The 144179-nt window shown below is 46.5% G+C and overlaps 1 protein-coding gene across 2 annotated transcripts; it reads right to left on the reverse strand.

Annotated features, from left to right (window-relative positions):
- Nucleotides 1–51926: 51926 nt before the first annotated feature.
- Nucleotides 51927–115683, reverse strand: LOC144767684 (chemerin-like receptor 1). Of its 2 annotated transcripts, none has more exons than XM_078651078.1 (2): nucleotides 115579–115683; nucleotides 51927–53463 (listed from the first exon to the last, which is right to left on the reverse strand). In XM_078651078.1, exon 2 carries the CDS (start codon nucleotides 53447–53449, stop codon nucleotides 52367–52369), a length of 1083 nt encoding a protein of 360 aa, XP_078507204.1. In that variant the 5' UTR covers nucleotides 53450–53463; nucleotides 115579–115683; the 3' UTR covers nucleotides 51927–52366. The 2 variants fall into 2 exon arrangements, with proteins under 2 accessions (XP_078507204.1, XP_078507205.1); XM_078651079.1 differs by lacking the exon at nucleotides 115579–115683 and adding an exon at nucleotides 115155–115233.
- Nucleotides 115684–144179: the final 28496 nt, after the last annotated feature.

The raw sequence follows: 144179 nt of genomic DNA on the forward strand, positions 1-144179 counted from the left end.
CAGTACCTGTTAGAGATGCAGGGCGCTGAGGCCCTTGAAATCACTCGGGTTGCAGGGCGAGCTCCTTTCTGTTGGGATCAGGAGTGCTGGCGTCGGCAGGCGCCGGGTGCTGCAGTATGAAGTGCAGCGGTGCGGGGTGCGGTGACCTCAGGTCGCGGTGCTAGCAGCAACGTCAGGTGGCGTTGGTGGTGAGACCAGGGTTGTGGTGTGAGGTGAAGGCGGTGCTCGTCACAGTGCTGGCAGGTCACGGTGCAAGCAGCGTGAGTTACTGAAGCACTGTCGTCGGCTGACGAATAGGAGTCAATGGTGCTGGCGTCGGTAGGCCAAGGCTGCGTTGCGCGATGAGGGCGGTGCGTTGTGTAACTTTATGAGCGGTGCCCTTGAAACCCGATGCAAGCAGCGGCATCGATTTCGGCGTGGAGCGTCGTGGAGGCGAAGGCATCGATGTTGTTAGACCTGGCATCTTGCTGGTTTAGATGCTTTGGGCACTTTGCCAATGCTGTTCAGTGTCAAAGTGCAAGTGCTCCCTAAGTAAATTGTTACTGTGATTGGTCATCCATGATTGGCATGTTTGTTTTACCAGTAAGGCCCTAGTAAAGTGCTACTAGTGGGCCTGCAGCACTGGTTGTGCCATCCACACAAGTAACTCTAAAATGGTATCTCAGGCTTGCCACCGCATTGCCTGTGGGCAGTTGCTCACTGCCATGCTGACCTGACCAGTGTCCACACAGGCCAGGCATAACCCTTCCCTTTCTGTACACATTGGACAGCCCTATGTAAGGCGCAAGGTACCCCCCTGGGCAGGGTGCAGTGTATGTGAAAGGTAGGGCATGTCCTGATGTAGGTGACACGCCCTGATAGTGAAATACTGCTAATTTCACTATTGAGAGGCTATCATGGGGAATACTGTGTATAATGTTTACCTGCATATCTTCCCATAGGAGCAAGATAGAAAATTAAAGTCTGGTATCCCTGAACTCAGAATTTAATCGGAAATCTTTTAGGAAGGATGTTTTTAAATCCTGTGTTTGAGAACAGCACTTTTAGAAAGTGGCTAATCTCTTGTCTGACCTTTCTGTGTGCCTTGGCCTGTTTGTGAATTGATTGTCTGGTTTGTGAGTGACAGGGGCTGGGGAGCCCCCAGGAGGCTGGCTGAGTCAACCCTAGGCTGAATAGCTACATCTGCATCTTGAGTGGTGGGAGGGGATAGCACCTGGGCCTGAATAGGGCTGTGCCTGCCTTCCACAATGCTGGCTCCCCCTCCTGCTGGGCAACTAACAACCCTGCCCTTCTCTCTGAAAGGAAAGAAGAAGTGAGGAAAACAAAGTGCTCCAGAACTGACCAGAACTGGTTCTGACTAGCCCAATGATTTTCTGCCTCCAGGGAACAAAGGAAAGACTGGAATAAAAAGGGCTACCCAGTCAACAGAAAATTAGATCATCCTGGAATCAAGAAGGAACCTCTGCCAAGGAGAAAGCTGGAAGACTGAAGAGGAAGGACTGTCCTGCTGTGTGTTTGTGGGCTGACCTGCTGTTGCTTTGCTACCAAGGAGAGGGGAAGGACTTTTCTGTTGCTTTATCCCCTTGCTGGAAGATATCTCCAAGGGCCGGAGAAGAGCTGGCTCCCTGTTAAGAAGTCCCAGGAACAAAAGGACTTCACCCCCAGCTTCCCCCTGAACTCTGCTGTATGAGTTCTGCCCTTCCTAGAGTGTTTGATCCAATTGTGGGGCCTCTGGAAGTCGTGCCTGCTGTTTGGGGAGTTGGACAAGGAGAAAAGAAGAAAATCTGCTATTTCCGCGCATCCCTCGCTTGCGGAGCGCATCCCCGACAGTGCAAGGAAATTCCCGCCACCGCGAAGATCGAGATCATTGCAGCGCCTGTTGCCGCTGCAGGAACTGATGCATCGTTCGCTTCCAGAATGCATCGCCCCAGTGTGGGAAGATTCCTGTCGCAGCGAGTATCATTGCAGAGCCTGTCACCGCTGGGTGAGATCGTCGCACCGCTTGCTTGCGGACCGCATCACGTCGCTGCACACATGGTCGCAGAGCCATCGCATGGAGGGGCCACGAGAGGAGAAGATCGCCGCTGCGCCGCACATCACCGCCGTACCTGAGATCGTCGCCGTCCCGAAGATCGTCGCAACGTGCCTGCGCAAGACACTTCCTACTGAACCAGCGCACCGGAATCCATCCATACATACATACCGATTCATCGCAATACGTCCGCTGCATGCAGTGGGGCTGTCGCATCACCTCCCCAGGGTCTCAGGAGTGATGCATCACTTGTTTTTCAACGCTGCAGCTTCCATTTGGAACTTTTGTCACAAGTACTTTGGGCTAAACGTGACCTAACTGTGGATTATTTTGATGCAAACTCTAGAACTCTTTTAAAATCATATTCTTGAACTGTGTATGTTGGATTTTTGTCATTCTGGTCTTGTGTAGTTTAGATAAAGATACTTTCTTTTTCAAAACTGATGTGGAGTCCATTTGTGGTATTTTCACTGTGTTACTGTGAATGTTGGTACAAATACTTTACACATTACCTTTGATAAGCTTGTCTGCTCATGCCAAGCTACCAAGGGGGTGAGCAGGAGTTATCTAAATAATGTATCCCCCTTACCCTGACTAGAAGCAAGGGTCCCTATTTGGACATTGGTACCTACCTCTGCCAACTAGAGACCCCCAGATCTAACATTGGTGGTCAGCGGTGAGGCATTGAACTTGTATTTGTCACACAGTAATTGGTGTACATCACTAGTTTAGTGCAGACCACTACGCAAACACATACTGTGTTTTGATATTTTGTTCTCTTTTTGAGTAACTCTTCAAAGCATCATGTCTAACCATGGGAAGGCAACAAGTGAGCCAGCAGAATTGGAGTTTTGCATTGATGATCTGTATTCATACAAAGTTGAGCAGCTCAAACAATTCTGCAAGGATCGTGGTTGCCCTGTGAAAAGCAGCTGTAGGAAGGATGAGCTGCAGAGAATCTTGAAGGCCTGGTAGGAGGCCCAATATGGAAATGATGCAAGTGGTAGGGATGGGTTTCAACCCCAAGATTTGCCTGTGAGCAACCCAGGCTCAAGGCCTGGCAGCACCCATTCCATTAGGGGTTTCACTCCAGAAGAGTTAGAGGAGAATCAGAGAGTGAGAAACTATGACTTGGAAGTCATGGAGTTAAAGATTAAGCAATTGGAAGAGGAGAAAGACAGAGAAAGGCCGGCAGAGGAGAGCAAGAATGCTCGTGCCCTGGAAGAAAAGAAATTGCTTTTGGCTCATGATTTGAGCATGAGAGAACTGGATATCAAGGCGAAGGAGTTGGAGTCCGGTTCAAATGGTGGCAGCGCACAGCCAGTGCAAGGGGGTAAAGTATATATCCCCAAGGATTTGGTACAGAATTATGACAGGAGTGAGGATATCTATGCCTGGTTTACCTCGTATGAGATTGCTCTAAGGATGAATGGTGTGCCTGAACAGCATTGGGGCGGGCCTGTGGAAACATTTTGAGGCTTCTGGGAGGAGTGCTCTAGAGCCCTTAGAATTAGCAGGTGCCATGACCTATCCCAATATGAAGGAGGCCCTATGTCTCAGGTATTGGCTTACTCCAGAGCAGTATAGACTGCAGTTTAGGAACTCCAAGAAGAAAGAGTCTGAGACTTGGGTGGAGTGTGTGAATCTGTACTCGCGTGAACTGGAAGGTTGGATGAAGGGCAGCAAAGTAACTGATTCTAAGGGGTTGTTGCAATTAATGAGTTGGGAGCACTTGAGTAATTTTTGTGTTCCAGAGCTGCACCAGCATCTTTTAGACAACAAGCTGACAGATCCCATTGAGCTTGCTAAGGAGGCGGACCTCTGGGCCAGTACCAGGGAAGAATTGTGGGTACCACAACCAAAGGTGGACAGGGTCCCCAGCAGAAGAGAGAGGGCAGGACAAGGGTAACCAAATGGAGTTCTCTCAAGGGCCCCAAAACTGTTCCCAGGGAAATGAGACCCAACTCCACAGACCTAGACCAACCTGGCCCACTAGGGGCAGGTGGGACAACAGGGGTCCCCCAACCTGCTATCACTACAATGAGGTGGGACATGTTGCCCCTAAATGCCCCAAGAAATCTCCAGCCCCCACTGGTGCTCCAACGCCGGGTTTAGTGAGTGTAGCTTTGGGAGAGGATTTATTTTCCAGTGAGGGGGAGGGACCAGCAGTTATGACCCTTGTCTCTTTAGGAGACCAAGAGATGGTCCAGGAAACCTACCTGCCCGCAAACACTAAGAAATACGGGCAGTGGGTGACCATCAATGGGAGGAAGATGGAGGCTCTGAGATACACAGGAGCCAGTGTGACATCTGTAAGGTGTCAGTGGGCGTTGAAGAGTAGGTCATTCCCAATGTACTTCACCCAGTAGTTGCAGCTGACAACTAGGTGTGCCTTTGCAAGGTGGTGCAGGTTTCTTTTGATTGGAGGGGGGTCTCAGGTCCCTTGAAGGTTGTTGTGAATCCATCCATGCCTGTAGACTGTCAGCTAGGAAATGACCTGGAGAGTTCCCCATGGAAGGAGGTGGAACACCAGGCTCATATGGAGATGTTGGGTCTGCCTGAGTGGATCTGTGTGACCACTTAGTCTATGGCAGCCAGTAGGGGTGATTCAGCAGACCTGGAGCCTGAAACAGTGGCCAGATGCCTGCCAGGAAGAGAAGGGGTAGGGGGCACGGGAAACCCGCCCCTGCCATTCCCACAGCCCAGGAAGGAGCAGACCTGAGGGGGATGCCCTGGAGCCTACCGGGGAACAGGTAGCTGAACTGGGGGACCTACCTGAGCTGTCCCATTGGCAGCAAGAAGGTGGCCCCTCCAGGGAAGAGTTCTGCAAGGCGCAGGTGGAATGCCCTTCTCTCATTGGTGTGCGGGAGCAGGCTGCAGACCAGAAAGCAGGTGGAGAGTCCAAGGATCATCTTCTTTACTGGGAAGATGGGTTGCTTTATAGTGAGCCTAAGGTTGCTGAGTCCAGTGCAGTCCGTGTGCTGGTGATACCCGAGTGCTTCAGGGCCTTCCTAATGGGTCCGGCTCATGACGTGCCTCTTGCAAGACATATGGGACAAAACAAGACCTTCCAAAGGCTTATCACCCACTTCTTCTGGCCTCAGATGAAGAAGCACGTCGGTACATTCTGTAGGACTTGCCAGACTTGTCAGGCAAGTGGCAAGAGCGGAGGAAAGTGCAAAGCTCCCCTCCAACCCTTTCCTGTGGTGAGCACCCCTTTCGAGGGGGTGGGGATCGACATTGTGGGGCCACTGGATCCCAAGAGAGCCTTAGGCAACAGGTTCATCCTGGTCTTAGTGGAGCATGCCACCCGGTACCCGGAAGCTGTCCCTCTCAGGACAAACACAGCAGGCGTGATGGGCTGTGCATTGATGGGGATCCTTTCCCGTGTGGGGTTCCCCCGAGAGGTGGTCTCCGACCGGGATACCAACTTCATCTCTAGGTACATGAAGTCTCTGTGGGAGGAGTGTGGAGTAACTTATAATTTCACCACTCCTTACCACCCTCAAGGAAACAGGTTGGTTGAAAGGTTCAACCGAACTCTGAAAGGTATGATTATGGGCCATGCGGTGCCCATGAGATGGAAGTAGAACGTCTTTTTACCATGCCTGTTGTTTGCCTACAGGGAGGTGCCTCAGAAGTCCTTCTGGTTCAGTCCCTTTGAACTTCTGTATGGCCACCCTGTTAGAGGACCTCTCACTCTGGTGAAGAAGGGGTAGGAGAAATCCCTGGGAAAACCCCCCAGGATGTGTTCAGCTATATGCTGGCCTTCCATAACCAGACACAGCACTTCAGGAAGGTTGCTCCCGAGAACCTAGAAGCTAGCCAGGAAGAAATGAAAAGATGGTATGACCAGAATGCCACTCTGGTCGAATTTCAGCCTGGGCAGAAAGTGTGGGCGATAGCGCCAGTGAAGCCTTGCGCTCTCCAAGACAAGTGGACTGGGCCATATGAGGTGGTGGAGCACAAGAGCGAAGTAACATACCTGGTTAACTTGCAGACTCCCAGGCAGCCCCTGAGGGTCTTACATGGGAACCGCCTCAAACCCCACTTAAGAGGTCTGATGTGATAATCCTCCTAGCTATAGATGCTGTAATGGAAGAGGAAAGTGACCCTCTTCCTGACCTCCTTGCAGCCAAGGAGCAGGACGGGTCAGTGGATGGTGTGGTCCTCTCGCCCACCCTGACCCCAGAACAGCAGAACGACTGTCGCCAGGTGTTGGGTCAGTTTGCCTCCCTGTTCTCCCTGAGCCCAGGTGTCACCAATTGGTGAGTCCATGATGTGGACACTGGAGATAGTCTACCTGTGAAGTAGAAATTCTACAGGGTAGCTGGCAAGGTCAGGACCAGCATCAAGGAAGAGGTTTCCAAGATGCTGATGCTAGGGGTAATTGAGCCCTCCAGCAGCCCCTGGGCTAGCCCAGTTGTCTTAATAGCAAAAGCTGCTGCGCCCTTTGCCACTCTAGAATTCCAGTGTTGTGTGGAGTACTATGGGCTCAATGCGGTCACCAAGACTGACTAACACCCCATCCCCAGAGCTGATGAGCTTGTGGATCAGTTGGGCGCTGCCCAGTACCTCAGTACGTTTGACTTAACATCTGGGTACTGGCAGATTGCCTTAACTGAGGGGGCCAAGGAGAGGTCTGCATTTTCAACGCCAGAGGGGCACTTTTAGACCGGTTTCTGTAATGCCAGAAACCGGTCCTAGGAAGCTTGAATCCGGTCCAGGGAAGGCATGGCTTGGCAGTTTGGGCTGGACTGTTCCCATGAGGCACAGGGTCAGACTGATTTGCATATGGCCATGTCTGAACTGGGGTGGCAGAGTGGGCTAAAGAACGGTGATGGATTAAACCCAGATCTGTTGACTGGGTGTGAGTGTTTGATTGGTTCAGATGCTCCGTCCATCACCACCCCCTTTTGAAGCACTTTTAGTTCCGTGTCATGCCATTTGGGTTGAAGAACGCCCCTGCCAGGTTCCAGAGACTGGTCAACCAAGTCCTGTCTGGGCTGGAGGAATTCAGCACCACATACCTGGATGACATTGCTTTGTTCAGCTTCACTTGGGGAGAACACTTGCAACACCTCTGCAAAGTGTTGAAGGCTCTGCAAAGAGCAAGCCTCTCTATCAAGGATAGTAAGTGCCCGATAAGGTAGGGACTGGCCAGGTGGTGCCCTTACAGGCGAAGATTGATACCATTCTGGCTTAGGAGCCCCCCAAGACCCAGACAGAGGTGAGAGCCTTTTTAGGTGTCACCGGTTATTACCGAAGGTTTGTTAAGAGATATGGCACCATTGTTGCCCCCTTGACAGAGCTGACTTCAGGAAGCAACCCATAAGAGTGAATTGGACCGATGCCTGTCAAACTGCTTTTGATGCCCTGAACACGGCCATGTGCACAGCACCCGTGCTCAAGGCACCTGATTTCTCCAGTGAGTTTGTAGTGCAGACAGAGGCTTCATGGTGTGGGAGCAGTACTCTCACAGATCAACGACGAAGGCTTGGACCAACCTGTAGCCTTCATTAGTAGGAGGCTACTTCCCAGGGAACAGACGTGGAGTACAAGTGAAAGGGAAGCTTTTGCTGTGGTCTGGGCTCTGAAGAAGCTGAGGCCCTACCTGTTTGGGACTCACTTCCAGGATCGGATAGACCACAGGCACCTCAGATGGTTAATGTAGATGAGGGGTGACAACCCAAAACTGTTGCGGAGGTCCGTCTCCCAACTGGTAATGGACTTTACGGTGGAACATCACCCCGACACAGACCACGCTAACGCTGATGGTCTGTCCAGGTTTTTCCGCCTTAGCGATGAGAACTCCCAAGAGGGTGGGCAGTTCTCCCCACTTTCAGCTGGAGGGGACACATGTTAGACCTAGCATCTTTGGCGTGGTTTCCCCTGACTCTTTGCCTCTACCTCCTGTATTTTTGACGCTGTGCTGGATTTAGTTTTTGCTGATTTAGATGCTTTGGGCACTTTGCTGATCAGTGTCAAAGTGCAAGTGCTCCCTGAGTAAATTGTTATTGTGACTGGTCATCCATGATTAGCATATTTGTTTTACCAGTAGAGGCCCTAGTAAAGTGCACTAAGTGTGTGAGGGCTGGTGATTCAAATGCTACTAGTGGGCATGCAGCACTGGTTGTGCCACCCACACAAGTAACTCTAAAATGGTTGCTAACTGCCATGCTGACCTGACCAGTGTCCACACTGGCCAGGCCTAACCCTTTCCTTTCTGTACACATTGGACACCCCTATGGAAGGCCCAAGGTATCCCCCTGGGCAGGGTGCAGTGTATAGTGAAAGGTAGGGCATGTCTTGATGTAGGTGACATACCCCGATAGTGAAATACTGCCAATTTCGCTTTTCACTATTGAGAGGGCAATGTTGCCCATAGGCAATAATGGGGAATGCTGTGTATAATGTTTACCTGCATATCTTCCCATAGGAGCAAGATAGAAAATTAAAGTCTGGTACCCCTGAACTCAGAATTTAATAACATATCTTTTAGGAAGGATGTTTTTTAAATCCTGTGTTTGAGAACAGCACTTTTACAAAGTGGTTGTTCTCTTGTCTGACCTTTCTGTGTGCTTTGGCCTGTTTGTGAATTGACTGTCTGGTTTGTGAGTGACAGAGGCTGGGGAGCCCGCAGGAGGCTGGCAGAGTCAGCCCTAGGCTGAATAGCTGCATCTTCATCTTGAGTGGTGGGAGGGGATAGCACCTGGGCCTCAATAGGGCTGTGCCTTCCTTCCACAATGCTGGCTCCCCTCCTGCTGGGTGGCTGACAACCCTGCCCCTCTCTCTGTAAGGAAAGAAGAAGTCAGGAAATAAAAGTGCTCCATGACTGACCAGAGCTGGTTCTGACTAAGCCAATGTGTCTCTGCCAACAGGGAACCATGGAAAGACTGGTATAAAAAGGGCTACCCAGACTACAGAAAATTAGATCATCCTGGAATCAAGAAGGAACCTCTGCCAAGGAGAAAGCTGGAAGACTGAAGAGGAAGGACTGTCCTGCTGTGTGTTTGTGGGCTGACCTGCAGTTGCTTTGCTCCCAAAGAGAGTGGAAGGACTTTGCTGTTGCATTGTCCCCTTGCTTGAAGAGATCTCCAAGGGCCTGGGAAGCGCTTTCTCGCTGTTAAGAAGTCACAGGAACAAAATAACTTCACCCCCAGCTACCCCCTGAATTCTGCTGTATGAGTTCTACCCTTCCTAGAGTGCTTGATCCAATTGTGGGCCCTCTGGAAGGTGTGCCTGCAGTTTGGGGAGTTGGACAAGGAGAAAAGAAGAAAATCTGCAATTTCCACACATTGTTCGCTTGCAGAGCGCATCCCCGACAGTGTGGGGAAATTCCTGCTGCCGCGAAGATCGAGATCGCCGTTTTCGCCTGTTGCAGCTGCAAGAACAGACGCAATGTTTTCTTGTGGAACGCATTGCTCCAGTGGAGGAAGATTCCTGTCGCTGTAAGTATCGTCGCAGAGCCTGTCGTCACTGGGTGAGATCGTCGCACCGCTTGCTTGCAGACCGCATCACGTCGCTGCGAACATCGTCGCAGAGCATTCACATCGAGTAGCAGCGAGAGGAGAAGATCAACGCTGCGCTGCACATCTCCGCCATACCTGAGATGGTTGCCGTTCCGAAGATCATCGCATCCTGCGTTTGCGAGACGCTTCCAACCGAACCTGCGCACCGGAATCCATACAAGTATCGCATCCCTCCCCATACAGACTGGATTAGTCGCAACATGTCTGCTGCGTGCAGCAGGGCTGTCGCCTCGCCTCCCCAGGGTCTCAGGAGTGACGCATTGCTTGTTTTTCAATGCTGCAGCTTCCATTCGGTACTTTTGTCGCATCTACAGGTACTTTGGGCTAACGTGACGCTACTGTGGATTATTTTGACGCAAACCCTAGAACTCTTTTAAAATCATATCTTGAACTGTGTATATTGGATTTTTGTCATTTTGGTCTTGTGTAGTTTAGATAAAAATACTCTATTTTTCTAAACGGGTGTGGAGTCCATTTGTGGTGTTTTCACTGTGTCACGGTGTGAGCAGTGGCTCGGTGGCGGCATCAGCAGGCGTCATTGGTGAGACCAGGGTCGCGATGCAGCGTTGCGGCAGTGCTCTCTGCAGTGCCCATGCTTCAGCATGAAGGGAGGCGGTGCGGGGTGCAGTGCCCACAGGTCACAGTGCAAGCAGCGGCTCGGTAGCGCCATCAGCAGGCGTCATTGGTGAGACCAGGGTCATGGTGCGGCATTGCGGTGGTGCCCTTTGCAGTGCCTTCAGGACACGGAGTCGACAGTGGCGTTTTAGACATCGTCGAGTTGCTTTTCTTCTGTTGCAGCAGAAAAGAGCTGAAAGTCTTTGCTGTTCCTGACACTTTTTGAACAGGGAGCAAGCTCTACCGCAAGCCATTGGAGAAACTCACAAAAGTCGATTGCAGAAAGTTCAGTCCAGTCCTTTTACTGCCCAAGACAGAAGCAGCCACTGTAGGCCAACACAGCAAAGCACACAGCAAAGTGGTAGTCCCACCACACAGCAAAGTGGTAGTCCCACCTCACAGCTTCACCAACTCTTCTTCTTGGCAATCTTCTTGATCCCAAAAAATCCTTTGATCCTCTAGGGAGAGGGTGTCTGTGCCCAGCCAGAACCAGTTCTGCCTTCTCTGGTGTCTCCGCGGCATGCCATTTTGATGACGCGAGTGCGTGCTTGATACAGTGAAAAGCTGTCGGGACAAGGGACAGCAGTGAGGACTAAACATGGTCCCTGGATTTATAACCCGCTTACTTCGGGATTGATCGGAACATACAATTTATGATTGATGGTGATTGGATCTGTCACCACGCCTATCTTATCATATATTTGAATCTTAACGAAATGATTGTAACAAAGACAAGTATCTCATATAAAAAATGGACGGAAACGACTATATCAATGAAATAACTAACTATTGACAAGCCTTGAGGAAGCCCTGCTGGGCGAAACGTACGTCGGCTGCTGTGTGTATTTGGAATAAAAATTAATTACTGACCTTTCAACGTGGATTTGGATCACTTTCTGAAGTTTCCTGTGTCATACAGCACACATACGATTGGACATAACAACTGTTAATCATTGTGCATTTGTAATGATTGTACTGTTTGAGGAACTTTTTCAGTGACTTTGCTTTGGTGTGCTACAGTGCTAGTGAGGTGGATTTTCATTTGGACTACTCAGAAGATCCAAAGGTTTGATACTCTAGGTGGATGAGTATTTGGCACAGTTCTAGCACCCAGTCCCAAATGGATGGAGAGTGACACATTGTAATTTTCATGACTTATAAATATGATAAGGTGCAGATCGAGATAGCATATCCACCTTTGCTCGTTTGTATTTGCTTCATGGCTTCTGTTAGATCCTTAATCATGCCCTTCAAGGTCTGGTTGAACCTTTCTACCAGATCGTTACCTTGTGGGTGGTTAGGGATGGTGAAATTATAAGTGACACACACCACACTCCTTCCACAGGGATGTCATATACTTCGATATTAAATTGGTTCCCCTGTCGGCAACTACCTCTTAAGGGAACGCCATGCGGGGAAAGATCCCCATTAATTGTCGGCCCACCACTGACGTCATCGTTGTCCTGAGAGGGATTGCCTCCTGGTACCGAGTGGCATGGTCCACCAAGACCAGGATGTACCTTTTGCCCAGGGCTGTCTTTAGGTCCAGTGGCCCCACAATGTCCATCCCTACCCTTTCAAAGGCTGTCCCAACAACGGGGAACAGTGAGAGAGGAGCTTTGACCCTCCTCCCACTCTTACCACTTGCCTGGCAAGTTTGGCAAGAACGGCAATGTACATCTGACTGCCTCCGCATTTGGGGCCGTGAGAAGTGGGTGAAAAGCCGGTCAAAGGTCTTGTCCTGCCCCAAAAGTCCTGCTGTGAGCCAGACCCAATAGGAAGGTCCGGAAGTGCTGGGGTACCACCAGCACATGGGCTGACCGAGTCTCAGGGTCCTTAGGTTTGCTATACAGGGGATCATTCTCCCAGTAGATCTAATGTGATCTGGACTGATCACCAGTCGCATGGGCTGCGGCCTGCCACCACAGACCCTCCAGAGAAGGGCACTCTTTCTGCTCCTGGCAGAACTCCTCCCTGGTGGGACCCCCTTCTTGCTGCAATGGGTCAGCTCCCAGTTCGGCTACCTGTTCCCCTATATGCACAGGGGCGTCCCCCTCAAGGTCCGCCTCCTCCCGGGCTGTGGGAACTTCAGGGCCCGGTTTCCGTGGCCCTTGCCTTTCTCTTGGCAGGGACCTGGGCCACAGATTCAGGCTCCGGGTCCCTGTGATCACTCTCTCTAGCTGCCATGGACCGAGTGTACACTCATGCCCACTCTAGCAACCCAAGCATCTCCAAGTGGGACCTGAGCTCAACATCCTTCCACAAGGACTGCTCCAGGTCGTTACCGAGCAGACAATCTGCAGGCATGGAAGGGATCACAACCACCCTAAAGGGACCTGAGACCCCCCACTCGAAGGGAACCTGCGCCACCAGACACTGGTGCTCTGATTTGTCAAATGTAATTACTTGGTGGAATGCCCCAGGGACTACCTGCTCCTCAGAGACTAGGTTCAAGTTCAAAAATTTGTATAGCGCACTACTCACCCAGAGGGTCTCAAGGCGCTTGGGGGAGGGGGGGTACCTTACTTATCGAATATCCAAGTTTTTAGTTGCTTTCTGAAGGAGAGGTGGTTCTGTGTAAGGCGGAGGTGGGTGGGGAGAGAATCCCAGGTTTTGGCTGCTAAGTAGGAGAAGGATCTTCCCCCATGGTGGATTTATGGATGCACGGAATTGCGGCGAGGGCTTGATTGGACGATCGTAGTTGGCGGCTGGGGGTGTAGAAGGACAGTCGCGTGTTGAGGCATTCGGGTCCTAGGTCGTAGAGGGTCTTGTGTGCGTGGGTGAGGAGACGGGACGTTATTCTCTTGTTGACGGGGAGCCAGTGGAGGTCTCTCAGGTGTCCGGAAATGTGAACTTGATGGGGGATGTCTAGTATGAGTCTGGCTGAGGCGTTTTGTATGCGTTGGAGTTTTTTCTGTAGTTTGGCTGTGGTTCCGGCGTAAAGGGTGTTTCCGTAATCCAGTCGGCTTGTGACCAGTGCGTAGGTGACCGTCTTTCTTGTTTCGGTGGGGATCCAGCGGAAGATTTTTTTGAGCATGCGTAGGATGTTGAAGCATGATGATGAGACGGCGTTGACTTGTCTGGTCATTGAGAGGGAGGAGTCCAGGATGAAGCCCAGGTTACGTGCGTGGTCCGTAGGTATGGGTGCGGTTCCCAGGGCCGGTGGCCACCAAGAGTCGTCCCAGGCAGCGGGGGATGAACCTAAGATGAGGACTTCCATTTTGTCCGAGTTCAGTTTTAAACGGCTGTTCTTCATCCACTCGGCTACTTCTTTCATCCCTTCGTGTAGGTTGGTTTTGGCGGTGTTTGGGTCTTTGGTGAGGGAGAGGATCAGCTGGGTGTCGTCTGCGTAGGAGATGATGTTGAGGTTGTGTTGGGGCGCGATGGATGCGAGGGGACTCGTGTATATGTTGAAGAGGGTGGGACTGAGTGATGATCGAACTGAGGTCACACTGGCTCCAGTATCCCTGAGAGCCTCTACACTTCTCCCATTGATGGTCACCCGGGTGCTGTATTTCTTTGTGTTAGGGGCACCTGGGTCCCTGTGACCAACTCACTGTCCCCTAGGAAGAAGAGGGTCATTTCTGCAGGGTCCCCACCCTTCTGTCGGTAATCCTCCTCCTCCCCAAGTGCTACACTAGCCAACACCTTGAACTGCTCACCTGTTGTTGGATGTGTCCCCTTGGAGCACCTGGGGTCCCCCTTCATGTGCCCCACCTGGTCACATGCAAAACATTTGCGGGGGCCAGTCTCAGTAGGCTTTCCTGACGAGACCCTTGTTTCTTATTTCCGGGGGGATGGGAAGCTTTACCCTGGGTGTTAGTTTGGGGCCCTTTAGAGAACTCCTGTGCTTTAACCTTGTCTCCCCCACTTTTCTGCTAGAGACACTGCCCACCTTTGGCTGAGTCTCCCACAAACGCTTTCTTGTGGATCCTGGTACTCACCCAGCGGTCCGCTCCCATAGCAAGCTTCCTAGGGTCAGTCAGCTTACTATCAACTAGGTGCTGGTGCAGATCTGCAAAACATAGACTGGAAAAGTGATACCATGCAATCAAATTGTAGAGCCCGTGATACTCTGTCACATTACTGCCCTTCACCCAGCCATCCAGTTACCAGAAAAACACATCCACACATTCCAACCGTGTGTTGGCATCAGACTTATTACTGGACCTGAACTGATCCAATTACTTTTCAGGAGTAAGGCCATACTTAGTGAGGAGGGCATTCTTCATGTCAGGATAGGTTAGGTGATACCCCTTACCCAAAGCTTTTTAAGTTTCCCTTGCTTCTTCAGGGAATAAAGGTCACAATCCTGCTCCATAATTCTCCTCAGACACCCCATTCATGTGGATTGCTGCTTTGTACTCTTGAAACCCCCTTTGTATGTCATACCCCTTCTTGAATTCCTTGCCCACATTCTTAGCGATGTGAACAATTCTGTCTGCCTGTCTTGACGAGTTGCTGCCACCATCTGGGCCGGGCCTCCTTCTTGATTCCAGCTCCTTAAGACCTTGCTCATGGTCTAACATCATCTTCCTTTACTCCATGGATATTATTTTGTTTTCCCTCTCACTTTCCATCCTGTGTTTTTCCAACTCAAACTTCCTTGCGTCCCGCCTGTCCTCCAGTTCCTCTGGGACAGGCTACTGCTGCCTGGCCTGAAGGGTTTCCCCCTCCGAAAAGCACATCCACCCTAGGAATAGGCCCCTCCGCCTCTTCAGTAAGATCGCCAGATTTCTCACTTGCATCTCTGGCTGCTACCAAGGCCCTCAGCGCATTTGTAGCTCATGCTTCCTAGTGAGGCCTCTGATTTGGAGCTTTAGGCTCTTGCAAATGGATTTCAATTCCGTAACATTGTGGAGTTTAACCTATCCTTCTCAAAGTCAATTTCCAGGGATGCAACAGATGATGCTCTTGATTCTGGCATAACGAAGTAGCAATTTCAAACTGGTAAGATAAAAAAATAGGCCAAAAAGAAAAAGGACTAGTATGTGGCACGTAATGGTCTGCGATATGGTAGTAGTGCACACCAATAACTGTAAGTCGAGTGCAAACGCAAGTCCTATCCTCACCGCTGAAAACCAATGTTTGAAATGGGGGTCTCTAGTCGGCAAGGGCTTGCACCTTTGTTCAAGTAGGGACCCTTCTTCCTAGTCAGGATAAGGGAATTACACTCCTAAAATAACCCCTGCTCACCCCCTAGGTAGCTTGGCGTGAGCAGTCAGGCTTATCTTAGAGGCTGTGTGTAAAGTGTTTGCACATAACCGACAGTAATACAGTGTAAGTACTATAAAAGCACACCACACCAGTTTATTAAAAGAGCCAATATTTTTATATACAAAACCAAAAGCGATAAGAATCCAAAATACAGTACTTAAAAAATCTACAGTTATCAAAATACGCTTTAAAAATAGTTCCTTGATGTCGATAGCTCCATCCGATGCTATCACGGCATCGTGAGCAAACAAATCCAAACAGTTCAGGCTGGTCACGGCGTTGTGGACCAACTACGGTGTCAGGAAGACCCGTAAACAGTACCTGTTAGAGATGCAGGGCGCGGAAGCCCTTGAAGTAACTCGTGTTGCAGGTTGAGCTCCTTTCTATTGGGAACAGGAGCGCTGGCGCTGGCAGGTGTCTGGTGCTATGGTGAGAAATGCAGTTGTGCAGCGTGCGGTGCTCTCAGGGCGTCGATGGTGCTGCCGTCGGTAGGCCAAGGCTGCTGTGTGGGATGAGGACGGTGCATTATGTAACATTATGAGCAGTGCCCTCAAACCACAGTGTAAGCAGCGGCGTCGATTTCGGTGTGGAGCGGCGGCATCGGGGAGGCCAAGGCGTTGTTGTGAAGCGAGGCGGTGCAGAGTGTAGTACCGGCATCAGCAGGCGTCGTCGGTGAGCCCAGGGTCGCGGTGCGGCGTTGCGGCGGTGCCCAGGCTTCGGCATGAAGAAAGGCGGTGCGGAGTGTGGTGCCCACAGGTCGCAGTGCAAGCAGCGGCTCGGTGTCAGCCTCAGTAGGCATGGTCGGTGAGACCAGGGTTGCGGTGGTTCCCTCTGCAGTGCTTTCAGGACATGGAGTCTGTTGCGCGTCATAGACGTCGTCGAGTTGCTTTTCTTCTGTTGCAGCTTAAAACACACAGTCCCCAGTGCTGCGGGCAGAAGTGCTTGAAGTCTTTGCTGTTCCTGAGACTTCTTGAACAGGAGGCTAGCTCTACCTCAAGCCATTGGAGAAACTCACAAAAGTGGATTGCAGAAAATTCAGTCCAGTCCTTTCACTGCCCAAGACAGAAGCAGCCACTGTAGGCCAACGCAGCAAAGAACTCAGCAAAGTGGTATCAAGCTACTAACCAAGACACCATGTGGTCTTGTGAAAACAAACAGTGGGGTGTTTTTCCTACGGTGGAGCTGGCGCCTCCTCAGTACGTGCAATTCTATGTAACCTATCCGTGCGGTGCAAAATGGTGAGAGAAAATAACACCTTGAACCCTCAAACGGGACCCTTGGCGCAGTCCACTATTGACATGTAACACAATCCTATGCATACGCTAATTTCATCAGTATTTGTGATATGGTTTTATCACCGTATTGTGATTGCATACAATAATAACAGTTATTATTCCTTTCAATGGTTGTGGTGGCTAGATGTTCTTATGTTCTTTATTTTAGATGGATTGCCCAGCCAACAAGTGTTTCGTCGTGGGTGATATTCCACTTGACTTCTTCAGGGCTGTCAAGCAAGTGGACGAAATCTGTAGCATTCTCCCCGCCGGTTCTACTTCCTTCCAGACTGTGATTAAAATGACTTCCTGTTTTTCTGTTATGAGTAGTCCCCACTGCGGTATCCCTAGTATTCTGCCCAACAGAAATTTATAAAGTTTTCTGTCTGCTTCGTTTGCTACTTACATGGATATTTCTTCATTTGCTTTGGGCTGAAGAATTAGTGGGTGAAAACTTTAAAAAGACCTGGTTTGATTCATTTACAATTTCTACCTGCGGTGGTGAAACCCACTGCTTTTAAGCAAAACCATCTTTTTACCACACACAGAGTCTATTGGTCTCCAGCTAAGATGTCAAGAGTTACAGCAAACCTGTACATATGTCCAAGATGTTTGTGCCCTTGGTGGATGATATACACATGTTTATGACATGTCCTAAGATCACCTGTTACTGGACTGAGTTGTGTAAGGTTTTGATTAAAGTAACTGGTCAACAAGTTAAGGTAAGCCATAATCTTATATTTATTTGGGCTATATCGGGACGGTTCAATCCGGATGAATGCTTTTATTACCAGATTTATTTTTATGGGATTCTCCTGGCGAGACGAGAGATCTGAAAGCATTGGAAGTCTGGAAGTCCTCCCTGCTTCTCTGACTGTGTTACAAATATAATCTCCAAAAGTCTGTTTGATATGGCGTGCGACTATAGAAGCCATGAGAAAGTTTGGGTACTACTGGTCGTATGGAGCCAACGCTCCAGGCGGTCCGATGATTAAGCCAAAATTGCTGTCGCCCCTGGTCCCTTTTTGCTATGGGCACACTGGTGGAAACAGGTGGAAGTGGCAACAACATTCTTCTTGGGTGGAAAGGATCTGCCCCACGCTTTGGTATTTGGGATAAGAGCACTACCAGCAAGAAAATTGGCAGAATTAGGACAAAGAAAAAAAAAAATCATTTGCCATTAATGGACATGTGAAGACTAAATAACATGTGAAAGACAAAACATCTGAGAACAGTACCTAATTTGAACCGGTGGATGCTGAAATTAGATTTGGGTACCTAGACTTATTTTTCCACATTGGAGACCGGGAGAGGTAAAAGTAACACAAATCAGCCGGAAGTAGAAAGAGAAAAAAAGGAAAAGCCGCCACGTTAGGGAGAACCATCAAGAGTGAGATAAAGGTGCAGGGTGTATCTGGGTGTAGATTAAAGAGGCCTGAGGTGGATTGCAGCTTTAGTCATTTAATAGTGTCTGCCATGGGCTTCTGAGCAGAGCTTTCAGCACCGGCACTCATTGTTTTACAAATTAAGCACTGTCTGAGAGGCCAGACTGAGGATCAGATCACGTTTACTGTCTTTGTCATGTTGTGGGTGCAGACCCAAATCACAAAACCTTTGCCTGACCTCCCCTGCATGGATGTCTTAGATAGGAACATGGGGGCCTCAATTCTGAAAAGTGTTGCATCACTGGAGACAAACAGCGATGCAACACTTTTCATTGCACCGTCCTTGTAATATGCGCCATATTTAACTACAGCGGTCCATGATGCAAGGATTGCACAGTTACATTAGGAATCCTGATGTATCTGGTGGCCCAGTAATGACGCATTGCTGGAGTGTGTCTGTAAACTGACGCAACTCCAGCAATGCTTAATTACACATGGGGCGAGTCCCATGTGAAAGGCCCTACGTCACACCTTACACCTGCTTGAAGCAAGCATAAGGACTGTGATGGAGTAGTGTCATTGGAATGGTGCAGTGAAATCTCATAGACGGGGTAACGGCAACACTGCATACATTATATCTGATGCAGGTACAATGTAGCGCAGGGCGTTACAAAGTGAAGAATCTGCCTAGACGCGTCACCTTCTAAATATGGCGCAGTGTTGTGCATTGTTTATGCCGCCAAAGCATCACAAAAAAGGTATGCAACGGCGGCGCAAGCACTCATATATAAGGGCCATAGTGTCAAACATTATTATCTTTTTGAATCTGAGGGGCAGATTTACAAAATGTTAATGCATTACAGCGCATCATTCAAATAACTGTGTTGCGCTGCAATAATAGAAGAGAACAGGGCAGTGCCATATCTAGGATGATATGACACTGCTGCTGTCATGTCAAGCGCTGTTGCACAAACTGTGGCAGGTCTAGCATAGGTTATATCCTTCCATTTCTAAGTACTACACTAAGCCACAGTATAAAACCTTCAGAAAATTGTAATGTCTGTACAGTACAGCTCATATGTAAAGTTTAAAATATTAGAAGAAATAAAACACTTTACCAAAGTAACATCAGCCTTAACGAGGTGTTATTTTGTGAAGCAAAGCCCTTTCTACAAATGGTAGTAGATAGGACTTTGTGTTAAGAGCCGCATAAGAAAGCCCTTGTAGTACCCACTGTACTTCCACTTGATGCTAAGTAATATAATATAGTGCATAGCCTCAGGTCTACTTTCCAGTTTTGTGTTGGAAAGTAAATTTCAAGGCTACATTCTGCACTGGTTTACACCACTTTTGTAATGTAAATCCAGCACAAAGTGTTAGTAAATCCACCGTTAAGACTTCAAAGGTGGGCGAAGTTGCCTCCATTGCCACCACATCCTCGGCCCCACCCCCTCAGCCTGGGACGACTCCTGGTAGCCGACCACACTGGGAACTGCACCGACGCCCACCGACCATGCACACAACCTAGGATTCCTCGACTCCTCCCTTTCCATGTCTAAACAGGTCAACGCTGTCTCCTCCTCCTGCAACAACACCCTCCACATGCTCCGCAGGATCTACAAGTGGATCCCGACCGAAACATGAAGAAGGGTGACACAGGCCCTCGTCAGCAGCAGACTGGACTATGGCAATGCACTCTATGCAGGAATCCCAGCCAAACACATACGACGACTACAACGCATCCAAAATGCCTCAGCCCGACTGATCGTCAACGTCCCCCGCCGCAGCCACAACAACCCCCACTTGAGAGACCTACACTGGCTCCCCGTCGACAAGAGGATCATCTTCAAGCTCCTCACCCACGCACACAAGGCACTCCACAACACCCGACCAGCCTACCTGAACAGCAGTCTCAACTTCTACTCCCCCACCCGAAAGCTCCGCTCCGCCAGCTTCACCCTCGCTGCTGTCCCCCGCTTCCAACGAATAACCTCGGGTGGGAGATCCTTCTCCCATCTCGCCGCCAAGACCTGGAATACCCACGCTACCCACCTACGGCAGACCCAAGACCTGCTCGCCTTCAGAAGGCTCCTCAAGACCTGGCTCTTCGAGTAGTCGCAGCTCCCCCTCCCCCAGCGCCTTGAGACCCTCACGGGTGAGTAGCATGCTTTACAAGTACTCTGATTGATTGATTACGTTTGACAGAAACTATACTATCAGTGGTATTCTCCATGATCATCTGACAGCATTTGTTTGAAATGTAATAAGTATGCAACTTCTACAAAGCAAACAGCAATCATATAATTAAATTGTAGATTGTTGTATTTTATCTTAAATGGCATATTCCATCCTTACCCTTCACACAAACCCCTCCTCTTATTTTTTTTAAATGTTATGTTCTACAATCCATATCAGAATGTTCATGTGAAGCTTGCAATAGAATGTTGGTGAAGGGACGACAGAAGGCAGAAGAACAGCTGAGATAGGGGGCTCTGTTGTATTAATAAACTCATGTTTCGTACCTCACATTTGTGTGGAGTTTCATCAAATTTGGCGACGACAATGGGAATCCTGTGCAGGGGACAGCTTTTAGTCTTCTCCCCTGATTTTGCTCTTGCTGTTGCCTTTGGTACCTCATGAGGTGAGGCGCAGCGTCGCTTGACTACGGCATTGGATTTCCTCATGAAGGTATAATTGTGAATATTGCTGAGAGCCTAACTGGAGTTCATTTGTTCAGAGTCACTCTATGGAAAAGCGCTGTGTGGTGAAGCATTCCCAAAGGTTTAGCTATAAATCCTGTTGTGGACCCTCATAGGATCCAGCTATACTCTGTCCATTGTACAAAAGAGTGAGGACCGGAGGAGGGCTGTATCTCTGTGCAGTAGTTGTACGATTGGCTGAGGTAAAACACCTTAATCCCTTACAGTTCTCCATTAATCCATTAATCTGTGCTGTTATATTCCGGACTCATTAAGAAGATGCCATGGCGGTGTACATGTACCAGCACATCTGAAGTAGGTCATATAACTGAGAAGTTCCGTGGTAGTGCATCACAGGAGGAGCCATCCAGGGAGTGTCCAAGATGAGGCGCGGTCTTTGTTACCATCACCTTCAAGTAGCTGGAGTGCCGATATATGTGGTTCTCAAGTAACCACCTCCAGGAGGGTGGAGCTGCTGTTCGAGTGAACAAACTATCGGGCTGTCTCCAAGAAGCTAGGGGGGATATACGCGCAGTTCTGAAGTTACCGCCTAGAGAAAGGTGAATCTGCAGCCGCATCACATCCCAGCTTTGAATCTACCAACATCATTATATTGCACTCTCTCACTATGCCTACCCTGATGCTGAACTGTATTGTTACTGAACGACATCTCTATGGTAAAGGATTTCCATTGCTCGCCTCAAAAAACACAAATGTGAGGTAATTTGAAATTTGGTTCTGAAGGCAGTAAGAGGGAAATCATTTCTTGTTCTAGCTATTCTTTGGTGATTTTTTGACTAATTGCCTTGATTATTACTCTTATTGCCTTGTTAATCACTCATACAATTGCCCAGTTTATTACTCATCCCAGGACCTACATTATGTTTACTACTTAGTACAGAGATTTGCTGTGCTGTGTATATTTAGACATTACATACTACCAGTTGTCTTCTATCTATTTATATTGTGATAGATTTCAATTTAAGAATGGCTTCATTCACAAAGTCTGAACCAACGCTCCTCTTAAATGATCTAGGGGAGCCATTGAATCCTTGGAAGAGGTGGATACCATTATTTAAATCTTACCTAATTTCTATAGGAGGGGATAGATTCTCATTGGTACCCAAACAACAAATACACTTACAACCTGCTGCGTTGAGTGAAAGGGAGAGAGCAGAAATGCTCAATATTTACAAATATATGGTGCATTTGTGCTTTCTCTTTGTGCTGGTGCACTGTGTGCAGCATAGCAACAATGCAGGCACCCTTAAACAATAGTGCAAGGGTGTGTGCATTACGGACAGGATTAATTTTTCAAGGAAGGGATAATCCCCTGCACAAAAACAACCAGTAGTGGCATGTTCCATTTTCTATGTGTGCTGCAGTATGCAACTAACAGTTAGAAATAATGACATTTCTCCTTGCTATGCCTTTGTTGGGTAGGGTCACCATTTCGGCTAACCCGGGTTTACAAGTCTGTGCAAATCTTGATATGCATCAAAATACATGGGTGGATGTATGAAAACACCCATGCACCACCCATGTAATTCCTATCCAATGCAAAGTAATGCAAGGCAGCTCTAATGACTTTGTATGTACTAAACCACACAAAGTAGCTTTACGTGGCTTAGTAAATCTAAACATAGTTTTGTGTTGGGCTGCACCAGAAAAGTGACGCAACCCAGATGCAAAAGCAAAGTAATTATGGGTCTATGTCTTCATTTGCTTGCACCGGTGTACCTGGTCTGCAGTAGTACTTATGGATAATTAACTCACAAGACTCTAGAGGTTTGCAAAATTGCAATTGTTTATGTAGTTCTTGCGACTATTATGGTTACTAACCATAGCTCACCATGTTTTCAGCCTTTAGGTTTTTAGGTTATATTCAAATCTTTTGAATCCCCTTATATTTGTTTTACTCTTAGGAGGCATCTACACTCACTGCTCATTGCCATTCGAGTTGGTCCACAGCTGGGGCATGTATATTGCTGCTTCCCCATGCTGTCAGGAAACAAAGCATAGCCTCCATTTTACACCAGCAGTCACGCACATCAGGGAAAAGGAGGCGAGTGGTAATCAAACCCAGTGTGGCCAGCGCATTTGCAGTCGTTTTGATATGGGGTAAACATGCCTGCACAGTCTAGTTGTTGAGTGGAGTGCGGGTGTTTCTAACTGCGCACTTCAACTGAGATTTGAACCAAAGAGTATTGAGAAACCGTTTCTCTGTATTTAAGTAAAACTGAAGTTTTGGTATTTGACCCGAGTTTAGATGTGGTAGTATATTTCTGCTTTTCATAGTTAAGAGTGTCCGTCTTCAGAGTTCGAGAGATATTTCCAGAGAAAAGAAGTTTGTGACAGAAACATTTTTGTCACTCAACTGCCTCCTTAGAACTAAAGGCAGATGGGAGACGCGCGAGCCCCAGAACAAAGATGGCCACCGCTTTCCAACAGTAGCGCGTTTTGCGCCCGTTTTCATTTATAAAGCGACGATTCCTGTCAACAATTTCTTTCAAAGTGGAGGGAGAGCCTTCTAATTGCCCACCTGTTATATCCTGCGATTTCCAGCGATTTTGGAGCTGTGGAAGTTCTTCTGCTGTCAGTGTGGTTCCTGCTCCGAGGCCAGCTTCTGAGGTACTGCAGGGTTTACAGTCAGAGGGGCAGAGTGCAGTTCTAGCTTTTTGAGCTAATTTCTTGTAGTTCTACTATTTTCACCTTCTTTTTTTTTACAAAATGGAGAATAAAGCTGTTGTTAATAATAAAAGGAGGCGGCAAATTTCCCCTCCTCCTCCTTTTAAATCTAAAGTTGTTGGATCTTCAGAACCATCCTTATCTTTAATATTGGAGGAGATTCAAGCTTTGAGAGTCAACACTGATTCCATTGCGTCAGAAATTAAAAATGTTCACAAGGAGATGGCTAATCTATCCATGAAAAGTTCAGATAATTCAATTAAAATTCAGGATAATAAGGCTAGAATTGACTCTTTCACTCCTCTGGTGGAAAAAAATGTCACCTTTATGTTCTCAATTGCTGGATTTGGAAAATCGCAATAGGCAATACAATCTTCGCATTTTTAATTTACCTGAAGATGTTGAAGGGGTGAACTGTAGATTATACTTGGAAAATTTGCTTCCTGGTCTTTTGCAACTCAAATTTCCTAAAAAATTTGAAATAGATAAGGCTCACAGAATTCCTTCACATCGAAATCCTCACCACACAAAACCACGGCAAATGATCTTTAAGGTTCTTTGTCACCACCACTTGGTCATAATTAGAAAGGCAGCTCGAGAAATTCCTTCGCTGATGGTTAATGGAAATAAGATCTTTATTCATCAAGATTTTGCCAAGGAAACTGTCGCAATTCGCAAGGAAATTTCTACTTTCCGTCCTCATCTTCGACGTCTTGGCTTCAAGTATTGACTTTTTGACCCATCGACGATGCGTATCTGGAAAGATAATTTTTCCAAATCTTTTCAATGTCCTGATGACTTGACATTTCATTGATCAACAGTCTCATCATTCAATGGATACTCATGAATCCAATACTTGAGTTATAACAGTTTTGCCTTTTCTGACAGGATACTGAGATTTTCTTCTGTAGGGCTCCAGCGGTTCTGGCCATTCTTGTAACCGTGTGTGCGTTTCACATTTCACATTTATGTCTTTTGTTTGTCATTTTTTCCATGTTTCTTTCTTTCCTTCTATCCTTTGGTCTGTTTTGGAGCTACTTTTTTCTTCTGTTTATTTTGGTCCGATTTTTTCTCTGCTTTTCTTTCTCTTATGACTGTCTTCTGGATCTCATTTCTTACCATTTTCTATTATGGCTACTGCTCATAAGTTGAATGTAGTGTCATTAAATGTTAAAGGATTGCGTCATGCAGTTAAGCGTACGGAAATATTTGATTATTTAGGAAGGTGCAATGCTGATATTTGTTTTATTCAAGAGACTCATATTGATGACACCATTTTCGATTATATGAAAAAGAAATGCGTTGATATCATTGTCTCTTCTCCTGCTTCTGGCGATTTTGTTTGAAAAACGATTACATTGTAAGATTTTAAGCATATTTTCTGATGCTGATGGTAGATATGTATTAGCCAACTTTAAAGTTCATGATACAGTCTTATTTTTATTGAATGTTTATGGTCCTACTGCTGATGATCCTACCTTTTGGTCCACTCTTGCTACAGAGGTCTTAAAGGTCGTAATGTTCCTTTAATTGTTGGTGGAGATTTTAATATAATTTATGACCCCTTATTGGATAGAACTTCTCGAACTAAATTCCACACTTCTAAAGTGTATTTTGCATTCACAGCTTTTCTTCACACCACTAAATTAGTTGATATATGGAGATTACATTTTCTCACAGACAAAAGTTTCACTTTTTTCTCCAATCCTCATAACTCCTATTCCCGAATTGATTGTTTATTAATTTCTAGACGCTTAATTAATTCTGTTACAGATCCTCGAATTGGTAATATCGATGTCTCTGACCACACCTTGGCTTCATTATTTTTAAATTTACAGTCAACATACATTAAACAATCTAGGTGGCGAATGAATACTGATATTGTATTGAATGAGACACATAAACCAAAACTTTTAGCAGTCATACAAGAGTATTTTTTATTTAATCATGAAAGTTCTGCCTCTTTAATTATTAGATGGGATGCATTTAAAGCTTACATTAGGGGGACTACAATTTCCATTATGGCTCATGAAAATAAAACATTCAATGCATCCATTATAGATTTACAAAAACAAATTGCAAAAAATGAAAGGCTTTTTATAGCTTCTAATGATCCCCAATATAGGCTTACGCTTCAAAAACTACGATATAAATTTAACTCCATTCTTAGTAAGAGAGCAGGCATTCAAATTTCTAATGCTAAAGCCAGATTTAATTTTAATACCAATCGATCTGGCCGACTGTTAGCTAATTACTTCCGCATTAAAAAGGACAAAACTCAAATCAATTCTATTCAAAGCTGTCATGGTAAAATTGCTTTTTCTCAAAATGATATTGTCAAGGAATTGTTGAAATTTTATTCTACATTATATAACAAACCTGATTTTCATGATGAATCTTTAATTGACTCCTTTTTATCTTCCTGTGATTTACCCAAAATTTCCCAATTTGATAAAATTGGTCTTGATTCACCCATTTCTAAAAATGAAATTTTACTTGCTATTAAATCCCTTAAAAAAAAATAAGTCTCCTAGGCCAGATGGGTTACCAGCGGAGTATTATAACAAATTTAAAATACAATTGTTGCCCTTTTTATATCAACTTTTTTCTTTTTTTGGGTCCACTGGTACAACTTCTGGTTCATTCACAGAAGCCTTAATAATTGTACTTCCAAAGCCCGATAAAGATCCCACCCATGTCTCTAATTACCGCCCTATTTCTTTGATTAATCAAGACTGTAAATTATATGCAAAAATACTTGCTTCTAGATTAGCACCCATTTTGGATTCAGTTGTCTCACCCGACCAATCTGGTTTTATGAAAAATAGAGTTTCTGCTAATAACACCAAAACTTTACTTCACGTTATTGAACAAAGTTCTACTCTATCATCCCCCTCAGGTATCTTAGCCTTAGGTGCTGAGAAAGCTTTTGTTAGGATTCATTGGCAATTCTTATTTCATACATTACCCTTTTTTTATTTTGGAGATTCTTTTATACGCATGGTTTCTGCATTATATTCTGCACCGACTGCTCGTTTATTCATAATGGACATATTTCTCATCAGTTTTCTCTTTTTAGAGGTACGAGGCAAGGATGTCCACTTTCTCCTCTCTTATTTTTAATTGGCATCGAGCCTTTTCTTTCATTATATAGAAAATGCGATGAGATTAAAGGTATCAGTATTAAGGGTGTTCTTGTTAAATCCCTTGCATATGCTGATGACGTGCTTTTATTTCTATGTTTCTATTTTATATAAAAAGTTATCAGACACTCTTGGTAACAATATAGATACACTGTCAACTTTATGGAATAATGAACTATCACTTTCTCTATCTACTGACATTTGGAGAGATATATGGTGTAATTGTATATCTGGCTGGCTTCCTGTTTCCTTCTTTCAAACAAACTCGTATATTTTACTTGATAGATTATGGACCCCTTACCGTTTTTTTCATGCTAAACTTCTCCCGTCTCCTGATTGTTGGCATTGTAAAGTACAATCTGGCACACTGCAATATTTGTTATTTGATTGCCCTTTCATTTTCAAGTTTTGGTCAGATGTTTGGGTTGTTATAACTAAAATTTTAAATATTCAAGAAGATATTTCTTATAAACTGTTAATTTGTATATCGCATATTTTATTACGTGATTTAAATGTTTTAGAATGTAAACTTTTTAATTTTCTCATTTCAGCAGCATTGAAATCCATTACTCATTGTTGGAAGGACTGTTCTTCTTTATCTGTTCATGCATGGTGGTCTTGGGTTCTTTTTACAAGCAGAAGTGCTCAATTATCTTTGAAGGGGCTTGTTCATAATTCACGTTCTTTTCAATCATTCAGGTTACCTGTTGATTTATATTTAGATATTAAGTAATGTATGAATATTTGTCTTATTTAGGTTGACTTCATTTTCCATTAATGTAGGTTCTCTCTTTATTACAGTAGCTCCTTTCAATGTATTCTCACTCTAATTATATATTTGACCTTCCCTTCCCCCTTTTAATTTTCCTTTTAATACTGTTGTTATCTATACCTTATGCAATCTTATAATGTATTGATTGCTAGTTTCGAGTTTGTTTTAAGGTATTTTCGCCTTTTAGGAATATTCTTTGTATTGTCTTTATGTTAACCTGCATATAAACTTTCAATAAAATGTTTTGAAATCAAGAACTAAAGGCAGATTTCGGGTGAGACTTGGAATAGTGAGGAAGGAGAAGAAGCTAGGAGTAGAAGCTTACAGACATCCTTCAACCCGTCATTCCTGAGCTACGAGAAAAGAAATGAGTATCATAAGACAGTAAGACTTTCTGAAGAAAAAAACCAAATTCATGCCAGTTTAGACTAATACTTCCCTCTTGGCGCTTTTCCTGTTTCTTTCCCTCCCTTTACTCTCCTTCCCTGTCCCTTTTTGCGTGCTTCTTGAGAGATCTATAACTAACTGGCAAAAGACAATTCTGCTACAAAAAGAATATGGCAAGTCTATTCAAGAGTTAAAAAACTATTTAATACAACAAAGTATTGTGGAGAAAGCAGGTATTAATCAGACAGAACGCACACCACAGAGTTGAATGGTCAGAGTTCCTTTTCTAATCTTGTAGCTTCTTTTACAGATAGTAGAGTTATCCCTACTTCTTACCACAATAAACACATTATAGAAGAATAGCGAATGCTTCAAAGACAGCTGGTAGGAAATCAATTGTAAAGTCAATACATATTCAGATTGTGTAGATTGTAGTAGTGTTTATATTCTCTTCCATTTGTGCATTAGGTGCCCACTGCATAACAGGAACACATCTACAGAAGAATCCTGCAGCACAGTGAGGGTGGTAGCTGTTGACGGAGTGTCTCTTCTTTCTCTGCTATTCCCCTTTTCCCCCATACTGGTGACGTTGCTTGAATTATAAGTGGCAGTACCGGTGGGCAGGTGTTGGGAACAGCGGCTGTTCTGCTTCTGCAAAGACTGAAGGGTTCTTGACACATGCGGAGCATAGAAAATGCCTTGCTGACCAAAGATGACTCCTCCCCCCTGATATTGCTGGATGACTGAGCTGTCTTTGACACATTTTATCCAAGAAGGGGGAATGGGGGGCTTTTTTATATAGGTCCAACATACATGCCCAAAGACTAATGTAACCAACAAGGTATGTAGGTCCTAATGAGACAAGCAGGTGGAGGTCAGTGGAAAAATTAGTATACCCTAGTGTGTGGGTAAGCGCAAAGTCAGGAGAAGGAATAATTCCTTTTCGGAAAAAGACCCTCACACATACAACTAGCAGATGTCTTGCTTCATCATTGGGCCTTCTCCTACTTGGGTCAGCGCTAAGCATGGGCGGATCTAGTGGATCTCGCGTACGCGAATTTGCGTATTTACGGAATCGCAATCCGCGACAATACGCGAACTCTCGCGGATTTGCGGATTTTCCCGTTTTTTGTGTTGCCGAGCGTTCGCGCGGATTTTGGGACAATTTCGCAATTGCGAACTTACATTTCGGCTCGCAACGGCCGCGACTATGTTGTTTCTACATCTGGTTTATCATCACAGGTTCACAGCACCCTCTGTTTCACCACTGCCACCCTCTGGGACACCCATGCCACCCTCTGGCACATCCTCACTGCCACCCATTAGGTTTGTTTATCACTGTAGTTTATGGGGGTTGAAAAAAGCAAGCACACCTCCCCTACTTCAACTGCCATGAATTAATTTGGGGTTGATTAATGTGTCAGTTATTTTGAAAGTTCCAGTCTGGCTGGCACCTGCTTCCTTCCTTATCTGTAATTTGCTTTCTGTTGCAGTGCAATTTTTTTTCACAGGACCTTTATGGTCTACTTGTAGCTATTCTATGAGCCTGCTGTTTGGGTCATAGCAGGGTCATAGAATAGTTGCAAACTCTGGAGGGGCCCCTCAGGAAGCACTAGAGTGAATGTTACTAATGTTAAGTTTGAACTTTTGCACCTGCTCATTGCTTTCAGTTTAGCAAAAATCGTTTTTTCTGCAATTTCGCGCATTTTTTGGGGCGCGAATCCGTGCGAGATCGATTTCGGAAGCCGCGAATGCTTGCGAATACACTAAGTTTTTCTTTGCGACGTGTATGTTCGCGTGATTTTGTGCGTGTTCGCGAGGCGCTTGTAGCTATACGTTTGCCAAGTTACCCTAGCGGTCGTACATGGGCGCGGCCATCTTGTTTGCGTGACGTAATTCCGTTTCCGGACGCTATGTGTAATCTCGCAAACTGTGCTGCTCGCTAGTACAATTTCGCGCGTGCTCGCGAGGAAAATCTCGCGCGAACTTACCCACGCGGTCGTGAACGGGCGCGGCCATCTTGTTTCTCATTCATTGCTATGGTTCTGGGCATGCTTTCTGTATCCTCTCTGAATCTCTGCCATCCTTTGCTTGTTTGAAGTTTATTTGATCTATTTTACTTATTATCTATCCCTCTATTTTTCTAGCTCTATATTTTTGTGTTTTCTGCTGCTTTTAGTTACTTTTAAACTACTTTTTTAAACTCTTTTCTTTTCTTCTTCACTATTCTATTTCTTCTTTATCATTTAACTTTATTTCTGCCCAGACCATGGTAAAGGGAGCCGGGAAGCACCCTGAGAAGGGGAAGGGTCCCTCACCCCGTGCCCGGCTCCCGTGCGGGCGTTTGAGGGGGGAGCAAGTGGTGCCACGGGAGATGTTTAGCGCGGAGGAGGTGGCCGCACTCATCTTCCACGTCCAGCGCCGCCTCCCCAAGACGATCCTGGGAGGCGGCAAGATCGCAACCGGCTATGGCATCCGGGAGCGCCGGAAGCGGTGGGAGAAGGTGTGCCGGGCCATGTTTAAGCTCTCTGGGGTCCGGCGCACATATAACCAGGCCACCCACCGCTGGACAGATGTCATGGACCGGGAACGGGACTTGCTGGACGCGCTCGGCGTAGAGGTCCCCGGGCTTGGTGAGTAGTAGTAGCTATTCATCACTACTCTGTTTTATCCGGCTCTGTCATTTGCAAATCTTTGTTCTTTACCAAGAGCAATAATGCTGCCGATTACATTGTAGGTAAATTATATTTCAAAATCTTCTATGCATTTCAGGTGCACTGCTCTCCTTCTCAGTAGCCTTGCTTGCTACTATGCTTATTTGTTTTGTATTTTGTGTTCATTTCATTGGCCTGAGAAATTATGTATGAGTGTAGTGTAAAGATAAGAACTGCGTAATGCTAGACACTAAGGGTCATATTTTCAATTACCGGCGCATCCCTGCAAAGTAGCAGGGGTGCGGCAGTAATTGTGTGCCATGCCACCACCACCCATTGGCCCAAAATGTCACAGAAGCCTTACGCATCTGTGCCATAAAGGCGGCGCATTGCTGGAGTTGCGTGCCAACGATGGCGCAGCTCCAGCAATGCTCTGGGGTACCCTATCTCCCCAATGCTGCATCAAGCCGTACGTTGGCTTCAAGCGCGCAGGGTTTGAGTCATGCATCATTGTCCTAAAAGTGACTGATTGACATCTTGTAGATTTCCCTCAGCCACTTTTAGGATTCGTTCCTGCGCAGGTACGCCCTCCCTTGTGCCGGAACGCCCCCTGATGGCGCAGGGCTTTACAACGTGATGCATATATACGCCGCACCAACACCATGGCGAGTCTTTTGTTCTGCCGCTGCGTCACAAAAGTCACGCAACAATGGAGGAAAATGAGCCGCAAGGGACTTCTAAATCAGCCCCAACAGACTGAAGTCCAGTCCTTCCTTTAGACACATGGCTATAAGAAGAAATAGTGGCGGTGGTCGGTGGATTGATAGTTTGAGTATTCACTGATCTGCAAGCAGGATGGACTTTGTCTGTCACTTCGCGTGCTGCGGACTGCTGCCTGCCAGGCCTAGGCAAACCTCTTTAGTAGTCTGTTTATTGAGTTACATAGGAACTTTCTAAGTCAACGGTCCGCAAATCAGGCAATACGAATAACGTAGTATACCACATGAGATAGATCCCGTGGAATAGTTGTCTATCTATTTGCTATTTCTCCTATTTTGTTATTGTTCTTTTGAAATGTTTGATTTGGTTGACAAATCTCATCCATGTTTTCTGGTCTTTCTTTCTTTCATGTTGTACATCAGCTCCCCCCAAGGGCAAGAGGAGTCGGACACAGGAGGAGGAGGAGGGTGCTGTTCAGGAGGATACAGGCCAGGATCGGGCAGGCGAGGGCTCCTTTGCTGGCCCCAGTAAGTTTAAATTTTAATAAAGAGTACCTATTTTTTCCTAGCGTTCCTCATTCGATTTTTTCTAAATCGTCTTTGATCTTCTTGTAGACTGGATATAAATTCTTATCCTGCCTCGAATATGACTCCATGTGGTATTACTAGATTATTCTTATTAGTCTGTCTGTGTAGCTAACTAAGATTGGACATTTGGCAATTCCATTGTACTCCCATTCTATTCAGCAATAGCTCTATGCACTGTCTCCTTACTGACTAGATAGTGTGGCAGAGTCATTTAGCTCCCGAAGTCACCGATGATTGATCCCCAATGATCTTTAGATTATCCTACGCAAGACAAGAGTACGGAGTCACAGTCAAGAAGTGTCAGAGGCACTCATGCTTGCAAAAATTCCAAAACCTTTAGCTCATCCACTCTAGTCTGGAGGACCAAAAACCACAGAGTCTATTTAAGTTTAATAGCTTTATTAAAGGTAAACACATTTATTAAAATCAACTTTGTCATAAAACTATTTAACTGAAAACGGAAAAGTGCTTAGTGCTGACGATTAATTGGACACATTTCTTGTGGTCGAGCCGAGCTCTCACCTGGTTTGAACTTGATCCTGGACTCGTGTTCTTAGAAGTCAAGATTCTGTCTGTTAGGAGAAAAAGTGGTGTGTGTTAAAAATAAAAAGCAAGCATTCATCAGTTGTGCATAAAAGTGCAGCAAGACAACAGCCTTCCCTGGACAAAGGGACATTTTTACTTTAGAGTAGACAGTCACAAATTATTACATTGTATTCTGTTTGTTTAACATTTCTTTATTACTCCTACACCAAATATTATATAGTAGTGAGTGGTGTATTCTAACATTCTTAAATGTACTTTGTAGGTGGAACATCTGGTGGCGGGGCCAGCGCGGAGGTGGCGGTGTTGGGCGAGGACTCGGAGGACTCTGGGGAGGAAGCGGTGCAAGAGCCGGCGGACGGTCCTGTGGGGGTTCCCACGGTGGTGGCGGGAACAGGTAAGCTATATATTCCTTACTTATTGAGATTGAAGACTGCATAGTGTGCTTTCTGCACAGGTGTATTAGAAATCAACCAGGTAGTAGCCTCCTCGAAATGTACTCTGACTTAGCTGTGAAGTTTTTGGTGAGAAGAATCCCAATAAGATCTTAGATGAACGTGATGGATGGGATGAACGAAAAGCGAAAGAAGGGTGTAAGTAAGTGGGACGCGAAATTTTATGATGGCTGGCAAAGAAGAACGATATGTGTTTGCTTGGCCCCCGAGGTGGCTGGGAAGGAAAGAATATGGTATGGTGCATGGCTGGGTCAATGATGAAGCAAGGATGGGTGGAAGGACAGCAGCCTGGGTGGGTGAAACAGAAACTGTATGTGTGCGTATACTTTGAATGAATGGATGCCTGGAGCATGGTATTCTCTGACTCTTAGATAGCACATGTGTATCTAGAGAGAGTAGATGGTCGCTGGATGAACTAAGTGTTACCTTAAAGAGCATGTACCACCGCACCCGCACGTCCGTTCCAGTGTAGGGAAGGCAAGGAAAAGAAATTGTAAATGTGTCCAATACTACCATGAATAGTAGCAGTACTTTGTATTGCAACTGCTAGCACAGCATATATCCGGTTATTACGGTGGACACTCTGTACCTCTCTTAATAACTTTAGTTTAGTTGTAGTACGTCATTCATGTGTGGGTGTATCACTGTTCACTCAATATTAAGCAAAGCACCTAAAGTCATCCCATATGTCATCAAATACGTCCCATGTGAAGTGATAGATAATCAAATTATTTAGCTTCTTCATTTTCCTTTTCTAGTACTCATTTGCACTGTAGGGTGAAAGGTAAATTAATTAAGCAGTAGCCCTTGTAACAGAGTATTCTCAGTGCCACCCGTAATAGAAAAGTAATAGCTTCACCACCTGCATGTACTGGACTGGTACAGTAACGCCAGTGTGTCTCACTCATCATGGTGTGCAACTGTTTTTCTCGGGTGCAAGTTCACTGTGCTGCCATTCTGCCGGCTTGCATAAGATAACGTACCAATTTTCCTAAACAAGAGAGAAGAAGAAGAATAAGACTGGGGTACTGTCATAGTCGACTGTAATGGAAGTCCATAGTGGTCGTAGAATTTGTTCATTAAACTATCACTAATGTTAGAGCAAGGATGCAGAAGTGGGAGGTTACATAGATACTGTCCTCAATAGTTATGTACTGTGCTTTCAATTTGCTACTTGTACTGTGACCCAACTTTCGGCTCATTCACTTTGTGTTATTAATGCTAAGGAGCATTGGTTACAGACTATGTCTTTCTTTCTTCATATAGTTGCTCCTTCCAAATCAACATCACAGAGGGAGCAGGCTCGAATGGCCCGGCAACGGAGGCTGGATGCCACTGTCGCCGAATATCGGCGGCTGGTGGCCCTGGAGGAGGAGGAGGACACGCAGTCGACCGGTGCAACCACCACAACATCCTCGACTGGGACAGCTGCATCCTCCTCCGTGACCCCACGGGCCGCCAGCATGCGCAGTGCTCCAGCGGTACGGAGCCGGGCTAAGAAAGCCAACCGCCACCCCCAAGCAGCAGAAAGACCAGCTGCCCCCCACAGGAGCTGCAAGGCACGCCAGCGCCGCCTAGGAGTCCGAATGTCCTACCTGGAGCAGGAGGTCCTTACGTACAAGAACTTGGTGGAGGGCCTCCGCTTCGACCTTGCCACCCTCCGCAAGGAGTATGATGCCCTGGCCGCAAAATTCACCAGCACCCTCCAGTAGTGGAGTGTCCCTTGCCCTTTTTTTAGAGACTTTTGGGGGGTGGGATTTGGGAGTTGGGTTCTTTTTGGGACTTTTCAAAGACAAACGTTGGGGTTAGGGAGGGTCTTGAGGGAGATTATTTTGTTAGGGCTACATAAATATACTTTTTTGAACTTTATCTGACCATACCTGTTTTTTACTGCTTTTCAGTCTGGTGGGTGGGGGACGGGGGTGTAACAGTAAGTTTGTTTTCCTGAACAGTCGTAGGACTTTAGTAGTACTACCGTCAATCTCTCGTCTAGTCCTAATACTCCATTATACTACCTCCCACCAAACGCTTATCTTACCTGTAATTTGTGTTAGAAATTAGGGCTAGGCCCAGGGCTGGCTCCACGTGAAATGGGGATTAACGTTGGCAATCCTGGGCGGGTGAAATTTACTCATTGCGGTGGTACTAGTGGTGTGACACAGTGGCAGTTGCATGCCTATGGAAAAAAAGAAAACGTTTACTGGTTTGTCCTTACTGTAGCATTACAACAGTTACGGTACGATCGAGAATATAGCAGGTGACAGTACACTAGAACAGTGCCATAATGTAGCCTAACAAATGGTAAAGTATTTGCTTGCAAGTATAACTAGTACTTGCGTTGAATTTATTTGACATTGGCTCCTACTACTAGAAGAAATAGTACTGAAGCTGAGTAAGTCTAGAAGATATCCTCGTATTCCTTCGCCAGCCTGTTGCTATGACCTTATCCTCCCCAGCAAGTGTGTGGAATTATTGATGTCATTTTAGTCAGACATCAAGCAAAACAACACAGCCCGGGGGAAGAGGGTTAGGGTTTGGAAAATGGATGGGAATGGGGGTTTCTTTTTGGGTAGGTTTTGTGGAGAGAAGAAAAAAAATGCACAGCCTGGACAAACAATAATTGAAGATAAAGAAATCTTTTGGTACAAACTAAAGCTAAGCACATGCAGTCACACTCATAGAAGAAAACAATGGATACTGTATCTGTATTCTGTATGTTGTTGGAGTTGTCCTGTTGAATTTGGTAAGTAAGTTGCATGCAGCAAACAATTCCTCTTATTAGCGGCACTCCTCCATTCCAGCTGACGCTTCGTCCATCAATGTTGGTGACCACTGACAGAAGACACCCTGTCCATTGCCTGCCTGGCGGATGTTGACTGAAACCCGGCCTGTAATTATTGAACGGAAAACAGGAAGTGCTATTACAATACCACTGATAAATAAATAAAAGGTATGTACGCTGTGTGGTGCAAAAAGTCACACTTTGATTCCCCTAATAGACAGTACAATATTTTTGAAATTGCGTGCTCTGTCTGAGTCACCTTTTTAAGGATAAATAAGTATGGCCAAAATATTATAGCGGATCTTTCCCCTCAAGGTAGGTGTACTGTAAACTGTGTTTTAGAACACAATTTGACCTTCCCAGCAATGCTCCCACCAAGACCCTTACTAAAGCCAGTCGCAAAAATGTAGAAGACCCCCAATCAGATCTCCAAAAACGATGCCTAGCAGAAAAATGGTGACAAAACGTACTTTGAAAGTAACAGTAGGCCCAAATACACCCTTACCGACCGTGGATTGTATTCAAACCACTTGCAAGCAAGCAAAAGTATCCATAGCCAGCATCGCTCCAACAGTGCTCTAAAACCCCAGAACTGCGTTGCAATAGAACACCCCGAAACACATGCAATCCTGCTGCTAGGGCTAACCCTAACGAACCCTAACTTACAAAAAGTGCCAAAAGGTGTTTCCTTATGGATTTTGTCCAAAACACTTCTATCCGTTATTAGACCTCCCCAGGAATGCCCCAGCCAAGACCCGCCAACCCACCCGCAAAAAAGCACGCGACAACACCCCCAAACAGCGAAAAAGATAAATCTCATACTTACTATATCTCTCGGCCTTCGGTCCAAACGCGCTGTGCAGCTAGGTCATCATCATAACTCCTGTTTTCCACCACGGATTTCCTGAAAAGCAAATGCAATCAAGATTAGACTGTCGCAGCAGTGCTTCGACAGAGACCATGGCCGCAACCCACCCACGAACAGCAGGAAGCCCCCCAAAACGCTACATTGAGCAAGATGTCAGAAGAAATAGCAAGAAAAACGCTTTTCCTTAAGGATTTTGTCCAAAACACTTCTATCCGGTATTAGACCTTCCCAGGAATGCCCCAGCCAAGACCCGCCAACCCACCCGCCAAAAAGCACGCGACAACACCCCCAAACAGCGAAAAAGATAAATCTCATACTTACTATATCTCTCGGCCTTCGGTCCAAACGCGCTGTGCAGCTAGGTCATCATCATAACTCCTGTTTTCCACCACGGATTTCCTGAAAAGCAAATGCAATCAAGATTAGACTGTCGCAGCAGTGCTTCGACAGAGACCACGGCCGCAACCCACCCACGAACAGCAGGAAGCCCCCCAAAACGCTACATTGAGCAAGATGTCAGAAGAAATAGCAAGAAAAACGCTTTTCCTTAAGGATTTTGTCCAAAACACTTCTATCCGGTATTAGACCTTCCCAGGAATGCCCCAGCCAAGACCCGCCAACCCACCCGCAAAAAAGCACGCGACAACACCCCCAAACAGCGAAAAAGATAAATCTCATACTTACTATATCTCTCGGCCTTCGGTCCAAACGCGCTGTGCAGCTAGGTCATCATCATAACTCCTGTTTTCCACCACGGATTTCCTGAAAAGCAAATGCAATCAAGATTAGACTGTCGCAGCAGTGCTTCGACAGAGACCCCGGCCGCAACCCACCCACGAACAGCAGGAAGCCCCCCAAAACGCTACATTGAGCAAGATGTCAGAAGAAATAGCAAAAAAAACGCTTTTCCTTAAGGTTTTTGTCCAAAACACTTCTATCCGGTATTAGACCTTCCCAGGAATGCCCCAGCCAAAACCCGCCAACCCACCCGCAAAAAAGCATGCGACAACACCCCCAAACAGCAAAAAAGCTAAATCTCATACTTACAATATCTCTCGGCCTTCCGTCCAAATGCGCTGTGCAGCTAGGTCACCAATCATCATAACTCCTGTTTCCCACCACGGATTTCCTGAAAAGCAAATGCAATCAAGATGAGACTGTCGCAGCAGTGCTCCCAGACCCCAAAACTCACCCACAAACACCCGGAACCCCGCCAAAGAGCACCTCAAAGGCAAGCAAGTCAGCAAAAACGGCAAGAAATTTCCACCTCATATTTGGTCCAAAACACTTTTTTCCATTATTAGAGCTTGACAGCAATGGGCCCAAAGCCGTCAACTCACCCGCAAAGAAGTAGAACACCCCCACAAGTGCTGAGTCTTTCTTCATTGGGCGTAATCCAGCACTCTGCTTTGAGGGAAATCGCAGTCTGGAGGAGGAGGATAGAGGAGCATGTTCTTCTGAACTTGTGAACCTGAGGAATGTAGACTGCGGCACCTTCAAATCAATAAGCAAACAAGTGAAGACAGTTCTGCTGATGGGCTTGTTTTTGTGGTTAGGTGATTAAAGTTTGAATTAAATTAACTGTGCAAAACAAAGAAAGACAGACACACAGGAATAAAAGTGAATAAGGACGAAAAAGAAAGTTATTGATTCATTGTCTCATTTTCAGGGCTCGGTGTCAGGGAATAAGAATAAGAGTTCGTCATCATACTCTGCGAATTCAGGCAGGATGAGGTCAGCGTCACCGAACAGAGAACAAATTCCCTCATCTACGTTGCTGTCCTCCTCGTCTTCATGCGGCGTGCTTTCTCGTACTTTGTAATCTGGTGGTATGAGGTGCTGATTCATCTTGATCATTGTTAGCCTCTCCACATTTTTGGGCGAGAGGCGGCTCCGTTTGGGAGTTACAATGCCACCAGCAGCACTGAAAACACGTTCAGAAGACACACTTGCGAGTGGGCAAGACAAGTAGTTTATAGCCAGGTTGGAGAGCTGTGGCCACAATTGTTTTTTGCCATGCCAATACTGCAATGGCTCATCATTAAGAAAGACCTCTGTTGAGTCATTCAGATAGTCCTGCACCATCGACTCAAGGTCATCAGCGGTTCCTCCACTTTGCTTACTTTTTGCTGTGCCTGTGACTTTTTTTCGAGAACCATACCCAAGCAAACTTAGCCAATCCTCTACAGCAGCCACTGTTACTGTTGTGTGTGGTGCAGATGATCCAGTTGCCAGTGTCTTTAACGGCTGAGAGGTCACTTGTGCCCCAGCCACAGGTGCAGAAGTGGATTCTTGTGACTGGGGATGGCCTGCTGATGCTGATGCTGATGTACTGCCTTCTCCTTCAATAACCTGCCGTTCTTTTTCAAACCTCTTGGCTGACCAGGCTAGCCAATGTTTGTACTTTTGAACATCTTCATCAGTAAAAGGAAAGAATGCTTCGCCTGCCAGCGCCTTTTTGTAGCGTGGATCCAGAATAGTAGCACAAATGTAATGCTGTTCTGACTTGATCTTTTGAAGACGTTCATCACCACGTAGGCGCTCTAATAATTTCTCAGACAAAATAAAAGGGTCTTTTTTTTTTACATCTTTTTCAAACTCAGAAGACACCGCCATCAGTTGGTGCTCCAGCATGCACAACAATGGGATAGCTTTTCCCAAATTACAGTCCTCCTGGCTGACTGCACGCGTGAAGAACTCAAAAGGACGAAGCATGTCTGTCAGGCTTTTAACTATGTCCCATTGCGCCGCAGCCATCCGCAGGTCCTCCTTCTGAGATGTACCCTCTGTTAAGAAATAGTGATCGAGTACCGTATACTGCTCATACAGACGCTCAAGCATGTAGAAGGTTGAGATCCAACGTGTTGCCACCTCCTGGATGAGTGTTTTCACTGACATTCGACGTTCAAGTAGCAGCCTCCTCAGATGCTTCCGGGCTTTAAAAGAATGGCTGAAATGGTTGCACATTTTGCGGCAGGTGGCCATTACCGCGAACGCTGCACTGTCTCTATCACTCAAGAATTTTTGAACTACCAGGTTGATACAGTGCGCCAAACACGGCACTCTGAAATAGCCACCCAGCGACATGGCCTTAACTACATTGGCGCCATTATCCGTGGAAACATAACCAATCTGGCGTTTTTTTGGGGATAGCATTTTCGAGACCTTTTTGTTAAACTCGTCCAAAATGTTTTCGGATGTGTGACTTTTCTCCAAGCCAAACATGGCTAGTGTTGCATGTTTCCGAGCAGCTTTGAAAACTTGGTCCGGGTCAACACCTGCGTTTAGCTTTGCTTTAACACCTGAAAAAGAGACCCAGTGTGCAGTGATGCACATGTAATCAGCGCCTGCGCCACTGGTCCACATGTCTGTTGTCAGATGTATTGTGTGAACAGCACTCTTCTGCAAAGCTGCCCCAATCGCCTCCAGCACATCTTCATGTAGTGCTGGAACCGCAACTCTGGCAAAATAGAACCGGCTAGGAACCTTCCATTTAGGGCAGAGCGTTGCCACTAATTCTAGAAAACCTACCGCTTCTACAAAAGAAAAAGGGAGAAGGTCCACAGTTAGCATTTTAGCCAGCTTAGTGTTATACAGACGCGTCAGTGGGTGGTTGCGTTCATATGGCACGTCTGAAGAAAACATGGTTCTAATGTTGCCCTGGACCAAGCATTTACGGGCTGATAATGACTTCGTTGACCCAATTTTGCTCGCTGGTGAACTTTTGTGCGTTGGTGTCTCACTCGCTCCAACACTCTTAGTGTGCCTCACATTGGGTGTGCTGCTGACAGGGGTACTGGGTGTAAGGGAAGTGTTTGACACGTCTTCTTCCTCCTCGTCATCATCAGATGCAACATCAACGTTTTCTTGAATTCGGGCTTCCTTGATCGCATCTAGGTGCGCAAACCATTGGACAGTGTGCTGTCTCCTAAGATGACCTCTCTGGCCTCCGGTACCATAGTTGGTACCTGACTTACCACGACTAACTGCAAGCTTACAAAGGGTACAAATGGCAAACTTTGGATTTTTTTGACAAACAGTAAAGAAGTCCCAAACTGGGGACTTGAAGTGTCTGTGGGGCCTGGAGGAGGCAGCGATACTGGTGGTGGTGGTCATGAAGCTAATGCCAGTTGAAGTGGAGGATCTGGATTGCCCAACTTTTGTACGTTGTGCACTTTCACCGCCACTAATTAAGGTCGAGGTGGATGGAGGTCCCTTCTTGCCAGAAAGAAATATGGAAGCGGGACGAGTTGGTGTACTACTTAACTCCAATGATTGTGGTGTATCCACTGCCTCCTCATCGACAACATCATCATCATCACGCTCAGCAGCTCTTCGGGCTAGGGTCAAAATGTCTGTTTGCTGCATGCCCACTGGGGCTGCAGTGACCTTTATGATGACTGGGTCGTCGTTGTCAGAGTCTTCATCAGCAGCAGTATCCGCCACTTCTTGTTGAGCCTCATCACACTCCATAACTCTGAGACTTTGGACGAGCTTCCTTTTACGCTTAACTACCTTTGTCAGATCATGGTGTGCCTCACTCTCAGACGGCAGTGGTGCTGGTTCCCAAGTTTGATCCATATCATCAGAAGGAGGTGTGCTTGAAGAAGATGTAGACACCACCCTTGATCTCTTCCTTGCTAGGGGTGTGGAAGACAATGAATGATCATCAGGAGGAGTGGCTTCCTCAAATGATACCTCGCCTTGATTGTCGATTTCCTGATGTGCCCCTACTTCGGGAGGAACAACTATTGTGGGCACTTGTGACCCTCCATGCACCTCTGCTTGCGCATCTCCTTGCGCTGCCCCTCCTTCCACATGTACTTGGGCTTGTACTTGCACATGTGATTGTTGTTGCAGCTGTGGTTGTTCAACACTCGTCAGATGAGCTACAACAACCTGTGTTGATTGAGGGACATTGCTGCTGCTTTCTTGCGATGAGCCAACATCACTGGTCGATGGTGATGGAACAAGTAGATTGGCTGCCTCTGCAGCACTCAAGGGCTTGGACTTAAGTTGGCGTGGTGGTGGTGGTGGCACTGAGCCCAATGGAGCGGGGGTGCTGCTGCCAGCTTGGTCCCCAGCAGATCCCGCTGCTGCTGTAGGCATACTTTTTTTTTTACTCCCAAAAAAAGGGGCGGGCGGCACACCAGTCTCCTTGGTAACTTGCTTCTTCTGCTCCTTACTGGCACCTTTCTTGCTAGAGGAGCTACGGGTAACTTTTTTTGGGGCCATCTTCTTCAGAGCAGGTCAGAACAGCAGGCAGCAGTTGCACGAGTTGCAGAGTTGTCTGTGTCCAGACGTGACGTCGCGTGACGTTATGCTGCACACACACACCGCTGCAGGACTTCTTCCTGGCACTGGTGGTTCTCTTGAGTCTTGTGCACCTAAAAGCAATGGAAGACAGAGGAACATCAGTTCAGTTATACACCCCAAAAAATCGACAAAACACAGAAAAATCAGCACAATCCCATGCCATCCATGATGTTTACATTGAAGACACCCCACAGAAAGACTAGGGCCATGCAAGTATGCAACACTCACTACCCCTGGGCATAATGGATGAAAAGTAGGCAAAATAAGTGCAGGCCTCAGACACTGCCTCTCTTCAAAATGGCCCCTTACACCCCAAGCACATGTTGCCTGTACCAGCCAGCACTCAAGATGGCCACCACCACCACCCACATGGCCAGTACACATCAACAGTACACCCCAAAAAAACAGAAAAACAGCCAAAAATCACCACAATCCAATGCCATCCAGGATGTTTACATTAAAGAGAGTGAGACCACACTACAGGCACACCCAGTCCATGCACCACTACCCCTGGGCAAAAGGCCACACCAGCAGCCCCAAAAAAACGACAAAAACAACAAAAAACAGCACAATCCCAGCCCATCCATGGCCTCAATGGTGTTTAAATTCAAGAGGACACCCCACAGAAAGACTAGGCCCATGCAAGTCACCACCCCTGGGCAAAGGGCCCCACCAGCAGCCCCCAAAAAACGACAAAAAACAATAAAATCAGCACAATCCCAGCCCATCCATGGCCTCAATGGTGTTTAAATTCAAGAAGACACCCCTCAGAAACACTAGGCCCATGCAACACTCACTACCCCTGGGCATAATGGATGAAAAGTAGGCAAAATAAGTGCAGGCCTCAGACACTGCCTCTCTTCAAAATGGCCCCTTACACCCCAAGCCAGTCCACATCAACAGTACACCCCAAAAAAACAGAAAAACAGCCAAAAATCACCACAATCCAATGCCATCCAGGATGTTTACATTAAAGAGAGTGAGACCACACTACAGGCACACTCAGTCCATGCAACACTACCCCTGGGCAAAAGGCCACACCAGCAGCCCCAAAAAAACAACAAAAACAACAAAAAACAGCACAATCCCAGCCCATCCATGGCCTCAATGGTGTTTAAATTCAAGAGGACACCCCACAGAAAGACTAGGCCCATGCAAGTCACCACCCCTGGGCAAAGGGCCCCACCAGCAGCCCCAAAAAAACGACAAAAAACAATAAAATCAGCACAATCCCAGCCCATCCATGGCCTCAATGGTGTTTAAATTCAAGAAGACACCCCTCAGAAACACTAGGCCCATGCAACACTCACTACCCCTGGGCATAATGGATGAAAAGTAGGCAAAATAAGTGCAGGCCTCAGACACTGCCTCTCTTCAAAATGGCCCCTTACACCCCAAGCACATGTTGCCTGTACCAGCCAGCACTCAAGATGGCCACCACTACCACCCACATGGCCAGTCCACATCAACAGTACACCCCCAAAAAACAGAAAACCAGCCAGAAATCACCACAATCCAATGCCATCCATGATGTTTACATTAAAGAGAGTGAGACCACACCACAGGCACACTCAGTCCATGCACCACCACCCCTGGGCAAAAGGCCACACCAGCAGCCCCAAAAAAACGACAAAAAACAATAAAATCAGCACAATCCCAGCCCATCCATGGCCTCAATGATGTTTAAATTCAAGAAGACACCCCACAGAAAGACTAGGCCCATGCAACACTCACCACCCCTGGGCAAAGGGCCACACCAGCAGGCCCCAAAAAACGACAAAAATCAGCACAATCCCAGCCCATCCATGGCCTCAATGGTGTTTAAATTCAACAAAACAGTTGTATCATGCACCCCTAACCAACCCTGGTCCTACTGGATACTGTGGCTACCCACAATATAATTTATTTAATGCTCTGAAAAAGTTCCAAAATTGTACTTGCAGCAACTGTAATGCCCCAAACAAACTTACTTGTGAAAGTTGATTTCTAATCCAAAAGTGATCCAAAGACAGTCAAAAAGGCCTCAAATCCAAATATCCAGCAGCACCCACAAAAAGTAATCCTTCCAGCTCCAGATCCAAATGAAAGTGACCAGGAGATGGACAAAGCACTGGGAGGAGCCTGCTGGACAGGAACAGGAAGTTGGAGACTGTGGGGCACTTCCTTCCTCCCCCCCCCCAAAATGGACTCCTTGCAAAAAAAAAGGCCATGCAAATGTCAACCTGAGGAGTGATTCTGATAAAAACCATAATTTTCTGAAGGTTTATCCTGTTTGCTGGTGATTTTCTTGAGCAGAATTGCAAAATCTCTATTTCGCGAGTGCAAGTTTGTTCCTTTCCGCCGCAACTACGTGTTCGCAATTGCGAACTCTCGCGAGGTGTGCTGTGCAAGGTGGCAAGCCGCGATTACGTATTCGCGGGCGCCAAACTCCCGCGGGATCACGCAGCAAGATCTAAAATGGCGCGGCACTAGAAAAATATGATCGAGAAAAACAACTCGGCAAACGCTTAATGACGGAAAGTGAATGCCGTGCACCACGCCGCGCGCCGCAACCAAGCAAAAAATCCGCCGCGAGCGGATTCACGGATTTTCGACAAATTCGCGAGAGTTCGCGGATTGCGAATTTGCCGAAAATCCGAAAAATCCGCGAGCGGAGCGGATTTTACGCCCATGCTTAGTCAGCGCTGCAATACCCGATCAGGTGCCCGTGCTGGGGCCTACTTAGTGGAGATCTTTTTTCCAAGCCGTTGGGTGCAGTGCGTGTGAGGGCCCTGATGTGAAATATGAGTTTAGGTGATAATATGGTGTGTGCGTGAGTTAAAACAGGAAATAGTGGTCCACTCAGAATAATTTTAATGAAATGTGGCCACTACCCTGGTTAAGAACTAAGAGACGCACGCTCCCACTTTAAGGTGTGGGGGAATGTGTGCTTTTCTAAGAGGTCGACATGTTTCTTGCCTTTTGTCTAGTGACGGCAATTCTTCAGGACCAATCTAATGTAATCTACCCACACTTTTTGGTGGTGGTCAGGACCTCTTTGAGGTGTAAGTTTGACCACCCATACAGCACCCTAAAAACATCCTCAACTCCTCCAAATCTGGTCATAACAAAACACAGTGCGGAAACTGCCCTCCTCTCCGCAACAGACGACATCCGTATCTTACTGGACAAAGGAGCAATAGCAGCCCTCATCCTCCTCGACCTCTAAGCGGCATTCGACACATTCTCTCACCACACCCTAATACGCAGACTCCACAATGCAGGGATCCAAGACAAGGCCCTTGACTGGATACGCTCCTTCCTCTCCTGCAGAACACAGCGGGTCAGACTCCCCCCTTTCCTCTCGGACCCTACTCCTACCACATGCGGAGTCTCCCAGGGGTCCTCCCTCAGCTCTACGGTCTTCAACATCTACATGGCTCCACTCACTCCCATCGTCAGAACCTACGGACTCAACATTGTGTCATACGCAGATTACACCCAACTCATCCTCTCCCTATCCAACAAACCCAACACCGCCAGACACAACTTTCGAGAAGGCATGGAAGCCGACTCCAAATGGATGAAAAACTGCTGCCTACAACGAAACACCAACAAAACGGAAGTACTCATCATGGGCCCAAACCCAGATGCCTGGAATGACACCTGGTGGCCCCCCGCCCTCGGAAACCCGCCAACCCAATGGACCATGTAAGCAAACTGGGAATCACCCTGGACTCAGAGCTCAAAATGGACCGCCAGATCAACTCTGTCTCGTCCTCATGCTTCCAAACCCTCCGCCTCCTGCATAAGACCTTCAAATGGATCTCCCTCGAACACAGAAAGACCGTCACTCACACCCTGGTCACCACCAGGCTCGACTATAGCAACGCACTCTATGCCGGAATAAACAAACACCTCGCCTGCAAGCTACAGAACATCCAAAATGCCGTCGTCCACAACCTCCCAAGACACTTCCACATCTCCCAGCACCAGCGCACACTCCACTGGCTCCCCATCGAAGCTAGAGTCTCCTTCAAGATGCTAATCCACGCTCACAAGGCCCTCCACAACACAGGACTAGCATACCTGAACAGCCGACTTAAATTCCACGCACTCCAAAGAACGCTATGATCAGCCCAGCTCTCCTACGCCGTGGTCCCCCGCACCAGAAGGACCATATCGGGAGGACACTCCTTATCTTTCCACGCGGCCAGAGCCTGGAACGAACTTTGGCTCCACCTCAGACAAATAAAATCGCTCACCATCTTTACAAGGAACATCAAAACCTGGATCTTTGACAGACCTCCTCCTTGATGGACTGGAACCTACAAACCCCCCACCCCCCAGCGCCTTGAGACCCTTACGGGTGAGTAGTTGCGCTTAACAAACACCTGATTTTGATTTTGATTTGATAAAAATCGATGCTTAGTGATCCTTGTGCTGCTTTTCAAATTAAATATAAAATTACATAGGCACAACCCAAAAGTCTAAAACAAAATACATTTTCTGTGTGAACTACCCAGGCAAAAGATCCAAGGAATTCTGCAGGTCATTAGGTTCCTTTCACTTTGTTCCTATGTTGCCTCAACAGCTGCTTTAGCCAGCAGCACAGTTTTCTGTCACCAAAGGATCCATAGGTAACAGAATGCCTATTAATTTCTTAACAGATTTTTCTGCTATGACCAGGTAGAGCAGGCGCAGTCCCAGATCAGACAGTAACACTATTAAATGTATAGTATTGTACCTTATTGGTTTTTTTAAATGAAGAACAGGGCAGTGTTACATGGCTTACACTATAGAGCACTGAGCACACCTCAATACATCAACATCTAAACAACACTCTCACCACAGTCCAGTCTTGCCTGACCAACAACCACCTTAAGCACAACCTCAATAAAACTCAACTCCTCCTCATCCAACCACGGGAAAATTCTATCCTATAAATAACTGGGTTGACACCATAACGGCACTAAACTGCAAACTATCCATCCCCAACTTGGTCCAATCACTCAGGATTACACTTGACAAACACCTGGACATGAAAGACCACAATAATGCCTCAGCAAAAAGTGCATTATTCATGCTCAAACACCATAACAATAACCAAACCCTTCATTCTCTTTGAAGACCTTAAGATCGTAGTACAATCCTAAATCCTCTCCAAGCTGGACTATGGTAACCCAACAATCACTGGAATCACAAAAGAACTACCTTATACCTATGAAATCCACATTAAATGCAGCAGGAGAATTCTCTCTGGAGAGAGACGCTATGACGACATCACTCCCACACTAAAGATACTCAATTGGCTACAAGTCAAAGCGAGAAGTATGTTTAAAATGGCCTGCATAACCCACAAAGTACTTTTCACTGAAAAACCAACCTACCTTGAAAATACACTTTCAAAAGCTTGACTAAGGAGGCCCCTGTGAAGCTCAAGCACCCTACTCCTGATTCCGCCCAAATTAAAAAAAGCAAATTCACTCACCTGTTCCTTCTCTGTAAATGCTTCTAGAATTTGGATCGCTCTGCCACGGGATCTTCGTGAAAATCAATCATTATTACACTCCAGAAAAAAACGTAAATTACTTCTTCGCTCCAAATACTTGAACCCCCACCAGCAACTACCCCCGAACTATATAATCTCATACTGCTCCACCATCGTTTACATATTATTGCCATATATGCCCAATTGTTTTATCACTATCCTCGTATATTATCTGTGTATGTATTTTACTCATTTTCCCTGTATATTGTCTTTAAAATTTGTTGTGCACATTCTGGTTAAGTTTGTGCTATAGAAAACTCGAAAAATAAATAAATTAATGATGGTATCTGCCTTTAGCGTTACTGCTCTGGATGACGTCTGACTGTACATTGTGTATTATGTGCGGTCTGACCAGTAGGTTTTCCGTCACCGATGTGTCAATTTCTTAGGAATGCTTTTGAGGCATATTTACAAGCCCCTATTGCCACAGGAGCGTCACTTTTAGTGATGTTCCTGTAGCGATAAACCCTTCACCTAATCTCTTGGGTTCGAAAGTAATGTGCTACCCACCGAAAATCGCTTCAACACCTCCTCAGGGTTAGTAAGCACTAAATAAATACAATATATACAATTTAAAATTGTTGAAGCCTGTATGTAAGTTTGAACAAGTTAAACATGTAGATACAAATCTTACCTTAGTTGCAGACAATCCTATTTCACAGGTCCATACTACAGAGGTGTGTGATGCAGAGGATTGGGCCTGCTTATCCAGTGAACACAATAAACAAGAAGACTAGTTTTCCTCGCCCCAGAATATAAATCTCGGGTATTATGAAAGGCGATAACTCCCTATTCCTGCCTGAACTCTCATATAATGTGCAGAATGCTGGAGCCAGGGGCAGAAACCACACGTGGAAAGGATGGAGCGCCATAAAAGGGCGGCAGGACAATCTGAGGTGCAGCAGCGGTGCAGTTGTGGGTCCACAATATCCGTTTTTCCTATGGGGCCACCTTTGGAGCAGAAGCTATGCCTGACCATCCCACAGCCCCAATCCCTCACTCTGTACCTGTCAATCAGGGAGACAGCCGGGACCCTTCTGCCTCTGGGGTCTTCTTTCACTTCACTCGGTCAATGTCCTCTTCTTCCCTTTCATGTGACCGGTTCAAGTCCTTCTCTTGGTGTGTTCTGGGCCCTCCCTTCCCCTGGGGCTGTGAGATCAGAAACAGACCCAGATTGGTCCCGGCTGTCTGCTGCAGCATGAGACGTTGACGATTTCCATCTCAGATATTGTTGAGTATCTGATGCTCTTATCAAAACATGGTCTGTTTGGGTATCACGAGGATGGTAGCCCTGGAACCAGTGGGGAGAACTGTCAAGCATACCTATGAGCACTTTGGTAATGACAATAATAATAATAATAATATTCATAATCCTAAAATATATATGATTAGGATAAAAAAACTAAACATTTATAAATGTGCACAACTACATGTGTGAAATGAGTAGGTATCAGGTTTGCATTTATGAATCTGCTCTCCTGTGACTTGCATCTGTGTGCCTGGTCAGCAGAAGCACACGTGGATCATGTACTCACATAACAACAGCAGCATGCAAACGACCTGTAATCTTTGTCAACACTATCAATGCTAACGATAGTAAAATATATCTTCATGTGGATTTTCATATTAAAGTCTTAGCTTTTGCATCCCTTTGATTTTGTTTTGAGAAAAAAGAATCCTACCTACATCTTTCCAGGATCGTTTTTAAACTAATTCTTGAGAACATAGCACACCCATTTTCAGACCCAACTAACAATTACGAAGACATATTCTCCATTGGCATGAACATAGGAATGGACATTGGCATTGGAAAAGGAGGAAACCTTGTGAACTACAGGTAACACAAAAATCATGTTCAAAACGAGACTAGAAGTTTTTCAGCTTCCTCCATGCTGTACGTATAGGGAGGGTAAATGGACAAACGTGCCAGTAAATCTTTAACTTAATCATACTCTGGTTATATATCTCCGTGAGTTCATTATGTTTAGTGCTTGCACCCAACATTCAGTGGGATCTGCAGGTCATGAGGTCTCATCCTTCATGGCCAAATAAGTCTTTCAACCTTCTAAAGTAGATTAAATATATACTGTACAATTGTGTAATGACACATATGTCATTACAGTGCTTCGAAGCAGACACAAACTGTGGTGTTAAGCACTGTATATCCTTCTGTGGCTCCTCTTTACTGCCTATCGTTTTAAAGTATATTTAACCCCTGGTTGCTTGTACCCAGGTACATGAATGTTTCACATGCTCCAATGATGATGGTACCCAGGACATTCTTCACTTAAACCAACATTCTCTTGGGTCAGCTGTGCAAGAACAAAATTGCCTTTGGGTTCTCAGCACTGGATGTCCTGTCATTGTTGACAGGTAAATTCAAATAAGATAGAACTGGTGGTGGGTAAGAAGCTAGAAAGATGGGTCGATTCACACTGACCTTCAGGGAGGGGCCATCACCAGATAGATCTGAGAAATTTCTGTGAGTTCTTCTCGAGATGACCTTTCCATGCCACTGCACATTGAATTAATGGTCTCGCTCTGTGTTTGGGTTTTGCAGTCTAATCTACATGGGCAAGTGACAGAGTCATGAGTCCTGTCAAGATTAGATGACTCCAATCTTCTGTACTGAGGACTTCCTGATATAGCCCGGTATCATCTTCAACGGATCCACAATGTTGTCATAAGAGCGGCTCATCAGTTAAGTAAAAGCGATCATATCACCAACACCCACATTTCTTTCCATTGGCTGCCTGTGAAGCAGAGAATATTTTTTAAGATGGTATGTCTTTTGCACAATCTTTTTTATGGCCTCCAAAGTCTCTATGTTCTTGTCGTGCAAAGTGCTTGTCTTTGATCATAGAGATCCAGGATGAGATAGCTCTTTCTACACAGCCCACCATTGTGCAAGCGCTTCTGCGAAATCTGAAGTCCATTTCCTCTTATTTAAACTTCAGGAAGGCTTTAAAACTCGAACCTTTCTGTTAATACTCCTGCAACCCTCCATCAACTTCTTGAGTTTCCTGTTTTGAATTTAGGCTGTGCCAAGAGGCCTATCTGGTGACTGTCACGTTTCATCAGCTCATTTTTTCATTCATTCATTAAGGAATTCATTCATTCCATCAATCATTCACTCATTCATTTATTCATTCATTCACACAACTATTGTTTACATATATGGGCTTCAGAGCTCAGGTGCCAGCAGCACATTTCTGAAAATGAACCTCATCGACTTGAAATGGTAATATGCATGGGGACAAGCTGTAGCCAACACTCAGGACAATAGTGTAGGCAAAGCATGACGTTTCAAGGGCAGTTAATTTGTTTGAAAAAGAGACAAGATTAGCAACATGTTCTCTATGTTTTAAGGCAGAAGAAATACACAGGAGCTTGTCACTACTATTACCTGTGCTGAACTAATCCTAGAATCTGTACATCGTGAGGGGTTAAGGGGTTAAGGTCACAGTCAGATGACCTCGTGCTATCCACACACTACAGTGCACCCACATTGAACCTGGTGCTGAGATTGTATAATACTTCACTAGGATGAGGGTGGCAGTCTTATGCTCCTCCTGAAATCCGGAATGTCATACAGGCAAAAGAATTATCAAGACCACACAGGGATAGGCTGGTCAGATCCACCACCTGATCTTGATAAACAACTACAATTTGGTTAAAGGATTTTTATGAAGATTAAGTGAAGGACAATACTGTATGATGCCCTTCAAATGGACCAATCTTTCGCACATTGTTTGTTTTTAGTCCAAGTAACTCAATTATTGTGATCATCCACTGTCATTCAAAGTAAATTTTAGATGGGCGATGCTCTTACTACAATGCACTGACTGACTGCAGTGTTTGAAGAGATTTTGTGAACACATTTAAGCACATTATTTAGCACAAAGATGCAGCTGTGACAACCGTGGGTCTTTTTAGTTTGATGTGGTTGTTAAAGAGCAGCGATTAGTTAGAATGATGGGAGTAGGACATCCCAGGTGCCTTGAGCTGTTAAAGAGCTGAGGAGGCTTTGACCCACATGCTCAGGGCAGAAATAAGATTTGACGTCAAAGCCGGGACATTGGAGGTGATGCCAGGGTAGTCTGTCGCCTTTATGCGTTTCCTTATTTGATAGTTTAAAAATAGATGACCTGGCATTCCAAACATAATCGGCAAATCTTATAGGTAATAATTCTGTGGCTGCGGAAAGAAATATTATACTTAATTAAAACAAAATTATGATGAATTTAGAGACAAAAAGATGTCCAAATTGCAATTTTTTAACATTTTTTGCAGAGTTTTATATAGCGCGAACTAGACCCGAACTGAATCAGGTATCAGAGCGCTTTACATATTTTCCAGTTACGTTACATGAGGACACACTTTCATTTTAGGCACGGGGAGATTAAGTGATTTGCCCAGAATCACAGGAGGTTTTGGCGTCGTTACCGAGACTCGAACCCAGATCCCCAGGTCCGAGGTCGAGCGCCCTGTCTTGCTTTTATTGCATCACATCTTGATGATGAAGTTTGTCACTCAATCTCTAGCACAGTAGATACTATAAAGGTAAATATTGCATAACCTTATCGACATAAAAAATTACTGGAAACAGGATATGTAGACAAAACCTTCAAAACGAATATTTATTGACTGCGAATCAAGACAAGCCTTTCTCAGGAAAAAAAATAATTGTTCCGACAGATATTTTAAAATCAGAATACAGGTATCAATATAAAATACAAAGAAAGACAATTTTGTGGAGGGTGATATATGGCCCACTATAAACTGTGGGGCTTATTAACAAGCCCTTGCAGCATGAGACAAGAGGATCTGTGCTGCGGCACAGCAGCCAATTGTGTGCCAACACAAGGGAAAGCACATGGGTGCTTTTTGTTGTAAATATGACGCATTCCTGTGCTTTGAAGATACATATATGGCTTGTGGAGCCATGCTGCATCATTTTCTTGTAGATGAGGCCCTGTGAGTCCACAGCTTAGTCCACATACAGAATTTTGAAAACCTTCTCTGGCAATTTTGAGCAGAAGAGCACACAGTGGTTTTACAACTAGAATGATTCATAGCAACAAAGCTATACTGATAAAACTCTGAACTTAAACATGTCATAAACACATATGGGAACACATTTTCTGTGCAGGCGCTCAAGAAAGGTTCAGAGCAGACAAGATTCCACCTCACTTGATGATTTAGGTGGGCTCCTGCTGTCCATCGAGGCAGGAGTTTGCTCCTCATTGAAAGCTCCTTCAAACACTGATACAATAGGGCGTCTGAACATATCTTTGAAGTCTCTGCCCATGAAGAAGTACAGGATAGGATTAAGGCAGCTGTTAAAGTAGGCCAGACAGGTTGCAAGAGTTTCAGCTATCAGATGGACATCGTAAGGCCAAAGTATATATTCTGATGCATCAAGCCAGGGTAAGGAATGGAATGGAAACCAACACATGAAGAACAGGACCAAGATAGTGATGATTATCCTGAAGGGCCGGCTGGAGGTTCTGTGGCATGGTCGTTGTTGGATCTTCACAGCAATCGCTCCATAGCAGATAATGATGATGGTGAAGGGGACTACAAACATGGTTACAAATCGAGTTATGATCATGACCTTGTGGCGCATCAACATGATACTAAAGGCTTTTTCAGAAAAATCCTCAAAAGGAACAGCATAACTCCTGAAGCAAACTGTTGTATTGTACTCCCACTCAGCTACGGTGTCATAAAATGCTGGATATGGAGAGCTGACTATAACTGAGAACACCCATGTGACAAATGCAACCTTGTACGCCAGGTTGGGTTTTCTGTGTCTTCGGGACCAGAATGGATGCAGCACCGAAACGCATCGGTCGATGCTGATCACCACGAGGAAGGAGATGCTTGCCATCATGTTTAGATATAACACCATGTTTTTGATCTTACACAAAAATCCACCAAAAGGCCAATTTGTATACATTGCTTCTGACACAATGTGAAGAGGGAGGAAAATATCGAAGATAAAGTCTGCAATGGCCAAATTAAGGAACCAGATTACGTTCACAGTCTTGGTCATCTTGAAGGTACAGATACCTATCACCAACCCATTGCCTGACGTTCCCAGAAGGCAGGTTATTGAATAAGACACAATGGAGAACAATTGTATGTAATAATATAAAGTGTACTCAGAGGCCAGTGTAGCTGTCTCTATAGTTGTTGAGTTTGACCAAAGTAAAGACAGACTATCAGTGACGTTCTCCATGACCATCTGACTTTGTTTACCTGAAATTAAAAAGACCAATGATTATTTTTGTCAACTATCTGCTCTAAAGCACACAGAAACAAACATAAATTACAGGAAATTACAAATTGAATGTAAAGATTTATGAAATGGGAATAAAAAGATTACTTGTTCCATGGTTATCATTTTGATATAGTTAAGCATGTATCTTGGAACACAAAACCATAGCACAAATGAAAAAACTTTAAAGAAGCTGCAGGGCAAGCATCATACAAAGCATTTTTATATACTTTAAAAGCTGTATTTTTTTTGTGAATTGGTCTTCAGAATCTACATTTAAAAAAAATCTTTTAATAGATTTTTTCCAACAAGATACAGTAGTGCACACACAATTCGTTGATTGTTACAGTTAATTGTACATAACTGAGTTGTGCCTTACCCCAGCGCATATGGGTCAAGAAATAACATTGTTTGGACATTTGCATAGGAACTTAATATAAGTTCCCTTGGTACTTAGAACATGATCATTGGATTGTATCTGAAGCTTCTATTGTGGGTCCATTCGCAATATGGGGTTGCGGAGTGTGAGATCAGACAGATACTCCGACACATTCAAATTTCAAATTTCAAATCTTTATTTCGATCATTTGATCCTTAAAGATGTACAGTAATTCATCATCGTTAAAAGTTTAAAAAAGATGTAAAACAAGAATTACAGTATATAAAAGCAACAAATTATCAATGCTCATCTACCATCTTTGTAAGTCGGGTTCTGGCATACCACATTGCTGTTAAAAAGTTAGCCAGGGCAAACACCGTTGACGGGGACAAGTCTGTTTTTAAAACTCTGAATGCAGGAAGGAGTGTCCTGAAACCCAGGTTTCTAAGTAATGGAATCAACCAATAACGCCTACTTTTGCGGTATACAGGGCAGAAGAAGATGACATGAGCTTCACTTTCTCTGGATTTAGCACAAGAAGGACACAACTCATTCGACAAATGTCCTGTCCATGCTTTAGTGAAGGTCTTTAGGGGGAGGGTCCCATATCTCCACTGCAAATAGAGTTTCCTTGTAAGAGCAGGAGCCATACCGTCCAGCACGCTTTCAAAGTTGTATGAATCCTTAATTAACATAAAGGCGTGCGTCAGGGAATCCTCCCGAGTGGTTGCCAGGACTCTAGTGAGCCTATTTTCATAGTATACTCCAGAGAGTGTTTTTCTTGAAATCCTGGTACTTGTCCTTTGAGGATCTAACCACAGCTCTGTTAAGCCGAGAGTCTCGCATGTTGTCTTTATGTAATTTATCCAGGGTATTTTAGCAGCGTTAGGTAGGGTTAAAAATTCCTGCAGCTCAGATCGATATGGAGCGAGGTCCTGACTGCTCCATATACGGCGCCAAAATGTTAAGGGCTTAAGCCCTAGTTCTTCCGTAATGGGCCTCAAAGCCAGGTCCAGTCGCAGGGGCATGAGTGGGGTGCTTGTTGGTAGGGTTGTTAGTTGTCTTATAAATTTGTTTTCCGTCACCTGTAGATTAGAAGGTGACGTGTGACCCCATATCTCTCCCCCGTAGGTGGCACCACCCCGAGCCTGCATTTTATATATTTGAATGGCCGGGGACAGAGGGCGAAAAGTTGATTTGGACGCAATTCTCATGATTCCCCCCGCCCTCTGGGCTAGCCTCATATTGGCTTTTGTCCTGTGGGCCCCCCATGTTAGGTTTTCGTTTAGGGTTAGCCCCAAATACTCAATGATGTGTACCCTTTCCAGCCGCACAGAGCCGAGTAAAGGGTTTGGGCGCTTTTGGGACTTAGGATTCATAATCATGAATTTCGTTTTTTGGGGGTTTATTTCAAGGCCCCTTTCAGTGCAAAAGTCCTGGAAGCCATCAATTACCCTCTGGATCCCCATAGGTGTTTTTGATAGCAGCAGGGTGTCGCCCGCGAACATTATGGCGGGCACCCTGCTGCCAGTCAATTTTGGGCCGTCGGTGTTAGCTATCCCGGTCAGATGTGAGATTACCCCGTCCACAAAGAGGCAGAACAGGGTTGGTGCGAGCACGCATCCCTGCCTCACCCCTCTGCGAACGGGGAATCTTTCAGTGAGCGTCCCACTTCTCCCACATCTGACCCTTGCAAAGTTGTTATGATGTAATTTGAGCAAGATCGCGAGAATGTCTTTTGGGACGCCCAGTTCTATCATTACCTGCCACAATTTTGCTCTTGGCACTAGGTCGAAGGTGGCACGCAGGTCCACAAAGACCGTGTATAGGGTGCCGCCCTCGATAAGCGCCCTTCTCCAGTATATCAGATTTAGTCTGAATACTTGGTCTATTGTGGATACACCCCTCCTGAATCCAGCCTGCTATGGGCTGAGGGTGTCTGTTTCCTCCAGCCAGTTCTGCAGGCGATTCAGGATTAGTCTGCCAAAGAGCTTTTGCGAGACGTCAATGAGGCTTATGGGGCGATAATTGGCTGGGAGCAGAGGGGATCCCTTTTTAAATATAGGGACCACCTCTGCGCCCAGCCAAGTATCTGGAACCTCCATGCCCCCCAGGACCGCATTAAATATCAACAATAGATATGGTGCCCATATCCCTGGTTCCTGTTTGTACAGGTCTCCAGGGATCCCATCCAGTCCCGGTGCTTTTCCTCCTGCGAGTCCCGCAATTGCGACTTGAACTTCTTTTAATACGAATGGTTCACCCATCTGATCTGTCATAGTAATACTGCTGGAATTGGTGTCAGGAATATCCTCATTTGAATATAAAGATTGGTAGTGTTCCTGCCATAGGGCGGGGGCTATGTTAGGTTCAATAGCTGAAGGGAGATCCCCTGACCCATGGTTTACCACTCGCCAAAATGTGCGTGAATCTTTCTTGGCTAGTGCCTCAGATAGGTCCTCCCAATGCTTTTGATCCCATTCGGCTTTGGCATTAGCCGTCAGTGTCTTATATGCCCGTCTATTGCCTTGTATTGTCTCACGGGATTCATGATTCTTGATTGCGAGTAAAAGTTCCCGCTTCGATTCCCGACATGCGGTATTATACCAGGATTTTTTATTTGGCCTGGTGGTTTTTGGTGGCACTTCTGAGAATAGGTCTGACTTTAAAGTATTTATTAGGTCTTTGTGGGTTAGGGCCAATAGTTCTACATTCCTTCTGTCTGCTAGTTTATCAGAAATACCAAATGCCCTTTCAAGAACAGGGGTAATTCTGGCGTAGAGGCTAGATAATTTTGCCTCATTAGTTGCTAGCTTCCCCCACTTCACTCTCCTCCTATTGTTCGCTAGGACTAACCCAGTAGTCCCAATTTCATTATCCGTTCTCGTGTCATCTATGCCAGGAATGGCATATTCAAGTATGCGTGCGTTATGATCGCTATCCTCTCTGGGTTGTACCCTAAAATCGATTATACGTGTCCAATGTGATACTTGGGCAAGGATATAGTCTAATCTAGATTCGCTACCGGGTCTGTTGAATGTGCATTTACAGGGGTTGTCTGATTTCGTGCGCCCATTGCATGCGCGTAGACCGTGATTAAGGGTCATGGCTGTAATTTGTAGTGCAAGGGGTGTCCAGGCTCTTGGTGGAGGAGCCACCGTGTCTGGTATCATGCAGCTAGCGTCCTCTTCTAGGGGAGGGCCTTCCAGCAGTCCGGGCAATGGCTCATAGTGAGAATTGAGGTCTCCTGCTACCAACTGGGGGAGATCCCTTGGGATGTCACTCAGAAGGGTTGAGAGATCCTCAATTGTTTTCGATTCCCCTGAAAAAGATACGGGTCTCGAATAGACGTTTATGATCAATAGCTTAACCAGATTCGGCCATTCCAGGAGAACTGGTAGAATATCTTCAGAGTCTATGGCTAAACAACTGGCCTTACAACCCAAATGGGAGGCAATCAAGGTTGCCAACCCTCCAGACGGACGCCCCTTACCCCCCCACTTTGCCTTTTTAGAGAAAACTTCAAAGCCTGGGCATGTGAACTCCTCTCGTGCCCAGGTTTCCTGTAGATGGCAAATTCCTTTTGAACTAATAAATGACAACCAGTCGGGACAGTCAATTTTGTTGCCGATACCTGCTACGTTCCATGAAATTAGGTTGAGCGTAGCAGGCCTTGGGGGTGGTTGCTCGATGTTAGACCTGATGTTCTCTATAGGGACAGAAATAGTGTTTGCCATTTGGGTTTGTAGGATTTCTCCTTGTTTGAACTCTGGGTTGATGGTTTTAACCCTGTTAGCAGGTATAGAGCTTGCCCTTTCTTGGGAAGGATTTGGAATGTCAGTGGTAGTTCTAGATATGGGTTGTAACTCGGATTGGCCTCCGTCGGTGGGGCCATCCACTGCAGAATGCGACGCAGCAAGTTGATCCACCACCTTTATATTGGAATCAGCCAGTCAATCTATCATTTCCAAGGTGCTATACCTATTTGAGGTTGGGAAATAGGCTGGGTGATGCAGTCTATGTGGGCCAGAGACTCTCTCGGTCTGCCACCCCATCCTCCTCTCCTTTTGGTGACATGCTCCCACCCCTCCCCTTCGTCGTATTGCGGTAAATGTTCCATTTGCATATTCCTATGGTAGTGTGGTTCCCTTCTCCCTACTCTGTTGTTTTCCCACTCTCCCAGTAGCTCCTGGTGATGACCCCATCTTGGGTCTTCTACTTGATAGATGCTTGATGGGTAGAAGAACGAAAGGGGAAGAGCCTGGATAGAGTTCCCTTCTTCGTCAGATACCCAACTGCAGATATAAGAGGCTGTCCTGGGATCCCGAAAGCTAACCACAATGCAGTCGCCCCTGATTGTCTTCCTCAGGTTACCCACCCAGGTTGCGCGTCTCGCCATAGATACATCGCTCGTTGTTCCTTGGGGTAGGGGTCTATAAGTCGACAACCAGTTGATGACTTTATTTTTGAGCGAGGCTGACGTCTCAATAGAATTGGGAGATAGTTCAGGTGCTCCCGCCAAAATCACTGTATAGGGGGATGCTTCTGGTGGAAGATTTACGGATTTAAGTTTCCGAGTGTTAGTCTGGTTATTGTCTAAGGGCCGCGTATCGTTCTTAACTTTGTCTGGAGGGTCATGTTTTTGTGTGGGTTTACTAATTATATTTGGGATCGTGGAAGTTGGAGTTTGAGTTTGTGTAGGTACTGTGATTTTAATTGTGCTGGCGGGAGTTAGAGTCATCTTATTTGGTTTGGGAATAGATGTTATATTTTGCAGGGTTGGGGAGTCAATTTCCTTTGTCGGGATTATGTGCACTAGGCTCTTTTTGGGCAGATTATTATTATGTGACCCTAATATAGTGCCCCTAGATTCCGACTTTAGACTGTCTGCAAGCTGGACTGTGGATTTCTCAATGATGACCAGTCTTGCTTCGATCTTTATCAGTCGAGCTTCCAGGGGACTTAGTAGTGACCTAATGAGTGAACCAATGTCTGCAAGGGTTATATCCTCATTTGCAGAGTCTATGGAGATATATCCTTGTGAGACAGGTTGTTCCGTGGGTCGACAGGATGTTTTCTGGCTATTCCCAGTACTCTTAGATGGTTGTCTCTGAGTATTGTCCCCCAGGGTTCCAGTATTGCTATCAGATTTGGGCTCCGATGGTTTTGGCTTGCTAATGCCTTTGGATTGCCCCCCTTTCTTCTTTTTTTATTGCTCCTTCCCTGTCCCCCCTCTGTAGTTCTGAGATGGTCATAGTAATGCAAGGGACAGTCAGGTCCTTGCTGGAGGCCAGGGGTGGGGCAGACGATGTGCGGGTCATGGGTAGGATCATGAGACTTGTGTCCTCTAGGTCCCCCGGGACCTCCCCAGTGGGATCAAAGTTTGAGGCAGAAAGGATTGACTGTGAGCCCATCTGAGTAATGCTATTGGGTTCTGTCCTTTCTTCTGGTGTTTTCGCCAGAGCCAATGGTCCCATAGACGATCTCCTCACCCAGTCGATCTCTTGAGAGATACGACGTTCTAACACAGAGATTTCGTCTATCAACAGTGAGCCAGCTTTCACAAAGTAGTTGTCGATAGTACCTTTAGGAACTCCAGCAGCGGCCAGTGCAGATTTGCTTCGGGTTTCCCTGGTAGTCATCGTGAGTTCCCTGTGTCCAGAAGCCGGTGAAAGGCAGTGGTTTATACTGCGATGGCCAAAGGGGGTGGCCCAGTCCCGGTCTCTCCGGTCCTCGAACGGCCTCAAACGGCCTGCCCTTTGCCCGGGCTTCGCTCCGTGCTTTGCCCCGCGCGCGTCCCGCTTGCGCGTTGGATACTTCCTATTGATAACAGGAGGGGGGCGGGAAGAGGACCAGCTGCGGCGAGTCAGCAAGCGCAACGCCCGCTGGTCCTCGCAGTCCCGCAAGGGCAGAAGCAACTCCGGCAGCTCCTCTCGGCGTCGATGATGATTGCCAGGTGTTGTGAGCCTCGAGCGGCGCCCGCGCAGCGGGGGCCGCGAGGAGTGGTGCAGGATACAGGGGAAGATGCTTTGAAGGCGGCGACAGCAGTGAAGCACGTCGACCCTCTCCCAGCGCGAAGCACTGAGGTCCCGACCCGCAGTCCTTTAACACCAGGCGGGAGGGGGGCGGGAAGAGGACCAGCTGCGGCGAGTCAGCAAGCGCAACGCCCGCTGGTCCTCGCAGTCCCGCAAGGGCAGAAGCAACTCCGGCAGCTCCTCTCGGCGTCGATGATGATTGCCAGGTGTTGTGAGCCTCGAGCGGCGCCCGTGCAGCGGGGGCCGCGAGGAGTGGTGCAGGATACAGGGGAAGATGCTTTGAAGGCGGAGACAGCAGTGAAGCACGTCGACCCTCTCTCAGAGCGATACTCCGACACATTCCCCTATACCCAATACGTATGGATTGTCCTTGCCGCCCTTGTGCCATTTTCACTCTGCAGTTCAAGTGTAGGTGACAAGAGCCTACAGACCCTTTATGTGAACCGTCAGTCTCAGCATTCTCGCAAGTAGGTCAGCAGGGGATTCCAAATGTCCCTTGGTGCGGGAATTGGCCGGCAATAGTTGTTACTTGGCCCTTAGAATATATGAGATCCATAAGCCACTCCTCGAAGTTAGGGGCCCGCCCTCAGCTCCATCCGCATTCCACCATTCACTTTCGAAGGAGCAGTCCCAGTGAGATGAGTTTCCTGTGTGTGACATGCAATTCCTCAATGTAACCCAAAAGCGCAGTACCCTGGGAGACGGGAATGGGGGTGCCAACCATTTTGGACAAAGAGGCAATCACCTCTACCCAGTATCTGTGTATTGTCTCACATTGCCACTCTAGATGCAGGAAGCCCACCCCTTCCTGTCGGCATCTGTTGCAATGGTCGTCAGGTCCTAATTTATATCAGTGTAGTCTTGCTTGTGTATTGTACCCCGATGTATGAATTTAAAGTGTATGATACGTAGGTGGCTGCTGGCCGTTGTCATGCCTCTTTGTGTGCAACAGTAGGGCCCCTGCTTATCGGTCAGCGGAGTCTAACTCTTTATTCCACTCCGCTTTTGCGCCATTTTGCATGTTGGCCATTCTAGTAGAGCAGAACAGTAAAGTCTGGACACTGCATGTGCTGGCCCTGCCACCAGTAGTAGGATGTGTAGGACGTCGAGTGTGGAGGGCTCCTGAGCGAAGTCCAGCTCTGACTAGCTGAGATTGGAGTGTGTGGAAAAAAAGATGTCCAGGGTGGTATGGTATGTTGAGGAATAAATAGAGTAGTTTAGGTAATATTACCATTTTTGCTAAGGAGATCCACCATGTCAGCGAAAAGGGCAGCGAGATCCGTGGTTACTGAGCTCCTGATCAAGGTGATAGTGTCTCCGTAATTCCCCCACAGCGTCTCGTCTCTGTCCTGGGAAATCAGTACTCCCAAATCCAGTGAGAATTCAGGGGTGTTGGGGATGAGGGGGAAACACCTGGGATTTCCCCAGTTAATGTTTACGCAGGACATTTTGCCAAAGCGAATGAGCTCCCTAAGAATGGGGTTCAAGCTGGTTTGTGGGTTTCTAATGTAGGGAGTAACATCGTCGGCGTATAGCAACACTAATATATGCTGGGAAGAATAACGTGCCGCGTATTCTCTATGGTGTTGTCGGAGCTTGGCTGCAAGCTGCTCGATTGCTAGTGCAAATAAAAGGGGTGAGACGGCACACTCCTGCCTAGTGTCGAGCGAAATGGGAAATTATTTGGTGTGCTCTCCATTGATCTAGACTGTAGCTTGTGGCCAGCTGTAGAGCATTGCGACCCAAGATAAGAAGGAAGGGGGAAAACCCGGTTCAGGATCAACATCCTGCAATAGTGCAAATAGAGTGAGCAAATTATAGAAAGTGGCTCTCCCAGGTATGAAGCCTGCCTCATTTGGTCGAACTAGGCCCTTCATGAGCAAGCTCAGCCTATTGACCAGTTCTTTAGCCAATATTTTTGCCTTGCAGTTGACTAAGGATAGGGGACTGTAGACCTCAAAAGTCGTAGCATCTTTTCCTGACTTGAGCAGCGCTATAATCATCGCTTCTCGCATGGTCAGTGGGCGAGTTCCAGTTTGTTTTGTTCCTCATGGACTTTTTTCAGGATGGGAACTAACGTTCCTGCGTAGAAGTCGGTCGGCAGCCCATCTGGGCCTGGGGCCTTGTTGGAGCATAATTGTATCATGGTCGTACAGAATTCCTCTTCCTCGACGTCCGCTGATAGAAACTCCCTGTGGGGATCACTGAGCCAGCCATTGAGGTTGGAATAGTATTCAGTAAAAGTACTGAGAATGCCTATGGAATCTGTTTGTTAGGAGCGTGCTGTGTCTACTACCCTAAACATGTTATTGAAAAATCTGAGTATTTGTACCGTCTCATCTAACGCTTTTCCCGGTTGCACCCTTTTCCCAAACCGGCGCGCCCGGTGATACTTGAACGGAAGAGATGTTCTCCCGTGGCTATGTATTCTGTTATCAATTCCCAGAGTTGTGCTTGCCTCTGGCAATCTGGGGCATCTGCGAGGTGGGTCTCTGCTTCCTTGATGTCTGCTTCGAGTTTACTTGGCGATCCCTTATTGTCCTGCAGGATCACCCCTCACTCCCACCACCCACCACCCCTTTTGCAATGCACATTCTCTGTATGGTAACTTTAAAGACCTCCCAAACTTAGGCTAAGGTTGGGACTTAGTCTAAATTTCTGGGGAAAAAGTCGTGTGTTTCCTGCCCTATCTCTTCGCAGAAGCTACCATCTAGCAGTGCAGTGGGCTGGAGCCTCCACGATCAAAGCAGGGCAGTGTTTCCCAGAGGGTGGATTTGCAGCATCACCGGGGAGTGATTGAAGTATGTTCACTCGAGTTGCTTTGCTCCCCACAGCCAAGTGCCCAACCCCGCAAGAGTTGCCAGTGATCAATGCGGGACCAGCTGGAGTGTACACTAGAATAGTAATTGAATAATTGATGATTAGTCATGATGTCTGCCAGATGTTTTCCAGCCTAGGTACATAGGCCTGGTGTGTCGTGTGAGTGATCCATGCTTGGGTTCAATGTGACATTAAAATCGTCCTTCCATATTAGATGTGTGGAACCAATGTCAAATATGAGTCGCCAAAATGTATCAATGAAGGAAGCGGCATCTACATTGTGGCCATAACAGTTTACTAGGGTGACAGACAGCTCAGCAGTATTGAACCTCAGATTTAATCAAAATCGCAGTTCTCCTGGCATATGTTGTATATGAGGCAAAACATATATGGGCTGCCCATTTTCAAGCAAAGGCAGGCATTGTCTTGGGGTCAAGGTGTGTTTCTTGCAACATAGCTACTTGGATGTTGCGTCTGTCCAGGTAACAAAGTATGTGTCTGCCATTGTGAGGGCCATGCAGGCCGTGCACATTCCACTTCAATAGATTGTAGGTAGAGCCGTTTTCGGGCTTAGACGTGCCAATGTGTATGCTTATTCGGTGGCATCTGCGCAATGTTTGTATGCATCCTAAGGAATTTAATCTGGTGCTTTTGGATAGTCATGTATTTGCATATCTGTGAACAACAATGTGTTTTGCTACCGTAACCAACAACAGAATCTTCCCTGCTCTCCCCACCCTCACCCAAGGCCCAATCCCATAGGGGAATGCCTGCCGCCCATAGTGCCCAACAATGACAAAAACAAACTAAAGACTTTTCAGTGAGTAGCAAACGATGCATCCTGTCAAGTGGTGGGCACCAGCCATATCAATAAGCGGAACAGTCTACAGTACAAGGAGAAGAGAGAAAGTGACTTTGTGGAAGGGTTGAGAATGAAAAGGGGAATTTAGTAAAGAGCAAGATAAGATAGATGCCAAGGGTAGGCAGAAGAGAAAAACAAAAATAACAACTCAAACCATGATATTGTCCAGGGAATTGCCGCGAGGGTGTAAGTCGTTGAGCCTGACAGTTCACCTTGCATGGACGAGGGTACCCAGGAGCAGGATGGAAGTCGGCGTCAGCTCTGGTATCAGTAGGAACCCAGGATCCAAAAATAGGCCAAGGAGCGAGGAGGCAAAGTCTGGCCTTGTGGTCTGTTCTAGCAAGTGATCTCACTCTGGTAGTGCAGGACTGTTGAATGGTGGCCGCTTAAGGTTGCAAGGACTGCGGATACCCACTCTACCTTACCTCTGAGAGTGGAGATGGTGATCTAGGGCTGCAGTCAGCTTCGCCAGTTTGGGGTGTGCGGCGGGATATTTTTTTCAAAAAGTCCTGGGCTTGTTGTGGAGCGTTTAATATGTGTGACTTTTCTTGATAGGACATGTGGTGTCTGGCAGGGTACAACATTGCTTAAGGAATGTTCGCTTGTTGTAGCTCTCTTTTCACAGGAACAAATATCTTGCATGCCTCTTGCACTGCCAAAGTAAAATCAGGCTATATTGGGACAGAGGTCCCCTCAAAGTCTAGATCATGCTTTTCGGTTGACAGACACAAGGCTGCATCCCGATCTTGGTAGTTAAGAAGACGATCAATGATGGGTCTGGGAGAGGCACCTGGATGGGGCCTGACAGCTAATGATTGGTGACCCCTTTCCACCACCAGTAGTTTGGAGAGGGATGTGACCCCAAACAGTTCTATCAACATACGCTCCACATAATCCTCCATGCACCCACAGCTGTAAATTCAGGAATTCCTAGGATTTGTATATTATTTCTGCGCGATTGTGCCTCCAAATCACTATTTTTTTTAGAGATGACTTTCAGCAGACGCTTCAAAATTTGCATTCGCTCCTCTCCTGTTCAGGACTCATCCTCGAGGTTCGATATTCTGTGCTCATCCTTACTTATATGACCAACGTATTTCTCTAGGCGATGCATTATAAAATCCATACGTATACTCATGGAGTCCATTTTGGCCTCAATATATGTTAGACTTTGGCGCATGGCTAGTAACAGAGATCTCATGTCTGTGTCTTCAGGTTGTGTTGTCAATTTATGCCCCTCTGTCATGTTGGGTTCTGTATCCCCGACCGGGTTCGTGCAGACTTTTATGGTTCCAAGGACAGCTTAGCCTGTTCGCTCTCCATCCTGCCATTGTCCCAGCTGAGTCGCAGGAGAGGAGCTTCCAGCCACCAGTCACCTCAGTTCGGCAGGGTGGGTTCCCTGTAGGTCATGGCTCGAGTCGGGGTACCACGCAGGTAGTCGGTCCCCCCCCACTTTTTTACCGGGAGCTCGATAACTATAAACTGCAACTGAGTGCATGCTACCTTTCGTGACGTCACTTCCTGTTGTGACGTCGGCATCCCCCACTTCTTTTTTTAGGACTTGTGCCCTGCTGTAGGTGAAAGATAGGGCATGTTGAGACCCACAATTTGCAGCATCTGCGGTAGTTGCTGCAATAGAACAAGCATTTACAATGCAACGGTCTCGCCTTTGCCAAAGTTAGAGCTATTGGCATTGTAAATGACAAAATTTGTATTTATGTGTTGGTTTTGAAAATAGATAAATCAAGGGCATTGTCATTTACAATGCCAATAGCTTAATCTCTCGCAAATGGACGATGGCGCCAAGAGGTACACAAACAGCACTGTGCTGCCGGCAGATCAACATGCTGACAAGGTAATTTGCGTGCTGCCTACACTTTACTCAGCTAATGTTCTGATCACAAATATAGCAGAGTAAACACTGCAGGACTGCCACACAGGCCCGGGCCGGATTCTCAAAGAAATGAACAGTGGTAGAGCAAAGGTCAGCAACCAATGCAGTGGCCCGCCGCCGGCCCCCCAAACCTGCATCAAAGTTTTTCTCCCCCCCCCCAGCTTTTTCGAGTGGCCATCACACCTTAGCTGACTGGTTGACAAAAAGTACGTCATTCACCGTGAGGAGGGTTTGGTTTGATGTATTGCCTGCACGCTGCAGCCAGACACCATACACCACGGGACACCACGATGCACAACTCGAGTCCCCACCATGCCCCGCCCGGACCCTGCTCACAAATCCACTGCGCAGAACCACCGGGGCCTACCAGTACCTTACAGCCAGGAAGTGTACTTTCACTTTTTCCTACAAAATGGGCATGCGAGTCACAGAATGCTTGCTGCTGCTAGCGGAAAAACAAAAGCGACCTCTCGACAGCTTTGCTTCTGACCCTGGAGCCCGAGGAAGTGGACAGTCACCGATGATGTGGCGTTCCTGTCCAGAGTTGTCTTTTTCCAATCTAATGCACTCTGGGAGTTGTAGTCCTGGGTCAGTTTAGTCGATGCAGATGAACTGACGGAGTCGAAAACAAAGATTTGCAATGGAAATCCCAGAACAGAAGGACCGAGTCATGGGTGACGTCGTGGATTCTTAGAGGCTTCTGTAATCAGACTGCTTCTACACGGACTAGAATTGGAAGGAATCATGCTTCACTACAGCGCTCTGGGGAATCTGCCTCAAGGCGCTGGCTGAAGCAGCGCACCGCGTCCTGCTTCCCTGTTCTCGGCAGGGCTCTGGTCATCAGAGTCCACCGAGGGTGGGCGCCGGGGTGGGCTGCCGATGGCCCTCATTATACGATCAAAGACAGGAATTCTCAAGGCCACGAATCAGTGCTGGGAAAATCGAGAGCCAGGCAGTGCTGGAGCGGAGACATCAGTACTGCGCCTGAGCCTTACCGGAACAAGCAGCCTGGAGGGGTCAAGTGCCAAATGATGTGAGTGAGGCGCTTGCAAACGCTAGAAGCGCCAGTGAAATACTGTGACTGCCCCTTTCACGGCGCTCGTGACCCCGCCCAGTGCCATGCTGAGAATTGATTGCAAAGTGACTGACTGCAAGGACACTAGCCTCACCTGAGGCTGCAGACTGGGGGCCTCAAAAGAAGTACATGATGGGGTGTCTCTCGGGTATGCCTCTGTCACAAGTCATGCGCACTTTTGATTGCGCGAGCCCCCCCTCCAATGTGAATGATCACCAGCCCCACCCTGCGCGCTACAGCTCGGCTCCTGATTATTAGCTCCGGGTCACGGACGCTGCAGCACTAGATTCCCTGAATGCATTAATATGCAAATAGTTATCCGCGCACGGAGGACGACCGGAGTAGACAACAAGCCGAGGTGCCGTGACAGCGGGAGGGGGGGCGGGAACGGGCACACGGACAGCGGGAGGGGAGGCGGGAACGGGCACACGAACAGCGGGGGGGGTGGGAACGGGCACACGAACAGCGGGAGGGGGGCGGGAACTGGCATTCGCTGGTTCAAGACGGCACTGCGGAGCTTCGCAGGTAAACCACCGCCCGGCCGCTATCTTCAGAGAAATGACCAAAACAAACCTAAAATAAAAAAAAAAGTAAGCCACCGCCCACAGCCGCAATGACGTTCTAAAAGTGGCGGGATGAGTAAAAATTGCCGGAACGCCCACAAATCTGCTCCCACAATGACTGACGCATCTCTGTTCCAATGGCTAGCATCCATTTATGGAGCTAGCCAATGGAATAGAGAGGCGGGACAAAGCCCCAGACTGCTTCTCAAAAGATTTCGCCTGCGCGAACGCTGCTGCGCATCGAACGCCAGGCAAAACCTAAAAACAAGTTGGGTGGCACACTATGATAAGCAGGGATTTTGAGCTTAGGTGTTTGTAAGCCACGCCCTCAATTACATTGGCCACTCCCACTTGAGAGACCCCCCCCCCCAGTTTCATCATCCCACTTAAAGCCCTGGGAGTAGCTAAGGTCCTGTGACACAGAGAAGCAAGGGACTCTCTTTACGGTATACCCTTATTAGAAGGGTCAAACATATCCTACCAGGGGCACAAGTTTAATCTGACATTGTGCAGTGTCATAGCCTAGTGGGGAAGGGGCTGGCATATAATGACAGTAGCAATGTCTTACGAAGCGCTCATCTACGTCAATGCAGGGACCCACACATACATGACAACACACCCAGCTGTGTCGCCATAAGCACCATGGCCATATCATGGCCAGGCTCCAGAGGTACTGTGACAAAGTTCGAGAATTATCCCATCCAGAGGCCCAGTTATTTAGTAACAGAGAACCAGCAATACTATGACGAAGCTCCAGTCATAGCTGACCAAAGACCAGACATATCATGATAAAAGAGTAATGTCCTGACAGAGACTCTGCCATATCCTACCTGGTGCAAAATGAACAATTGATGGACAGGATGTTAAACAATGTGAAACACTCACCCCAGTACACCTGTTCCCCGTGGGAACAGTCCAGCCCGAACTTCCAGGCCAGGTCCTCCATAGACCATAAACAAGCATCATGGGACCGGTTTCAGGGTTTCACCCTTCATCAGCCAGGCTAGCTTGACTCTAGAGGCATGGAGAGCATGGGACCCACGTGTGAGCATACTCGTCCCATTCGGGGTGACATGATAAAAGAGCAATTTATGGACAGAATGTTGAACAATGTCAAACATTCACCCCTGTTCAGAAATATGGGCCTAAATCCAAAACCAGTCCTGGCATGCTTGTTTCTGGTCCATGGAGGACGTGGCTTGGTAGTTTGGGCTGGACTGTTCCCATGGGCAGTAGGGTCAAGACTGTTTGCACGTGTCTGGGTTTAAACTGAAATGGCATGGGGAGAAAATAAAACAATGGATTTAGGCCCAGATCTATGTACTGGGGTGAATGATATCCATGCCACTGGAGTCAAGCCAGCCTGGCTGATGAGGGGTGAAACCCAGAAACCGGTTCTAGGATGCTTGTTTCTGGTACAGGTAGGACTTGACCTAGCAGTTCGGGTTGGACTGTTCCCATGGGTAGCAGGGTCAAGACTGATTTCCATATGGATGGGTCTAAACTGGAATGGCATGGGGAGCAAACAAATTATGGATTTAGGCCCAGATTTCTATAGTGGGGTGAATGTTTGACATTATTCAGCATTCCGTCCACCAATTGTTCTTTTTGTATATACTACCAGGGACCAAGTCATGCATTGACAAGGGCTCAGCTGGACCCTGACAGAACACTGAGCCTTAATATGACAGAGGCGCACTAATACTGCAACAGAATAATGGCTAGCAATATTCTAACTGGTATCCCCAAATCCACACAGAGACCAGCCATGTCCTTGTTGTATCCTTTACCTCACTCATCATTAAGAGGCGATAGCTTACCCAGCACGGTTTTTGGTGTTCGTTTACTGCACCTCCAGTCCAGAAGTGAAACACACACAGACCTCCACCTATGCACCCCGCCAAGCACCTACCTCTCGCCTCCTATTCCAGTACCTGCACTAACGGACAGCTCTCCCAATGAACCACATTCCCATAATGCTCCCCTTCCCAGTACATGGGTGAGCATATGTGTCAGCAATACAAGTGCACCGCAGTCCTGGCCTGCACCACCTCTACTGTTTCAGTACCTAGCTAAAAGCACAGCTCTGCCCAGTGGCCTAACGAAACTTGAGGGGGCCCGCTTCAAAATACATGGAGGGGGCCCCTCTCCCTGGCCCACCACCGCCCACTTTTGCTGAGGGAGCCCCCTGGAGCTCCCCTCGTGTATCCACTAACAACCCACACAGGGCTCTGATAGCAGACCTTTGCCGCCTCTGCCATTCAGTACTTTTAGTCCTGGCGGGGCAACCTAGCTCTGCCCCTACCTCTTCCAGTACTGGGCCTCACGCACACCTGAGAGTTCACCTCTGTTCTGACCTACAGCAGCCCTGATGTCCCGATTCCAGATACCGAGCACGGCTCTGTTACTGCCCCTCGTGCCTGCCCTGGAGCACCCATGCTGCCCCACTCCAGCGGCCCCTAGACACCTCCTCCAGTTCACCTGGAGGAGCTAGGTGAGGTGGAGAGAGAGCTCAAGGGGTCTCCGCACTATTTAAGGCAGTGTGTTGGAGCCAGTTCGGGACAGACCTTGTAAGCGAGCAGCACCCTGTAGCACGGCCATTAATTACCAGTTACTGATGGGACAGTGGGGAGGGTGATCAGCCTGCACCAGAGCGCAGCCTAGCAAGCATGCCAAGGGCCCCGGTGCAAGCAAGAACATTCCCGCCTTGGCAGCTATTTGGGTAGCAAATACACCTTTTATCAGGGTATTATGGATCCCTCAGAGCTCTGCGCCTCGGTGCAGCTGCACCAATGGTTGCTACACCCCTGCCAGGGGGTCTGTCCACTGCTTCGCCCAATATTGGCACGGGTGACAAGGCAAGAGCCAGCCCCTGGGGACTCAAAAGGGAGGCCTAAAGGAGCTGATTGGTGCGATGCCTTTGCAGAGAAGTATGGTGTGTGCACACAAACGTCCATCTCACCTGCTTTGTTGTGGAAGGGTCCAGCCTGCTGGAACGCCGCTGCGCCGGGGGTCCTTTTGGCAGTGAGGTTCTGTCCAGCCCCCGCCGTCCTGGGTGGGAGTACCGCCGAAGGGTCCTTACGGCAGCGACGACCCTCCAAACCGACCTGCGTCCATGGGGTCCGCTGCCAGAGGGCACGCGCCGTGATTGATTGCCTGAACCCAACTAGTCGTCGGCGAGCATAGCGCCGGGAGGTTGTTATGGCAACAGAGGACCCCCATCCAATCAGTTCTTGGTGGGTACGGCACCGGTGCAGTCGCACAGCCTGTCTTTGTTGATTGTGCTGCCTGGGGGGCTCTTTGTTAAGGGGAGAGACCACCACACGGTCAGGTAGAGGGGGAGTGTCCTTGCGGCTATGGGGTGCCCCGGCCTGCCCTCACTGAGTCCACTGATGGATCCCCCGTGGTTGGTCCACATTGATAGAGTCAACCGAGCCTGTGGTGCCAAGCCCTGGGGTGCACCGCGTCTACAGAGGTGCCCCTCCCCCTCCCCAACATGGCCCTCTTCAGTGGAGCACCCGGGGGTCCTTAAAGTGACACCCTAAACGCGCTCTGGCAGAAACAGCCTCCCCAGTCCTTGCCTGAACTAAGCGGCACCCGGGGAGGGGTGTTCAGCACCTGAGTCCCCTCTCGCAGCTTGTTAGTGGCGCCCTATGGAGAGCTCCCGCCGCTGCCCTATGGAGACCCCCAAGCCTCTCGGCCCGTGGCCGAGCCCCCCGCGCAGGGCGCGGCCCTGGAAGGTCAGATATCGACTGTATCGTCCACCCCAGCCCGTCTCCTGTGTAGGGGTGGCCCGCGGGTCTTTGGCAGCTCTCGGCGCCCTTGTGCGGGGGGGGGGGTGTCGTTATGAAAAACAACCCAACCTACCCACACCTGTGCTCCCGCCGGCCCCCGCAGTCCGGCCGTCTCTTGTGGGGGTGCTGCGGGTGCTCTTTTGGGGCCCCCGGCACGTCCATTTTGGCTCAGTCCTCGCTGCGCCACCGGCCCCAAATCACCTCACGCAAGCACACCTCCGCTGGGCCGTAACCACAGCCTGGTTCGGCATGAAGGGAAGCCAGGAGCAGGGGCGGGGACGGGAGGAGGGGGGTGGCCGGGCGGCCGGGCTCATTAAGCTGCCGGCCCCGTCCCCGCGTCACTGGAGGCAGGTGCAGCCGCACGCTGCCCTGGAGCCGGCACCGGTGGGCGCCCTACCGAGGACCGCGGGCACCCCCGCGAATGGACTCCATGCCACCCTAGCCAGAGATCACAGGACGGGGGTGAGGGCTCCCAACTGCGCCGCCAGTGAGCGACAGCATTAAACAGAATATTAATAACATATTGAGCGTTCATGCGGACCCTATAAACCGCAGAGCTGAAAGCAATTACTGAAGACGTCTTGGAAATTATGAAATGACAAGCTGAGGATCAACGGGCGTGAAACAGCGCGGTGGGCGCGCACGAGACGCAGCGTGGGCGTGCACATCAGCTGAAGATCGCCGGAGAAGACACTGAGTCTGCCTGCTGCCGTGACTGACCCGCTGCGGAGGGAAAGAGCCCGGTGAGTGGGGGTAGAGGGGGGGGCAGAGAGGGAGTGGGCAGAGAAGGAGGGTGTGTGTGTGTGTGTGTGTGTGTGTGTGTGTGCGTGTGTCTGTCTGTGTGTGTGTGTCTGTGTGTGTGCTGCGCGTGCCTGCCTGTGTGCGCGTCCACAGACCCTGGTAGGCTTGTGCACTGCTCTGTATCCCTTGAGAGCGAACTCGGCGACAATAGGTCTCGATGCCGAGGCCTAAAAAGGAGCCTACTCCCTCCAGCTCTGACTCCGATTCTGGTATTTATCCTCCAGCAGCGTTCCTCACATCAGAACCATCAATGAGAGGGCTTGCTTTTCTTTAGAGCAATGGGGTCTCGCGGTGAATGTATGGAGGCCTCAATGTGCCTTCTGCATACCCGGTGGGTGTCCCCTGTTTAATAAATCTGCAGTGGGTTCTATAAAAGTCCAGGTGTAGGCCAGGGGTTATTTATGCAACTGTGTAGTATAAGACGTGTGATTGGGATCCCCGATGCGGGTATGGCCCCGCTTTGCCTCGTGCTGGCATACTCACTGCCAGGAGTGCTGGCATACTCACTGCGGGTCTATGCAGAATGGGGTGGTGGCACTCTCATCAGCGCAGTGTCTTCAGAAGCCCGGTAAATTGCACCAGAGCAGCAAGCTCCCTCATCCGGCCACAGGATCTGGTAAGAGGCCCGCAACCAGCGTGCCCAGGGCCGACTCTAGGGCGGTGCGATCGGTGCCACCGCACCAGGCGTAGACATGGGGTGGTGGCACCCTGTTTGCAAGCATAATATAGCTTGAGAACCACCTGCTATCAGTTCCTTGCTTCCAGCAATTTTCGGACATCAATAAAAATGTCAGGATAACTCTGGTGATTAATGTTCTTCCTGGAGAGAAACAGCGTTTTCTCTAGTGAAAGTTTGACTCATCATAAAGTAGCTCAGAGGGTTATTCTGGCTGCTGCTGAGAACGTGTGCCATGCAGATCACATAGTGCATATAATGTTAATAGGTCAAAGGGTTAGTGTTTTTGTCAGAGAGATCTTTTTCTTACTTGCAGTTTATAAGTTAAAATCCTAATATAGAACAATGAGCTATTAACTGTCATCAAAGAGCTGCATGCAAACTGCAAGGTGTATATAACACCTAAATGTTTTTTTGCCTGGTCTATCCTTAACCTAATCTTGCAAAAAGGGTTCATTTGGGTAGAAAATATTATTTTTATTATTAAAGAGAACCCCTAACAATTAGTGTTATTTTTTAAATTCTGAATTTGTGCTTTTCCAGACCAAGGACTCTTAAACTACACTGCCTACAAGTATGGATGAAATGTGACTCCTACATCTTGTAATCCTCTGTCTTATGTAACATTTCCTATACACTGATTTACACGTGTAATTGTCTCCGTCAAATGTGTGTATGATGTAAAGTGCTCCGACACCTCTCACTCGTATGAGTGGCGCTATAAAAATAAATTAATTTGAGAAACCGGTTAGGGAGACTTGAGGGGCATTGGTAAATGATGGTAGTGAGTAGGGTGACTAACTGGCATTGGTGCACATTCAGGACGGTGAGTGTAAAAATTCAGGACAAAGGGTCAAAATTCAGTAAAAAAATTCAGGATAGTAGGTCAAAATACAGGACAAAAGGTACGCGTTACAGACACTTCAGAGGAGGTTGCGCAATAGTATTTATAAGTAAGCCCATCCATATCCACACATATTCAACCATGTGCAAATCTATCCATCATGTATCCTTCCATCTATCATTTCACTCATCCATCCACCCTTTCTCTTATCCATCCATTATCCATCCATTCACCCTTTCACCCTATCCATCTGTACACTTCTCCAGTAGCCTCCCGTCGCCAGCATCTGCTGTTTTTTTCCAGCCTCGCTGTTGCTGCAGAGCATATCAGGCACAACAGGTGTGTCATTTTTGCCAGCTGGGGGCACCGCCGAAGCAGGATTATGCCAGGCAGCAGGAGCCTCACTCAAGTGTGGCCATCTTGCTTGCCAGCTCTTGCAAGCTCTTTGGTGCCCCCTCAGAATCTACATTTTGATGTTTGCTTTAATCAAAGCTGTGTGATTGCCAATAAAAAGCAATTATCATGGGCCTTAGTGTGGCCTTCGAAATATTGTAGTTAAGCACCTTCTCAAAAATTGCATCTATTGTAAAGCCTTATATAAATTGTTATGACAAAGGGAATCGAAAAACATTCTGGCATTTAGAACTTTAAATCTGATGGGTCTGAACCAATATGAAAAGCTTTATGTGCATCTTAAATGCTAGAGAATACAACTATCATAAAGAAAAATCTGAACATCAAACAATCTGCGAATAACAACCGATCAGTAAATGATGATTGGAACAATTGGAGAGTAAAGGTAAATGAATCAGAGTACATAAAACAAAAACTTTGAGAAGCATAACAACCCTCAAGAAGGCATACCCGCTGGTGGATATCATGAACACCAAAATTCACGAAAGGAAAAGGAAAAGGAAATGAAAATGCATCAACAAAACGTTATGCATTTTAACATTTATGACAACTGTGGATTTGGCATTTACATTTAAACGTACAATTAAAACTGATTTGTTTGTGTCAAGAGAGGATGAGCCAGCACTGATGAAAGTTGCCCACTAGAGGGCATGAAAGAACACGCTCTGATTCAAAATGCAAATAACTGATCAAAGAATCAAAAAAATGAAAATTGTAAAAAAGAAGTGTTTGAAATACAATGATATTTATTCCTCCCAATTTTAATGAAATTTACACTTTATATATGAAATTATAAGCATTTTGTGCAGTCGCAATAATAGGCACTTTATCATCGCATGATTTGCACATTAGCACAAATTGCACTTTTTGCTCTAAAAAAAAGTGTAAATTCAAAGTGGACTACAATAACCAGCACACTTTGCGAAATTAGCAAAAATGGGTGGTGACAGAAAACAAATGCATTGACAGTCTTGGTTGCAGAACAATCTGTGATCAAGGTCTGAGGACAGAACGAAACGCGATGAGTTGCAATTTTGTACTCACGTGCTGAAATAAAAAAGGTATAAAAAATAAAAAAATGAAGTCCAACCCACATCACTAGGAGGCAACGCCACAGCCAATAGGGAGTTCTTATGCCAGTTCATTCACCACTAATAGCGATCCTGATGACTATAGACCAACAACATCAGGTCTACAAGAATTGGGGGCAATTAATTTAACACCTGCGGAAGAACTTGGGGGCATATTATCCAGGACCGGTGTTAAAATTATCGCTGTTTTATTGGCAGGAAACTGCAGATAAAACAACGATAATGGGCTTGATAATACGCTCTTGTTAATTCCCATAGAAGCCCATGTTAACACTACAACATGGGCTTCTATGGGAATTAACAAGGGCGTATTATCAAGCCCATTATCGCTGTTTTATCGGCAGACCTTGTGCCCCCGGAATCCTCAAACAAAACAAGGCGAAGGAGGAACAAATGCAGGAGCGAGAGGAGGAGGAAACACAAGCAGCGACATCAACAGAGGAGCGCAAGCCAAGCAGTGGGGGCGCTAACAAACCAAATGATAACACCGTGATCAGTCAGTCAGTCAAAGTACACTTTATTCGATTTTAAAAAAATCATAAAAGGCACGTACAATACATATACATTAAAATCAACAATTCATTTATGTACAAAATCAGTGCAGGTCATGATTAGACTGTTCTACATCGTATTTGGCACATAGAATTAAAAATCTGTTAAAACGATACCATGTTTACAATGAGGTGTTCAGTGGTACACGTTTGTTCCTAATTCTAAAAGCTTCCGCTAGAAAACTGGCAACGCTAAAAGTAATGTAAATATTGCCCAACATCTGGAGGTAAATTAATGCGGGTCTGACTTGAATAAAGCCAGCCTCCCTCAAAACAGGTAACAGATGTTTTTCCTAGCGGCGCTATAAAACCCACAAAACATCATAAAATGCGTGATATCTTGTTTTGAAAAATGATCCCACTCACAGGGAGGGGCATCTTCTGAATTAGCCCATGATGGGTAACAACCTAAGGAGAATTGAATCAAGTTAAACCTGAATCTTGCTAATAGGAATCTATGAAGAGGTCTTGTAACAAATTTCAGGTATGGTTCCAGGGCGGGTGTAGTGATTAACATAGAGTGTGCTCTTACAGATGGTTTCATTATTTCCTTCTCCTCTCTATTAAGACGCACCCTCTCTAGAAAATGGGCCTTGATCCATTTTACATCTTCTTTCCTGATGTTAGATGGAGATAAAAAAAGTTCTGGTCTACCTAGAACAGAAAATGTGTTTTTTAAGTACTTCAGCCAAGGTATTTTCATGGCGTGGTCCAAAGAAATGACATCCTCCAGAATAAGATGGTTCAAGGTTAGCTCTGAATTAAGCCATGTCTTTGCTCAGAATAAGAGGGGTGCCAGGTTCAACTTATCTGCAATGTAAGGCAAGCCCACTTCCTCGTGGATAGAAAAGGTAGGGGTAGATTTGGGGACTGAGAGCAATTGTCTGATTATCCCATTTTCTACCCTTTGGATTTTATCATGGGTAGCGTAGCCCCACAAGGCGGCTCCATAGGTGGCAATGGGAATACACTTGGTGTTATAAACCTTTAAAAGTGCTTCCATCGGCCTGGCCCCCAACCTTTTTGTAAAACCCAACAGTGCAGATGTCGAACGGGCCAAGGATAGACTCTTCGCCTTTATCTGGGGGGCCCAGGACCCCTTTTCGTCGAAAAGGACCCCCAGGTAAGGAAAGACCGGAACCCTGGAAACCACCTCGCCCTTGCATGTGAAGATTTTAGATCTAAGCTTTCCTCTCTGTTTACCCACTATCATGGAATGAGATTTTTTGGCGTTTACTCTCAAGTCAAGATTTTCCATGAAGGAACCAAAACGATCCAATAGTGTCTGTAGACCGATACCTGTTCGTGCAATCAGTACGGTGTTGTCCGCGTATAGGAGGGCCGGAACCTGCAATCCTCCCACACGCGGAACGTCTACCACCCCCTCCTCTAGATGTTTTCCCAACCCGTTTATGTAAATGGTGAAAAGGAGGGGGGCCAGGATGCACCCTTGGCGGACCCCTTTCTCCGACTTAAAAGTGTCCGTACACCTCCCCTCATTTGTGACCCTTACCTTGGCAAATAGCTCCTGGTGCAAAGAGGCCATGAATGTGACCAGGGAAGGATCTATCCCCATCTCAAAAAGGATTGACCACAATTTGGACCTATTTACCAAATCGAAGGCCGAGGAGAGGTCCATGAAAGCCAAATAAAGAGACCCCTCCCCGGCCACCGCGTATTTGGCAATTAACAGGTGCAAATTCGAACATTGGTCCAGAGTACCTAGTTTCTCTCTGAACCCATATTGTATATTTGAAAGCCCCCCCACAGACCTTCAAATTTCCGCTAAGTTTAGACAATAAGACTCTGCCTATGATTTTGATGGCAGAGTCAAGGAGGGAAATGGGTCTGTAACACCCCGGGTCCTCACGTTGTCGCTTTTTAAAAATTGGCACTATAATGGAGGTCACCCAGGTATTGGGGAACACGTTGTCATTTGCTACCCTGAAAACTTTAGTTAGTACCTGAGACCAAATTATCGGGGAGTGTCTGTATAGGTCTGCAGGTACACCATCGGGGCCCGGGGCCTTGTTTTTTGAGGTCTCCAGGATGGCCTTCAACACCTCCTCCTCAGAAAAATCTACCGGGGGGGACACCCGAGCTACCATTGGGCCGCACGGGACTGGACTATTCTTGTCACCATAGACGTCTTTGAAATGGAGAACCCACTTCTCATCCAGAATAATGCAGTCAGTGGCTGCGTTATCTACCCCGACAAAAAAAGGGTGGTTTATGATCTCCCAAAATTTCTTGCTGTCTCGCAAGACCTCGATAGAGAGAAGTTTGTCCCACGCTTCACTTTTGATTTCATCTTTTCTCCCCTTTAAGGTCAATTTATATTCCCTCCTCAAATTGGCAATAAGAACCTTATCCCTCGGTATGGCTTTTAACGCACGCTTCAGGCGACTGTGTATTCGTGAACAGTTGACGTCAAACCACTTAGATGTCCTAGGCAATCTTTGAGTGGGCTTAACTATCAGGTCCCTCGATATTTGGGCACATATAGATTCAAAGGCCTGTGTGATTGTATGGTTGGAGGCCTCTTTATTTAAACATGTCTCTATGTCCCCCTCGATTTTAGGCAATAGGGTTGCCATAAAATCATCTGGGACCACCTTGCCCCACTTGAGCCGCCAACCCTGATCAGTAGGCACAAGTGCCGCCTGCACATGGGTGCGGCCCAAGCGCTCACGTTTAAGGTCTCCCCAACACATCACCAATAACACAAGGTTGTGGTCACTATAGGATGAGGGAATGGTCCTATAGGTTTTCACCTTGGTGTTTAGCCCAGGGGTGGTGAATATATAATCAATTATGGACCCTTGAGCCGTGCCTTTATAGGTTGGGACTCTATCCCCCCCACCTGTGTTAAGAGATTCATAAAGATTAAAACTAACCAACAGTACTTCCAGCGCTTCACCTGATTTTGTGTGTTCAAAGTGGGGAATAGATGCCCCTAAAGGGCCCACGTATTCACCTATATAGCAGGGAAGGTTACATAAATGGATGTTAAAATCGCCCAACACGATGAGCTCAAAAGCAGTGTGCTTATTAAGACTGAAATTATGTAAACATTTCTCTAGGGGTGCAATGTGATCAGTGTCCATTGCCCTCTCCCAGGAATTGTAAAAATTAATTAGTAGAATGGAACAGATCGGTGAAACAGTCCATTCCACAATTAAAAGATTAGGGGAGCCTGACTCTAGTTGCTTAAATGACCCCGCAAGATGTAGGGAAAAGAGAAAAATAAGACCCCCCATAGCTCTCCCCGCAGAGCTGGGTGTCGCTGGTACGATGAAGCTAGCAAAACCATCTAACCAAGTGTTTGCTAAAGTTTCCCAGCATTCTTGGATGGCTATCACATCAAAGGAAGAGATAAAATTGATCCATAAAGGATCTTCCCTTTTAGCTCTCAAGCCTGCAACGTTCCAACTAATGAATTTGCATAAGGCTTTGTCCTCCTCCTGCGAGGTCCCAGTTATGGAGGTGGATGATGTGATAGTGAATGTACTAGGGACTTGCCACAGCTCAAACTCACAGTTCAGTGAGGATTGATCATAAAAAGAGCTGCCAACAGTTGGTTGGATAGTTTGTTCTAGTATCAGGGCTTGCAATGGAGGACTAGGTGTGACATTGGCGTCCTGGTTTACATTTGCGGATCGCTTGTTGATGGGAGGTCCCGCTTGTCAATCACAATCATCAAAATCTGAGAAAGCATCAAACCTATTTGCGACCTCCAACGGAGTGAAGGGTAGCAGGTGATCCATCCTCCCATTTCCTTCAAAGTGATCAAACCTCTTGTTTCCATTTATGTGGCGCCTAAGAGGAACAGACCTTGTGCCCCCGGAATCCTCAAACAAAACAAGGCGAAGGAGGAACAAATGCAGGAGCGAGAGGAGGAGGAAACACAAGCAGCGACATCAACAGAGGAGCGCAAGCCAAGCAGTGGGGGCGCTAACAAACCAAATGATAACACCGTAATCAATTTGGAAGATAGTGCACAGATAAAGACTGCAGAATCGCAATTTTTATCCTTAGGCCTAACATACTGTCCTGAGAGTAATTTTGCGTATAATCAATCCATAATAGATGTTTTCAAATTTATTTGCAAATTAAAGCGTATGAAATTCTATTAACTCAACAACACTACGAGTTCTGGTGACATCAGTACATCTGGAGAGGTTGACAGTATTTTACAGGCTGAAGATATCACCACTCTCAGGCTTTTACATCTACATTTTCAATAGCCAACAATGAAAATGATTCCCTAAATTCCACACAGCAAGATCTATCTGAGGTGGGCATCAACATCGACAAAGCTGCCAGCAGTCCTTTACGTCCTACATCCAATGGCGGTAAAAAAAAATTGTGGCCAAAAAAACAGTACCTAGAGGGGGCTAACATACATTTGTCTGATACTACATGTTATAGGAAAGCCTCAGTACAAGATCTTCAGAAAGTAAAGGACAACATGTTTCAACATCTTTCACAATGGAGACAGAAAGGATTGTTAACTAAAATTTAATTTAACTTCCTAAAGATTGAACATCCTATCACTCCTGTCCCTTACTTATACCTAAAGTGCACAAAAATGTTTCACCCATTCCCGGTAGACCTATCATCTCAGTGAGAAAAAATATCATGGAATCCATGTCTAAATATGTGGGCTATTTTCTGCAAGAACAAGAACCCAGGTTACCTTCCTTTATCAAGGACTTCATAAGAAAAATATGCGAAGTTAAATGGTATCAAGACAATCAGTTGATTGTAATGGGCATTACATTGCTTTACGCAAGTATCCATCATAGTGATGGAATGGCTGCTGCTAAACACTTTCTTGAGGCAAAATGAATTCATTTATATGAACACAACTATATGATCCCAAAGATGATTTACTGTGCCTTAACAAAAAGAAATTTCTGTCAATAGAGAGGTGAACCAGCAATTAAGAGGGGCCGCGATAGGGACATGTTTCTCCCCTAGCTACGCATGTCTTCATGCGGGCTGGTGGGAGGATCCTGTCCTCAGGGCATTTCACAAAAATGTTAGGGATTCCCATGTTAGACACTTCTGGCGGTACATGGACGATTTTTGTATAATATAGGAAGGTATATACTTTTAGGACTTATACCTGTACACCATGACTTACCAAATCCTTGTCACCTGTACTCTAAGTCCTAGGGATCTAGGAAGTTAGAATAATAGGTAGATAGTAACATTTAACTTTATAAATAACCACAGACTCGAGTACGTTTTAAACACTTTATCTATGCAATATCAATCATTTGTTACAGTTACACTTTTCTCCCTAAGTGGAATGGGTATACCCAGACGTGAGTCTATTGCTCACTGTGCCACTTAATTCAAGCTAGGCTGGCTGATGAAGGGCGACATACCCTGAGACCAGTCCCAAGAGGCTTGCTTGCAGTCCAGAGAGGACCTGGCTTGGCAGTTCTGTCTGGACTCTTCCGATGAGGCACAAAGTCAAGACTGATTTGTATATGGCTGGGTCCAAACTGGGTTGGCGTAGTGGGCAAAAGAATGATGGATTTAACCCAGACCTCTTGACTGGGGGAGAATGTTTGAATCATTCAGCATTCCGTCTATCTTTTGTTGCAGTTACTCATTGTGCCACCCGCTTAAGTACCCCCTTATTGCAACCTATAAGGAGTTTGAAATTGAAAATTTGACTTAGCAATATAACTGCCTTGCCTAGCTTTAAGCTCCCTTTCAGTGCACCACAAAGGTAGCCCGATTGGGCAGGGTACATTGTAATTAAACAGTTAAAAATGTACTCTTAAGTTTTATTTGTTCTGGTAGTGAGAAAATCCTACATTTGTTTTTTACTACTGTGAGGCCTACATCTCTCAAAGGAGGACATTGATACGCCTTATTACATTTAATAAATCCTAATGTTTGATTAGAAACAGGAAGGCTATTCCCGTTTGATGACTGACAAATAATAATTAAAAATCCTCTTTAATGCTAAAGCCATATTTTAAGTTACAATTTTGAAAATGCCACTTTTAGAAAATGTTACTACACAACTGCACGAAAGCCAATACTGCGACTGTTATTTGAAAAGAACATTGAATTGCTGCGCACGGAGAATTAAACTGAGTGCGAGTTTGGATAGTTTGTCTGAATAAATCACATTTATTATTTATGAAAAGTTTCAAAATATTCGTTGGTTTTAAAGTTCACTATGAAAGTTCAAAACAATTAACAACACGGACAATATACAAAACAATTTTCATAAAAATGACATTAGCATAAAAAGTGCACATTAGTGAAAAAACAACATACATACGTGGTTGGTCAACATTCACATTTACATCTCACTCTCTCACACATACCAAACATACACAGATCAATATATACAATTTTCAATGTCACAAATTAAGTTTATACAAAAAACACCCCAAAAAATTGTTTGGTACAGTTGCAACCACTTTTTCAAATCAAGATAGGCTATTTCAAGAATAGCGTTCTTATGGTGTAGAGAAGCGGTCTATGCGTTTCGAACCCTTAATGAGTGAATGGGTTCTCATCAGGAACTCATAACTTTGGTATGAGAGTGCACTACTGGTAAACAACACGGGCGAAGACACAATGACTGATATCGATATGTTGGTTAGATATTTGTTTAGTTCCAGGGTGGTGACGGAACTGGAAAAGCAGGGGGGCCTGGAATTAATCTGAGACCTCGCCTGCTGGCGTCTTTCCTTGGGAGAGTGTCCGGTCTGTGTCTGCAACTGACACGGGTATCGGGCTGGCGTACGGGAAGCGCATATGACCACTTTTGTACTTCTGGGTTAGTATGTCTCTGGGAACTGTAGAGACATACTAGACAACTGTAGAGCTTGGAACTATAGTTCCCAGACACATACTAACCCGGAAGTAAAAAAGTGGTCATATGCGCTTCCCGTACGCCAGCCCGATACCCGTGTCAGTTGCAGACACAGACCGGACACTCTCCCAAGGAAAGACGCCAGCAGGCGAGGTCTCAGATTAATTCCAGGCCCCCTGCTTTTCCAGTTCCGTCACCACCCTGGAACCAAACAAATATCTAACCAACATATCGACATCAGTCATTGTGTCTTCGCCCGTGTTGTTTACCAGTAGTGCACTCTCATACCAAAGTTATGAGGTCCTGATGAGAACCCATTCACTCATTAAAGGTTCGAAACGCGTAGACCACTTCTCTACACCATGAGAACACTATTCTTGAAATAGTCTATCTCGATTTGAAAAAGTGGTTGCAATTATACCAAACAAGTTTCTTTGGTGTTTTTTGTATAAACATAATTTGTGACATTGAAAATTGTATATATTGATCTGTGTATGTTTGGTATGTGTGAGAGAGTGAGATGTAAATGTGAATGTTGACCAACCACGTATGTATGTTGTTTTTTCATTAATGTGCACTTTTTATGCTAATGTCATTTTTATGAAAATTGTTTTGTATATTGTCCGTGTTGTTAATTGTTTTGAACTTTCATGGTGAACTTTAAAACCAATGAATATTTTGAAACTTTTCATAAATAATAAATGTGATTTATTCGATTGATTAGCTTTATTCGATTTCAGTATAAAAATCATAAAAGCAACAGCAGTACATAAATATACACCAATACATTAATACATTTCATTTCATAAAAAATTTGCATCTGTTAAGAATAGATTAAATCAATAGAATAAATCAGCTAATCAATGAGCAACAGGAAGAGTGAACAGGTTAATTAAAAGCAGGGGAGAGGTGGCCACTCAGTGCAAGACCACTTCTCGCCGTCCGGAAATTACTCTATTTTACTTGGCATTGCGACGGGCATATAATGTTCTGGGGTAGAATTCACTTAGACTCCAAACGGATATAGGTCCATCACATATTTGTGGCTGCCAAGATTGGAGGTATGGGACGACATATGTATTACTAAATTTTACGAGTACCAAATCGCCCACAGTCATTTTTGTAAGAGGTCCTAACCAGCCCACCCTTCTAACGCTTAATATAGTCCCATCTATATTGGGGGGCAGAGGTCTATTTTTGGTGAGCCAGAACACTACCTTGTTCCTTAGGTCCTGCTGTCTTTCATGTTTCCCCTTTGGGAGTTCAGGTATTCCTGAGAGGACACACACGATAGGGGCTGCCTCTGGTGGCAAATGTAGGTGGTTAGTTTTGTGTGGTATAGTATCATGACTAGCCGCTATTCTTTTTTGAGATGACGTCTCTTTATTCTGCCCAGCCCTAGGGTAAGAACTCTGTGATGTTGTGGCGGCTTTCGAGATATTTAAGATTTTCATGTGTGGAGCAGCTGATTGGTTACGGGTGATCTTGCTTTGTATAATAGAATTAGGCATTTCTATAGGGGCTGGATGCTGTAATTGTACGGATCCTCCCATGGTTTTTGTAACTATCGACTTAGCTTTTATTGCTTCCTCAACACCCGTGAGCCTGTCCCCTAAGCTAGTCATTTTATCGATCAACGGGAATATAATTGACTTCATAATAGTTTCAAGCGCGGACAGTAGAGAAGCCTGTGTAGATGCTTTCAGTGTAGCAGTGCTAGGCGTATTGGGTAAAGATGGATTTCGGTTTAATTTTTGTTGCTTGGCCTGACTGCCCGTTTGTTTAACCTCATCTCTCTTCCTTTTGGCAGAGAGCGCCTGGGTGGAGGCTGCGGGTAGAGAGTTTGCTATTGGTCGTATTATGAGGGGCGTTACCTGTAGAATTTGAGTTAGTTGGGGAGAAAAGCTAGACCCAGGATTGGTCGTAACTATAGGGGAGATAGGAGCGATAGTTTGCACTTTTTCTGAATCCAGAGGGGCGTACGAGGATTTACACATTTGATTTAGTTCATCCAATAATGATATAGCTGGGGCTATATCAGCAGTCTGAGGAGGAGAACCCATACTGAGAGGACTGTCCAAGGCTGGGGATTGTTCTATTCTTTCTAATTCACTAGCAATGGGCAGTATTGCACTCTTAATATAAAAGTCCATTGTTCCCCTAAGCAGGTCACCCTGGGAGAAAAGTTTTCTAATGCCCCCTTTGCAAGACATAGCGTGACAGCTTTTACCAGTAAAAAATTAAACTAAGTCAATATCGACTACCGAACTATAATGAACCTTAGAAAGGACCTGTTACTAGAACCGGAAATAGTCAGTGGGTAGCGGTACCTTTAGTCATTGTTCCTCGAGTCTTGGCTCAAAAGCAAGGGGGGGTGCCCCGACCAGGTCTCCTCTGGCCTATGATGGCCGCAGATGGCCCCGCCCTTGTCCCGGGCTTCTCCCGGCGCGCAGCTGCAGGCGCTCCGCGGGGCGGAGGTAGCGCTCCTCCTTTCAAGTGCCTCCGGGCACTTCCTCGTGACGCTGCAGGTGTGCGCCGCTGGGGGAGTGCTGGGACTTGGAGTTCTATCCCTGGTGGCAGTGATGGCGGGAGAGGGAGCCGTGCTGCAAAGACCCCCGTGCAGCCTCTGCGGGTGATGGGCTGATAGCGTGGAGACAGGTAACCCTCCTGCTGTTGATTAGAACCCCAGGAGCTACGACAGCGCTCCTCCTTTCAAGCGCCTCCGGGCGCTTCCTCGTGACGCTGCAGGTGTGCGCCGCTGGGGGAGTGCTGGGACTTGGAGTCCTATCCCTGGTGGCAGTGATGGCGGGAGAGGGAGCCGTGCTGCAAAGACCCCCGTGCAGCCTCTGCGGGTGATGGGCTGATAGCGTGGAGACAGGTAACCCTCCTGCTGTTGATTAGAACCCCAGGAGCTACGACAGCGCTCCTCCTTTCAAGCGCCTCCGGGCGCTTCCTCGTGACGCTGCAGGTGTGTGCCGCTGGGGGAGTGCTGGGACTTGGAGTCCTATCCCTGGTGGCAGTGATGGCGGGAGAGGGAGCCGAGCTGCAAAGACCCCGGTGCAGCCTCTGCGGGTGATGGGCTGATAGCGTGGAGACAGGTAACCCTCCTGCTGTTGATTAGACCCCCAGGAGCTACAGCAGCGCTCCTCCTTTCAAGCGCCTCCGGGCGCTTCCTCGTGACGCTGCAGGTGTGCACCGCTGGGGGAGTGCTGGGACTTGGAGTCCTATCCCTGGTGGCAGTGATGGCGGGAGAGGGAGCCGTGCTGCAAAGACCCCGGTGCAGCCTCTGCGGGTGATGGGCTGATAGCGTGGAGACAGGTAACCCTCCTGCTGTTGATTAGACCCCCAGGAGCTACGGCAGCGCTCCTCCTTTCAAGTGCCTCCGGGCGCTTCCTCGTGACGCTGCAGGTGTGCGCCGCTGGGGGAGTGCTGGGACTTGGAGTCCTATCCCTGGTGGCAGTGATGGCGGGAGAGGGAGCCGTGCTGCAAAGACCCCGGTGCAGCCTCTGCGGGTGATGGGCTGATAGCGTGGAGAAAGGTAACCCTCCTGCTGTTGATTAAACAAACTGTCCAAACTCGCACTCAGTTTAATTCTCCGTGCGCAGCAATTCAATGTTCTTTTCAAATAACAGTCGCAGTATTGGCTTTCGTGCAGTGTGTAGTGATATTGAGGCTTGGCCTTGATGTGGGGAGCCCACACCCAGTGTTGTTTTTTCACTTTTAGAAAATGGACATTATCCTGTCCTAACTATTTGGTGCCTGCGGCTTGCTCCTGGGCACATGCCTGGGTGTAGCCGAGACTTGGACTTTGTTTATTACTCCCAGACAGCCATACAATAGAGGGATCAGGTGGGCTTGGATGGACCATCAACTGGCAGGATGTGGATGCGGTGCTGGGCACAGCCCCACCACTTGCAAGCAGTGGTGGCTGCTACTGACTACTATGGGTGGAGAGAGGCATGGGAGATTAAAAAAAAAACAATTTCACTTACCTGCCTCTCCCCCGTCCTCCTGTCCATGACAAATGAAAGCAGGAAGCACGCAGATTTACAGACTCCCCTAGCCAATCACTACCCTGCTGGCAACAGCCTGACAGCAGTGCTGTGATTGTTCTAAGCAGCCTGGTTTTAAGCTCGGAAAGGGACAAGGAGCCTGGGACAATTCACCAACTTGCTGGACAACACAGCAGGGTGGAGAAATACTTAAGTCCACACGATGGTATGGCTGGCCCAAGACAGTTGGCCAAACGATCATGCCCACTTATAGCATATCAACCCCTTCTCCCAATGACGTAGTCCAGCCCCACCCCACCCCACCCAGCACTAAAAAGATTGCATTATTATAATTTTATTTTCCCTTTTTGCAATTGAGTAGATGCTCCTCCGCCTTATCGGAGGAGCTGCCACTGTTTGCAACTGAGTAGGCTCAGCTCTACTTTCACTCAAAGGACTTGTCACTTTTTCATTGTTAATTTAGACAGCTTGGAGTTTGAGTGAGTTCTAACCCGCCAGGTGGTTTCTATCCAGTCCTTAAACATTTTTGGGCTAAAAACTGCTCTGAGAACTGACGTTAGACTGGGACCAACCTACTTGTCTATCCACACAAAGTGCATCACCCGTCAGCCTGACTTTGCTGCTGCTACAGCTACGATCTTCTCTGCAGCGGCAAATCCTGTTCAGCAATACTTCGGCAAAAGGGCATCTGGCCTCCTGGAACTCTTGTTGTCTACAGCCTCTAACTTTATCCCACTGGAGACTTTCAACTTCCAAAAAAAAAGACTAACGGCCAGATTACCTAACTGGGAAAATGTTAGTGTATTCCATGATATGGCTGTGGGTCCTTATCGTGTAATATACTCGCAAAAACTGTCTAGGGTCCAGTCAGGCTCATTTGTAAACCTTAAGCTCAATCTTGGGTAGCTGTGACTTCGAGCAACAAGGCTTGACAAAGGAACTTAGTTAAAGCATTTAACAGCACCAAGCGCTGCAGAGACAGAATATCGAGTACAATATATCGAGTTGCACAATTATTGATTCATTAATATCGTGGGTCAGAAATATCGACAGCAAGAATATCATGGTCAAGAATATCGATTTTAAAAATATCGAAGTGTTTGATATTGTTTGCAAAAATATAGGGGGTGATTATGATGGTGGACAGACTTAAGTCCATTCCCCACCATCCCGGGAATCAGGACCACCCACCCACATGCAATTATGATGTAACCACCAATGTGGCAGTTGTTTTGGGCATGTTTACCATTGCAGCAGGTGCTGCTGGCTGCAGCACCCGCCTCAATGGCAAAAATGCAAATTGTGTATTTCCCTGCACTCCGTGGCTGGCACCACGCGGTGCCTGCCACCCTGCACAGGGAACTGTAGCGGGGCACCATAGGGGGACCCGCAATGGGCCTCCAAAGCACATCTCCGCCACTCTTTGAATGCTGGTTGAACCGCCATTGTAAGGCTGGCTGGAAGCAGCATCCTAATGTGGCGGACGGTGCCTGCCAGGCACCGCCACCATTCTAGGTATGCTGGCCAGGTCTGCCAGGCAATCATTCTGACATTTGAGGTGAGCAAATGTAGAGTGTCGCTGGTGTTGAAGGTGCTCTATACAGGAGCTGCCTTCCACCTAAACTTGAGAACTACCCAGAGTTCTCTGCTTCTTTTTTTTCATAATTTATGTGTCACTCTATGCCAAAAAGGGAATTGTTTTGACTTATACTGGGTGCTCTCTTGTGGTTGGATAAAGCTATACCTTTTTGAAGAGTTCTAATGAGAGCGACACACATGCCAGGGGTTGCTTTTATTCATTTCAGGTTGGCTTGGATGGTTTCATACCAATCCAAAGCTGTAATACTGTCCCTGGAGTGGTAAAGGGATTTGGCCATTTTACAACTTACCTTGGATAGCACTGTGCTAATCCTATGCCTAAAGACTTTGCTGTGGAAATGGTAAAATACTTTGTCCCTTCTAGCTTGGTGTGGATGGCATTGTGCTAATCCTATGCCTAAAGACTTTGATAGAAAAGCAGGCATTTGAGGTGAGGAAATTTAGAGTGTTGATGGTGTTGCGAGAGCTGTAATGACAGTGAAACACATGTCAGGGGTTGCTTTTACTCATTTCAGGTTGGCTTGAGTTGGTATTTTACCAATTCAAAGCTGTAATATTGTGCCAGGAGTGATAAATGGCTTTTGTCATTTTACAGCTCGGCAAGGACAGCACTGTGCTAGTCCGATGCATAAAGACTTTGCTGTAGAAATTGCAAAAGACTTTGTTCTTTTCTATCTCGGCGTGGATGGGACTGTGCTAATCCTATTCTTAAAGACTTTGATAGACAAACAGACATTTGAGGTGAGCAGATCTAGAGTGTCGCTGGTGTTGATAGTGCTCTAACAGGAGCTGCTTTCCACCTAAACTCAAGAACTACCCAGAGTTATCTCCTTCTTTTTTGCATAATTTATGGTTCACTCTATGCCTGAAAGGGTTTTGTTTTGACTTATACTGAGGTCTCCCTTGTGTCTGGAAAAAGCTATACCTCTCTGAAGAGCTCTAATTAGAGTGAAACACTGTGTCAGGGGTTGCTTTTACTCATTTCAGGTTGGCTTGAGTTGGTATTTTACCAATTCAAATCTGTAATATTGTGCCTGGAGTGATGAATGGCTTTTGCCATTTTAAAGCTCAGCAAGGACAGCACTGTGCTAGTCCTATGCTTATAGGCTTTGGTGTAGAAATGGCAAAAGACTTTGTCCTTTTCTATCTCTCCATGGATGACACTGTGCTAATCCTATGCTTAAAGACTTTGATAGAAAGACAGACATTTGAGGTGAGCAGATCTAGAGCGTCGCTGGTGTTGAGAGTGCTCTACACGGGAGCTACTTTCCACCTAAACTCGAAGAACTACCCAGAGTCCTCTCCTTCTTTTTTGCATAATTTATGCGTCACTCTATGCCTGAAAGGGTTTTGTTTTGACTTATACTGGGTGCTCCCTTGTGTCTGGACAAAGTTATACCTCTCTGAAGAGCTCTAATTAGAGCGAAACACTGTGTCAGGGGTTGCTTTTACTCATTTCAGGTTGGCTTGAGTTGGTATTTTACCAATTCAAAGCTGTAATATTGTGCCTGGAGTGATAAATGGCTTTTGTCATTTTACAGCTCGGAAGGACAGTTCTTTGCTAGTCCTATGCTTAAAGACTTTGCTGTAGAAATGGCAAAAGACTTTGTCCTTTTCTATCTCGGCGTGGATGGCACTGTGCTAACCCTATGCTTAAAGACTTTGTTGTAGAAATGGCAAAAGACTTGGGGGCATATTATCAAGGACCGGTGTTAAAATTATTGTTGTTTTATCGGTAGGAAACTGCCGAGAAAACGGCTATAATGGGCTTGATAATACGCCCTTGTTAATTCCCATAGAAGCCCATGTTAACACAAGAACATGGGCTTCTATGGGAATTAACAAGGGCGCATTATCAAGCCCATTATCGCCATTTTATCGGCAGTTTCCTGCCGATAAAACATGGATAGTTTTAACACCGGTCCTTGATAATATGCCCCACTGTCCTTTTCTATCTCGGAGTGGATGGCACAGTGCTAATCCTATGCTTAAAGACTTTGATAGAAATACAGACATTTGAGGTGAGCAGATCTAGAGAGTTGCTGGTGTTGAGAGTGCTCTAATAGGAGCTGCTTTCCACCTAAACTCAAGAACTACCCAGAGCTCTCTCCTTCTTTTTGCAAAATTTATGCGTCACTCTATGCCTGAAAGGGTTTTTGTTTTGACTTATACTGGGTGCTCCCTTGTATCTGGAAAAAGCTATACCTCTCAGAAGAGCTCTAATTAGAGCGAAGCACTGTGTCAAGGGTTGCTTTTACTCATTTCAGGTTGGCTTGAGTTGGTATTTTAACAATTCAAAGCTAAAATATTGTGCCTGGAGTGATAAATGGCTTTTGTCATTTTACAGCTCAGCAAGGACAGTACTGTGCTAATCCTATGCTTAAAGACTTTGATAGAAAAACAGACATTTGAGGTGAGCAGATCTAGAGTATGACTGGTGTTGAGAGTACTCTAACAGGATCTGCTTTCCACCTAAAATCGAGAACTACCAAGAGTTCTCACCTTTTTTTTGCATAATTTATGCGTCACTCTATATCTGAAAGAGTTTTGTTTTGACTTATACTGGGTGCTCCCTTGTGTCTGGACAAAGCTATACCTCTCTGAAGAGCTCTAATTAGAGTGAAACACTGCGTCAGAGGTTGCTTTTACTGATTTCAGGTTGGCTTGAGTGGTATTTTACCAATTCAAATCTGTAATATTGTGCCTGGAGTGATAAATGGCTTTTGTTATTTTACAGCTCGGAAAGGACAGTTCTGTGCTAGTCCTATGCTTAAAGACTTTGCTGTGGAAATGGCGAAAGGCTTTGTCCTTTTCTATCTCTCCATGGATGACACTGTGCTAATCCTATGCTTAAAGACTTTGATAGAAAGACAGACATTTGAGGTGAGCAGATCTAGAGTGTCGCTGGTGTTGAGAGTGCTCTACACGGGAGCTACTTTCCACCTAAACTCGAAGAACTACCCAGAGTTCTCTCCTTCTTTTTTGCATAATTTATGCGTCACTCTATGCCTGAAAGGGTTTTGTTTTGACTTATACTGGGTGCTCCCTTGTGTCTGGACAAAGTTATACCTCTCTGAAGAGCTCTAATTAGAGCGAAACACTGTGTCAGGGGTTGCTTTTACTCATTTCAGGTTGGCTTGAGTTGGCTTGAGTTGGTATTTTACCAATTCAAAGCTGTAATATTGTGCCTGGAGTGATAAATGGCTTTTGTCATTTTACAGCTCGGAAGGACAGTTCTTTGCTAGTCCTATGCTTAAAGACTTTGCAGTAGAAATGGCAAAAGACTTTGTCCTTTTCTATCTCGGCGTGGATGGGACTGTGCTAATCCTATTCTTAAAGACTTTGATAGACAAACAGACATTTGAGGTGAGCAGATCTAGAGTGTCGCTGGTGTTGATAGTGCTCTAACAGGAGCTGCTTTCCACCTAAACTCAAGAACTACCCAGAGTTATCTCCTTCTTTTTTGCATAATTTATGGTTCACTCTATGCCTGAAAGGGTTTTGTTTTGACTTATACTGAGTGCTCCCTTGTGTCTGGAAAAAGCTATACCTCTCTGAAGAGCTCTAATTAGAGTGAAACACTGTGTCAGGGGTTGCTTTTACTCATTTCAGGTTGGCTTGAGTTGGTATTTTACCAATTCAAATCTGTAATATTGTGCCTGGAGTGATGAATGGCTTTTGCCATTTTAAAGCTCAGCAAGGACAGCACTGTGCTAGTCCTATGCTTATAGGCTTTGGTGTAGAAATGGCAAAAGACTTTGTCCTTTTCTATCTCTCCATGGATGACACTGTGCTAATCCTATGCTTAAAGACTTTGATAGAAAGACAGACATTTGAGGTGAGCAGATCTAGAGCGTCGCTGGTGTTGAGAGTGCTCTACACGGGAGCTACTTTCCACCTAAACTCGAAGAACTACCCAGAGTCCTCTCCTTCTTTTTTGCATAATTTATGCGTCACTCTATGCCTGAAAGGGTTTTGTTTTGACTTATACTGGGTGCTCCCTTGTGTCTGGACAAAGTTATACCTCTCTGAAGAGCTCTAATTAGAGCGAAACACTGTGTCAGGGGTTGCTTTTACTCATTTCAGGTTGGCTTGAGTTGGTATTTTACCAATTCAAAGCTGTAATATTGTGCCTGGAGTGATAAATGGCTTTTGTCATTTTACAGCTCGGAAGGACAGTTCTTTGCTAGTCCTATGCTTAAAGACTTTGCTGTAGAAATGGCAAAAGACTTTGTCCTTTTCTATCTCGGCGTGGATGGCACTGTGCTAACCCTATGCTTAAAGACTTTGTTGTAGAAATGGCAAAAGACTTGGGGGCATATTATCAAGGACCGGTGTTAAAATTATTGTTGTTTTATCGGTAGGAAACTGCCGAGAAAACGGCTATAATGGGCTTGATAATACGCCCTTGTTAATTCCCATAGAAGCCCATGTTAACACAAGAACATGGGCTTCTATGGGAATTAACAAGGGCGCATTATCAAGCCCATTATCGCCATTTTATCGGCAGTTTCCTGCCGATAAAACATCGATAGTTTTAACACCGGTCCTTGATAATATGCCCCACTGTCCTTTTCTATCTCGGAGTGGATGGCACAGTGCTAATCCTATGCTTAAAGACTTTGATAGAAATACAGACATTTGAGGTGAGCAGATCTAGAGAGTTGCTGGTGTTGAGAGTGCTCTAATAGGAGCTGCTTTCCACCTAAACTCAAGAACTACCCAGAGCTCTCTCCTTCTTTTTGCAAAATGTATGCGTCACTCTATGCCTGAAAGGGTTTTTGTTTTGACTTATACTGGGTGCTCCCTTGTATCTGGAAAAAGCTATACCTCTCAGAAGAGCTCTAATTAGAGCGAAGCACTGTGTCAAGGGTTGCTTTTACTCATTTCAGGTTGGCTTGAGTTGGTATTTTAACAATTCAAAGCTAAAATATTGTGCCTGGAGTGATAAATGGCTTTTGTCATTTTACAGCTCAGCAAGGACAGTACTGTGCTAATCCTATGCTTAAAGACTTTGATAGAAAAACAGACATTTGAGGTGAGCAGATCTAGAGTATGACTGGTGTTGAGAGTACTCTAACAGGATCTGCTTTCCACCTAAAATCGAGAACTACCAAGAGTTCTCACCTTTTTTTTGCATAATTTATGCGTCACTCTATATCTGAAAGAGTTTTGTTTTGACTTATACTGGGTGCTCCCTTGTGTCTGGACAAAGCTATACCTCTCTGAAGAGCTCTAATTAGAGTGAAACACTGCGTCAGAGGTTGCTTTTACTGATTTCAGGTTGGCTTGAGTGGTATTTTACCAATTCAAATCTGTAATATTGTGCCTGGAGTGATAAATGGCTTTTGTTATTTTACAGCTCGGAAAGGACAGTTCTGTGCTAGTCCTATGCTTAAAGACTTTGCTGTGGAAATGGCGAAAGGCTTTGTCCTTTTCTATCTCTCCATGGATGACACTGTGCTAATCCTATGCTTAAAGACTTTGATAGAAAGACAGACATTTGAGGTGAGCAGATCTAGAGTGTCGCTGGTGTTGAGAGTGCTCTACACGGGAGCTACTTTCCACCTAAACTCGAAGAACTACCCAGAGTTCTCTCCTTCTTTTTTGCATAATTTATGCGTCACTCTATGCCTGAAAGGGTTTTGTTTTGACTTATACTGGGTGCTCCCTTGTGTCTGGACAAAGTTATACCTCTCTGAAGAGCTCTAATTAGAGCGAAACACTGTGTCAGGGGTTGCTTTTACTCATTTCAGGTTGGCTTGAGTTGGTATTTTACCAATTCAAAGCTGTAATATTGTGCCTGGAGTGATAAATGGCTTTTGTCATTTTACAGCTCGGAAGGACAGTTCTTTGCTAGTCCTATGCTTAAAGACTTTGCTGTAGAAATGGCAAAAGACTTTGTCCTTTTCTATCTCGGCGTGGATGGCACTGTGCTAACCCTATGCTTAAAGACTTTGTTGTAGAAATGGCAAAAGACTTGCGGGCATATTATCAAGGACCGGTGTTAAAATTATCGTTGTTTTATCGGCAGGAAACTGCCGAGAAAACGGCTATAATGGGCTTGATAATACGCCCTTGTTAATTCCCATAGAAGCCCATGTTAACACAAGAACATGGGCTTCTATGGGAATTAACAAGGGCGCATTATCAAGCCCATTATCGCCATTTTATCGGCAGTTTCCTGCCAATAAAACGTCGATAGTTTTAACACCGGTCCTTGATAATATGCCCCACTGTCCTTTTCTATCTCGGAGTGGATGGCACAGTGCTAATCCTATGCTTAAAGACTTTGATAGAAATACAGACATTTGAGGTGAGCAGATCTAGAGAGTTGCTGGTGTTGAGAGTGCTCTAACAGGAGCTGCTTTCCACCTAAACTCAAGAACTACCCAGAGCTCTCTCCTTCTTTTTGCAAAATTTATGCGTCACTCTATGCCTGAAAGGGTTTTTGTTTTGACTTATACTGGGTGCTCCCTTGTATCTGGAAAAAGCTATACCTCTCAGAAGAGCTCTAATTAGAGCAAAACACTGTGTCAGGGGTTGCTTTTACTCATTTCAGGTTGGCTTGAGTTGGTATTTTACCAATTCAAAGCTGTAATATTGTGCCTTGAGTGATGAATGGCTTTTGCCATTTTAAAGCTCAGCAAAGACAGCACTGTGCAAGTCCTATGCTTATAGGCTTTGCTGTTGAAATGGCAAAAGTCTTTGTCCTTTTCTATCTCGGCGTGGATGGCACTGTGCTAATCTTATGCTTAAAGACTTTGATAGAAAACAGACATTTGAGGTGAGCAGATCTAGAGTGTCGCTGGTGTTGAGAGTGCTCTAACAGGAGCTGCTTAACACCTAAACTCAAGAACTACCCAGAGTTCTCTCCTTCTTTTTTGCATAATTTATGCATCACTCTATGCCTGAAAGGGTTTTCTTTTGACTTATACTGCGTGCTCCCTTGTTCTGGACAAATCTATACCTCTCTGAAGAGCTCTAATTAGAGTGAAACACTATGTCAGGGGTTGCTTTTACTCATTTCAGGTTGGCTTGAGTTGGTATTTTACCAATTCAAAGCTAAAATATTGTGCCTGGAGTGATAAATGGCTTTTGTAATTTTACAGCTCAGCAAGGACAGTACTGTGCTAATCCTATGCTTAAAGACTTTGATAGAAAAACAGACATTTGAGGTGAGCAGATCTAGAGTATCACTGGTGTTGAGAGTACTCTAACAGGAGCTGCTTTCCACCTAAAATCGAGAACTACCCAGAGTTCTCTCCTTCTTTTTTGCATAATTTATGCGTCACTCTATATCTGAAAGAATTTTGTTTTGACTTATACTGGGTGCTCCCTTATGTCTGGACAAAGCTATACCTCTCTGAAGAGCTCTAATTAGAGTGAAACACTGTGTCAGAGGTTGCTTTTACTGATTTCAGGTTGGCTTGAGTTGGTATTTTACCAATTAAAAACTGTAATATTGTCCCTGGAGTGATAAATGGCTTTTGTCATTTTACAGCTCGGAAAGGACAGTTCTGTGCTAGTCCTATGCTTAAAGACTTTGCTGTAGAAATGGCGAAAGACTTTGTCCTTTTCTATCTCTCCATGGATGACACTGTGCTAATCCTATGCTTAAAGACTTTGATAGAATGACAGACATTTGAGGTGAGCAGATCTAGAGTGTCGCTGGTGTTGAGAGTGCTCTACACGGGAGCTACTTTCCACCTAAACTCGAAGAACTACCCAGAGTTCTCTCCTTCTTTTTTGCATAATTTATGCGTCACTCTATGCCTGAAAGGGTTTTGGTTTGACTTATACTGCGTGCTCCCTTGTGTCTGGACAAAGCTATACCTCTCTGAAGAGCTCTAATTAGAGCGAAACACTGTGTCAGGGGTTGCTTTTACTCATTTCAGGTTGGCTTGAGTTGGTATTTTACCAATTCAAAGCTGTAATATTGTGCCTGGAGTGATAAATGGCTTTCGCCATTTTACAGCTCGGAAGGACAGTTCTTTGCTAGTCCTATGCTTAAAGACTTTGCTGTAGAAATGGCAAAAGACTTTGTCCTTTTCTATCTCGGCGTGGATGGCACTGTGCTAACCCTATGCTTAAAGAATTTGTTGTAGAAATGGCAAAAGTCTTGGGGGCCTATTATCAAGGACCGGTGTTAAAATTATCGTTGTTTTATTGGCAGGAAACTGCCGAGAAAACGGCGATAATGGGCTTGATAATACGCCCTTGTTAATTCCCATAGAAGCCCATGTTAACACAAGAACATGGGCTTCTATGGGAATTAACAAGGGCGCATTATCAAGCCCATTATCGCCATTTTATCTGCAGTTTCCTGCCGATAAAACGTCAATAGTTTTAACACCGGTCCTTGATAATATGCCCCACTGTCCTTTTCTATCTCGGAGTGGATGGCACTGTGCTAATCCGATGCTTAAAGACTTTGATAGAAACACAGACATTTGAGGTGAGCAGATCTAGAGTGTTGCTGGTGTTGAGAGTGCTCTAACAGGAGCTGCTTTCCACCTAAACTCAAGAACTACCCAGAGCTCTCTCCTTCTTTTTGCAAAATTTATGCGTCACTCTATGCCTGAAAGGGTTTTTGTTTTGACTTTTACTGGGTGCTCCCTTGTATCTGGAAAAAGCTATACCTCTCAGAAGAGCTCTAATTAGAGCAAAACACTGTGTTAGGAGTTGCTTTTACTCATTTCAGGTTGGCTTGTGTTGGTATTTTACCAATTCAAAGCTGTAATATTGTGTCTGGAGTGATAAATGGCTTTTGTCAATTTACATCTCGGCAAGGACAGCACTGGCTAGTCTTGTGTTTAAAGACTTTGCTGTAGAAATGGCAGAAGGCTTTGTCCTTTTCTATATCGGCGTGGATGGGACTGTGCTAATCCTATGCTTAAAGACTTTGATAGAAAAACAGAATTCCAGAATTTAAGTTAGAAACCATTGATAGATATATCACCGAATCTCAGTTTGGAAGGGATGCCCACAAAACGCTCCTTTGAAACTGAGATTCTGTAACCATTCAGAATCTTGTTTTAGGAATCAGTAGAAGTTTAAAGACTCCTAAAATCGAATCTGTACATAAGAAAAACCTATTTTGTGGCTGCAAACTCCTCCATTTTGTAAGTTAGTGTGTTTGTGTCCACAACATAGGTTAGTACATCTGACCCTATATCCTTCACCTTCTTAATCACCTGATATCTCCTTAAAGTTAGAGCCTATTGAACTCTGCTAGGAGTTACCCCATCCATTGTTATGAAAAAAGCTCTGTGAAACCCACCAAAGTAGAACCAATCTAGAGAAGCTAGAGAATCAAGAACCTGACATTAGTCATTGAGAGACACCTTCCTCCGCCTGCAGCAATTTAGTCTTCTTAAGGCAGCTTCACCGTGATCACCCAACGGGCATGTTTCACCTTGTGAAGCCGTTGCTGGGCAAAGCTTTTTAACCTGGTCTACCTTTGAAGTTTGAGCTCCATAATGAAATACAAAAAGGCAATTTAGAGTTGCTGATAGCAGACCTCCCACCCTTTGTGCTAAGCCCTCCTATAGGAACTCTCTCCAGGTGAGGAATCCCTTGACTGCATTAGCGTTATGGAACAAACCGCATGGTGATAGCAATTCCACTGGATAGTTCCCCAGTGACAGAGAACACTTTAGTGGATGACTAGCCACTTCCCACACAAAAAGTAGAATTTTCCTTTGCTGCCCATTATTAAATGAGGTCGTAAGAAAAAAGGGGCCTCATTCATGAAAAGTGGCGCATCGCTGCGTGAAAACAGCAATGCATCACTTTTCATTGCGCCCTCCTTGCGACACCAATGATACGTCATATTTACAGTATGATGCATCATTGCGCAAGGAATTACAGATACGTCAGTATTTCCGACGTATTTGTATGGCGCAAAAGTGACGCATTGTTGGAGTGTGTCACAAAAATGACGGAACTCCAGCAATATGTCCTTTCACATGGGGCAAGCCCCATGTGAAAGGGCCTGCGTCAGTCTTACGCCTGCTGTGAGGTAGGCGTAAGAAATTGACGCATTTGCGTCCTCGAAGTGGCGCAGTGAAATCTTATAAATTTCACTGCGTCACTTCTAGGACCTTTTCCTGCATCAGAACGCCCCCCTGAATACATTATACCTGGCACAGGTATACTGTAGCGCAGGGGTTTACAAAGTGACGCATCTACCTAGATGCGTTACTTTGTAAATATGGTGCAACAAGGCACATTTTATACGCTGCTGGTGCGTCACAAAAAGTGACGCACCGGCGGCGTAAAAGTGATGCACGGCCTCATAAATGAGGCCCAAGGTATGGCTTTGTTTACTTTGACAGATTGCCAAGCCCTGACCTACAGCTTGCACTAGTGAGTCGTGACAATCTTTCACTCAGGCACAATAAAAAAAAAAAAAGTGACTGGACTTTTTCAGGCTCTTTTGGCATTCCCCATTAGTACAATTATATTACATGGGAGATTGCAATCCCTGTATAAAACCCATCTCTAATTTCCTTATTACAGCTGAGTTGTGATGTATCTACATATTGTAGCTACTGAACTGCAAGTTATAGTTGACCTCTGACATCACTATGCCTGCTGCCAGAGCTCAGTCACAGCTTTTTCTTAACTTACATTACATTGATTCTAATATCTTGGTAACGTATATGATCCTTTGAATGTATGGCAGGGGTGTTCTATTCTATATATAACGGTAAAATCACAGGTCCCATAAAGGGTCCCTGTGGACTCTGTAGGTGTAACTCCGGTAAACACACGGGCCCCTGAAAAAAGAACGAACCCTAACAGGGAAAGCAACTCATTGGAAAAGTTTATGCACCGGGCTCAGTGCTGATGTACTACAAGTGGTCGTAAAAACTCTAGACACACAACAATGTAAGACACATTAGAACGCATACCATAGAAAAATATTTTTGATTTTATTATTCTTTTTGTTTGTTTTTGTGAATAGAACAAGATATATATATATATATACATATATATATATATATATATATAAAAGTTTCAATTTATATACAGTTAGCTTTAAAGTGTCTTACATTGTTGTGTGTCTAGAGTTTTTATGACCACTTATAGTACATCAGCACTGAGCCCGGTGCATAAACTTTTCCAATGAGACTCTGGAGGTGTAAACAGAGGGTTAGAGTGAACAAAGGTGTCAGGCCAATAGCCGGTGTCTTAATGAGCAGAATAGAAGAATCAAGTCCCAGTCAAGACTTCGACTCCCTTTCCTAAATATTTCCTTGAAATGATCATATGATGGACATGAGGAAGGTCACGTGAACAATGTTTTTTGTTTGGATAACCTTAACCTTTTTGGTGCCTAGTCACGGTAGGCATGTGCTCATGACGGCCGGGAGCCATTCGAACGTTGCCGCTCCTCCAAAGTGCTGTCAATTCCCCGCCTGTGCTGGAGAATTAATCAGTAAATGAAATCCAAAAGGCTGCTTTTGTGCCTAACATTTTTTAAAGCAGAACAGGTAAATTAAACTTTGTCTACTGCACACGTGTCCCATTGAAGAGGGGTAACCTGAGATCCACCTCTGTGGGACCTGTGTGACCGCTTTGTTTTGATCAGGTTTTTAATCGCCCTGATTGAGGTGCTTAGCCTCTCCTGATATCATTTATTTGTTATGAAAGTCGAAGCAATTTATATTATAATAATATGAGGGACTACCTCTTTACATTTTACTGTGTTAAGGATTTGTTAATGTGATTTCATATTCTCACGTATCATTAATAACAAGCAGAATGTATTTTTACACTTGATTACTCATTTAAACACTAATATAGTACTGTTTTTAAACAAAGGGGCAGATTTACAAGCCACTTGTGCCACTTTTACGCTGCAGTTGCGTCACTTTTGTGACGAGGCGGCGCAAAAGATGCACCATGGTGCGGGGTATTTACAACGTGCCGCATCTCCCAGATGCGTCACATTGTAAAGCCCTACTACAGAAGAGGCGTACCGTTGCAGGGGAGGCGTTCCGGCACAGGAACGCCCCCCAAAAGGGGCTGAGTGAAATCTACAAGATTTCACTCAGTCACTTTTGGGCCCATGCAGCATCAAAACCCTGCGCCTGCTTGAAGCAGGCGTAAGGATTAATGCAACATTGTGCACATAGGGCCCCCCTGATCATTGCTGGAGCTGCGTCGCGCTTGCGACGCAACTCCAGCAATGCACCGTTTTACGGCACAGATGGGTGACACATCTGTGCCGTTTTGGCCCCATGGTGCGCTGCATTGTAAATGCTTCATGAAGGGGGTGGTGATGGACAGAGCATCTGAATTAAGCAGAACACTCATACCCAGTCAAAAGATCAGGGCTTAATCCATCACCGTTTTTTAGCTCACTGCACCATCCCAGTTCAGAACCTGGCTATATGCAAATTAGTCTGTCCCTGGCCCAGTGCATCATGGGAACAGGGCAGACCAAACTACCAAGCCAATTCTTTACTGGAAAGGAAACAAGCTTCCGGGGACCGGTTTCTGGCATTACAGCCATCTTCGGCCCGGCTTGCTTGAATCCTGATGGTGCAGTGAGCAAGGGACTCATGTCTGAGCATACCCTGCCACTCCTATAGTGGCCAAAACGATTCATGAAGGGGGTGGTGATGGACAGAGCATCTGAATTAAGCAGAACACTCCTACCCAGTCAAAAGATCAGGGCTTGATCCATCACCGTTTTTTAGCTCACTGCACCATCCCAGTTCAGAACCTGGCTATATGCAAATTAGTCTGTCCCTGGCCCAGTGCATCATGGGAACAGGGCAGACCAAACTACCAAGCCAATTCTTTAATGGAAAGGAAACAAGCTTCCGGGGACCGGTTTCTGGCATTACAGCCGTCTTCGGCCCGGCTTGCTTGAATCCTGATGGTGCAGTGAGCAAGGGACTCATGTCTGAGCATACCCTGCCACTCCTATAGTGGCCAAAACGATTCATGAAGGGGGTGGTGATGGACAGAGCATCTGAATTAAGCAGAACACTCATACCCAGTCAAAAGATCAGGGCTTAATCCATCACCGTTTTTTAGCTCACTGCACCATCCCAGTTCAGAACCTGGCTATATGCAAATTAGTCTGTCCCTGGCCCAGTGCATCATGGGAACAGGGCAGACCAAACTACCAAGCCAATTCTTTACTGGAAAGGAAACAAGCTTCCGGGGACCGGTTTCTGGCATTACAGCCGTCTTTGGCCCGGCTTGCTTGAATCCTGATGGTGCAGTGAGCAAGGGACTCATGTCTGAGCATACCCTGCCACTCCTATAGTGGCCAAAACGAATCATGAAGGGGGTGGTGATGGACAGAGCATCTGAATTAAGCAGAACACTCATACCCAGTCAAAAGATCAGGGCTTAATCCATCACCGTTTTTTAGCTCACTGCACCATCCCAGTTCAGAACCTGGCTATATGCAAATTAGTCTGTCCCTGGCCCAGTGCATCATGGGAACAGGGCAGACCAAACTACCAAGCCAATTCTTTACTGGAAAGGAAGCAAGCTTCCGGGGACCGGTTTCTGGCATTACAGCCGTCTTCGGCCCGGCTTGCTTGAATCCTGATGGTGCAGTGAGCAAGGGACTCATGTCTGAGCATACCCTGCCACTCCTATAGTGGCCAAAACGATTCATGAAGGGGGTGGTGATGGACAGAGCATCTGAATTAAGCAGAACACTCATACCCAGTCAAAAGATCAGGGCTTAATCCATCACCGTTTTTTAGCTCACTGCACCATCCCAGTTCAGAACCTGGCTATATGCAAATTAGTCTGTCCCTGGCCCAGTGCATCATGGGAACAGGGCAGACCAAACTACCAAGCCAATTCTTTACTGGAAAGGAAACAAGCTTCCGGGGACCGGTTTCTGGCATTACAGCCATCTTCGGCCCGGCTTGCTTGAATCCTGATGGTGCAGTGAGCAAGGGACTCATGTCTGAGCATACCCTGCCACTCCTATAGTGGCCAAAACGATTCATGAAGGGGGTGGTGATGGACAGAGCATCTGAATTAAGCAGAACACTCATACCCAGTCAAAAGATCAGGGCTTAATCCATCACCGTTTTTTAGCTCACTGCACCATCCCAGTTCAGAACCTGGCTATATGCAAATTAGTCTGTCCCTGGCCCAGTGCATCATGGGAACAGGGCAGACCAAACTACCAAGCCAATTCTTTACTGGAAAGGAAACAAGCTTCCGGGGACCGGTTTCTGGCATTACAGCCGTCTTCGGCCCGGCTTGCTTGAATCCTGATGGTGCAGTGAGCAAGAGACTCATGTCTGAGCATACCCTGCCACTCCTATAGTGGCCAAAACGATTCATGAAGGGGGTGGTGATGGACAGAGCATCTGAATTAAGCAGAACACTCATACCCAGTCAAAAGATCAGGGCTTAATCCATCACCGTTTTTTAGCTCACTGCACCATCCCAGTTCAGAACCTGGCTATATGCAAATTAGTCTGTCCCTGGCCCAGTGCATCATGGGAACAGGGCAGACCAAACTACCAAGCCAATTCTTTACTGGAAAGGAAACAAGCTTCCGGGGACCGGTTTCTGGCATTACATCCGTCTTCGGCCCGGCTTGCTTGAATCCTGATGGTGCAGTGAGCAAGGGACTCATGTCTGAGCATACCCTGCCACTCCTATAGTGGCCAAAACGATTCATGAAGGGGGTGGTGATGGACAGAGCATCTGAATTAAGCAGAAGACTCATACCCAGTCAAAAGATCAGGGCTTAATCCATCACCGTTTTTTAGCTCACTGCACCATCCCAGTTCAGAACCTGGCTATATGCAAATTAGTCTGTCCCTGGCCCAGTGCATCATGGGAACAGGGCAGACAAAACTACCAAGCCAATTCTTTACTGGAAAGGAAACAAGCTTCCGGGGACCGGTTTCTGGCATTACAGCCGTCTTCGGCCCGGCTTGCTTGAATCCTGATGGTGCAGTGAGCAAGGGACTCATGTCTGAGCATACCCTGCCACTCCTATAGTGGCCAAAACGATTCATGAAGGGGGTGGTGATGGACAGAGCATCTGAATTAAGCAGAACACTCATACCCAGTCAAAAGATCAGGGCTTAATCCATCACCGTTTTTTAGCTCACTGCACCATCCCAGTTCAGAACCTGGCTATATGCAAATTAGTCTGTCCCTGGCCCAGTGCATCATGGGAACAGGGCAGACCAAACTACCAAGCCAATTCTTTACTGGAAAGGAAACAAGCTTCCGGGGACCGGTTTCTGGCATTACAGCCGTCTTCGGCCCGGCTTGCTTGAATCCTGATGGTGCAGTGAGCAAGGGACTCATGTCTGAGCATACCCTGCCACTCCTATAGTGGCCAAAACGATTCATGAAGGGGGTGGTGATGGACAGAGCATCTGAATTAAGCAGAACACTCATACCCAGTCAAAAGATCAGGGCTTAATCCATCACCGTTTTTTAGCTCACTGCACCATCCCAGTTCAGAACCTGGCTATATGCAAATTAGTCTGTCCCTGGCCCAGTGCATCATGGGAACAGGGCAGACCAAACTACCAAGCCAATTCTTTACTGGAAAGGAAACAAGCTTCCGGGGACCGGTTTCTGGCATTACAGCCGTCTTCGGCCCGGCTTGCTTGAATCCTGATGGTGCAGTGAGCAAGGGACTCATGTCTGAGCATACCCTGCCACTCCTATAGTGGCCAAAACGATTCATGAAGGTGGTGGTGATGGACAGAGCATCTGAATTAAGCAGAACACTCATACCCAGTCAAAAGATCAGGGCTTAATCCATCACCGTTTTTTATCTCACTGCACCATCCCAGTTCAGAACCTGGCTATATGCAAATTAGTCTGTCCCTGGCCCGGTGCATCATGGGAACAGGGCAGACCAAACTACCAAGCCAATTCTTTACTGGAAAGGAAACAAGCTTCCGGGGACCGGTTTCTGGCATTACAGCCGTCTTCGGCCCGGCTTGCTTGAATCCTGATGGTGCAGTGAGCAAGGGACTCATGTCTGAGCATATCCTGCCACTCCTATAGTGGCCAAAACGATTCATGAAGGGGGTGGTGATGGACAGAGCATCTGAATTAAGCAGAACACTCATACCCAGTCAAAAGATCAGGGCTTAATCCATCACCGTTTTTTAGCTCACTGCACCATCCCAGTTCAGGAACCTGGCTATATGCAAATTAGTCTGTCCCTGGCCCAGTGCATCATGGGAACAGGGCAGACAAAACTACCAAGCCAATTCTTTACTGGAAAGGAAACAAGCTTCCGGGGACCGGTTTCTGGCATTACAGCCGTCTTCGGCCCGGCTTGCTTGAATCCTGATGGTGCAGTGAGCAAGGGACTCATGTCTGAGCATACCCTGCCACTCCTATAGTGGCCAAAACGATTCATGAAGGGGTGGTGATGGACAGAGCATCTGAATTAAGCAGAACACTCATACCCAGTCAAAAGATCAGGGCTTAATCCATCACCGTTTTTTAGCTCACTGCACCATCCCAGTTCAGAACCTGGCTATATGCAAATTAGTCTGTCCCTGGCCCAGTGCATCATGGGAACAGGGCAGACAAAACTACCAAGCCAATTCTTTACTGGAAAGGAAACAAGCTTCCGGGGACCGGTTTCTGGCATTACAGCCGTCTTCGGCCCGGCTTGCTTGAATCCTGATGGTGCAGTGAGCAAGGGACTCATGTCTGAGCATACCCTGCCACTCCTATAGTGGCCAAAACGATTCATGAAGGGGGTGGTGATGGACAGAGCATCTGAATTAAGCAGAACACTCATACCCAGTCAAAAGATCAGGGCTTAATCCATCACCGTTTTTAGCTCACTGCACCATCCCAGTTCAGAACCTGGCTATATGCAAATTAGTCTGTCCCTGGCCCAGTGCATCATGGGAACAGGGCAGACCAAACTACCAAGCCAATTCTTTACTGGAAAGGAAACAAGCTTCCGGGGACCGGTTTCTGGCATTACAGCCGTCTTCGGCCCGGCTTGCTTGAATCCTGATGGTGCAGTGAGCAAGGGACTCATGTCTGAGCATACCCTGCCACTCCCATAGTGGCCAAAACGATTCATGAAGGGGGTGGTGATGGACAGAGCATCTGAATTAAGCAGAACACTCATACCCAGTCAAAAGATCAGGGCTTAATCCATCACCGTTTTTTAGCTCACTGCACCATCCCAGTTCAGAACCTGGCTATATGCAAATTAGTCTGTCCCTGGCCCAGTGCATCATGGGAACAGGGCAGACCAAACTACCAAGCCAATTCTTTACTGGAAAGGAAACAAGCTTCCGGGGACCGGTTTCTGGCATTACAGCCGTCTTCGGCCCGGCTTGCTTGAATCCTGATGGTGCAGTGAGCAAGGGACTCATGTCTGAGCATACCCTGCCACACCTATAGTGGCCAAAACGATTCATGAAGGGGGTGGTGATGGACAGAGCATCTGAATTAAGCAGAACACTCATACCCAGTCAAAAGATCAGGGCTTAATCCATCACCGTTTTTTAGCTCACTGCACCATCCCAGTTCAGAACCTGGCTATATGCAAATTAGTCTGTCCCTGGCCCAGTGCATCATGGGAACAGGGCAGACCAAACTACCAAGCCAATTCTTTACTGGAAAGGAAACAAGCTTCTGGGGACCGGTTTCTGGCATTACAGCCGTCTTCGGCCCGGCTTGCTTGAATCCTGATGGTGCAGTGAGCAAGGGACTCATGTCTGAGCATACCCTGCCACTCCTATAGTGGCCAAAACGATTCATGAAGGGGGTGGTGATGGACAGAGCATCTGAATTAAGCAGAACACTCATACCCAGTCAAAAGATCAGGGCTTAATCCATCACCGTTTTTTTAGCTCACTGCACCATCCCAGTTCAGAACATGGCTATATGCAAATTAGTCTGTCCCTGGCCCAGTGCATCATGGGAACAGGGCAGACAAAACTACCAAGCCAATTCTTTACTGGAAAGGAAACAAGCTTCCGGGGACCGGTATCTGGCATTACAGCCGTCTTCCGCCCGGCTTGCTTGAATCCTGATGGTGCAGTGAGCAAGGGACTCATGTCTGAGCATACCCTGCCACTCCTATAGTGGCCAAAACGATTCATGAAGGGGGTGGTGATGGACAGAGCATCTGAATTAAGCAGAACACTCCTACCCAGTCAAAAGATCAGGGCTTGATCCATCACCGTTTTTTAGCTCACTGCACCATCCCAGTTCAGAACCTGGCTATATGCAAATTAGTCTGTCCCTGGCCAGGTGCATCATGGGAACAGGGCAGACCAAACTACCAAGCCAATTCTTTACTGGAAAGGAAACAAGCTTCCGGGGACCGGATTCTGGCATTACAGCCGTCTTCGGCCCGGCTTGCTTGAATCCTGATGGTGCAGTGAGCAAGGGACTCATGTCTGAGCATACCCTGCCACTCCTATAGTGGCCACCCCCCTTTTTGAATCGTTTTAGCCACCACAAGTGTGGAAGGGTATACTCAGATGTGAGTCCCTTGCTCATGGCACCATCAGGATTCAAGCAAGCCGGGCCGAAAACGGCTGCAATGCCAGAAACCGGTCCCCGGAAGCTTGTTTCCTTCCCAGTAAAGAATTGGCTTGGTAGTTTGGTCTGCCCTGTTCCTATGATGCACTGGGCCAGGGCCAGACTAATTTGCATGTAGCCGGGTTCTGAACTGGGATGGTGCAGTGAGCTAAAAAACGGTGATGGATCAAGCCCTGATATTTTGACTGGGTAGGAGTGTTCTGCTTAATTCAGATACTCTGTCCATCACCACCCCCCTTTTTGAATCGTTTTAGCCACTACAAGTGTGGAAGGGTATACTCAGATGTGAGTCCCTTGCGCATTGCACCATCAGGATTCAAACAAGCCGGGCCGAAGACGGCTGCAATGCCAGAAACCGGTCCCCGGAAGCTTGTTTCCTTCCCAGTAAAGAATTGGCTTGGTAGTTTGGTCTGCCCTGTTCCCATGATGCACTGGGCCAGGGCCAGACTAATTTGCATGTAGCAGGGTTCTGAACTGGGATGGTGCAGTGAGCTAAAAAACGGTGATGGATCAAGCCCTGATCTTTTGACTGGGTAGGAGTGTTCTGCTTAATTCAGATACTCTGTCCATCACCACCCCCCTTTTTGAATCGTTTTAGCCACCACAAGTGTGGAAGGGTATACTCAGATGTGAGTCCCTTGCTCATTGCACCATCAGGATTCAAGCAAGCCGGGCCGAAGACGGCTGCAATGCCAGAAACCGGTCCCCGGAAGCTTGTTTCCTTCCCAGTAAAGAATTGGCTTGGTGGTTTGGTCTGCCCTGTTCCCATGATGCACTGGGCCAGGGCCAGACTAATTTGCATGTAGCCGGGTTCTGAACTGGGATGGTGCAGTGAGCTAAAAAACGGTGATGGATCAAGCCCTGATCTTTTGACTGGGTAGGAGTGTTCTGCTTAATTCAGATACTCTGTCCATCACCACCCCCCTTTTTGAATCGTTTTAGCCACCACAAGTGTGGAAGGGTATACTCAGATGTGAGTCCCTTGCTCATTGCACCATCAGGATTCAAGCAAGCCGGGCCGAAGACGGCTGCAATGCCAGAAACCGGTCCCCGGAAGCTTGTTTCCTTCCCAGTAAAGAATTGGCTTGGTAGTTTGGTCTGCCCTGTTCCCATGATGCACTGGGCCAGGGCCAGACTAATTTGCATGTAGCCGGGTTCTGAACTGGGATGGTGCAGTGAGCTAAAAAACGGTGATGGATCAAGCCCTGATCTTTTGACTGGGTAGGAGTGTTCTGCTTAATTCAGATACTCTGTCCATCACCACCCCCCTTTTTGAATCGTTTTAGCCACCACAAGTGTGGAAGGGTATACTCAGATGTGAGTCCCTTGCTCATTGCACCATCAGGATTCAAGCAAGCCGGGCCGAAGATGGCTGCAATGCCAGAAACCGGTCCCCGCAAGCTTGGTTCCTTCCCAGTAAAGAATTGGCTTGGTAGTTTGGTCTGCCCTGTTCCCATGATGCACTGGGCCAGGGCCAGACTAATTTGCATGTAGCCGGGTTCTGAACTGGGATGGTGCAGTGAGCTAAAAAACGGTGATGGATCAAGCCCTGATCTTTTGACTGGGTAAGAGTGTTCTGCTTAATTCAGATACTCTGTCCATCACCACCCCCCTTTTTGAATCGTTTTAGCTACCACAAGTGTGGAAGGGTATACTCAGATGTGAGTCCCTTGCTCATTGCACCATCAGGATTCAAGCAAGCCGGGCCGAAGACGGCTGCAATGCCAGAAACCGGTCCCCGGAAGCTTGTTTCCTTCCCAGTAAAGAATTGGCTTGGTAGTTTGGTCTGCCCTGTTCCCATGATGCACTGGGCCAGGGCCAGACTAATTTGCATGTAGCCGGGTTCTGAACTGGGATGGTGCAGTGAGCTAAAAAACGGTGATGGATCAAGCCCTGATCTTTTGACTGGGCAGGAGTGTTCTGCTTAATTCAGATACTCTGTCCATCACCACCCCCCTTTTTTGAATCGTTTTAGCTACCACAAGTGTGGAAGGGTATACTCAGATGTGAGTCCCTTGCTCATTGCACCATCAGGATTCAAGCAAGCCGGACCGAAGACGGCTGCAATGCCAGAAACCGGTCCCCGGAAGCTTGTTTCCTTCCCAGTAAAGAATTGGCTTGGTAGTTTGGTCTGCCCTGTTCCCATGATGCACTGGGCCAGGGCCAGACTAATTTGCATGTAGCCGGGTTCTGAACTGGGATGGTGCAGTGAGCTAAAAAACGGTGATGGATCAAGCCCTGATCTTTTGACTGGGTAGGAGTGTTCTGCTTAATTCAGATACTCTGTCCATCACCACCCCCCTTTTTGAATCGTTTTAGCCACCACAAGTGTGGAAGGGTATACTCAGATGTGAGTCCCTTGCTCATTGCACCATCAGGATTCAAGCAATCCGGGCCGAAGACGGCTGCAATGCCAGAAAACGGTCCCCGGAAGCTTGTTTCCTTCCCAGTAAAGAATTGGCTTGGTAGTTTGGTCTGCCCTGTTCCCATGATGCACTGGGCCAGGGCCAGACTAATTTGCATGTAGCCGGGTTCTGAACTGGGATGGTGCAATGAGCTAAAAAACGGTGATGGATCAAGCCCTGATCTTTTGACTGGGTAGGAGTGTTCTGCTTAATTCAGATACTCTGTCCATCACCACCCCCCTTTTTGAATCGTTTTAGCCACCACAAGTGTGGAAGGGTATACTCAGATGTGAGTCCCTTGCTCATTGCACCATCAGGATTCAAGCAAGCCGGGCCGAAGACGGCTGCAATGCCAGAAACCGGTCCCCGCAAGCTTGGTTCCTTCCCAGTAAAGAATTGGCTTGGTAGTTTGGTCTGCCCTGTTCCCATGATGCACTGGGCCAGGGCCAGACTAATTTGCATGTAGCCGGGTTCTGAACTGGGATGGTGCACTGAGCTAAAAAACGGTGATGGATCAAGCCCTGATCTTTTGACTGGGTAAGAGTGTTCTGCTTAATTCAGATACTCTGTCCATCACCACCCCCCTTTTTGAATCGTTTTAGCTACCACAAGTGTGGAAGGGTATACTCAGATGTGAGTCCCTTGCTCATTGCACCATCAGGATTCAAGCAAGCCGGGCCGAAGACGGCTGCAATGCCAGAAACCGGTCCCCGGAAGCTTGTTTCCTTCCCAGTAAAGAATTGGCTTGGTAGTTTGGTCTGCCCTGTTCCCATGATGCACTGGGCCAGGGCCAGACTAATTTGCATGTAGCCGGGTTCTGAACTGGGATGGTGCAGTGAGCTAAAAAACGGTGATGGATCAAGCCCTGATCTTTTGACTGGGTAGGAGTGTTCTGCTTAATTCAGATACTCTGTCCATCACCACCCCCCTTTTTTGAATCGTTTTAGCCACCACAAGTGTGGAAGGGTATACTCAGATGTGAGTCCCTTGCTCATTGCACCATCAGGATTCAAGCAAGCCGGACCGAAGACGGCTGCAATGCCAGAAACCGGTCCCCGGAAGCTTGTTTCCCTCCCAGTAAAGAATTGGCTTGGTAGTTTGGTCTGCCCTGTTCCCATGATGCACTGGGCCAGGGCCAGACTAATTTGCATGTAGCCGGGTTCTGAACTGGGATGGTGCAGTGAGCTAAAAAACGGTGATGGATCAAGCCCTGATCTTTTGACTGGGTAGGAGTGTTCTGCTTAATTCAGACACTCTGTCCATCACCACCCCCCTTTTTGAATCGTTTTAGCCACCACAAGTGTGGAAGGGTATACTCAGAAGTGAGTCCCTTGCTCATTGCACCATCAGGATTCAAGCAATCCGGGCCGAAGACGGCTGCAATGCCAGAAACCGGTCCCCGGAAGCTTGTTTCCTTCCCAGTAAAGAATTGGCTTGGTAGTTTGGTCTGCCCTGTTCCCATGATGCACTGGGCCAGGGCCAGACTAATTTGCATGTAGCCGGGTTCTGAACTGGGATGGTGCAATGAGCTAAAAAACGGTGATGGATCAAGCCCTGATCTTTTGACTGGGTAGGAGTGTTCTGCTTAATTCAGATACTCTGTCCATCACCACCCCCCTTTTTGAATCGTTTTAGCCACCACAAGTGTGGAAGGGTATACTCAGATGTGAGTCCCTTGCTCATTGCACCATCAGGATTCAAGCAAGCCGGGCCGAAGACGGCTGCAATGCCAGAAACCGGTCCCCGGAAGCTTGTTTCCTTCCCAGTAAAGAATTGGCTTGGTAGTTTGGTCTGCCCTGTTCCCATGATGCACTGGGCCAGGGCCAGACTAATTTGCATGTAGCCGGGTTCTGAACTGGGATGGTGCAGTGAGCTAAAAAACGGTGATGGATCAAGCCCTGATCTTTTGACTGGGTAGGAGTGTTCTGCTTAATTCAGATACTCTGTCCATCACCACCCCCCTTTTTGAATCGTTTTAGCCACCACAAGTGTGGAAGGGTATACTCATATGTGAGTCCCTTGCTCATTGCACCATCAGGATTCAAGCAAGCCGGGCCGAAGATGGCTGCAATGCCAGAAACCGGTCCCCGCAAGCTTGGTTCCTTCCCAGTAAAGAATTGGCTTGGTAGTTTGGTCTGCCCTGTTCCCATGATGCACTGGGCCAGGGCCAGACTAATTTGCATGTAGCCGGGTTCTGAACTGGGATGGTGCAGTGAGCTAAAAAACGGTGATGGATCAAGCCCTGATCTTTTGACTGGGTAAGAGTGTTCTGCTTAATTCAGATACTCTGTCCATCACCACCCCCCTTTTTGAATCGTTTTAGCTACCACAAGTGTGGAAGGGTATACTCAGATGTGAGTCCCTTGCTCATTGCACCATCAGGATTCAAGCAAGCCGGGCCGAAGACGGCTGCAATGCCAGAAACCGGTCCCCGGAAGCTTGTTTCCTTCCCAGTAAAGAATTGGCTTGGTAGTTTGGTCTGCCCTGTTCCCATGATGCACTGGGCCAGGGCCAGACTAATTTGCATGTAGCCGGGTTCTGAACTGGGATGGTGCAGTGAGCTAAAAAACGGTGATGGATCAAGCCCTGATCTTTTGACTGGGCAGGAGTGTTCTGCTTAATTCAGATACTCTGTCCATCACCACCCCCCTTTTTTGAATCGTTTTAGCTACCACAAGTGTGGAAGGGTATACTCAGATGTGAGTCCCTTGCTCATTGCACCATCAGGATTCAAGCAAGCCGGACCGAAGACGGCTGCAATGCCAGAAACCGGTCCCCGGAAGCTTGTTTCCTTCCCAGTAAAGAATTGGCTTGGTAGTTTGGTCTGCCCTGTTCCCATGATGCACTGGGCCAGGGCCAGACTAATTTGCATGTAGCCGGGTTCTGAACTGGGATGGTGCAGTGAGCTAAAAAACGGTGATGGATCAAGCCCTGATCTTTTGACTGGGTAGGAGTGTTCTGCTTAATTCAGATACTCTGTCCATCACCACCCCCCTTTTTGAATCGTTTTAGCCACCACAAGTGTGGAAGGGTATACTCAGATGTGAGTCCCTTGCTCATTGCACCATCAGGATTCAAGCAATCCGGGCCGAAGACGGCTGCAATGCCAGAAAACGGTCCCCGGAAGCTTGTTTCCTTCCCAGTAAAGAATTGGCTTGGTAGTTTGGTCTGCCCTGTTCCCATGATGCACTGGGCCAGGGCCAGACTAATTTGCATGTAGCCGGGTTCTGAACTGGGATGGTGCAATGAGCTAAAAAACGGTGATGGATCAAGCCCTGATCTTTTGACTGGGTAGGAGTGTTCTGCTTAATTCAGATACTCTGTCCATCACCACCCCCCTTTTTGAATCGTTTTAGCCACCACAAGTGTGGAAGGGTATACTCAGATGTGAGTCCCTTGCTCATTGCACCATCAGGATTCAAGCAAGCCGGGCCGAAGACGGCTGCAATGCCAGAAACCGGTCCCCGCAAGCTTGGTTCCTTCCCAGTAAAGAATTGGCTTGGTAGTTTGGTCTGCCCTGTTCCCATGATGCACTGGGCCAGGGCCAGACTAATTTGCATGTAGCCGGGTTCTGAACTGGGATGGTGCACTGAGCTAAAAAACGGTGATGGATCAAGCCCTGATCTTTTGACTGGGTAAGAGTGTTCTGCTTAATTCAGATACTCTGTCCATCACCACCCCCCTTTTTGAATCGTTTTAGCTACCACAAGTGTGGAAGGGTATACTCAGATGTGAGTCCCTTGCTCATTGCACCATCAGGATTCAAGCAAGCCGGGCCGAAGACGGCTGCAATGCCAGAAACCGGTCCCCGGAAGCTTGTTTCCTTCCCAGTAAAGAATTGGCTTGGTAGTTTGGTCTGCCCTGTTCCCATGATGCACTGGGCCAGGGCCAGACTAATTTGCATGTAGCCGGGTTCTGAACTGGGATGGTGCAGTGAGCTAAAAAACGGTGATGGATCAAGCCCTGATCTTTTGACTGGGTAGGAGTGTTCTGCTTAATTCAGATACTCTGTCCATCACCACCCCCCTTTTTTGAATCGTTTTAGCCACCACAAGTGTGGAAGGGTATACTCAGATGTGAGTCCCTTGCTCATTGCACCATCAGGATTCAAGCAAGCCGGACCGAAGACGGCTGCAATGCCAGAAACCGGTCCCCGGAAGCTTGTTTCCCTCCCAGTAAAGAATTGGCTTGGTAGTTTGGTCTGCCCTGTTCCCATGATGCACTGGGCCAGGGCCAGACTAATTTGCATGTAGCCGGGTTCTGAACTGGGATGGTGCAGTGAGCTAAAAAACGGTGATGGATCAAGCCCTGATCTTTTGACTGGGTAGGAGTGTTCTGCTTAATTCAGACACTCTGTCCATCACCACCCCCCTTTTTGAATCGTTTTAGCCACCACAAGTGTGGAAGGGTATACTCAGAAGTGAGTCCCTTGCTCATTGCACCATCAGGATTCAAGCAATCCGGGCCGAAGACGGCTGCAATGCCAGAAACCGGTCCCCGGAAGCTTGTTTCCTTCCCAGTAAAGAATTGGCTTGGTAGTTTGGTCTGCCCTGTTCCCATGATGCACTGGGCCAGGGCCAGACTAATTTGCATGTAGCCGGGTTCTGAACTGGGATGGTGCAATGAGCTAAAAAACGGTGATGGATCAAGCCCTGATCTTTTGACTGGGTAGGAGTGTTCTGCTTAATTCAGATACTCTGTCCATCACCACCACCCTTTTTGAATCGTTTTAGCCACCACAAGTGTGGAAGGGTATACTCAGATGTGAGTCCCTTGCTCATTGCACCATCAGGATTCAAGCAAGCCGGGCCGAAGACGGCTGCAATGCCAGAAACCGGTCCCCGGAAGCTTGTTTCCTTCCCAGTAAAGAATTGGCTTGGTAGTTTGGTCTGCCCTGTTCCCATGATGCACTGGGCCAGGGCCAGACTAAGTTGCATGTAGCCGGGTTCTGAACTGGGATGGTGCAGTGAGCTAAAAAACGGTGATGGATCAAGCCCTGATCTTTTGACTGGGTAGGAGTGTTCTGCTTAATTCAGATACTCTGTCCATCACCACCCCCCTTTTTGAATCGTTTTAGCCACCACAAGTGTGGAAGGGTATACTCAGATGTGAGTCCCTTGCTCATTGCACCATCAGGATTCAAGCAAGCCGGGCCGAAGACGGCTGCAATGCCAGAAACCGGTCCCCGGAAGCTTGTTTCCTTCCCAGTAAAGAATTGGCTTGGTAGTTTGGTCTGCCCTGTTCCCATGATGCACTGGGCCAGGGCCAGACTAATTTGCATGTAGCCGGGTTCTGAACTGGGATGGTGCAGTGAGCTAAAAAACGGTGATGGATCAAGCCCTGATCTTTTGACTGGGTAGGAGTGTTCTGCTTAATTCAGATACTCTGTCCATCACCACCCCCCTTTTTGAATCGTTTTAGCCACCACAAGTGTGGAAGGGTATACTCAGATGCGAGTCCCTTGCTCATTGCACCATCAGGATTCAAGCAAGCCGGGCCGAAGACGGCTGCAATGCCAGAAACCGGTCCCCGGAAGCTTGTTTCCTTCACAGTAAAGAATTGGCTTGGTAGTTTGGTCTGCCCTGTTCCCATGATGCACTGGGCCAGGGCCAGACTAATTTGCATGTAGCCGGGTTCTGAACTGGGATGGTGCAGTGAGCTAAAAAACGGTGATGGATCAAGCCCTGATCTTTTGACTGGGTAGGAGTGTTCTGCTTAATTCAGATACTCTGTCCAGCACCACCACCCTTTTTGAAGCATTGTAAATGCGGCGCATCATGGGTGGCGGAGCTGCGGCGCACAATTACTGGCGCATCCCTGCCGATATGCAGGGATGCGCCAGTAATTGTAAATCTGCCCCAAAGTCTTTATGTTGTGTAAAAGTGTGTTTTTTGTGCTCTGATTTTCTTTTGAAATCATGCATTTGCTCACATCACAGTGATTTTTCAGTTCTCTTAACTTAATATGCAAAAATACTGTATAAAAAACCCGATTTGGGGGGTCAGCCAGAAGACTTTCATCAGTGGCGTAACAAAGGCCCCCGCAGCCCTTGCAGTGCAGGATGGGCCCGAGCTATAGGGGGCACCCTCAGCACAGTACCCTGGCCTGAGAGCTCCTGATGAAGTCCGGAAGGGGACCCCTCCATGTATTTTTGCAGGGGGCCCCTCAAGATTTGTTACACCACTGCTATCCTTACCTCAATACACTACTAAATACACAAGAACTCTAAAGCACAAACTCAACACTGCCCGAAGAAGGAAAACACATATTACTGATCTACTAAGCATTGAACTCTAATCTTGGGTTCCAAAGCATTGCGCTCTCCACTGCAAATCGCTTCAACGCCTTATCAGGGGTACTAAGCAGTATATAAATACAACATATGCAATTTATAACAGTTGAATCCTATATGTAAGTTTGTACAATTTAAACATGTAGATACAGATCATACCTTAGTTGCAGACAATCCTCTTTCACAGATCCATACTACGGACTTGCAACCAATGGGTTTGCGCTGCAGAGGTTTGGGCCTTCTTATCCAGTGAACACAATGAACATGAAGATTAGTTCTCCTTGCCCGAGAAAATAAATCCCGGGTGTTGTGAAAGGCGATATTAACTCCCTATTCCTGCCTGAACACTCATATAATGTCCAGAATGCTGGAGCCAGGGGCAGAAACCACACATGGAAAGGATGGAGCGTAGGACATAGGCAGTGACAGGAAAACTATTACGGAGTAAGCACACTGGCCACTATTCTGAGGTGCAGCAGCGGTGCAGTTGTGGGTCCACAATATCCGTTTTGCCTATGGGGCCACCTGTGGAGCAGAAGCTATGCCTGACCATCCCACAGCTCCAATCCCACACTCTCTGTACCTGTCAATCAGGGAGACAGCCTGGATCCTTCTGTCTCTGGGATCTTCTTTCACTTCACTCGGTCAATGTCCTCTTCTTCCCTTTCATGTGAACGGTTCAAGTCCTTCTCTTGGTGTGTTCTGGGCCCTCCCTTCCCCTGGGGCTGTCAGATCACAAACAGATCCAGATTGGTCCCGGCTGTCTGCTGCAGCATGAGACGCTGATGATTTCCATCTCAGATATTGTTGAGTATCTGATGCTTTTATCCAAACCTGGTCTGTTTGGGTATCACGAGGCTGATAGCCCTGGAACCAGTGGGGAGAACTGTCAAGCCACAGAGTACATATGAGTAACAGCGGCCTTGGGAGTGTCTGTGCAGTTTGACAATACTAATATTAATAATGATAATAGTTAAAGTGCTAAAATGCATATGGTTAGAATGAAAAAACAAAACATTTATAAATGTGCACAACTGCACGTCTGAAATGTGTGGGCGTTAGAGGTACATTCATGAATCTGGTCTCCTGTGACTTGCATCTGTGTGCCTGGTCAGCAGAAGCACAGGTCGGTCATGTAATCACGTGACACCAGTAGCATTCAAACGTCCTGTAATAATATTTGTGAACACTATAATTACTGCCCCTAGTTACATATGTGTTCATGTGGGTTTTCATGTGTAAGTCTCAGCTTTGCTTCCCTTTAATTTTGTTTAAAAAAATAAATACATCTTACCTACATTTATCCAGTATAGTTTTAAAGCTATTTCTTGAGAAAATGGCACAGCCATTTTCGGCCCCAATTAACAATTATGAAACAATATTGTCCATTGGCATGAACATAGGACTGGACATTGACATAAGAAAAGGAGGAAACAGTGAACTACAGGTTAGACAATAATCTGGTTCAAAACGAGACTAGAACTTTTTATAGCTCTACCTATGATAGCTTCCTCTCTGCTGTAAGCATTGGAAGGGTAAATGCACAAACATGCCGGTAAACCTTCGTCTCAATCACTCTGGTTACATTTCGCAGTCAACTCTATAGCTCAGCATGTTGCGTGCTTGCAACCAACATCCTGTGGGAATAGCTGGCCAAGAGCTCTCATTCCTCAAGGGTAATAAATATTTGTAACCTTCTCAAGTGGATGAAATAAATAGTGTACAATTGTGTTATGACACATATGCCATTTACAGTGCTTCGAAGCAGCCCCAAACTGAGGTATTAAGTACTGTATACTCGTTCGATGGCGCCTTTTTCCTGCCTATCCTTTTAAACAAGTATATTTAACCCCTTGTTGCTTATACCCAGGTGGGGAACATAGTTTACAACGAAACTTTTACCACGCACTACCATTACAACGCAGGAATTACAACGAAAGTCGTTACAACGACTTTCGCTGGAGGGTGCTGTTGGATAGGGAATATTTTAATTTTCTATCTAACACCTTCCCTACTATCCATGGGGACTGGAGTTGGAATAGAAAATTAAACTATTCCACTATCCAGTGCCCCCCAACGCAAGTCGTTGTAACTGGGTATTTGGATTTTCAGATGAAGGGGGCTAAAAAATTACCGATTCGGTAAATTTACAGAATCGGTATTTACCGATTCTGTAAATTTACCGAATCGGTAATTTGATATGTAGGTGGCACTGAAAACAGTGCCACAGGGCCTTAAGAATTCGTTATTTACCATCAAATGCTATTTGATGGTAAATAGCGAATTCCTGTGTACATGCACATCTGTGCATGTACACCTGTGCCATGTGGCACACATACACATGTATGGGCATGTATGTGTGCCACATGGCACACAAGCCTGAATCAGGGGTGCAACAGGGTGTCAAAGTGACACCCTGCCCCCCTTGTCAATTAGATAATTTTACCGAATCGGTATTTACCGATTCGGTAATTGCCATTGGTTCCTATGGGCCTCTAGGCCCATAGGAACCAATGGTAATTACCGAATTCTACAGATTCGGTAAATTAATCGGTAAAAATACCTACATAGCATTTACCGATTTGTAAATACCGAATCTGTAAAATTCGGTATTTACGAATCGATAAATGCCATTTACCTACATCGGGCCCTAACTTTCCATGCCACTGCACATACTGTGTTTGGGTTTTGCAGTCTAATCTACATGGGCAAGTGACAGTGTCATGAGGCCTGTCAAGATTAGATGACTCCAATCTTCTGTACTCAGGACTTCCTGATATAGCCTGTTGTCATCTTCAACGGATCCACAATATTGTCGTAAGAACGGCTCATCGGTTAAGTAAAAGCGATCATATCACCAACACCCACATTTGTTTCCATTGGCTGCCTGTGAAGCAGAGAATCTTTTTTTTAAATTGTATGTATTATGGACAAACTTTTTTATGGCCTCCAAAGTCTCTGTGTTCTTGTAGTCCAAAGTGCTTGTCTTTGTTCAGAGAGAGCTAGGGTAGGATAGATCTTTCTACACAGCCCACCATTGTGCAAGCACTTCTGCTAAATCTGAAGTCTATTTCCTGTCATTTAAACGTCAGGAAGGCTTTAACACCTTCAATGCTACATTAATTCCCCCCTGGTGCTGAACTCTGCAGATCCCCATTGAGTTTAACGAGCTCAGCTCGTCATGAGCACACGAGCAGTGTACGGCATGACGAGCTGAGCTCGTCATGAGCATGGAAGGGGTTAAAGAACTAACATTTCTGTTAATACTCTTGCAACCTTCCATCAACTTTTTGAGTTTCCTGTTTTGAATGTACGTACTGCCAAGATGCCTATCTGGTGACTATCACGTTTCTGTAAGTGGTGGGACGTGCACAGCCTGAGTTTTGACTGATTTAATCCGTGCTCCAGGATATCTCCCTACTCTTAGGGAGTATCGAACTAATCGAAATGTAGTGATAGGATTATGGTTCAATAGTCCTACTACATTTGGACTATCACGTTTCACCAGCTCAGTTTTTATTAATTAATTAATTAATTCATTCATTCATTCATTCATCCATTCATCCATTCATCCATTCATTCCTTTATTCATTCATTCACACAATAAATAAATACATAAATCACTGGATCTAATTGGTCCTAAATCTACTTGCACCGATGTTCCTTGACTAGTGGTCATGCCAATATCACCGCTACAGATTTTTACATTGAATGTATCATGATTATTCTCATTTGGAAGAAATAGCCTTCTGCACAAAATGAGTGCAATCTACAACATGTGTTCTTATGATAAATGATCATTTCTTTGTGGTCGCGGTCTCACACAACTGCTCTTTTGTGCCTTCCAGTGCACCATGTGCTGTTCATGTGTATTGTCAACTATTATAAGGCCTTTGTTGGAAAATTGCCCTCTCTGAAGGGATACCACAGATTATTTGCCTTCTTCCTCCCCTTTTTCTGTCCTGTTTTTGTTGGCTTTAGGACTTTACCACCGATAACCAGTTCTAAAGTGAATGTGCTCTCTCCCTAAAATGTGGTAACATTCTCTTTGCCACAATTTATATATTTAATTCACCAATATGTCCCTAGCAAAGTTCATGTGCCCAAATCCTGTAAATTATATGGTACTAGTGGGCCTGCAGCATTTAAGACTCTTTGCCAAGCCTTAAATTCCCCTTTTGTTACACATAAATCGGGTGCTGTGAAAGTAAAAGGTAGGACCTGTACTTTAAAGTTTTGCATGTCCTGGTAGGGAAATCACCTAAATTCATGTTTCACTACTGTGAGCCCTACTCCTCTTGTTATACTGCTTTATACTTTTCAGTGATACCTGTGAGTTTGTTGGACAACATAAACGTCATGATTGTGCCAGACTGATTCCTTGCACACCCTCTGGATATGTTGGCCTGTAGTTCTGCTAGCTCACAGTGCACCATCTGTACACCAAACCAAATCAGGTGATAGATGGATTATGCAACCTCAGAACAAGACAACCTGTTTCAATGTTTTATTGAAGTATTGTGATTCTTGAGTAAAACACAAAAGCGAAGTTAACATTATGAGAATAGTGAAAGAGATAAACAATTCCATTATGCTGCTATAACAGTGAATATGAGTACGGTAATATAGTGTTCTCCTATATAGCACATCCTAACCTAGTTTGACTAGGGTCGGCATATCTGCCAAAATCCCTGTGGGGTGATCTAACTCCACATTCCTGAGGGTAAATATAGTCTGGCTGCCCGTCTTGGTTAAAAGCTGAGCATTCCTCCTCGTAGAGGTAAACAGGAATCAACTTGCTGGAATTCTGACATGCAGCAAACTTGTAGTGTCAGTGAAATACACTTCTGACTAAACAAGTTGACACTGTTTATAGAATATACACCCCCATGTTTTCGTGCCAGAGCTTCAATCAGGCTACTACTGTTTCTTCTGTTGTGACAGCTCTGTCGCCTACCGGACAGTAAAAAACAACATTATTTGCGCAGTGAACTTTATCCCTTCTACTCAATGTTCAAGTTATTGTGATAGTGTACTTATAAAGTGAAAATGTAAGCAATGCAGATTCAGAGAATATTATTCTGCACAGACACGCAAGCAAATGTATTTCAAATGTCACTGTGTTTAAGCAAGAAGGCAACTTAAGAAACGTGAGCATGCAAAAGGATGGTGTTTCTACCTGGGCCTCTCTTAACCAGGTGACACTCTCATAGGTTAACATTGGGAATACGTTAGTACACTTTTAAGATATAATTCCTGATTAGAAAAGAATGGCTGTGTCACGTTTCCTACCTTTGAAATGGTAATGACACATCCTCTTTACAGGTAAAGTTGGATTTAACATTACTACTTTTGAAATGCCACTTTTAGAAAGTGGACATTTCTCTGCTCTTACAGCTCTGTGTGCCTGCAGCCTATCTCCAATACACGTCTGGGGTGGGTGACAAATGCATTTTGTGCTTTCCCTCTAGACAACCACAAACACAGGAAGGTTAGGTAGGTCTGAGTATTTATCTGCATTCTGATTGCCCTTCCATGGCAGGAAGGTATGGAGGTACTTATACTAGACCCTTCTTTAAAGTCACCTCCACTTGAAAGGCACAACTAGGTATAAGTACTGGGTCTTTGACCCTACCAAATCAGACACTACTGGACCTGTGAAGAATTCTGCCAGGAGGAAGGACTGCTATACTGGTACAAGGACTGCCACTATGCTGTACTGACACACTGGAAGCAATGCTTTTCTAGTCTGCTGTCCTGCCCTGCTGACTGCTATCCTCTGCCTTGCTAAGGAGAAGGTACAGGACCCATCTCACTAGAACTCAGAGTGACTCCTAGGGCATGCTGGCTTGCCTCATGTTCTGAAGTCTCCGGGACATCAAAGACGTACTTCAACCCTGCAACAGCCCTTGGATTATGTTACCGCCTCCAACTCCGCCAGAGAAATCTTCCAAATAGCAAAATTCCTGATTGATACTCCCCTGGTTCCCGCTGACCCCAGTAAAGCCCAGGCTCGATGTGAGAGTCAAGCTGAGTATTTTTACGGGAAAATACAAAAAATTGCCTCTGCCTTTCAGCCACCTATTCTACCCCAGGACTTGGGAACCAGTTCATTCAACCTCACGACCCCAAAATTAGTTGAGTTCCCTTTGCTGGATGAAGACTCACTTGCAGTTATCATGACGAAAATAAAATCAGGATCCCCCACAGACCCTGCCCCACCCTCTCAGATAGTAAAAATTGAGAACATAGTCAAACCTGTAATCCTTAACATACTAAACACCTCCATTTCCACAGGTACAGTTCCTACTGCATGGAAATGTGCACAGGTTAAGGCATTGCTGAAAAAACCCACTCTGGATCCGGAAAACATGGCCAATTATCGGCCTATTTCCCTCCTTCCATGGATCAGCAAACTCCTTGAAAAACACGCCAACTCGGTTATCACTCAATTTTTAGAGAACAATCATCTCCTCCACGATTCCCAAGCTGGCTTTCGTCCAAAACTTGGAACTGAAGCGGCTCTCCTGGCGGTAACTGAGCTGGCCAGGAAGCAAATGGATCAAGGCGGCACTACAGCAATCATGTTGCTTGACCTTAGTGCCGCCTTCGACACCGTTAACACCAGCATTCTTCTTCATCGCCTCAACCAGATGGGAATCTCGGGGAAGGCCATGCTTTGGCTCCAGTCATTTCTGGAGAACCGTTCTTTTAGGGTAGTTGAGGGTACTATCTATTCCAAAGTCTGGCCCTTGGATCGGGGTGTACCTCAGGGCTCTTCATTGAGCCCTACTCTTTTTAATATTTATATGCAGCCGTTGGCTGATATAGTCCATTCTTTCGGCCTGGACATAATAACTTACGCCGATGACACGCAATTAGTCGTGTCTTTGAATCAGGCAGCTCCGTCCTCATCCAATCTAAGTAACTGCCTGGTAGCTGTGGCTCAGTGGATGTCAACCTCGCATTTAAAATTAAATGGCGAGAAAACTGAGCTTATGGTGTTAGGCAACTCAACCATTCCCATTCCTTTGCTAGACTGGCCACCATGTATGGGCCCTATGCCTCAATCAAAATGCCATATAAAGAGCTTAGGCATTTGGCTCGATTCCAACCTCAGCTTCATGCAGCAAGCTACCACTCTCTCTGCTACATGCTTTGGGCTAATGCGTATGCTGAGAAAGGTGCTGCCCCTTCTCCCTTTTGAAGCCCGCAGAATAATGGTTCAAGCCATCATTCTGTCCCGCCTAGATTACGGGAATTCTCTATACTTAGGTGCCCCTGCCTTTACAATTAAAAAGCTACAGGTAACCCAAAATGCTGCAGCTCGTCTTTTGTTAGACCTCAATAAACGAGACTCAGCTAGCACTGCCCTCAGAAAATTGCATTGGCTTCCGATCAGGGCCAGAGTGCTGTTTAAGTCTCTCTGCTTTATGCACAAAGCTATGTGGAAAAATGCCCCTACTATGATCTGCTCCTTGGCTAAACCCTACCTTCCACATAGGTCCTTAAGATCCAGTACTGCCTTCCTGGCGACTGTCAATAAAATCAGACGGGCCAGATGGGGCGGGCGCTCCTTCTCATGGAACGCCGCAAAAGAATGGAATTCTCTGCCCACCTTCCTCCGCAGTGAACCTAGCCTCTCAAAATTCCGGAGGAATTTAAAAACCCACCTGTTCATCTGATCCCTTTTTTTCTTTTAGTATGACGGTACTTAGCGCTACGAGGCCTTCGGGTTGTTTGCGCTTTACAAAATCCGGTTAATAATAATAATAATAATAATCTGTGAGTCCTGCCAATCAAGTACTGGGCCCTTGAAAGTGAGGTTTTCTGTGCTGAAACTCTTAATGCTGAACTGCATCACTGAAGTTGTACCAATCGGAACTGCAGAATTTCACCCAACAACGACATATCACCCATCTCCTTCACTGAAAAATGTCAAAGCTTTCTCTGAGTGTGCAGATCATCGACTACATAATATTCATCTAGTGTTGCTAGATGATTTGATTTGAAAATGTATAGAGCGTGCAAATGCCTTGGGGCATCTTGGCGCTAGGTCGATGTAGAAAGGACTGCTGAAGATGTAGTGCTCTAAATAGGAGGTAAAAAGACAAGTTTTGTACTGCATTTCTGAATGACAGGAGCAAGGGGCTGTTTTTTATTGTAATTGGGAGAAGGTTCCAGGTCTTGGCTGTCTGCAACTGGAAGCTTCTCCCCCCCACCTAACCTGCTTGAATTTAGGAACCTGTATCAATTTTGCCTGACCAGCCCTCAGGCTCCTGAGTGGCTCGTACCGTTTCAGATGTGTTTTTAAAAAGTGTTGACACTGAAGCTTTCCCTGAGTTTTGAGGTCAACAACAATGCATTGCCTATGAATCCCAATTTGGAACAGCCTCGTCTGGTGCATTATTCACTATCTCTGCACACCTATACACTGCAAGTTCAGGCTGCAGATCATTCAAAACTCAGCAGCCAGAATCAGTCTCAACCTCCGATGCTGCATTCATATCACACCTCATCTGAAGGAGCCTAACTGACTTCCCATGTACAAACGAGCAGAATTCAAAATTCTGAACCAAACTTTCAAGACTCTAAAAACACTAGCCCAGCATATCTCAACAATTACATCTGCTTTCACAAATCTTCCAGACACCTCCACTCTTTCTGGATTCCAACGTGCACACTACTCACTCATACAGAAAGTCAAATCCAGTGGTTGAATCTTCTCCTATATCCCTCCTACAGCATTAAACGACTTACTGCTACACATAAGACACTTCTCTTCATTTCTTAAATTCTGCAAGAAGCTGAAGACCTGTCTCTTCAAGTGGGTCCACTAGGCCCTAGTCTTGGCTCGACTCACACCTTCTCAGTGCCAGGAGACCACCAGGTGACAGCACACTCTACCAATCTGCATAACATAACATAACATGGGTAAGGTCTGGCTGCGCAGCCTGGTGGTCACATCTTTGCTAATCTCCTGGCTGCCTAATCTGTGGCAACAATCTGCAAACCTAAATCCCGGCATCAGTGGAGGGGAGTGCGGGTGATGGCAGAGGGCATTTCAGCGTGGGAGCCCGGACCCTGAGCAGCTCGCTTTCATACTGCCTGAGTCCCAAGGGAGTGTGGATCAATCTCACCATAGATTGGCCACACCTTCACCTGGCCTGGCATTGAGGGCATTCTGGGATCCACAGAGGAGGCAAAAGGCATCTGAAAGGGGTGAGGGGTCCCTAAGGTACTGCAGACTATGCGGAGGAGCACTACCTTTTGCTGTGTCAGGGGCTGTCTCAGTGAGCCTACTTGCAATGACTTTACTACAGTACTGGATCCGGCACTAGACCACTTACATCCGCCGCTGCCCTCTACCCCCACAGTTGCTGACACAGCAAGCTTGCAGGCCTGGATGTGGCATTGGGAGCTTTAGGACATCTGGAGACACCAAAACCTGGGCGTCCAGCTCTACTCCTTTTACTTTCTCATGCATAAGGTTTATACACAGCTGGATGACATAATTTGCTTTCGATTCTTTTGCCCCGTTACCACTGCATTTTTGATTACCACTGCTCCCAACCACCTTGGCAGATAGTTGTCCAATCACTTCATACCTGTGGCAGGGCTCCATTGGGCCGAATTTCCTCCACGACACCCATGAGACTGTGGTGGGGGTCAGGGATCATTCTTGAGACGCTTGCTCTGCGTTCGTGCTGAAGCAGGTTGCAGAAGGCTGACTCCCTTGCTGCATTGCCCATGAGGTCTAACCCTTGATGTCAAGCAGAGTTTTATAATTTTGATTTCCATTTTGTGGTATTTCTAGCCCTAGTATGTGTCTGGAGATTCCTTTGAACTGGGAGACCGGGAGACCTTTGACTGTTGAATGGGTGCCTCTCGAAATAGATACCTAGTCTGCCTGCCATAGGGCAGGTATTTTTGATCCATATCCCTTCTAGACAGAGAAACACAGCTAGTGTGCTGTTGATATTCCTTCCCCCTCACTTCGATCCCTTTTGAAGTTGAGAACATCTTTCTTTAGTGCCCTGAAGAGTGTGCAGATATAAGTGGTTGAGGATTTTGTTGGCTGATGTGTGAAGAGGAATGTGAGAGTTCATTTCTTTTTTGTAATTTATTGTTATGTTGAAAAAAAGTAAAGTATAAATAATAATCAACTTAATTTCTGATTAATACTTTATGTATATGTATTTTGAATCATATTTAAAAATTAAATGTATTAAATGTATTTTTATCTGGTTTGATGTAAGTTGTTTATATGTTTAGCTTGGTCAAGTATGGGGAATGATTATCCCAGAGAAAGGTGAGATATTCCACTTCGCTAATGGGTTTGGGCAGGGTAGTTCATCTGTAGTGTTAGAAACGGGACCCCCGGCCGGCCAAGGCTCACGCCAAAGTCAGTCAGGGATCGCCATTTCTAAGTCAGGGCAAGGGAGTTGCACACCAAGATAACCCCTGCTCACCCTCTAGGTAACGTGACGCGAGCAGCAAAGCTAATCTCGGAGGCAATGTGTAAAGCGCTTGCGCGCACCCCAGCAACAACACCCAAGGCCCACCACAAAGGAAAATCCACACAAGGTTATATCAAAAATAGCCTTTGTATTATAATAAAAACACAGTAGATAACACCACACACTTTACAATGTGCCAACAGGCACGGGTAGAATTTACAAGGGATTATGTACAGGACAGGGCCACCTGGACCACTGTCAGGGGTATGCACTTTTTCGAAATAATACTTGTAGGTATAACACTTAGCACATAGACATATAATGACTGTAGCACCAAAATAGTACATGTAGCACACAACCAGTAATTACTGGTAAAGGGTAAATACCTCCGACGCAACCCTAAACACTGTAGGAAAATTACACAGGGAACTAGGACCTTATTCTCAGGACCTATAGGAACATAAACAATCACCTAAGCAAGTCACATTTAGCAAAGGTAATAAAACATAAACAATCCTCTTAGCAGGTCACTTTTAGCAAAGGGGAAGAAACATAAACAATCACCTAAGCAGGTCACTTTTAGCAAAGGTAATAAAACATAAACAATCCTCGAAGCAGGTCACTTTTAGCAAAGGGGAAGAAACATAAACAATCACCTAAGCAGGTCACTTTTAGCAAAGGTAATAAAACATAAACAATCCTCTAAGCAAGTCACTTTTAGCAAAGGGGAAGAAACATAAACAATCACCTAAGCAGGTCACTTTTAGCGAAGGTAGTGGGACATAAACAATCCTCTAAGCAGGTCACATTTAGCAAAGGGGAAGAAACATAAAACACATTGCACATGAGGCATCAAAATACATTTAGAGGTGCAGGTAGAACATTTGCGCAGGAATCATATTAGCAAGTAAACCATAAATGCACAGGGTGCACATAGCACAACACTAGAACTGTCCCCCAGGCCAACTGGCCTCGCAAGGGCTGAGATGCCCTTAGTCCACAATGTCAGGGAAGGCTGCGTAGGCAGCAAAGAACAAACCTAAACATGGCAACTGTCCACTAAGTGCTGGACAGTTGTAAATACTGATGGGCCAACGTTGGAGCCTCGTGGGCTCAAGAACAATGATGGGGCAAAACACAGCGTGGGAGCCTCGGGGCTCTGACCAACTGCCTGTGTCCCCCAAGAACCTCTCTCAGGGCTCGCAAAACAAATAGAATGGCACAAAAGAGCTTCAGTGCTCTAAAACAATATGGGCGGTGAGCCTCTTGGGCTCTGAGGAAATGTGGGCGGGTGGAGCCTCCAGGGCTCAAAAACAAATGTGCCCCTGAGCCTCTCGTTGGAGTCCCTCGTGGACTCGGGAACAAGGGAATGCCGCCTCGAGCCTCGCAGGCTCGTAAATGCCGCGGGGCGCGCTGAGCCTCTCGGGGCTCTAGAAAAAAGAAATGCCCCTCTCATTGGAGTCCCTCACGGGGTACTCAGGAACCAATACAAATGCCCCCAAGAGCCTATCCAGGCTCTCAACACAAAATGCAGCCGTGGTCCTGGAGGGGAGAGGACGGGCACCGACAGCGTGTCCCGACGCCCTCCTCCCTTCACTCGTTCTCCCGGCCCCCACTCACCGGCTCTCTTGCTGGGGCCTCCGCTTGGGTTTCCCGGCTCCTGCGCTGTGCTCCGGGGCTCTCCCTCGCTCTCGGGAGCCCCGGGGGAGGGACGCCGGCTGCGGGGCGGGACTTCCGGTCCGGCCGCGCTCGGATTGGCCGGCCGGCCAACCACTTCCGGGTCGTCGCGGGCAGCGCGGCGGCCCGTTTCAGGCACTCGTAGGCTGGGGCTGAATTAACCGAGGGGTGGGCTCCCTCGAGTTAAATGACGAACGGGGTCAGCTCCAAATCTCTGGGCGATGCCGGGTGGGCACCGGCGAAGAGCAAGTGAAGCGCTTTCAAGCGCCAGGGACAAAGAGAAGCGCTCTCAGCGCTATAAGCAAAAATAAAGCGCTCAGAGTGCTAGCAGGCAATGAAGCGCTCCCAAGCGCTAGGGACATGAAATAAAGCGCTCTTAAGCGCTAAGTAAAAGTAAAGCGCCCCAGCGCTAAAGAGAGCACAAAGTCCAGAAAAGTTCTTCATGGAGGCAGGGGGGGGGCAAGGCTGGGCCCAGAGCCAGCTCACTGGGGCTCCAGGCAGGGAGACAATCCAAGTGGCGGTCCTCCTGGCCCCAGCAACAGCAGCAGCCCCCTCTGGCAGGATCCTGGAAAAGAACAGAGAAGCAATTGTAAGGGGACACAGCCCCTTCTTATACTCATAAATACTTTGTCTCAGGGTGCAGGGTGGGGGGAAACCAGTTGCAGCTGGTTTTGGAGCACCCTTGATGGCCCAACCACCCCTTTCATTCACTGGGGAGGTTAGGGTCGTTAGACGCACCACAGGGGGCGGAGCTAGCATTGTGTGGGGAAAGCCCAGCCCCATCAGGAACCAGGTGCAGCCCTCCCTCACATCACTCATGCTGATCTCTCCACTCACTCCTGGGCAGACCCATCCAGACTTCCTGGAGCCAGGCTTGCCAGCCAGCTCGAACCAATCACGCTCCAGCACCCTCACTGCACACACACATCAATGTCTAGAAGTGGCACTTCCCCACTAGACACATACAAGCCACACATACCATCGCGCAGCATTCACTCACGAGTTCGCACATACCAAACTCGAGCCTGCACTCCCCACACATCAGGAACTAACATGGACACACACATTCCCCATGCATTCCTATGGGAGGGCAGGCCAGCCATACTACACGCACGCAGTTTACCCTGGGACACAGGGAAAAAGTGCGCAGAGACCCAAAAATCACTAACACAGATCACATACTAAAAGCAAAAAGATTAGGGGTGAACCTGCCAGAAGGGCCAAGTCCAACATGTATTATATACAGTGATCCTTCTTAAGTTGGAGGCAAATGAGCATGACTACATTGAGATGGAGCAGCAGGCGACTGATGACCCTCTTCCTTTGCCCTCCCTGGCCCCCCCTGGGAGACAGAGGCCCAGCTGTTGGAATGCCTCTGATGTTTAGATGTTGCATCCCACTCTGCCAAGACGGATGCTGAAGCTGATCGATCCAGTAAGTTATTGGTGCAGCGGGCTAACAGGCATGAGTTGGCACACCATACTTTGGACCGCAGCGTCCTCTGCTCCCAGCAGGAGATACATGAGACCTTTACAGCCTGCTATTTTGATCCTTACCATCCTGTGCTGGAGACACCACCTCTGGTCCTGGGAGAGTTCCTAGACCTTATGCAGCCACGTTGCACAGGCGGACAGTGACACCCCCCTTGAAGTTCAGGAGATATGAGCAGCAAATACTGCTCTGGAATCTGGGAAGTCACCTGGGATTGATGGTCTCCCACCCACATTTCTGAAACGTCCTTTCAGAGTGCACTGGCCCCTGGCTGCTTCAACTCTATGAGGGGGCGCTCACTACCGGGACCTTTGCGGCTATGATGTCGGATGCTTTCGTACTTCGTAGCTTCATTGCTCAAACCGGGAAACCTATGTGGCCTCTTGAATGCAGACGATTTCCTGCTGTATTTGTGGGATGTGGACTCTTATCTCTCCTTGGTTGTATGGTTATTGGTGGACTTCGGCTAGGTATCGGGGCTAGTAGTCAGATGGGATACATCCTGCTTATTTCCTTTGCTCCAGGGGATGGACCTGAGAGCCATAGACCTAGGTAGGTGGCAAATCCAATGGAACCCTCCTCTGTTCAATATCTAGGGATTTAGGTGTACCGCACAAACCTGGACCTTTTTGAGGCAAACAGTTATACTTTTTGGGGCACACACAATTTATGTCATGATGATATAAATCATGTGTGCCTCAAAAAGAATAACTGTTGGTAGTCAGTCATAGAACTGACAATTAAGGGAGTAGGGTGTACCTTCCTAATTTGAGAGAAACGCAGACCTTAAGCTTTGTCCATCTAAACACAATCTGTGATAGCTTTATGAGCGCTATAAACCTCATAAATGCCCAATTGTGAGAATCTTCTTGTGGGTAGTATGGTGGCACCTGTAGCCTCAATTCTCTCATCAATCCCATTCTGGTCATGGCTTCCCCTATCAGTGGCAGGACTAGATGCGATATTCAAGATGACCATCCTACCCCAATCCCTCAAATATTTTGAAACCTTCCCCTTTTACTCCTTTGTTTCTTATTTTCATGCTCTTCATTCCCTTCCTGGGACCTTTTATGGCATTGGTCACACAGATGAGTGGCACTTGCAAAACTTCAGATCCCCTCAGTACTGGGACCCAAATTTGAACAGTATTACTTAGCGGTCCAGTTGCAGTGGCTGGTTGCTGTGCAGTTACTTGGACACCGGAATGATCAGCCCCTCCTTTTGAGAGCACTCCTTTTTCACCTATTCCACTCCAGTGCAAGCCCCCCAGGGTTTTCCTCTTCTCCTGCGGGTGGCTCTCACATGACTGAAGTGCTTGTTTCACCTCACCAGGCACATTTCATACTCTCCAGCAATTCCACTGGTTGGGTTCCCTGCTGTAGGGGACCACCTCACCGGTGGCTACTTCTGATGGTGGGAAGAAGCTGTTGTCTCCTGTATCGGCAACCTTCTTCCGGATGTACGCCTGCTACCGTCTGAGACCCTGGTAGAACAATAAAGGCTCCCCAAGGGCCAGTTCTTCCTATGTGGTTCTCTGAGGGGGTTTCCAGAGGGCACTTGCACAGCACGTGGTCCTGGACTAGTCATGCACCAAGTCCTTCAAAGACTCCAAACTATGGGTGCTGTTCATAGGTTAATCACCTGGCTTACAAGGCCATTCTGATACAGACACAGACATCTCTCAAGCCCTCACGGAGGGTTTGGGAAGCGGAGTTTGGCAGATCACTTCATAACAGGGAGTGGAAGATGGAATTGGAATACAGATGGAGGATGTCTCGCAATGCCCTCCAGTTAGAAATTGGGATCTCATTTACAGATTTTTGGGGTAGGGCAGTGCCGTAAGCCTTCCTGCTATGCTGTTCTACGTCAGAAGAAAAGGGCAGGTGTTAGATTTGGGAGTCTCTAGTTGACAGAGGTAGGTACCTTTGACAAATAGGGACCCTTGCATCTAGTCAGGGTAAGGGGGTACACTCCTAAAATAACCCCTGCTCACCCCCTTGGTAGCTTGACACGAGCAGACAGGCTTATCTCAGAGGCAGTGTGTAAAGCATTTGTGAACACATACAGTAACCCAGTGACAACACTACAGATGGACACCACACAAGTTGTATATTAAAAATAAGAATTCTTGATATAGATTTAACACAAGACCAGAAACGACAAAAATCCACAATATTGTACTTAAAATGGTAGAATTAGCTTAGTTCTCGTTAAGATGTAAAATGCGACACTTTGAGTCAATGTACCTTAGGATGCATAACGCTATACACCGGAAGTATTACAGGGAAGGTGATGCGTCCGTTCCTTGCTTGCAAGAACAGTCATGCGTCCGGTCCCTGATGCGTAGGGGATGCATTGGTTCTTCTCTGCGAGGGGAGGTGATGCGTCAGTTTCTTACTGTGCTTCCGTGGCGATGCGGCGCGCAACCCTGTGATGCAATGAAGATCCGGTGCAATGAACAAAGATGGTGTATTTTCCTGGATGCGACACGATGCGTGCACGCCCGACGGCCGTGCGGCGACTCAGTGATTCATCTGAGCCGCGACAGGCCATGCGACACACTTCCCGGTGATGCAGCGGCAGATGATGTGATGTCAATTCTCTTCTCCGGCCATGCGAGGCGCTTCGGCAACGATGCGACAGCTTGCAGCGGCAACACGCTTTCCCAGCGATGCAACGACAGCGGCTGCAGCTGCGACACGCTTTTCCGATGATGCGGCGACGTCAATCCTCTTCTCCAGGGATGCGAGGTGCTTTTGCGTTGTGAAGCGACTGCGGCAGTTCGGTGACACGCTTCTCCTTTGTGAGTCGCGCTTCCAGCTCCTTGTGACATGCAGTCTCTCAGAAAGCCCAACACAACTGCAGGCACTTCCAAAGAACTCTAGGGGAGCTGGTGGGTGAAGTCTGTTGTCCCTGAGACTCCAGCAGGAGGCAAGCACTTTCTCAAGCCCTTGGAGATCCTTCACAAGTTGATTAAGGTACAAACAATGTTCCTCTTACCGTCCTTTGGTATTCAGGCAACCACTGCAGGCCACTCCTCCAAGCAGCACTTCTCCTTCGCGATAGTCTCTCCTCAGTCTCTCTGGTTCCTCTCCTCAGCAAAGGTTTCTTTTTGTTTCCGAAAAGTGATCTAACGTTCTGGGGTTTAGGTCCCACTTTTTATACACAGTTTCCCTTTGTTCTCTGAAGGCAGAGAGGCCTTTGCCTTGTCCAAACCAATTCTGGTCAGTCCTGGAGCACTCTGTTTACATGACTCCTTCTTTCCTTTCACAGTGCAGGGCAGAGACATTAGACTAAGTATGGGCGAATTTTGCGAATTCGCAATCCACGAAATTGCGTATTTACGGATTTGCAATCCGCAAAATTCGCGAACTCTCGCAAATTTTGTGGATTTTTTTTGTGTTCGCAAGTGTTTCTGCCATTTCGCAAGGGTTTTTTACCAGTTCGCAAACGCGAACTTACTTGTCGGGTAGCAACGGTCGCGACCATGTTGTTTCTGCATCTGGTTCATCACAGCACCCTCTGTTTCACCACTGCCACCCTCTGTTTCACCACTGCCACCCTCTGGCTCACCCATGCCACCCTCTGGTTCATCACTGTAGATTATGGGGGGAAAAGCACACCTGCCCTGCCTCAACTGACATGAATTAATTTGGGGCTGATGTATGTGTCACTGAATTTGAGCTGGCACCTGCTTCCTTAGCTGTAAGTGCTTCCTCATTAATGATGAGCTTGAACTGTTGCACCTGCTAAGTGCTTTCAGCTTTCAGGCACACCTGCCCTGCCTCAACTGACATGAATGAATTAGGGGCTGATTAATGTGTCACTGAATTTAACTTCCGGTCTGGCACCTGCTTCCTTATCTGTAATTGCTTTCTGTTGTAGTGTAATTTTTTTAACAGGACCTTTGTGGCATACTTGTAGCTATTCTCTGAGCCTGCTGTGAGGGTCAGAGCAGGGTCATAGAATAGTTGCAAGTAGGCAACTGAACTCTGGAGGGGCCCCTCAGGAAGCACTACAGGGAATGGTTACTAATGATAAGATTGAACTTTTGCACCTGCTGAGTGCTTTCAGTTTTGCAAAAATTGTTTTTCTGCAATTTCGCGTGATTCGCGGGGCGCAAATTCGCGCGAGATCGAATTCGGAAGCCGCGAATTCGTGCGAATATACGATTTGTTTTTTTTGCGGCGTGTTAGTTCGCGTAATTTTTTGTGTTTTCGCAAGCCGCTTGTAGCGCAACGTTGCGAAGTTACCCTAGCGGTCGTACATGGGCGCGGCCATCTTGTTTGGGTGACGTATTTCCGTTTCCGGGCGCTATGTGTAATCTCGCAAAGTGTGCGGCTCGCTAGTACAAGTTCGCGTGTGATCGCGCGGGAAATCTCGCGCGAACTTACCCACGCGGTCGTGAACGGGCGCGGCCATCTTGTTTTTCATTCATTGCTATGGTTCTGGGCATGCTTTCTGTATCCTCTGTCAATCTCTGCCATCCTTTGCTTGTTTGAAGTTTTTTTTTATCTATTTTACTTATTATCTATCCCTCTATTTTTCTAGCTCTATATTTTTGTGTTTTCTGCTACTTTTGGTTAATTTTAAACTACTTTTTTAAACTCTTTTTTTTTCTTCTTCCCTATTCTATTTCTTCTTTATTATTTACCTTCCTTTCTGCCCAGACCATGGTAAAGGGAGCCGGGAAGCAGCCCGAGAGCGGAGGAGGTGGCCACACTAGTGCTTTATGTCCAGCGCCGCCTCCCCAGGACCATCATGGCAGGCGGCAATATCGCAAGCGGCTCCGGGCTCCGGGAGCGCCGGAAGCGGTGGGAGAAGGTGTGCCGGGCCATGTATCAACACTCTCGGGTCCGGCGCACCTACAACCAGGCCACCCACCGTTGGACGGATCTCCTGGACCGGGAATGCGACTTGCTTGACCTGCTCGGCATCGAGATCCCCGCGCTTGGTGAGTAGTAGTAGCTATTTCATCACTACTCTGTTTTCTCCTGCTCTGTGTGTTATTATATTGCAAATGTTTGTTTTTTACCAAAAGCAATAATGCTGCCGATTACATTGTAGGTAAATTATATTTCAAAATCTTCTGTGCATTTCAGGTGCACTGCTCTCCTTCTCAGTAGCGTTGCTACTATGCTTATTTATTTTCAATTTTGTGTTCATTTTATTGGCCTGAGAAAATATGTATGAGTGTAGTTTAAAGGACTGCGTAATGCTAGACACTAAGGGTCAGATTTTCAATTACCGGCGCATCCCTGCAAAGTAGCAGGGATGCCCCAGTAATTGTGCGCCACGCCACCACCACCCATGTTGCGCCGTATTTACAATGCAGCGCACCATGGGCCCACAACGTCACCGAAGCGTTACGCATCTGTGCCATAAAGGCGGCGCATTGCTGGAGTTGCGTCGCAACGATGGCGCAGCTCCAGCAATGCTCTGGGGTGCCCTATCTCCCCAATGCTGCGTCAAGCTGTACGTCTGCTTCAAGCAGGCGCAGGGTTTGAGTCACGCATCATTGTCCTAAAAGTGACTGATTGAAATCTTGTAGATTTCCCTCAGCCACTTTTAGGATGCGTTCCTGCGCAGGAACGCCCTCCCTTGCGCCGCAACGCCCCATGATGGCGCAGGGCTTTACAACGTGATGCATCTCCCATATGCGTCACGTTGTTAATATACGCCGCACCATGGCACCTCTTTCGTTCTGCCGCTGCGTCGCCATAAGTGTGACAGGGTATGCTCAGACGTGAGTCCCTTGCTCACTTTGCCACTGGATTCAAGCAAGCCGGGCTGAAGACGGCTGGAATGCCAGAAACCGGTCCTCGGAAGCTTGTTTCCGGTCCAGGGAAGACATGGCTTGGCAGTTCGGGCTGGACTGTTCCCATGAGGCACAGGGTCAGACTGATTTGCATATAGCCATGTCTGAACTGGGGTGGCAGAGTGGGCTAAAGAACGGTGATGGATTAAACCCAGATCTTTTGACTGGGTGTGAGTGTTTGATTGATTCAGATGCTCCGTCCATCACCACCCCCTTTTGTACCGCTTTTGGCCGCCATAAGTGTGGCAGGGTATGCTCAGACGTGAGTCCCTTGCTCACTTTGCCACTGGATTCAAGCACGCCGGGCTGAAGACGGCTGGAATGCCAGAAACCGGTCCTTGGAAGCTTGTTTCCGGTCCAGGGAAGACATGGCTTGGCAGTTCAGGCTGGACTGTTCCCATGAGGCACAGGGTCAGACTGATTTGCATATAGCCATGTCTGAACTGGGGCGGCAGAGTGGGCTAAGGAACGATGATGGATTAAACCCAGATCTTTTGCCTGGGTGTGAGTGTTTGATTGATTCAGATGCTCCGTCCATCACCACCCCCTTTTGTACCGCTTTTGGCCGCCATAAGTGTGGCAGGGTATGCTCAGACGTGAGTCCCTTGCTCACTTTGCCACTGGATTCAAGCAAGCCGGGCTGAAGACGGCTGGAATGCCAGCAACCGGTCCTCGGAAGCTTGTTTCCGGTCCAGGGAAGACATGGCTTGGCAGTTCGGGCTGGACTGTTGCCTTGAGGCACAGGGTCAGACTGATTTGCATATAGCCATGTCTGAACTGGGGTGGCAGAGTGGGCTAAGGAACGATGATGGATTAAACCCAGATCTTTTGACTGGGTGTGAGTGTTTGATTGATTCAGATGCTCCGTCCATCACCACCCCCTTTTGTACCGCTTTTGGCCGCCATAAGTGTGGCAGGGTATGCTCAGACGTGAGTCCCATGCTCACTTTGCCACTGGATTCAAGCAAGCCGGGCTGAAGACGGCTGGAATGCCAGAAACCGGTCCTCGGAAGCTTGTTTCCCGTCCAGGGAAGACATGGCTTGGCAGTTCGGGCTGGACTGTTCCCATGAGGCACAGGGTCAGACTGATTTGCATATAGCCATGTCTGAACTGGGGTGGCAGAGTGGGCTAAAGAATGGTGATGGATTAAACCCAGATCTTTTGACTGGGTTTGAGTGTTTGATTGATTCAGATGCTTTGTCCATCACCACCCCCTTTTGTACCGCTGCGTCACAAAAGTCACGCAACAATGGAGCAAAAGAGCCGCAAGGGGCTTGTAAATCTGCCCCTACAGACTCAAGTCCAGTCCTTTCTTTGTACACCTGGCAATAAGAAGAAATGGTGGTGGTGGATTGATAGTTTGAGTATTTTAATGACTGGTTAATGTAGTAGGAAACCTTTTAGTGTTGTCGCTGATCTGCAATCACGATGGAGTTTGTCTGTCACTTCGCATGCTGCGGACTGCTGCCTGCCAGTCCTAGGCAAACCTTTTTAGTAGTTTGTTTAGTGAGGTACATAACTTTCCAAGTCGACGGTCCGCAAATCAAGCAATACTAATATCGTAGTAGACCACATGAGATACGTCAATATATCCCGTGGAATAGTTGTCTATTTGCTATTTCGCCAAAATATTTTGTTATTGTTCTTTTGAAATGTTTGATTTGGTTGACAACAATCATCCATGTTTTCGGGTCTTTCTTTCTTTCATGTTGTACATCAGCTCCCCCCAGGGGCAAGAGGACAGAGGAGGAGGGGTTATCGGCTGCTGCTGCTGTTCAAGGCCAGGATCGGTCAGGCGAGGGCTCCTTTGCTGGCCCCGGTAAGTTTTAATTTTAATATAGAGTACCTATTTTTTCCTAGCGTTCCTCGTTCGATTTTTTTCTAAATCGTCTTTGATCTCTTGTAGACTGTATCTAAATTCATATCCTGCCTCTACTATGACTCCCTGTGGTATTACTAGATTATTCTTAGTTATTAGTCTGTCTGTGTAGCTAACTAAGATTGCACATTTGGCAAAAGGTGTTAAACGAAACTCCCATTCTAGTCAGCAATAGCTCTATGCACTGAGTGCAGTCCTCTGGGATTGTCCATAATGTCTTTTCAAGTTTTCTAAATGTTTATGCTTTGACAATTACCAACAATAAAAAGGTGAATGGCCACCAAGAAAGAATAAGATACTACTTTACTTTTGGTTTGGATAGGACGACAATCCATACTACTACTGTTGAAGGGACAAATCTGCACAAACAGAACTATGGACACTAAATAGTGCATTGTTTATCAATTATAATAGGCGCAGGTAGACTTCCCACATACCTCAGTGATATCAGACTTTGAAGAACCCCCAATCTCCTTACTGACTAGATAGTGTGGCAGAGTCATTTAGCTCCCGAATTCATCGATGATTGATCCCCAATGATGATTATCCAACGCAGGACAAGAGTACGGAGACAGAGTCCAGAAGTGTCAGAGGCACGGACTCACGCTTGCAAATTGCAAAAGCTTTTGCTCATTCACTCTTGACCAAAAACCACAGAGTCTATTTCAGTTTTAAAGCTTTATTAAAAGTAAAAATATTTATTAAAATCAAGCTTGTCATAAAACATAAACGGTTGATTAAAAATGGAAAAGTGCTTAGTGATTTATTTTACACATTTATTGTGGGCGAGCAGAGCCCTCACCTGGTTTGAACTTTAATTTTTCTTTTTGGTGCTGAATCGTTGGTCACTCCGTCCTAGTGATGATGATTTGTTCTTAGAAGTGAAGCTTCTGTCTGTTATGAGAAAAATGGTGCGTGTTAAAAAGCAAGCATTCATCAGTTGTGCCAAAAAGTGCAGCAAGACAACACCCTTCCCTGGAAAAAGGGACATTTTTACTTTAGAGTAGACAGTCACAAATTAATAGATTGGTTTCTGTATTCACATTTCTTCATTCCTAGACAAAATACTAGTGAGTGGTGTATGTCTATGACATCTAACATTCTTAAATGTACTTTGTAGGTGGAACATCTGGTGCTGGACCCAGCGCGAAGGTGGAGCAGGACACTTCTGGGGAGGAGGCGGTGCAAGTGCCGGACGAAACTGCTGTGCGGGTTGCCACGGTAGTGGCGGGCAGTAGTAAGCTCTTATATTCCTTACTGATTGAGATTGCAGACTGCATAGTGTGCTCTCTGTACGGGTGTAGTATATATGTTCTACAGTTAAGTTACTATACTGTTAAGCAGACTTTCAAATTTAGAACAAAGTTTTTATCAACCAGGTAGTAGCCTCCTCTAAATTTACTTCAACTCAGTGGTGAATTTTTTTTCGAGAATGCAAATCAGATCTGAGATGAACTTGATGGATGGGATGAACGAAAAGCGAAAGAAGGGTGTAAGTAAGTGTGGAAGGACGAGCAAGTTAAAAGTAATGATGACTGACAAAGAAGAATGATACGTGTTTGATTGGTGCCCGAGGTGGCTGGGAAGGAATATGATGCATGGCTGGGTGAAGGATGAAGCAAGGATGGGTGGAAGGAGAACAGCCTGGGTGGGTGAAACAGAAACTGTATGTGTGCGCAATATATGCTTTGGTTGAAATTCAAATGCAAGTCAAGCACGCATGTATGGCTTGCGGTTCCCCAAATAAAATGAAAAGGTTGTTTTCCCGTGAGAAAACGTAAGGTTTGTCCAGATGAGAGACATGAAGAAGAATGATTGACATATAGTTTGAATGGATGGATGCCTGGATCATGGTACTATCTGACTCTTAGATAGCATATGTGTATCTAGAGAGAGTAGACGGTCACTGGATGAACTAAGTGTTACTTTGAAAAGCATGTAACACCGCACCCGCACGTCCGTCCCAGTGTAGGAAAGGCAAGGAAAAGAAGTTGTAATTTTGTCCTAATACTACCATGAATAGTAGCAGTAGCTTGTATTGCAAGCACAGCATATATCCGGCTATTATGATGGCCAGTCACTACCTCTGTTAATAAGTTTAGTAGAACTCGGTCATTCATGTGTGGATGTATCACTGTTCACTCAATATAAAGGAAAGCACCTAAAGTCATCCCATATGTAAGCAAATACATACCATGTGCAGTGATAGATAATCAGATTATTTATCTTCTTCATTTTCCTTTTCTAGTATTCATTGGCACTGTAGGGTGAAAGTTAAATTAATTAAGCAGTAGCCCTTGTAACAGAGTATTCTCAGTGCCACCCGTAATAGAAAAGTAAGAGCATCACCACCTGCATGTACTGGACTGGTACAGTAATACACGTCTGTCTCACTCATCATGGCGGGCGTCTGTTTTTCTCGGGTGCAAGTTGACTGTGCTGGCATTATACCGGCTTGCAGAAGTTAACGTACTAATTTAGCTAAACAAGAGACAAGAAGAAGAATAAGACTGGTCTACTGTCATAGTCGACTCTAATGGAGTGAGCCCATAGTGCTCGTAGAATTGATTCCTTAAACTCCCACTAATGTTAGAGCAAGGATGAAGAAGTGGGAGGTTAGATAGATACTGGCCACAATAGTTATGTACTGCGCTTGCAAGTTGCTAGTTCTACTGTGACACAACTTTCTGCTGAATCATTTTGTGTTAATCTTAAAGAGCATTGGTTACAGACTATGTCTTTCTTTCTTCATATAGATGCTCCTTCCAAACCAACATGGAAGGAGCTGGCTAAAAGGGCCCGGCAACGGAGGCTGGAGGCCACAGTCGCCGAATATCGGCGGCTGGTGGCCCAGGAGGAGGAGGATACGCAGAGTACGTCGACAACATCCACGGCGACACCTGCATCCTTCCCCGCGCTCCCTGGGTCAGCCAGTCAGCGCAGCAGGTCTCCAGCGATACGGAGCCGGTGTACCGCAGCCACCGCCGAGCAGCAAAGAAATCAGCTGCCCCCCACAGCAGGTGCAAGGCACGCGTGCACCACCTTTCACTTAGGGTGTCCTACCTCCAGCAGGAGCTCCTCAACACCAAAACCCTGCTCGAGACCCTCCGCAAGGAGCATGCCGACCTGGCGCGATAAGTCAACAGCAGCCAGCAGTAGAAGGAGACTGTCCCTTGCCCCTTTTTTAAAGACTTCTGGGGGGTGGGAATTGGGAGTTGGGTTTTCTACTTTTTTGGACTTAGTTTCAACTGACATTTGTTGGGGTTCGGGAGGGGGTGGGTTGGGTCTTGCGGAAGATTATTTATGTTAGGGATATATAAATATACTTTAAACTTTATCTTAGCATACCTGTTTTTTACTGCTTTTGAGGCTGGTGAGTGTAGGTTTAACAGTAAGTTTGTTTTCCTGAAACTTAAGTGGCATCTTGATTCAAGTTGTGTAAGTACTAGTAATTGCCCAAATGTTTTCAAAACTAAGTGCCTGTCACAGAGTAAGTGAATTCAATAGTCCTAGGACCGTCAGTCTCTCGTCTCTCCTAATACTCCATTATACTACCTCCCCCCAAACGCTTATCTTACCTGTAATTTGTGTTTGGAAATAGGGCTAGGCACAGGGCTGCCTGCACGGGAAGTGGCGATTAAGGTTGGCAATCCTGGGCGGATGAAATGTCATCATTGCGGTGGTACTTGTGGTGTTACACAGTGGCAGTTGCAGCATCTGAAAAAAAAGAAAATGAAACCTTGTTTGTCTTTACTGTAGCATTAGAACGGTACGATAGAGAATATAGCAGGTGACAGTACACTAGAACAGTGCCACAATGTAGCCTAACAAATGGTAAAGTATTGAAAGTATAACTAGTACTTGCGTTGAATTTCTTTGACATTAGCTACTACTACAAGAAATAGTACTGAAGGTGAAGGACACAGCAGGGTAATAATTTGCCACGTCTAGGAGGAGGATGTTCTTGATGACCAATCAAGTTGTTGGCGCACATAAAAATCTGCTTTCATTTGCCAATAGTGACTCAGTGTCAAGCTGAGTAAGAATATATCCTCGGATTCCTTCACCAGCCTGTTGCTATGACCTTATCCTCCCCAGCAAGTGTGTGGAAATATTGCTGTCATTTAGTCACACATCAATCAAAACCACACAGCCCAGGGGAAGAGGGTTAGGGTTTGGAAAATGGATGTGAATGGGGGTTTTTGGGAAAGTTTTGTTGAGAGAAGAAAAAAGGCACAGCATGGACAAGCAATAATTGAAGATAAACAAATCTTTGGGTACAAAGCTATCCATAAATCTTTTAAGTGACATAAAGGAAGTGCATGCACTACTGCATGCATGGTTACTGAAAAGTAAGTAGTACTTTCGACAACCGTGAATGAAAGAATGCGACAGTACAGGGCTGCAGTAATAATTATGCGTTTTCACTTGCCTATCTCTGCACTCAGAGAAACACTTCTTACATTAAATTAGGTTTAAAAAATAGCAGAAGTAAAACCTATAGAATGGCTGTAGGGATGAATTTAGAAGCAGAGATCAAAGAAATGCAGTGTCACACTGATAGAAGTTCACAGCAATAACATTACTTAAAAGATGATAATGTTGTTGTAGTTGTCCTGTTGAATTTGGTAAGTTGCATGCATCCAACCATTCCTCTTATTAGCGGGACTCCTCCATTCCATCTGACGCTCCGTCCATCAATGTTGGTGAACAGAAGACACCCTGTCCACTGCCTGCCTGGCGGACGCTGAATTGCGGCTCGCTAATGGGAAGCCTGACTTCGTCCTTTTTTTCCCACTGCACAGGCTGAAACCCGGCCTGTAATTATTGATGGAACAACAGGAAGTGATATTAGAACGCCACTGACAAATAAATATAAGGTATGTACGCTGTGTAGTGCAAAAAGTCACATTCTCCATACCGACCGCCCTGACGATCGGCCCGGGGGAGGGGTGGCAGCCATTATATCAAAACGCCTTACCTCTGTTTCCTCTAACCCCCTTCTCTTACCAGGGGTCGAGAACTTATTCTTCAGTGTACAAACTAACACTGGTGCCCTCACCCTTCTTCTATTATACCGGCCTCCTCACTCTATGCCCCATTTCCCCTCTATTCTGAGTGAACAACTCTCCGCGCTATTAACAGTACACTCTCACTTCGCCATTTTTGGCGACCTAAATTACTAGTTTAACAACCCCAATGCCGGCCCTCACGCCATCGAGCTATTCGAGACTCTCGAGAACTTGAACCTCACCCAGCATGTCTCCCACCCCACTCACACTAAGGGCCATATCTTAGACCAGATCTGGTCCTGTAATCTGGCCCTGTCTCCGCCAGTCACTCTCCCTTGCATCTGGTCTGACCACCACTTGGTGGATACTACCATCACAGTTAGTGGCCAAACTTCCACTCCCTTAATGGCCGGGGGACAATCACGGAAATGGAATACCTACGATGCCCAGGGCTTTCTCTCCGTCCTCGCCGAATCCTGCCTCGACTCTCTTCCGTCCAGCAATATCGATCACCTGGAACAGGAAGTCGGTTCCTGGCTGGAGTCGGCCAGTGACCAGTTTGCCCCCCTGGTTACCTTCCCTCGTACTAGGCATCGGTACGCTCATAGGTGGTTCTCTGACGATCTCAAGACTCTGAAATTAAAAACAGGTCAGTCAGAACGCACTTGGAGGCGCGAATATTCTGACTCAGCCAGACAGGTCTACCTGGTCACACGTAATAATTACAAATCCGCTATCAGGTCAGCAAAAATGGAACACTTCTCCAGCAGGATCGCGTCAGCCACTAATAAATCCAAGGAAGTGTTTAGAGTTCTAAATGAACTAACCACCGATGATAGATCACTCCCAGCTCAGACTCCTACCCAGGTCACTTGTGATACTTTGAATTCTTTTTTTTGGGAAAAAATCATCAAAATTAAAAACTCTATCCCTTCCCTTGTCCAGCTCCCCCCTCTTGACCCCTTCCCTGATAACACGTCGACTTTCACTACTTTCCCTGTCATAGACACGACTTCCTTAGTGGAACTCGCCACCCGTGTGAAATCGGGCTCCCCCAATGATTGCTGCCCCCCCTCTGTCCTGCGTAGTATTTGTCTCAACCTACCAGACAATATTCTACACTTACTCAAAAGCTCACTTACCAGTGGCAGTGTCCCCACCTCTTTTCAAGGAGGCCATCTTGGTGCCCCTTCTTAAGAAGCCTGGTGCAGACCCTACTGAGCCATCAAACTACCGTCCCATCTCCCTCCTTCCCTATTTCTCAAACATTCTGGAGGCCCATGTCACCCGCAGTTTATCAAACTTCGTCGAAACCTCCCAGTACCTCGAGCCTAATCAGGCGGGCTTCCGACCCGCCCACTCAACCGAGGCGGTCATTTTAGCAGTTCTCGATACACTTAGGTACAACGCCGATATCGGGAACCCCCAAGCCCTCATCCTTCTGGATCTGTCCGCCGCGTTCGACACGGTGGACCATAACATCCTTCTCCACCGTGTCGAACAAGCCGGCATCCGAGGCCTTGCCCTCGATTGGGTCAGATCCTTCCTCACTGGAAGATCACAGGCAGTTCGCCTTGGTCCTTTCACGGCAAAAAAATCTCCTACGCTCTGCGGAGTTCCCCAGGTCTCTTCTCTCTCCCCGCTTCTATTTAATTTGTACCTCCGGCCACTGATCCAATCCCTATTCAAATGGGACATCACAACCTTCAATTATGCTGATGATTTGCAGCTCGTTTTTTCACTTAACTCCCCACTAGCTATCAATACGTTTCACACTGTAATGACTCACATACAACTCTGGATGGACCAGAACCAATTAAAACTCAACCCAGGAAAAACTGAGCTTCTTCTTCCCGGTCTCAGCCACATCCATTGGGGCCCTCAGTTCTGGCCGCTGGAGCTTGGTTCCCCCCCCCACCCCAGCTAAAACAATAAAAAGTCTAGGCGTAATTATTGACACTGAACTTACCCTCAAAGCCCAAGTTGGAGCGGTAATTTCATCATGCATGCTCCAGCTTCGGAGGATTCGTAAAGTTCGTCACCTTCTTCCCCCTGCGGCACTCACCCAATCTGTTACTTCACTGGTACTCTCCCGTCTTGATTTTTCTAATTCTATCTATCATGGTCTTCCACTTTATCTGCTAAACCGCCTCCAGGTCGTCCAAAATCAGGCAGCTCGCCTGATCCACGGACTACCTCGTTGGCAATCTGCTAAACCTTTGCTTCACAGCCTTCATTGGCTCCCTATGAATCAAAGGGCTGCCTTCAAGGTGGCTTACCTCACTTTCAAATGTCTTCATTGCCCCAGCCCAGGGTTTCTCAACTTCCTCATCCGACCCTATCTCCCCACACGCAATCTTCGTTCCGCCCGTAATGACCTACTAATCACCCCAAAAAACAAAACTAAGAAATTTGGCGGTCGCCGTTTCTCTCACTTAGCCCCCACTCTCTGGAACTCCCTTCCCTTATCCATTAAATCCTCCCTCTCTCTCCTCTCCTTCAGGAAACTCTTAAAGACCCATCTTTTCCCATCCTTATGCTAGGTTCTGTAATTTTAGTTTCTCTTTCACTCTGTCAAGCAGCGCCAGGAAGCTTCGGCGTCAGTGCGCTTTACAAATAGCACTTAATAATAAAATAATAACTTAATAACTTTGAGTTTCCTAATAGACAGTACAATATTTTTGAAAGTGCCTACTCTGTCTGAAAGTGCCTACTCTGTCTGAGTCTCCTTTTGAAGGATAAATAAGGATGGGCGAATTAATTTAGCGGATCTTTCCCCTCAAGCTAGGTGTACTGTAAACTGTGTTTTAGAACAAAATTAGACCTTCCCAGCAGTGCTCCCAGAC

Source organism: Lissotriton helveticus, chromosome 7 (assembly GCF_964261635.1).
Source record: "Lissotriton helveticus chromosome 7, aLisHel1.1, whole genome shotgun sequence".
NCBI lineage: Eukaryota > Metazoa > Chordata > Amphibia > Caudata > Salamandridae > Lissotriton > Lissotriton helveticus.

What these genes read in the sequence shown, in the direction of transcription:
- LOC144767684 (XM_078651078.1), bottom strand. Translation starts at nt 53,449, where the DNA reads ATGGTCATGGAGAACGTCACTGATAGTCTGTCTTTACTTTGGTCAAAC.